The 144179-nt window shown below is 42.6% G+C and overlaps 2 protein-coding genes across 2 annotated transcripts; one reads left to right on the top strand and one right to left on the bottom strand.

Moving 5' to 3' along the window:
* Positions 1–3846: 3846 nt before the first annotated feature.
* septin7a (septin 7a) lies at positions 3847–92529 on the bottom strand (the record flags this gene model as incomplete). The annotated part of the gene is made up of 13 exons (XM_060903931.1): positions 3847–5676; positions 8894–9039; positions 9910–10045; positions 11302–11322; positions 14131–14256; positions 17431–17482; positions 26887–26983; positions 27067–27159; positions 30080–30197; positions 37388–37522; positions 37601–37701; positions 72240–72346; positions 92400–92529. Coding segments are annotated over 13 exons (1299 nt in total), but the record flags the coding sequence as incomplete, so codon positions are not given.
* A 29531-nt stretch (positions 92530–122060) lies between these two features.
* On the top strand, positions 122061–141293 carry xkr8.3 (XK related 8, tandem duplicate 3). Its single transcript, XM_060904575.1, has 3 exons — positions 122061–122596; positions 134081–134268; positions 136076–141293. The coding sequence occupies exons 1-3, from the start codon at positions 122268–122270 to the stop codon at positions 136801–136803; spliced, it is 1245 nt and encodes a 414-aa protein (XP_060760558.1). The 5' UTR covers positions 122061–122267; the 3' UTR covers positions 136804–141293.
* The last annotated feature ends 2886 nt before the right edge of the window (positions 141294–144179 follow it).

Raw genomic sequence — 144179 nt, forward strand, 5'->3', positions numbered from 1 at the left:
CATAAGTCCTCTTAGTTTGGAAATGTTTTTTAGGTGATAAAATGCCGATTTAATGATTGCTTTCATGTGACTGTCAAAGTTTAGCTCGCTGTCAATGAAAACACCAAGATTTTTAACCATATCTTTAGTTTTAATCCCCTTTGTGTCAAGAATAGTGGTAATCCTGAGTCTTTCATCTTTTTTTCCAAATAGAATTACTTCTTTTTTATCTGAGTTCAGCTGAAGAAAATTTTGTGACATCCAGTTGTTGATTTGGTCGATACACTGGTAGAGACGTTCAAGGGGGGCATAATCATTAGGTGATAAAGTAAAATAAATTTGGGTGTCATCTGCATAGCAGTGATACAAAATTGAATTGTTATTGATAATTTGCCCAAGTGGGAGCATATAAAGGTTGAATAGTAATGGTCCAAGGATCGACCCCTGGGGGACACCACAGGTCAAGGACATTGACGTTGAGGAACAATTTCCCAGGGTAACAAAGAAGCTTCTATCTTAAGTATGAATTTAACCAATTGATAACTTTACCAGTCAATCCAACCCAGTGTTCAAGTCGATATAGCAGTATGCTGTGATCAACAGTATCAAAAGCTGCACTGAGGTCCAGTAACACCAGGACCGATGTTTTGCCTGCATCAGTATTAAGACGTATGTCATTTATAACTTTAATCAGCGCTGTTTCAGTGCTGTGATTGGCACGAAATCCTGACTGAAAATTATCAAAACGGCTGTTTGATATCAAGAAGGCAGTTAATTGATTGAAGACAATTTTTTTCAAGGATTTTCCCGATGAATGGTAAATTTGATATTGGCCTGTAGTTATTTAATACTGAAGGATCCAGATTATTTTTTTTAAGTAGGGGCTTTACAACGGCTTTTTTCAGGGACACAGGAACAACACCAGTCTCTAGGGATGTATTTATAATTTGAAGCACATCTGTAATTATAAGATGAAGAACAGACTTAAAAAAGTTGGTGGGCAGAATGTCCAATTCAGATGTTGAGGAACCGAGATTTTGTACAGTTTTTCCAAGAGTCTCAATCAATTAAACAAAATTCTGACATTGTGTTGAAGTTATCTATCTGTGTCATTGGTGATTGCAGTTTTTCAATTTTTTGCAACTGAGATATATTATGAGCAATATTCTGCCGTATTTTATCAATTTTCCCTTTGAAGAAGGATGCAAACTCATTGCATTTATTAACTGAGAGAAGTTCAGGTGCTAATTGTGGTGGGGGATTAGTTAGCTTCTCTACTGTTGAAAATAGCACACGGGCATTGTTCATATTCCTGTTTATGATGTTGGAGAAGAAAGACTGTCTTGCTTTACTAATTTCATAATTATAATTACAAAGCATCTCTTTATGGATTTGATAATGGATGTGAAGTTTAGATTTGCGCCATTTTCTTTCAGTCTTTCTACATTCTCTCTTTAGCAGTTTAACAGCCGGGTACTGCTTCCATGGTGCTTTCTGCTTATCATCGACTCTTGATTTTGAATGGAGCAATATCATCCATAATTTGGGTCATATTTAAATTAAAAAATTCCAGTAAATCATCTACAGAGTCTGACATTTTGGCTGAGTTCTGAGAGAGAGCTTGCTCAAAGAGAGCACGTGTTGTCGTTTATGACTCTCCTACCCATAGTCGTTGAGCTGTTCTGAATGTGAGGAGACATAGAAACATCAGAGAAAACACAAATGATCAGATAAGGCCAGGTCAACAACAGTAGTAGAAACAGTAAGTCCCTTTGTGATGACAAGGTCAAGGGTATGACCACGAGAGTGGGTCGGCCCCTGTACATGTTGTACTAGGTTGAAGTTGTCAATAAGTGCAAGTAGTTCTTTGGCATAAGTGTTTTCAGTATTATCTACATGCAAGTTAAAATCCCCAGATATAATAAGACAATCAAACTCTAAGCAAATGACTGATACCAGTTCACCAAACTCTTCAAGAAAGGCTTTGGCTGAATGTCTCGGAGGCCTATAAATAGTTAATAATATGTTAGGAGAGCATGTAACAAGTGCACATAAGTGTTCAAAGGATGTAAAATCACCAAGTGAGGATTGTTTACATTGAAAAGAGACTTTGAATACATTTGCGATCCCTCCACCTTTCCCTTGTCGGGTAACATTCAAAAAATTAAAATTTGGGGGAGCTGCTTCAATAAGGGTGGTAGCACTATTTGCTTGATCCAGCCAAGTTTCAATTAGAAGCAAAAAATCAAGATTGGGTTTGCAGATAAGATTAATTAAAAATGACTTGTTTAAAAAAAGTGATCTAACGTTCAGAAGAGCTAGCTTTACAGAAAGTCTAGAAGTAATATCTGCTTGTGCACTCTGATATTGTTTTAAAACAGGAAGGAGATTAGACTGGTTTACCCCCTGGGTTAAATGTGCTCTATGTTTTCTATTTCTTATCAACACAGGAATAGAGAATGACATAAGCATATTGGGTCCCAGCTGGTTTTCAAAACTACACCCATTTGCAGGGACCCAGAGTGGGGTCGATTAAATGCTCAAAATGGCCAGAAAAATGTCTCGACTATATTTTCTATTCATTTTACAACTTATGGTGGTAAATAAAAGTGTGACTTTTCATGGAAAACACTAAATTGTCTGGGTGACCCCAAACTTTTGAACGGTAGTGTACATTTCTCAAGTACAGTGGGGAAACCAGGGCCTAATAGTTAGAGAAATGGCTTTGGGACCAAAAGGTTGCTGGTTCAATTCCTTGGACCAGCAGGACTGGTTGAAATGCCCTTGAGGAAGGCGCCCAACCCTGAACTGCTCCAGCAAGTGTGGTGGCGTACCTTGTGTCTGATTAACCAAAGGAAAAACTGATAATACGATTATCAGTTTGGGCAGATAGCCTGGCCATAATAATTATAAAAAAAAAAAAAAAAACCTCAGTCTTTTTAAAATCTGATAAAAACAGACAGTTTCACAACTGAAATCCACCATACAGCCTCAACTACGAGGTCAAACAGTAGACAGACAGCATGGCCAACATGCCCTGCGTGCTGTTGACCTGGAAAGCTCGGATTTGTAACTCACACCCCTGCCTGACAGCATCCAGCTCCGATTGGCCGTCACAGTGCCTGACTACATATCCTGGGAAAGCAGCAGGCCAATCAGAGAGCAGAACGACATGCCAGGTCACCTGCTGACTCCGAGCATAAATGTTTCTCAAATTCCAAGAATTTCCAACCTTATGGAACCACAATGACGTAAAAGAATCACTGAGGGCGGGGGAGGAGGGGAAAAAAGTCCCCCCCTCACTGTACTTAGACTTTAGTATAAGTTTCTCATGAATTAATTTAAATAAGAAATTAATTATTTAAACAGTGAGAGCAGAATGGTGGTGCTTGGGTTGGTATGTAAATGTCGCCCCCTACAGGTCAGTAATGATACCGTATTCAAGTTGTTAAAGGGCAACTTGACCTTCAAGTTTGCACATAACACACTAAACAATCAAAACTTTACAAAAAGAAAAACCCCGCCCACTACAATCACTTTGTCTTTTATGCAAAACAAAATATAATTAAAGGTTTTCACAAATGATAATCCTAAAAACTCTTAATTTATATACATTTAACATACAAAAAAAAGTTAATGTTAAAACATACTTTTGCAACTTTTAATCCGTATGGTTGTCTCATGTCCATGTGGGTTTAATATGTTGCGTGTGGTATTTTTAAATACTTATTTATATGCTCCGTCAACATTTTGATTTATAAATAAAATAAAATATGCATCCTTATTACGACCAGTGGCATTGCTGCGGTAATGCAGTGACGTGAAGTCAAGAAAAACGTAATAAAAATACACGATGACTCTGTGCACTTAAGTTCATCATCACAGTTTTATTATGTGACTTTGTACAATAAAAATGTGGGGTGGGGAAACAACAACAACTTTTTAAAAAAAATAATATATATATATAGGTGCAGTACATAATGGAAAGCTAAATGTGGGTGTGAGGATGTCCAGCTGTGGGCGGGACCTCACACTCACTGTTCCGATCAGCCAATGAGCAGCGAGCGCTAATGTGGATCATACCAAAGAGATATTTAAGGGGCGGGAGTTGCAAACTGGCTTTGTAGGATTAGAGCTGTTCTTCAAAACCTTCGGAGTAACCGTGTTTTGTGACTGAGGCCTTACAGTAACTGCTCACTAGCAGAAGGAAACACCGTGGGGAATAAAATCGTCATCTGGCTGCAGCGTGCTCATTAACGTTACGTGATTTTTTTTTCCACAAACTGACATTTGGAGGGACGAGCAGTTCTGCTGAAATCCGTTTCAATGTGCGTTTTCAGTGTGGTGTACAGCATCACACCAGCACTGGCACATTTACACCCTGCGTTAACGTGTTCCGGATATCGTCATCAGATAGCATTTAACCACTTAAAAGTGGTAGGGAAGAGGATCAGCACATATCGTGACTGGATCAGCTAGCGCGCTGCTGGAAATCAGTTCTCCTCGACGTTATTATTATTACTACAAAGCTGAAGCAATGTGAAGCAAGCGATGCACCCAACACCATGCTTCACAGCTGTATAATGACGTATTGGTATTGGTACACAGTGCCTATTTTGCCTCTCAAATAGTGTTGTCCATTACCACTGTCCACAGAACCTTTTTAAACTGGTCACCAGTGAGGTACCTGTCTGATCATACACCGTGACCCCGAGCCGATACCGGATACGAGAACGCAGGGTGTAAATGTGTTCACCACGAGGATTCTAACGCAAGCTCCGAGTCCAGACGACGACAACGACTATGACGTGTTGATTACGGTAAATTAAAGCAGCGTCTCTGTAAACAAGCACTGTAGCGGGGCGAATATATAAGAACACGTAATAAACAGAGCAAAACAAAAGTAAATGAAATGTTACAAAAAAAAAAAAAAGTTATACAATGCGGTCCGAGGATAGATAACTTAAATTACACAAAATGGAAGAGCTTAACATTTCTTAGAGAGAAAGAAGGGGAGAAAAAAAAATTTAAAGCCACATTTTTAAAAAATTGCTTTTTATTTTTTTAAAAAAAATAAAATGAGTAAATGGCCTGAGGTGAACTGCAGCCTTTCGGTCGTTTCGGATTGGAGTCTGTCGGCGTGTTTGGGGGGACGAGGGGGGAGAAAAAGCGACTCTCTGGACTACACACCGGTGTGGAGAGGAACGAAAGGAGGGGACTGAGGAAGAGAACACGGAGGAGGGTGGGGCAATATGATGATGTAAATCAGTCATGATGTGGTTTTCTGAGAGTATCGTGATTGTTCCTCACAACGAGTGTTAAACTCATTTAACGAGTCTTTTTTTTCCCCCCCGTATCATTTTTCTAACCAGCACTAAGTGTACTTTTTTCTGCACTTTGTTCATAAACCTGCTGTACATATTGTTTATTATAAAAAAGGTTTCATGTCTTGTGATCTAAACATCATACTGCTCAGCCCTGAAACATTTCTTCACTAATTATCATGGTGGTTCCTGTGTGTCATCAGTTGCCGGATGGTGACCGATCACACACACACACACACACAGGGAGGGTGGGGATATTTCGTTATGCGTGACCGACAGACAGACAGTCCAGGCTGGCATCGTTGGCAATTGGTACGTCATGGTGGTTAAAACACTTTAAAAGATCTTCTTCTTCTTGTTTTTCTCCAAAGTCCTGAGAACAAAATCAACGGAACAGTGGGATCAATCCACAGCACCATCACGCAAATTAACTTGCAGCACAACTGGTTGGATCTCATCAGTGCATTAAACGAGACATTATGAAGAAAAAAAGAAAAGAAAATATGAGTGTGTGTTAACCGTCTCCGTATCCTTTTTTTTTTTTTTATTAAAGATATTTTTGGGGGGGCTTTTTGCACCTTTATTGGATAGGACAGTGTAGAGACAGGAAATGAGCGGGAGAGAGAGACGGGGAGGGATCGGGAAATGACCTCGGGCTGGAATCGAACCCAGGTCCCCGGATTTATGGTATGGCGCCTTATCCACCTGAGCCACGACGGCCCTGTCTCTGTATCCTTGACTTGCAAGTGACGTCAAAGCAAAACCGAAACCCGGATGTTGGCCATGTTGGTGGAGATACAAATGTGGGGTCAAGCGACATTCCATACAAAACAGTCACGTTTTTTTTTAGCAACTCTGTTTTTCCGCCGCTTTAAACGTTCTTTTAGCTCTGCCGTATCTGTGTGCTGGGTCATTCCATGTCAATTCACACACCCTCCCCAGTGACACCTCTTCAATTTGCCTGATATTTATTTTATTAGTGCCTTATGATGTCAAAAGAAAGAATCCAAAATTTTAGCTTCCTAGCTGGAACGGTTTTTGAATTTTGGCCCTTCAAAGTTTGGGTGCCACGCCCACTTTTGGTGTCCGGGAATTGTATACTTAAATTTGCAAGCATTTTTGGAGGCCCATATCTTTTGTTCTAAGGGGGATATAGACCTGTAAATTGCTATATCTATGTATTCTGGCCCTGTCTATCAGATTCTGCACCTAAAAATAGCACAAGTTGACTAACTTTAGAGATATTAACCCCTTAAAAATGGATTTTTTTAATGACAAATTTTCTTTTGACATTTCAGGGGTCCATATCTTGGAAAGTTTTTGTGTTGATAGGGTTTCAACTGATTTATCATCATATTTGGGAACCCTACTGTGTACTTAAGTAACGTAAGTTTGATAAAAGGTGTCAGTTGATAGGGTTAAAGGTTCATTCCAGTCATCATGTGCCCACATGGCCAACTAATGGCCTGAAGTAGGGCGTACCAAATGGTAATTTTGTCCCGAAGCCATATTTGGGGCCTTCCTGCACCCCCACCAAACCTCTGAGTGCCCTGAAACTCTCCAAGTACACAGTAGAGTTCCCAAATATGATGATAAATTACTTGAAACCCTATCAACACAAAAACTTTCCAAGATATGGACCCCTGAAATGTCAAAAAAATTATTGTGTCATTAAAAAATCCACTTAAGGGGTTAATATCTATAAAGTTAGTAAACCTGTGCTATTTATAGGTGCATAATCTGATAGACAGGGCCAGAATACATAGATATAGCAATTTACAGGTCTATATCCCCCTTAGAACAAAAAATATGGGCCTCCAAAAATGCTTGCAAATTAAGTGCGCAATTCCCGGACCCCAAAAGTGGGCGTGGCACCCAAACTTTGAAGGGCCATAACTCAAACGCTCGAGCTAGGAAGCTAAAATTTTGGATTCTTTCATTTGACATCATAAGGCACTAAGAAAATAAAAATAAGGCAAATTGAAGAGGTGTCACTGGGGAGGTTTTGGGCATTTGTGTGAATTGACATGGAATGACCCTGCTGTATATGGTCATGGTCATGACAGTACTCGTGACCGTGGCATGTTCCGATTCTTTAGAATTCCGTCCGTGATTCGGAAAGAGGGCGAGGAAACTCTGAGGCTTAGTACGGAGAGGAGATGAGACGAGCACGGCTGAACAACAGCGTTTTCTCTAAAACCAAAACAGCTCGTGTTTGCAGTCATCATTTTATCTCAGGTCAGATTTGAAAGTTTTCTCGATAATATCATGGAAGAATTTTATTTCGTGTTGCTAGAATGTCGCTATAAAATGAGCGCTCTCTCTCGTCATGGTTCACTCAGTCGTTATCATCTTAACGCGTGTATTACCGTTTCACTTCTAGAAGCGCCAGCAAAATTATACGATAGAAACAATCCAGACTGGGCACCCAATCAGAACACGGGCTGTGTTTCATCCAGGGTCGGATCTGATTCTTCGGCAGCCGAACGACACCAAAGAGCTCAAAGGAGGAGGAAGACGGCTGAATTAGCGGAAGCTGCATGCGGTAGCTCGCCCGTGGAGATCCAAGACACCACGGCTGAAGCTGAGAAATTAATACCAGGTCAGATCACTTTGACTGAAACAAAATATTTCAAAACTTCCATAAATTTAAGATTTCCAAACTGATCTGGGTACTCGATGGTCAATAGAAGCGTCTTATCTTCAGAAAGTCTGACTTTTTTAAATAATACAGGTCAAAACCCACATATCTATCTTCTCTTTGTACCGAATCTTCACTCGAGCGTTCGAATCGTGGTGAGAAAATTCAGCATTGTTTATTTACAGACACGCTTTCAGCGGCTGCCGTCCGAGTTGCTTTGTATATCCGCCATCGTAGCACGTTTTGATCACGTGGTTGCAAATCATCCATTAATGGTTAATTATTTATTTTTTACACTAAGCAATGTGTTAGGTACGGCATAACACACTCCGGGGCACGCTGTTCTAGGAAAATTTTATTTGTGCAATACATTCAAGTTATTCCACAAAATCGAGCTGTGCGTGAGCTGATAGCGGCTATAATCCGTGTACGACGAGACTGAGTGGAATAACTGTTTTATTCTATCCACATTCACTGGATTGAGAAATAGAGCATTTTTATTTATTTGCAAATTCGATAAATAAAAGCTTTATACAAAACGTTCGACAAAATCATTTCCGCTTAGAATGTAAACAAAGCAGCAAAATGGCAGTAGCAATTTGTGAAAAATGCGATAATTCTTGGGGGGGGGGGGGGGGGGGGGAATATGTTCTTACCATCAAATACTTTTATTCCATATTTTATTGCTTTTTTTGGGTTTTGTTTTTGGGTAGAATTTTTATTTCGTCCTCGGTTGGTTCAGCAACGCGCTCCACCATTTTGTTTTCCTCTACTCATGGTATACGAGCTGATATCCTAGTAGTAGAGGAGCCAATCAGAGAGAAAAGTCAAATCACTCAAAGTCTTCTCCAGCACCCCAAAGGTTCTCAATGGGGTTAAGATCGGGACTCTGCGGTGGTTAATTCATGTGTGAAAGTGATTCCTCATGCTGGTGTGTGTGTGTGTTTACCTAGAGGCGTCGAGTTTCTGCTGCTCCACCAGGCGTTGCTGAGCCTCCCAGCTGGCTTTCTCCTCCTCAAACTGCCTCCTCTTCTCCTCCAGCTCTTTATGCTGAGCCTCCAGATTCTTCTTCATCTGCTCATGACGCCGCTGCAGCTGAGGGAGCACAAACACACACACACACACACACGAGTACATCAGCATTACACACGCCAACATTTTTAATTCTGCAAGAAAATAAATTCAACTGAACGAAGCTGAAACTCATGCTGGTCGTGTGTTCATTCAAACTGTTACCGAGTGAAGTTCTGAAAACTGGGCAAAAGAACAGAGGAGGGGAGGAACGAGAAAGAAAAAAGGAAAGGAAGAGAATGAAGAAAGGAAAGGAAACAAAAAGAAAATTTGGATAGGAAGAAAATTCAGAAACGAAAGGAAAAAAGGAATGAAGAGAGAAAAACAAGGGAAAGAAAAGTAAAGGAAGAAAGCTAAGGAAAGAAATTTAAAAAGGGGGAAGTCAAGGAATGAAAAGGAAGAAAAACAGAAAAGAAAGAAAACAATGGAAAGGAAGAAAAACATGGGAAAGAAAAGGAAAAAGAAATGAAAATGAAAGGAAAGAAAAAGGGGAAGTCAAGGAATGAAAAGGAAAAAAGGGAAAAGAAAAGGAAAAAGGAATGAAAATGAAGAAAGGAAAGAAATTAAAGGGGAAGCCAAGGAATGAAAAGGAAGAAAACAATGGAAAAGAAAAAAAACATGAAAAAAGAAGGGGAAGGAAAGAAATGAAAAGGAGGAGCAAAGGAAAGCTAGAACAGAGAGAGAGAGAGAGAGAGAGAGAGATCCAGTATGGAGTCTCATCTGTACGCTGTGACACTGACTCCTGCCGTAGTGTGTGTATGTATAACGAGTTTGCTGTAGAAGCACTGACTCCGCCCCTCCGTTTCTCACTGACGCACCGTTACAGACGGCAAACTGCACAACACGACCAACCTGCGCTGCTGTCTGTGGATAAACAATCACCCGGTGCCTTACCTCCGTCTCAGAGTCTTTCAGCTTCTGGAGCTTCTCCTTCACCTTCATCTCAAACACCTGCTCCATCTCCATCTCCATCTTCTTCATCTTGGCCACGTGCTCTCTCCTCTCCTCCTCCATCTGCGCCAGGGGACTCCTGCTCTCTCACAAACACACACAAAGCGCAAAACACACAGGCAGATGCACGGATACACACAATTAGCAGTTTGCATTTGGAAGGAAATGAACACAGACACAGACAGAGAGAGAGAGAGAGAGAGAGAGAGAGAGAGAGAGAGAGAGAGAGAGCGCTTTACACCCCCAGAGAAAGCACCGGAGAGAAGCCGGACAGAGGAAAGAGACCGGACATTTTACAACACGGAGCTAAACACCAGAGCTTCTTTACAGCCTCAGTGTTAATTACGCAAGCTGCAGCAGGGTTAGCGGCGTCAGCAGCGAAAATCCGACAGTTTCCAGAAGGATCTGAGATGGATTCGGACCCGCGGTCTGATTGTTCACCTCCAAAGCTTCAGGCTTGAGCAAGCTCAGAATTCAGCTTCATTTGTCAGGAAAAAAAAGGAAAAGAAAGGCAGAAATATTTGCTCAACGTTGATCCATTTCCAGTACGTCCTGAAGTGTTTTATTCCTCTTAAAAACATTTGCAAACAAATACGATGTATGTCTGACTAAAGAATCACGTCCGTTCATGTTATCGCTTATCTATAAACAGTCGTTATACCACGAGTTGGCCTAGTGGTTAGCGTGTCCGCCTCTCGATCAGGAGATCGCGAGTTCTACTCACGGTCTGGTCGTACCAAAGACCATCGTAAAAATGGTACCTACTGCCGTCTGGCAAGGCACGCTGTAATACAGATGCGAGTGGAGAGTCAAACTCTCGCGGTTACCAGAGGACCCGCCCCCCAATATTGTAACCCTAGCTATGTAATCGGTGAGAGGCCAAGGGCTACGGAAATGGAGATCGGCACCGCCCTATGCGCCACAGGCGTGGGAAGGACTTTGATAAACAGTCGTTCCCTCATCAGCCTTTCTTTAAAAAAAAAAAAACAACCCACAGCTATGGAGAAAGCTCAAAACTCGCCATCGCAAGTCCTCGTACACGCCGTTACTATAGAAACACTAATCAGCTCGGATACTGATCCTCAGTTTTAGATTCAATACTCCAGAGTGACTTTGATCTTCGTGTTAACTAAAAGTCTCCTTTATACGTAACTCGTTTCCACACCCACGTTGACCGCCGCTCTAGTTTTGCGTCTTGCGCCACAAAAGTGGGCGGAGCAGAGAGAAAGGAAACGACACGAGTGCAGAAACAGGACAGAATGGGACGGGACGGGACGGGACGGGAGAGGCAGAAGAGGGACAGCGCTGTGTGTGAAACTGAAGCGTGCCACTTACATGCCATCAACTGTCTCAAATCTAAAAACAAGAACAGAAACACACACTTTAGCATGCTGCTGAACGTCTCGGGGTGGAGGTGGAGTCAGTGTTAGTGAGGCGCTTCAGTCATCTCGGGGCAGCTGATGCTGGTCAGGGAGCCACATGCTACACTGGTTAAAACGCTGCCGGAAAGGGCGTCGCCTTAAACAATACATCATCTCCACTAAAGTAAAATAAAGGCGACTTTTATAAACTAAAAGACTGGAGACGAGTTACAATATCGCAAAACAATCAATATACATAAATATAAAATGGCACATGAGGGGGAAACCCCCCCCCACATATACACACACATACATAGCGCCCTCCACAATTATTGGCACCCCTTGTTAAGATATGTTCTTAGGCTTCTAATAATTTTTTTTTAAATAATATCGGACAACAATGCAAAGAGAGAGAAATCCAACCTTTAATTCAAGTGCATTTATTCAGTGGGGAAAAAAATCCCACATTAAGAAAATTCTTTTACATGAAATCATGTGTGCCACAATTATTGGCACCCCTGACGTTAATACTTTGTACAACCCCCTTTTGCTAACAAGACAGCACTTAATCTTCTCCTATACCATTTCACAAGATGGGAGAATACAATCTCTCTAAATCGTCCAGAGTCCCGGGTCGTCTCCTATGCACTCTCCTCTTCAGCTCACCCCACAGGTTTTCAATTGGGTTGTGGTCTGGGGACTGAGATGGCCATGGGAGGAGCTTGATTTTGTGGCTGGTGAACCGTTTTTGTATAGATTTGGCCACATGTTTAAGGTTATTATCTTGCTGAAAGACCCAGTGACGACCCATCTTCAGCGTTCGGGCAGAGGCCACCAGATTTTGATTTAAAATGTCCTGGTATTTCAAAGAGTTCATGATGCCATGCACCCTAACAAGGTTCCCAAGGCCTTTGGAAGAGAAACAGGCCCACAGCATCACTGATCCTTCACAGTGGGCATGAGGTGCTTTTCCGCATACTCATCTTTTGTGATGTATTAGAGTGTTTGTTGCCAAAAAGCTCTATCTTGGTCTCATCTGACCAAAGCACATGGTCCCAGTTGAAGTCCCAGTGCCGCTTAGTGCACTCCAGACGTTTACATTTGCGCTTGTAAGTGAGAAAAGGCTTTTTCCGTGCATGCCTCCCAAACAGCTTGTTGGCATGTAGAAAGCGCCTGATGGTTGTTATGGAGACTTTGTGACCCCAAGATGCTACTCTTTGATGCAATTCTCGAACAGTGAGCTTTGGAGAACTTTTTACTTCTCTTCCCATCCTCCTCACTGTGCGTGGTGGCAAGATAAACTTGCATCCTCATCCAGGCTTGTTTGCCACTCTTCCAGTTGTTTTAAACTCCTTGATGATTCCTCTGACTGTAGATATGGGCAGGTGTAGGCGAGCGGCTATTTTCTTGTAGCCACTGCCTGACTTATGAAGGTCGACACACATCTGCCTTACTTGAATGGTGTGTTCTCTGGTCTTTCCCATGTTGAAGAGTGGATAAGAGAAATAGGCCTCTGTGTCACATCATATTTATACCCCAGGGAAACAGGATGTGATGAATTACTAATTAAAGGTTCCTAGATACTCTGATCAACCCACCCGCCTAGCGGGCAAAAATATTTTTGCCTACGAGTGGGTCTAGCCTCGCACCATATCAACAAAACACCCCGGGCATCAAATCGTGCCCGCCAATCACAACACAAGGTTTTTGTTTGGATTCTTTGGGCGGGCTTTTGCAGGAGTGACGACAAAGCTGCGCGACGCTGGAGAAAGCACAACAGGAAAGATGGCTACGGCTAATGAACAGCGCGCGTTTGACTCCGCTTTGGAATCAGTTTTAGAAGAATTAGACTTGGAGTTTTGGTTGAAACATGAGCAGGAAGAGGCTCTCCGCTCATTCCTTTTCCAGAAGGACGTTTTCGCCGTTTTGCCGACCGGCTATGGCAAAAGTCTGATCTACCAGCTGGCTCCGCTCGTAGCCAAAAGGATGGGGATAGTGTGTGCAGTACGAAGAATTAATAAACAGCTTTGAAACATTACTTTTTGATTGTTTCTTATTTTCCCATTATTTTAAATTTAAGGGAAATTATTTCACCAAACACCACTAAATAAAAACTCTCAAAAACAGTTTAAGCAAACCCTTGAAAAACACTTGAAAAAAAATGTGTATGTGGTACAGACTCCAAACTTGTGGTCATTATCTCCAAACTTCTTAATATCTAGAACCTGTTTATTAATTAATACGCATTTTGAAAAATTATTTATTTCAAGGCCTCCCCCACTGCTTTCTGTCGCTCTGACTACGTCACAGTTGCGCTGACTGGTCAGAGCGTTGGCCTATACGCACAGAGACAGTTTGAAAGACAGCGGGTTGTTCCTCCCACACCCTTCGGAAATGTCTACGAGCGAGGCCAGACTAAATATTCACATTTAGTCTGGCTTGCCAGGCTAATCAACTTTATAAACTACAGTAGAAATGACAGAAATGCTTCAATTACATTTATTTTCTAGGAGTTATGGGTGCCAATAATTGTGGAACAGGTGATTTTATGAAAATTATTTCTTTGTCAGGGATTTTTTATTTATTTTTTTTTTAATTCATTTGAGTTAAGGGTTACATTCTACAATTTTCAGTGAGATTATGCTTCTGCAATAAAAATTGAATTTATTTTAAGGCTTTTAACACATCTTAACCAGGGTGCCAATAATTGTAGACAGCACTGTATATCACAAATGTTATCAACATTTTCATCAGAGTGACGGCGTGAAAGGAAACGTGTGTTACACTGAACACACACACTCACTTGGTGAGCTGGCCTTTGCTCTTGTTGTTGTCCGCCCCGTTGTAGGTGACGGCGGCGAGCTTCCTGCTGCGGTAGTTCTCATAGTGAACGTTATTAGTCACATCCTTCAGGTCCTGCATGTGGGTTCTGCAAAGCAAGACGCAGGAGTTAAGGTCCGGTCCCACCATTACGATAACTATCAACAAAATCCGTCTCCTGCACTTTACATGGTTGGTGCTCATATCAGACCGATAACGATCCCTATAGTCCAGGCCTGGGTTTATCCGTATCAGTGAGTTGGCTTCTGGAGCCATTTTCCCAGGTGTGGAAAAATCTGATCCGATAAAACACCTGACCAAGCAGCTAATTGTTTACATGTGACGCTGCCTGAGCACGTGCTATTTTTCCTGGGTATCTTTGTACATCCTTGTTGCATCCCAAAGTCATGGAGATGTGTACACACACACACAAAGCACAGATCTTTTATACACGGATGTGTGATATTTTCCGTGAAATATCAACAATAAACATAAATGCAGGTAAGATATTTTAATTATGAACTTCAGCAGTCCAAACATGTGTTTTTAGACGACTTTATTATTATTTATTTTTTTATCTGTGATGCGTCATCCGTATGAAATTGGTAACCAATCTGTAATATACTGAAACATCCGTGACCAATCTGTAAATTATTAGCATCCGTATTAAAATCCGTATCAATCTGTATTTTGTATCCTTTTTTTTTTTTTTTAAGTTATATTTCCATAATCTGTGACCTGGGTGCATTATACCAACCACCAGTGTGTGTGTATGGGTTGTTTTGGAGCCCAAGCTGTATAGTATGACCAAGAATAACGTGTTACTATTTCCTAAGTTGCATGCGTTTATTTCCCCGAGTGTCAGGACCAAGCGAGATTATAGAGGGGATTATAGTTGTGGTGTTTCTGCTCCAGACTGGAACTAAATTCAGGCAGAGGGACCGTCAGAGTTATAGGTATCGGTGTTGTGGGACCGGGCCCTGAACAGAAATTCTTAAACACAGTACAAGTACGATTTACAGTCCTGTGTAAAAGTCTTAGGCACATATAAAGAAACGCTGTTGACCAAAAATGGCTTAAAAATGATGAAATTAAATGTTTCAGCATTTAAAAAAAAAAAAAAAACTATAATCAGTAAGCCATAATAAATGAAATAAAAGTCAATATTTGGTGCGAGACCAATTATTGATTTTGCTTTAAAAAAAAAAAAAAAAAAAAAAAAAAAAAAAAAGAGTAGTCTCAGGTCCAGTGAGTGCAGTTTTATGCGGAAATGATCTGTAGGTTTTACTGAGCATCTTCCAGAACCAGCCACAGTTCTTCTGGACACTTTGTCACACTCACTTCTTCATTTTGCACCAAAACCCAGCAGCCTTCATTACGTTTTCTTTTTTAATTTGAAAAGTGCTCTCTTATGGAATATGCAGACAGAGGTGGACAGTAACAAAGTACATTTACTTGAGTGCTGTACTTAAGTACACTTTTTGAGTATCTGTACTTTGAGTATTTTTTTTGGAAACTTATGACTTTAACTTCACTACATTCGAAAGACAAATATCGTACTTTTCACTCCACTACATTTCTATCAAGCTCCTCGCTACTATGAAGCAGCTTTGAAAGTGGATGTTTTTTCTTTTCTAAAACGTGATTTTTTTTCGCAGGTGACACTGAGACAGCCGATCAGTAATCACTAGGGTCACGTCACGTCCACAGACTGGATAAAATCAAGTTCAGTGATTTCTCAGCAGCGTTATTTGAACTCGGTGAGTTGATGGCAGAATAGAAGGAGGCGGTTCTTCTGGGGAACACACGCACCCTTGGCCCATGAACCCATGTTTCAGTTTTCTGAAAGGATTAAAGATTCGTTTTGTTTTAAATGTTTGCCTAAAACAAACCACATCACGGCCTAGAAAAACTCACCATCCAACCTGCGGAAGCATACTGAGGGATATAAACGTTTTATTCCGAGAGAAAGCTTGCAGTGAAGTTGTCTGTGCTTTTAGAGCTAGCGATAATGTTGCAATAGCTATGCAGTCTGGTTAGTCAAACGACTTTCTATGGATTTGCCCGCCAAGTTGCTGTAGCCTTGTCCACGGCTAACATTAACACATAGCTAGTTAACTTGGACACTGTTAGTTAGCATGTAAAAATGGAGTTACACTAAGATGAATAATGTTAACTTATCCGAAGTCCTTTCAGAAATATGTTTGAGCATAATCTCGCCAAATGAACAGAATGTAGAAATCTCTCTTTTCTAGTAGCGTTAGCTACCCAACATGATTTCGAGTTTGAAAAGAGTTTGCTAGGTGGAGTTTCACTGACTAGCTAGCTTAATGTTAAACCACCATGATGCACAGCATGCGTTCATTTTGTGAATTCACAAAATAATCTATTCAGTTGCTTCAGAGGCGTGAGGTATTATAAGCATTGAGTCAATAATAATGTGCTGACAGAAAATGAACTTTTAATACTTAAGTATTTTTAAAAGCAAGTACTTCAGTACTTTAACTTAAGTAAAAATTTGACTGAACAACTTTCACTTGTATCGGAGTCACATTTGACCAGTACTTTGACTCACGTAATGAAGATGGGTACGTTGTCCACCTCTGCATGCTGCTCAGATACAAAATTATTTTTTTCCGTAACATTTAATTTTGTGCTGGAAAATGAACATTTGGACTCTAAAACGTTTTAGTACTGACTCAAAAGTCTCATATCATCTGTAGCCGCTTTATCCTGTTCTACAGGGTCGTAGGCAAGCTGGAGCCTATCCCAGCTGACTACGGGCGAAAGGCGGGGTACACCCTGGACAAGTCGCCAGGTCATCACAGGGCTGACACATAGACACAGACAACCATTCACACTCACATTCACACCTACGGTCAATTTAGAGTCACCAGTTAACCTAACCTGCATGTCTTTGGACTGTGGGGGAAACCGGAGCACCCGGAGGAAACCCACGCGGACACGGGGAGAACATGCAAACTCCACACAGAAAGGCCCTCGCCGGACACGGGGCTCGAACCCGGACCTTCTTGCTGTGAGGCGACAGCGCTAACCGCTACACCACCGTGCCGCCTGACTCAAAGTCATAAAAATCTATAACAGTTTGTATGACCAAAAAAAAAAAAAAAAAAATACAGGGACTAAAACTTTTGCTGCAAGTTTCATGGCTGGTAAAAATATGCATGAATGTTTTTTTTTGCCAGTGACAGGATGGAGAATCTCTCAAAAATGAATGGTGGAGACACTCCAGATGTGAGCAGCTGGTTCGGCGGTAACGTACCTGATGAGCATGTCTCGTAAGATCGTGAAGTCACAGTGCTCTCCGTTCTCAACTGAAAAACACAAGCAACAAAATGGTTGGTTTTGGGATCGGTACCCTCCACAAACTCACTGCTACAACAACCACGACTGCCAAGACGGCTGAATTACATGAATGAATATTTTCTTATTTAAATCAGATGTGAACGTTGGTTTTTAAAGTGCGGCTCTGAGCAGAGTCGCGACTTTAATTATAAAATACTTCACCAGTGTAGTTTTGAATGTTTAAGCAGGAAAACAAAGCAATAACAGTTTGCTCCAGCAGCGAGAACAGCTATATGAATGAACGTCATCCAAATGTGGACCCAGGGAAAGTATTTCATCGATCCAAACCAAGTAGCTGCTGTTCAATGACTACTTCTGAGAGAAGATCCTTTGTTTATTCAATGCAAATTATTTAGCTGACGGCGGCTCATCGGATCAGGGAGCAGCTACATGGATACAGACCTCGCTTCAGAGTTTTCACAGACTTTCACTGATTTCATTTTATTTATCCTCTTTGCCAAACTTACAACAAGACAAGGATAAAACATCAGCTGTTTATTTATCCAGAAATGAAACTCGTTTGATTTAAATATACGTTACGTGCTTGGCTTCGCAAATACCATCCCTGGCAAATTTAGAACGTCAACCGACTGAGAAAATCTTCGTCCTGCGCCTTTTGTTCAGACTGTTCATCCAATCAGAAATGGTAACCATTTTTAGCTACAAAACTAAAAATCACTAATACGTAAGCATAAAACTGTAATACATTTGTCGCAAATTGTACCTGAATGCCCCTGGTCGACACTTTGGACTGCTTTGCAATCGGTAACTACTAACCAATCACAGTGCAGGAGGCGGAACTGAGTTTAACCCACGTGTTCAGACAGGCAAGCTTTCTTTTACACATTCTGCCTGAAGGTCACTTCTCAATGAAAGGCATGTTAAAGTGCATATTCTGGACCAATTAAGTGTTTTTTTTTTTATATGAAAGTATGTCCCTTTACACACTCATCCAGAAGGGTAATTTTGCACAAGGCCATCTGTCTACAGCAGAAAAAAATAAAACAACAAAATGCGTCTGGAAAAATCCCAATGGAGTCTGGAGCCAGATTCGTGACGTTACCTGCGGAAGCGCCAGCAGGCTGCGCGAGCTTTGCACGGTTTCAGTGCACAGCCTGTGTAGACCAAGCGCTCCCATTTCTCTCTCATTGTCCGGTCTTTTGGAAAACGATGAGTACTAATCCCATCATGATTGGTGTTTCTACACCCTCCTACGATACATCTGTTAACTATTTTAATAATTACGCGATAACGTTGAAGAAATTTGCAGAAAACCACCAGGTCGTTTTCTCATAAACAAACCAGCGCTGATGTAGGATTCAGAAGGAGGCGTCCCGCACGTGACGTCACGAAAATCAGTATTTGCCGGGAAATCCAAATGCCAAGTTTTTTCAGAGGCGGACCAATTCGCCTCAAATGGCTTGATTTCAACTGAATTTTTCTGGCATTGCGCAAGGTAAAAAAAATTGCAGAGAATGCAGAATGTGACAGATATTTGACCAAAGTTTAATATAAAATAGGAGAATTACATTGATCTTGCTCCTGAATTTACCCGTGATGTGCACTTTAAGTTGTAAATCAGGGTTTGAGAAGCAGTTGGACATTTCATTGCAGTAAACTCCACATCCAGCAGATGGCAGAAGAATTCACTACAACTTCTCTCAGTGTGTGTGAGAGTGAGAGAGAGAGAATGCGTAGGATAGCTGATGAGCGGCCAAAACCGCCTCGTCCTTTCCTCACCCACATGCCTCCTGTCAAAACCATCTCGGTCATTCAAGACCCATCCGCCCCCCACAACACACTACTGCAGAAACGTTAATACAGACCTGAGGGCGCGGTGAAAACACGCATCAGGATGCAGACAGTAGACGTGATGAGTGATTCCTCAGAGATGGATTTGTAAACGAGTGAGGGCTACAATTTAAAACCTTCATTAAGAGAATCAGCTAAAGTGTTTTGTCCCTTGGCTTGGGTTGGATATGGACGACATCAGCTGGGACATTTGTTCTGCCATGGCCACTGCAGCTTAATAAGAGAAGTTAAAGGGGAACCGAAGTCATTTTAAAACTTGCTTTATTTATTAATTAACGTGTCATTCAATTACGTTTTCGGTTTTAGTAACCTTACTGTATATCGTGACTCGTATTGGCGACTAATTGCAATTAAATATTATACTTATCGGTCTTTGCGGTTTTTAGCCGTGTTGAATTTAGGTTGTTTGGTCCACTGAGGCGTTGCTTATCCGCGCGATCTTCACGAGACTTGTGCGAGACTTCGAAACCGTAAGTGTCAGCGCTGCCATTTTGAAAACTGTTTTCCAAACGAAGTATTGCACAAAAACAAGTCTAAATGATGATTACTGCCTACTTCTTTCAAACTTTCCTGATTGCTATCAAAACAAACAAAACTTCCGGCTTGATCACGTCAGCATTCGAAAGAGGGCGCGCGCGTCTTTTGACAACGTCGGCAGATGTCGGTCACTTTGATTTCCGCTGTACGTTTTACTTCCGTCCTACGATGTCTCGCACAGGTCTCAGTGCATCTCGTTTACGGCCATCGCTTTGACATATGGACGGATATATTACAGAGCACATTTCAAACACTCAGAACTTGCTATAGCAGCGACAAAATGGCGATCAAAAATGCATTCCGATATTTAATAAAATGAAATATATAAATTTTGATAATAAAAAAAAAAAAAAAATTTGCCTTCAGTTCTCCTTTAATAGAACAGTAAAATGGCAGAACAAACCCATTCCCAAATGGAAACGGGGAAGAAGGGAAAAAAGAAATAAAAAACCCACCTGACTCAACCCGTAAACACTCATCCGTCAATCAAAGCGTTTAACTCGCATCCCAAATGCTATTAAAGACCTAAAATCAAAACTAACACATTTTAAATAAATATTTGATTATTAAATATGAATAGTACATTCAATGTTTTAAAAGATGCATGAGGTAAGATTAGCTCCCCCATATGATGTTTGAATATTTCCCGCCCATGTTCATCAAGCTCCGCCCCCACGGTTCTACGGTACACGTTTTCCAAATGTGTTTCCTCAACAGCTTCATACACTCTTAATGTACCATCATCATGCTCTACACATTTAGTTTATATTTGTACACGTAAGGAATAAAAATATTACTATTTAAGGTGTAATAGTCAGTCAATCACAGTAAGAGTGTCGGTCTTGCGTGCAATTTTTCTTTGGTCACTGCATTACGTCATCAAGACACGCTCACTATGGACTGGCTGCGAGTCTAAACACCAAATCAACATTTCCCCGGATTCAGTTTTAAACAAACGGGTCGCGTTTTCAGGCAAAAAGACGTAGGACCATCTTCATCAACGCATCAAATGTGTAAATGAAGATTTTTTTTTCTTCCCTTCATGCATGTACAATCTGGGACACTCCTGAGTGGCGTTCCCACTATCATAAGTTCAAATCCCACCAGTGCTAGGAACCAAAAGAGTCAAAACAGGCAGTGCGCTCTCTCTCTCTCTCCTGTCAGTCAGAGCGACACTAGCCAATTGTACATGAGCTCTGAGCTCCTGTATGAGGAAGAGGGCTGATAGCACTCTGCTGTCCTGCGGTTTAAAAGGTGCAGCTGGCCAAAAATCTTCATACATCATGCAACAGTTTGTCTCATTGATTGAAAGTTAAACAGCTAAATAGGATCTGACTGGGTGTTTGAATAAACTTTAATTACAGACACAGGGGGAAAATAAATAAATATAATAAGACTGTCAGTGGTGTCGCCGCTCATTCCAACCTTAATCTGGGTAGAAGTTCAATACACGCGAGGTCCCCCAACCTTCATGCCACAAAGAATCAATCAGTGAAGAATTGAGGAAGAAGAAGCGATGTGTGTGGAAGCTGCTTGTTAGGGATTGATTGATTACTCAATAACTTCATTATTAACTCTCTACCCCTTAATGACGACCCCGTGTATATCCCATAATGACGACATATGATGCCTTGTCAAAACCTTGTCTTTAGACTTTTTTTTTCTTGTAAATATGTTCTAAGGGCGAACAGCATATCGGTCCGTCTCAGAAACTGGTCTCTCATTTGGGACATTATGGTCAAAAAATAAATGTTCTAATGGGCGGCACGGTGGTGTAGTGGTTAGCGCTGTCGCCTCACAGCAAGAAGGTCCGGGTTCGAGCCCCGTGGCCGGCGAGGGCCTTTCTGTGCGGAGTTTGCATGTTCTCCCCGTGTCCGCGTGGGTTTCCTCCGGGTGTTCCGGTTTCCCCCACAGTCCAAAGACATGCAGGTTAGGTTAACTGGTGACTCTAAATTGAGCGTAGGTGTGAATGTGAGTGTGAATGGTTGTCTGTGTCTATGTGTCAGCCCTGTGATGACCTGGCGACTTGTCCAGGGTGTACCCCGCCTTTCGCCCGTAGTCAGCTGGGATAGGCTCCAGCTTGCCTGCAACCCTGTACAGGATAAAGCAGCTACAGATAATGAGATGAGATGAGAATAAATGTTCTAATTTTACTTTTTTTTTGCATTTATCTAACACTCAATGTTTCTTTTGTCATGTTTAATAAGAATAAAGAAAGCATCTTGCTTTATCTGGCCTCCACTGTGGAACATTTTTTTGATTACAATTCAAATGCTTTTGTAAAATTGATTTCCATATAAAATAACTCCATCATGAAGAATTAAAGCCCCTCCTTCACAGAGGAGTGAAAATATTGAATCAATTTCCTCTTTTTGATTGCTTGGGTTAAAAATGCCAAGTTATGATGACTGAATTGATTATTCACTTAAATATGAATAATATGATACATTTTGAGTATTTGATATGGCGAAATAGGACACAATGGAAAAATCAAGAACACACCGGAAAGATGAGAATAACGGCGGTGGTAAAACAGCGACTGTACCGGCTGAAGGTTGCGCGGGTCTCTGCTACGGCAGAGCGTGAGGCGGAGGCGGGGCAAAATGACTGGCCGTAGATTCTATCAAAAGTTCAATCTAAATTGACCATGGTTGCAAAATATTGGCCAAAAATACGCAAACACTACGAAATATGAAAGTCAGATGAAAAAGAAACATTCTATTGCCTTATACTGCAAGACTAAAACAAAATAAAACTGTCAAAACTCACCTTTTCAGCGATAACGTCCGAACAGATCACCCGCGTAACAGAAAGACCGCAAATGGAAGCACGATCAACTTCTAACTGCTGGAGTGGAAAATTCCATTCTACACATGCAAATTGTTAATGTGTGTCCTTCCCCGCACACAAATAACACGCTACGGTAAAAAATAGACCACGACTCATTTTAGAGCTCAGAAATTCATACAAGACCAGCTACCATCGTAACATATTCTGTAAGAAACATATTCTATACCGAACTTTCAGCTTTCGTTTTAAAAAAAACAAAATCGCAGGTTTATAACTAAATGTTTATATGGCGTAGTGATTGTAAGTTCCTACTTTTGGTGAGGTCATGACCTTGACCCTGAGGCTTTCCGTTTAGATCAAAAACACACGATCGTATTGGTTTTGCGGAAAATGGAGTTACAACGGTGACCAAATATTCTGCATGATGTTTTATTACGGTTATGATTATTCTGTGAGCGCACCGATCCTTAGGTGTATAAAGTTACAACTTAAAATACAATTAGTGATAACTGTAGACTTTTCAGTGGACTACAGCCTTTTTAAGGGAATGCGATGTAGTCGACCGTTTATCATGTCCCAGATCAAGCCGCCATTTTTCCACAAATTTGCAGAATTTTTGCCAAATTCTGAATATTCACATCAAAGATTTAGTTTTATCTGTATTATTTCTTTCATCATTTTATTTCAAATTAAAACCAACATCACCATTCAAAACCGCATAGTTTATTGACGGAGTATATTTAGTGGGGGACCCCCACAGCACCCAGTTTCTGATACAGGCCCTTATACATATACAAAGGTGGCTGTAGCAACTGCTTTAAGGTGTAAAGAGTTAAATTACAATTATGCAAATGTGAGTAGAAGCCATATACACCCCAGGCAGACCGACCTTCCTTCCCAAAAGAAAAACACCGGTCAACAATTTTTCAGAAGTTGTCTGCTTCAGAGATGAAATCGACTGTAATGAAATTTGGCGTGTGGAATTCAAACAGCTGATTGGCTACGGCTTCCGAGACATTCAAGATTTTACATTTATGTACATTGTGTAGATCGTAACGTTTTAAGTATAAACTGGTTTACATGATCTATTTCACCTGTTCTCTTTATGTAACACAATAGAAAACCAGCAACAAGTTTATATAAATAAAATGTACTATGAACCAAATAGCAAAAAAAAAAAAAAAATTACGTACAAGTACTGAATAGATTTAGTCCTTATTCAGTGTGTACTCGGTGCTTTCTGGCAGCTTGTCTCTTGTATTCATGAAACGGAGCGTCTCTTGTCAAGCACAGACTTTATCTCGAGTGCACAGCACCTGTAGGATTTATTTTTTGAGCTGATATCGGGCAATTTGTTCAGCAGAGTGATGCAAGTTGACTTATGATTGCATCATCAGTGACTTCTAGGAATAACATATGTACACTACCGTTCAAAAGTTTGGGGTCACCCAGACAATTTTGTGTTTTCCATGAAAAGTCACACTTTTATTTACCACCATAAGTTGTAAAATGAATAGAAAATATAGTCGAGACATTTTTCTGGCCATTTTGAGCATTTAATCGACCCCACAAATGTGATGCTCCAGAAACTCAATCTGCTCAAAGGAAGGTCAGTTTTATAGCTTCTCTAAAGAGCTCAACTGTTTTCAGCTGTGCTAACATGATTGTACAAGGGTTTTCTAATCATCCATTAGCCTTCTGAGGCAATGAGCAAACACATTGTACCATTAGAACACTGGAGTGAGAGTTGCTGGAAATGGGCCTCTATACACCTATGGAGATATTGCACCAAAAACCAGACATTTGCAGCTAGAATAGTCATTTACCACATTAGCAATGTATAGAGTGGATTTCTGATTAGTTTAAAGTGATCTTCATTGAAAAGAACAGTGCTTTTCTTTCAAAAATAAGGACATTTCAAAGTGACCCCAAACTTTTGAACGGTAGTGTATGATGCGATACCGGCTTCAGATCGCATCATTCATTGTTTTGCCAAAAAAGTAAGTACTATCCAAACCCGATCGTAGATTTATTCACAGAGCCGAGCTTGAAAACTAGAGCCAATTAACAATTTTAAGGTTTTTTTTCATTCTCAGCGACACAGAATTAGTAAAGTTTGACTATTGCCGCTTTTCCACTACAAATGCGGCTGAGCCGTGCCGTGCCGAGTCGAGCTGAGTCGAGCTGAGCGGGGCTGTTGGAGTTGCATTTCGACTACAACCGCGCTGAACCGTGCTGGCTGGAAGTGGGTGGACACACTGGGTGGAGTTAGCGAAAGTGGGTGGACGTCATGTGATGTCGTTAAGCAGCGCAAACAGTGACATCAGTGACAGTGGCGGAACAAGTCAGAGCCGGGCCGGGGGCGGGGCAAATGACCGGGCCCTTTATTAAAGCTTATCATAACATCATTTTAGGCTACAAAATGTCCGCAACTGCGGTGTTTACCAATTTCAACACTACCGGGTGCAACTATGTTATTTAGTACATCAAGTCCTTCAAACGAACATGCAACTCAGAAACAAAAAACATTAGGATACTGTACATGGCTCATAATAAAACATCAATAGCCTATACTGCGCACATTATTTGAAGGGCATACGAATGAGCGCTCAGAGGTTGCAACGGTGACAGGAAGAGTCAGAAATAAAAGGAGGGCGGTGCAAACCTCACTGAATGCACTGTGTTTACCAATTTCAACACTACGGGGTGCAACTATGTTAGTTTGTACATTAAGTCCTTCAAACGAACATGTAACTCAGAAACAAAAAAAACATTAGGCGACATACTGTACATGGCTCATAATAAAACATCAATAGCCTACTGCGCGCATTATTTGAAGGGCATACGACGAGCCTTGCGCTCCGCGAACTCGTCCACGATGCTCTGTATGTCACTGATTCAGTGATCTTTTAAGCGGTAGTCTCACGACCCGAATAGTAAACAATAAACATGGAGGACATGGAGTCGTTAGTGTTGCTGGTCTTGGTGCTGTGGCTTGTTGTCACCGACAACGCCAACAGATACTGGCAAGAGCGTATAGATGAGGCGAGGCGCATAAGGCTTCAGAAATTCTCGTAATTCGTAATTATTCTTCTTCCGGGTTTGCGGTGTTTACAGATCCCAGCGCACTCGCGGGGCGTGTGTGGGCATGTGAGGACACTCCTCCTCACCAATCAGTGCACAGGGGAGTGTCTGCTCACGCCCCCAGCCTCACTCGGCACGGTTTGGCTCGCTTCAGCCCCACTCCAAAACGGTGCGAGTTTTAGGGGCTAAGCAGGGCTGAAGCGAGCCGAGTCGTGCTGGTTTTTGGTAGTCGAAACGCGAGCCGTGTCGGGCTGAAGTGAGCTGAAAAAGGGTAGTGGAAAAGGGCCATATATTTATTTCTTAAGTATTTTGGCTGTAGATCGGTGAAATATTGAGAGAGAAGAAGCGATTTTCGTGAAATATGGACGACGCCGGACAACGCATGATGGCATAAGCGCATCGCCTGTTGGCCGGACGAGATGATAAATCATCCAACATGTGACCACTCGCCCTTCCTCTCACTCTCGCTTGAAAAATGGTGGCTTAGCCAGTGTGAAGTGATTTTGCTGAAGGCATTGCATCCGTATGAACTCATGATAACTTGAACTAGTTAATCACTTTCCGCTTTCCATAATATCCTGTTTAAATGACTCTTGTCTGCCTTTCCATGAGTTTCATCACCATGTATGAGGTGTGGGTGTGTGAGAGAGAGAAAGAAATCCATCATATTTCACCTCCTCGTCATCGACCCAAAAGTTCATTCATCCTTTAATTCACAAAAAAAAAAGCTGATTTTCTTTTCACATCGTCTCTAAGATCTCCCACTGCGTTACTGTTTATTCTATAAATCTAGGGTGTCATTTCAAATCCTTCAAACGTCCACCAAGCTTCAGACAGTGTTCCAACAAGCCGACCTGCTCACTCGCTCGCTCTCTCTAACAGCGCAACACGCTGCGCATAAAGTCTTAATGAAGCGTCCGTGAGCAGGTGAGAGAGGTGTTCTAACGCGTGTTCACACAGCTGTACATGAGCTTCCTGTGGGGGGTGCGAGACATGAAAATCCTCTCACATCCTGCCTGCTATGGGATCTGTTAGCTTTCACTACAGTCCTCCTACACGCTCTCGCGCACACTTCATTCCGAATCAGCCCGAGAGAGCGATCAGTGATCAGGAATACAAGTGTAAAATTAAAACCCAGACCCGGTGTTACCTTCAGCCACACCCCAGGGGTACTGCCTCCCTCTCACGCGCTTCCCGTTCACCTCGATGATGGTGTTACTGCCGACGACGGCCAGCGGCAGCCGATCCTGAGAGAAGATCGTGTTACAGCATGAGTCATTTCCTTTGCTCACCAAAAGTCAGGTCTATAAATAAAACTAAACACACAAACCTTAATCTTCTTCACTAGCTTGTTCTCCTCTTCGTCGTCTGTTTCGGGGAACTCGTAGATTTTGATTTTGTGCTCCTGGATTTCTCGCATTATCTGTGTGCAGGGTCAGGATGATTGAACAGAGAGATAAGACACCGCACCAGGGTGAAATCTGCATGTTATTTATTGCTCGTCGTCTGTTCTCTTGACGTCTAATGAGGTCTCAATTAAGAAATAAGGTTTTTTTTTTTCCCCCCATTTGGATAAAAACCTTTGAAAATTTGGTGTTATTCTCTACTTCCTCCCACAGCATATACACAACTAAATCTGGATGGTATTAAATTTTATTTCAACACAGCAGGAGTGAAAGATGTGGCACAAATAAACAGATAAAACTGGGGCTGTCGAACTTATTTTAACCTTGTTCTTGTTCCTGCTCTAATTCGGTCTGGGTGGTTTTCTCACATGTGCGCACACCAAAAAAAACCCCAAAGATGGAATTGTCCACAAAATTAATTAACAAAAATCACTGAAAAGGCAGGAAAATTCATTCTGTAAAAAAAAAAAAAGTTAATTTTAAGAAAGTCAGTATAAAATTTATCAAATCTCTCTCCAAAAACAAACGCACAAAAAAAAACCCCCACAAACTCAAAAACTGTACTGTGAAATAATTCCTCCGCATCACATATATCCAATCAGTCTAATCTGAATTATTCAACATTAAACATAAAATTAAGGCTGTAGAACACGTTAAAATAATTTTTTTTTTGTGGGGGGGGGGGGGGGGGGGGGGGTGTTAACCTTGTTCCTGTTCTAATTCAGCCTTGGTGTTTTTTTCTCACACACAACACTTTTGTACATTTTGAACAAAAAACAAAAACGGAGTTGTCCACAAAATTAATTAAAAAGAGCACTCCGAGAGCACAACATCCCCCGCTGGCAACTCGGCCATAACTCTGGTAAAATGCAACTGAACTGAATGAAATTACAATATGCGTAAACTGATATATGACAAAGAATCCTGATAAGTTTCATGAAATTCCTCCAAAACTTTAGCCTAGTAAACTAGACCCACCCGCCTAGCGGCCAAAAATATTTTTGCCTGCGAGTGGGTCTAGCCTCGCACCATAGCAACAAAACACCCTGGGCATCAAATCGTGCCCGCCAATCACAACGCAAGGTTTTTGTTTGGATTCTTTGGGCAGGCTTTTGCAGGAGTGACGACAAGGCTGCGCGACGATGGAGAAAGCGCAACAGGAAAGATGGCTACGGCTAGTGAACAGCGCGCGTTTGACTCCGCTTTGGAATCAGTTTTAGAAGAATTAGACTTGGAGTTTTCGTTGAAACATGAGCAGGAAGAGGCTCTCCGCTCATTCCTTTTCAAGAAGGACGTTTTCGCTGTTTTGCCGACCGGCTATGGCAAAAGTCTGATCTACCAGCTGGCTCCGCTCGTAGCCAAAAGGATGGGGCTAGTTTGTGCAGTACGAAGAATTAATAAACAGCTTTGAAACATTACTTTTTGATTGTTTCTTATTTTCCCGTTATTTTAAATTTAAGGGAAATTATTTCACCAAACACCACTAAATAAAAACTCTCAAAAACAGTTTAAGCAAACCCTTGGAAAAAAAAAAAAAAAGTGTATGTTAAGTATGTGGTACAGACTCCAAACTTCTTAATATCTAGAACCTGTTTATTAATTAATACGCATTTTGAAAAATTATTTATTTCAAGGCCTTCCCCATTGCCTTCTGTCGCTCTGACTACGTCACAGTCACTGTTGTGCTGATTGGTCAGAGCGTTGGCCTATACGCACAGAGACAGTTTGAAAGACAGCGGTTTGTTCCTCCTACCCCCTTCGGAAATGTCTACGACCGAGACCAGACTAAATGTTCACATTTAGTCTGGCTTGCCAGGCTACCAAAACTTGGAGTTGATTTCAGAAGGTGAGCACCCTTCCCGGGACGTACGGACATCGCCACGACATCATCCGCCTTCGGGCCTTTCAGCCAGCGACGGATAAAAAAATGTGAGAGGAGTTGATTTCAGAAAGCAAGCACACCTTGATGAAATTGCCAAAGTACACATTTGTTAATAATCAAGGGCGTAACTCTGGGAAAATCTGCCCAAATTAAACAAAATTTCAATCTGCGTATAACGGTCATATAGCAAAGCCTTTCGCCAAGTTTGGTGAAATTCCTCCACAAATTGTAAGAGGAGTTGATTTCAGAAGAACGCACACCCTCATGAAATTGTCAAAGTACAAGTTATTTAATCAAGGGTCAAAACTCTGGGAAAATTTTCACAAACGAAATTAAATCGCAATCTGCGTATTACCGTCATATAATGAGGCCTTTTACCAAGCTTCGAGACATTCGTCCAAAAATTGAGAGAGGAGTTGATGTCAGAAGGAAAACACACCCTCATGAAATTGTCAAAGTATAATTTTGTTAATCAAGGGCTGGAACTCTGGGAAAATGTGACCCAATTTGACAAAATTGCAATCTGCATATTAGCAACATAAAGAATTCTGCCAAGTTTCAAGAAATTCCTCCAAAAATTGTGAGAGGAGTTGATTTCAGAAGGTGAGCGCCCTTCCCAGGACGGACAGAAATCGCCACGACATCATAATCCCCCTTTGGGCCTTTCAGCCAGCGGGAGGTAATCCATCACTGAAAAGGCAGGAAAGCTCATTCTGTAAAAATGCTACCAAATTTTTAAAAAGTGATAAATTACATAAATATAGTATAAAAATTTCCATCAACTCTCCAAAAAAAAAAAAACCCCTCAAAATTGTAGTGTGAAATCTCTGCACATCATATCCAAATCAGTCTAATCTGAATTCGACATGAAATAAATAATTACTCTTCTTATTTTAATAAAACAGGAGAAAAATCCATTTTGTATGAAATCAAACTCTTCGTGCGTTCTGATCACAAAAGCCGACTTGTTTAGTCACATACAAACTCGTTCTCTAAAAACATTTGCACTTCTATTGCTTCTCTCACATCTGGCCACATGTGGTGCGCACACAGACCTGCTTCTTGAACTGCTGGCACTCCTCTGGAGTCAGTGTGTCGGCTTTGGCGATGAGTGGGATGATGTTCACTTTTTCATGTAACCGCTTCATGAACTCGATGTCCAGCGGCTTCAGTCTGAAAGGAGAAGTCGGGGGAAAGTGTCACAGAGAGACGTTTCGAGCGTCAGTGGGTCACCTGACAGGTTTAGATTGTGGTTCACGTCCCACTGCGGTGCTGTAAACATTTGTAAATTGAGCCAGGAGCCTGTAAACAGATGGTTAGCCGAGCCTCTCGGCTCACACGTCGCTCTTTATTCCTCGATATCTGAAGGACAAACGACTCGCTCAGCTGCTGAGGTTTCTCTCGTTCGTTAACCACATGCTCTTATTGTGTTTTAAACCTGCGTTTGAATAACGAGCTCCAGTTAGTTTGTGAATTCTGTACAATAACGCTATAATAACTCAACTGTGACTCTTCTCTCTTTTAGTCCCAACACCTGATTTACCACACACACACACACACAAAACAAGCGTTTACACAAGAAACTTGGTATTTATGAAGATACTGTAAAACCAGAACAATGTTCATATCCTACTTGTGCTCGAGTGCGTGTGTAAATTTACACAAACACTACTTAATCAGGCTTTCGTCTAAACGGGGGAACAGGGGCGCTGCGCCCTCTTACTCTCGGCGTGCGCCCCCTTACCGACTCCGTGAAAACATCCCAGCAACACTACGTGACAATGTGTCTGATCATCAAATACGTTATAATTGCTCCAAAAATATTCCAATCATAGTAGATACGCCGCCAGACGGTGCAAAAACAATCCGAATTGGCGTTTTCCAGACTGAGGCGCCATGTTGTTTAGTTGTTTACTTGTCGCGGCTGCTCTCGCGAGATTTGACATGGGTTACATACGAGGTCAGCTGACTTGTAGAGCGAGATTTCTCGAGACTGAATGACCTTTCACCCACCGGCGCGGGAGCTTTTGACAAGTAGTTCGCGAGTTGTTTTTGTTGACACTTGGGCATTTAAAGATGTCATCCCGCGGCACGAAGCGGAAGAAAGCCAAAGACTGTCCGGGGCAGAAGATTACTTCTTTTTCAATGTTGACAATTTGTTACAATTTCCCTCCCAGACAGCCTCAGAATGTCCCATTGGAGCATTTTTCAAAGGCTTTGCACAGGGGACAACCGGCACCATCCCCCCCCCCGCTTCACTCCCTCGCCATGCTGAGCGCCCTCATACTAAATTTTTCTAGAAAAAACCCTGTTAATGTAAACCTTTACCTGACTGACGTCAAGCCAAATCATTATGGATTACTGCACTTTTTATATGTGGAATAAACTAAGGGTTAAATTGCTTATTTTATTACACTGACAGCGCTCAGCAGACACTCCTCTGTCTCTCTCTCTCTGTCTCTCTCTCTCTCTCTCTGCTTTTATTCAGAGTGACTTACAGATGAGCTTTAGTCTCCTTCAGGATGAATAAAGAGTGAGCAAGTGGGCCCGCCCGTCCGTGTCGGTCTCCCTCTGCCTGCCCCTCCCTCTCTGTCTGTCCCTCGCCGCCCGCCCCTCCCTCTCTGTCTGTCCCTCTCCACCCGCCCCTCCCTCTCTGTCTGTCCCTCTCCACCCGCCCCTCCCTCTCCGTCTGTCCCTCTCCGCCCGCCCCTCCCTCTCCATGTGCGCTCTCTCCTCTGTGTGCGCGCGCATCTAAAACATCCTCATACTAGTTCACTAGGTCAGTGACATTTTGTGCAAGTTGTTTTATATTATTGCCATTAAAGAACATAAAACGATAAACAACGAGCGCCAACACAACCATAAATCAAGACAAATAATATCTAATCATTATAAGAAACGGTGCTGTATAAAAGGAGGACGTGGCGTAAACAACCATCGCAGCCGATGGAAGATTTAGCGAGCACTTATTATTAGTAACATATAATACTAGACAGAGACTGTGACTAAAGTCACAGTGATTTGTGCTAGCTGTTACAAACTGGTCCGGTCACTGTACCCTATAGAGCCCGAACAGTAAGAGATGGAGGATGACGCTTAGGGAGGAAAAGTTGCCCTGAACAAAATTAACATTTAAAATTAAATAAATAAATAAATAAATAGGCTGAGCTTTAAGCGATTGGATTTTTTTTTTTTGCCAGTTTTTCATGGATCATTCCGGATCAGTGATCCAGATCAGCACTGAGTCACAGCAACGTAACTCAGCCCAGAGGGATTCTTCATGTCAAATCTGGTGGCGAGTGGTTGAAAACTGAGGGAGAAACAGCATCCTAAAAACATTAGGAGAACAATAATAATAAGGAGAAGAGAAAAATCCTGAGTGAGAAATATTAAAATACTTTTACTGGTATGGAAGTGAGTTAAAATAACTTCCACTTCTGTTTTCCAGCCTTAAGCATTATTGTTCCTTTCGTGCTCCCAGCTGTCTGCGCGTTTGACTTTTTATGGACTTTTGTGGGCGTCGATACATGCAAATGAGCCGTGTCAGGAAGTCAGGAGCACGCTTTGCATGGAGGGCGTCATTTACATATGCACTCGAGTATGAAGTAAATCTGCCTTTCTGAAACTTTTGTAAATCTGGGCAGGAATTTAGAGACTTGCAGATGAAGCCTCTTAAAAGTTAAAAACAAATCAAACGGAGCTCATTTCTCATTACGATTTGGCTGTAATGCCACAAGTTTTTCAGAAGTCGTTTATTAGATTAGATTATAAATGTACAGGTAGATGATGTGTCTTTCAGTGGCGCAGTAAATCTTTAACTGCGATTTTCTCTTTTTTTCAGAAATTTAAAACATCCTGAAACACTACTTAAAGGAGAGCTGAAGGCAAATTTATCAAAATTCTCTCATTTTATTAAATATCGGAATGCATTTTTGATCGCTATTTTGTCGCTGCTATAGCAAGTTATGAGTGTTTGAAATACGCTCTGTAATACATCAGTCCATATGCCAAAGCGACGGGTGTAAACGAGATTCGTTGAGACCTGTGCGAGACATCGTAGGACGGAAGTAAAACATACAGCGGAAATCAAAGTGACCGACATCTGCCGACGTTGTCAAAAGCCGCGCGCCCTCTTTCGAATGCTGATGTAATCAAGCCGGAAGTTTTCCCTGTGCCTGAAATCGCTCCCTACTCACTATATAGTGACGACGCCATTTTGTAGTGCCGTCCGAAACCTTAGTGAGGATTATGAGGGAAATGCGCTCAGTATAATATGTATTTATCACAAAAATGCATGCATACATTTATTTTGAAAACCCACCAGCCGACTGATCTGGCACATTTTAATTGTGCGACAGTAGTGACGTAAATACCAGCGCGATGGGCTAGTCCTTATCCTGTCGTCTTTCCAACTCTTCTCTACTCCAAATTGGTTCGAAGTCGTATGGAATAATCTCCATCACTGATGAATCTCAAAATTAATCTAAATTGGAATATGGCGGCTGTCTGGCCACTGCGTAAACAGTTTTCAAAATGGCGGCGCTGACATGCCACGTTTGAAGTCGTGCACAAGTCTTGTGTAGATCGTGCGGATCTACATTCAACATGGATAAAAACCGAAAAGGCTGATAAGTGTAATACGTATAAGGGTCTGTCTCAGAAACTGGGTACTGTGGGGGTCCCCCACTAAATATACTCCGTCAATAAACTATGCGGTTTTGAATGGTGATGTTGGTTTTAATATGAAATGAAATGATGAAAGAAATAATACAGATAAAACTAAATCTTTGATGTGAATATTCAGAATTTGGCAAAAATTCTGCAAATTTGTGGAAAAATGGCGGCTTGATCTGGGACATGATAAACGGTCGACTACATCGCATTCCCTTAAAAAGGTTGTAGTCCACTGAAAAGTCTACAGTTATCACTAATTGTATTTTAAGTTGTAACTTTATCCACCTAAGGATTGGTGCGCTCACAGAATAATCATAACCGTAATAAAACATCACGCAAAATATTTGATCACCGTTGTAACTCCATTTTCCGCAAAACCAATACGATCATGTGTTTTTGATCTAAACGGAAAGCCTCAGGGTCAAGGTCACGACCTCACCAAAAGTAGGAACTTAATCACTACGCCATATAAACATTTAGTTATAAATCTGCGATTTTGTTTTTTTAAAACGAAAGCTGAAAGTTAGGTATAGAATATGTTTCTTCCAGAATATGTTACGATGGTAGCTGGTCTTGTATGAATTTCTGAGCTCTAAAATGAGTTGTGGTCTATTTTTTACCGTAGCGTGTTATTTGTGTGCGGGGAAGGACACACATTAACAATTTGCATGTGTAGAATGGAATTTTCCACTCCAACAGTTAGAAGTTGATCGTGCTTCCATTTGCGGTCTTTCTGTTACGCGGGTGATCTGTTTGGACGTTATCGCTGAAAAGGTGAGTTTTGACAGTTTTATTTTGTTTTAGTCTTGCAGTATAAGGCAATAGAATGTTTCTTTTTCATCTTACTTTCATATTTCGTAGTGTTTGCGTATTTTTGGCCAATATTTTGCAACCATGGTCAATTTAGATCGAACTTTTGATAGAATCTACAGCCAGTCATTTTGCCCCGCCCCCGCTGCGGTAGTGATGTCCCGTTGCTCGCGCGCCGCAGCAGAGACCCGCGCGACCTTCAGCCGGTACAGTCGCTGTTTTACCACCGCCGTTATTCTCATCTTTCCGGTGTGTTCTTGATTTTTCCATTGTGTCCTGTTTCGCCATATCAAATCCCCAAAACGTATCATATTATTCATATTTAAGTGAATAATCAATTCAGTCATCATAACTTGGCATTTTTAACCCAAGCAATCAAAAAGAGGAAATTTATTCAATATTTTCACTCCTCTGTGAAGGAGGGGCTTTAATTCTTCATGATGGAGTTATTTTATATGGAAATCAATTTTACATTTACATTTGAATTGAAATAAAAAAAAATAAACGTTCCACAGTGGAGGCCAGATAAAGCAAGATGCTGTCTTTATTCTTATTAAACATGACAGAAGAAACATTAAGTGTTAGATAAATGCAAAAAAAAAAAAAAGTAAAATTAGAACATTTATTTTTTGGCCATAATGTCCCAAATGAGAGACCGGTTTCTGAGGCGGACCCGTATGCCAATACGAGTCACGATCTAAGGTTAATAAAACAGAAAATGTAATTGAATAACACGTTAATTAAGAAATGACTTGAGTTCCCCTTTAATGACTGCAAACTGAAGTGTTTTTTCACCCTGAAAGATGTGCGAATATGTGAAGAGACCATTAAGAGTGGACGGCCAGAGAGAAAGCAAAAAGCACTGACTGTGCTGAAAGGTTCCTGGCAGTTATTCATAGACACGTTTAGAGGGGAAATTCTTCCTCAGGAAGTAGTAGGATTCCTTTCTTAGTGCGCGCGCACACTGTTCTAGCTCTCCTCCTCCTGCTGCCGTGTGCTGTCCATGCTGCTGTGGACAGTGCAGATGAAGACATAAGGAACCTGCTCACTGATTATTCATATTTTCAGTAAATCAGCATTTTAAATGAGGTCCAGCCAACACAGCTGAGGCGCACGTGTGTGTGTTCAGCTGAAATAAAGACGCACACTGAGCCAGCACGGAACACAGGCCAAAATAGCACTTGGGTCTCTCACACACACACACACACACACACACACACACACAGAGAGAGAGGCTGGAATTACTACACGTTTTTTTCCTTTTCCTCCGTGTTCCTGGACTCTCACATGATGACACTAACACTTTTCCTGCATCTACTGAGTTGAGTGAAGGTGGGATCGACTTCCTTCCTTTTAGATTTTGTTTGCAGCGAAGCTCAATATGTTCAGCACCATGACTGGACACGTCACGAAGAGGTGGTGATCATAGTAGCAGCGATCCGAGGGGTCCAAGCTCTCTTCACAAAAATCTCACTCCAGTTTCTGCTTCAAGCTCCGCCCCACTATCTAGCACACGGCAGCCATGTTGTTGTTTCCAAATCTCGGCATTTTTCCACGATTATTGAGATTCCGACTGATTTCCAACACTGAAAACAGGAAAATCCTACGACTAGCTTGCAAATTACCATAAATGAGCAGGCGGGGCAAAATGCTCCAAAAGAAATTTTTATGGGTCGCCACAGCAGATCTTTCGTCTCCATTGCTCCCTGTCTTCCGCATCCTTCTCTACCACACCTGACACTTTCATGTCCTCTCTCACCACATCCATGTATCTCCTCTTTGGCCTTCCAAGCTTTCGTTTGCCTGGCAGCTCCATCCTTAACATTCTCCTTCCAACATCTCTTCTCAAGATGTGCCCATACCATCTCAGTCTCATCTCTCTTAGCTTCATTCCCAAGCTCTCCACATGTGCTGTCCCTCTGATGTGCTCATTCCTTATCCTGTCCAACCTCCCATCGCAAACCTTAACATCCTCAACTCCGCCACCTCCAACTTTGCCTCCTGTCTCTTCGTTAAGGGTACGGTCTCCAATCCGTACATCACAGCTGCTCTCACTACTGTCTTATACATCTTACCTTTCACTTTTGCTGGGACTTTCCTATCACAAGCGACTCCTGAAATCCTTCTCCAACTGCTCCACCCTGCCTGCACTCTCTTTCTCACCTCACTATCACAGCCCCCATTTTCCTGCACAGTCGACCCCAGGTACTTGAATTCACAACTTTCTTTACGTCTATTCCTTCCATCTTCACTACACTCTCATCCCCATTCTCATTGATGCACACGTATTCTGTTTTGCTCCTGCTCACCTTCATTCCTCTTCGTTCCAATCTCAACCTCCTTTCTACTTTCACCACATATCACAATGTCATCCGCAAACATCATGTTCCATGGTGACTCTTGCCTCGCTTCGTCCGTCAAGCTATCCATCACTATGGCAAACAAGAAAAGGACTCAAAGCAGATCCTTAATGGAGTCCCACCTTCACCTTGAACCATTCAGTCGTTCCAACTGCACACCTCACTGCTGTTTCACTGTTCTCATACATGTCTTGCACCACTCTAAAAAGCAAAAGAATCAAAAGGGAAAAAAAAAAAAATTCTCTATACAAATCAAAAATTCCCTCAGGTCCGAGAACGAGGAGTTCGCTACTAGCAGCGCATTGCAGCAACCAACCTAACGAAAATGTTCCATGACGACCCAGACTGATTTACTCAGTATTTCAGCATCGAGTATCAAAAAACCCTTGTATCCTGTCTGAAAAAACTTGGTATTGATGCATCACTACGACTAACAAGCACACACTGAACACCGAGACTCAGGATTTATCTACACTGGTGGAAAATCCAGTCAGTAATAAAGGACGATGCAGTACTCACCCGTGTCCAGAGGGGGCGATGAAGTACAAGCAGCAGTGCACTCTATTATCAGGCATCTGCCTTCTGTTGACCCGCGACTCTGCGTTGAGGTAATCCTCAAACTTACTGTCGATGTGATCGATCACTGGCTGCCAGCTGCAGCAAAATAAAAATTATATTAATAATCGTTACCGATAGGGAAATCTGGAGCTGGTCCTCGCGCCGAGTGCTTACCAGTTGCTGTTATCTACGGCATCTCCGAATCCCGGTGTGTCCACGATGGTGAGCAGCAGCTGCACTCCGCCCTCTTTTACCAGCACCTTGGACTGTTCCACCTGAACACACAGGCATCTTCGTTTAGAATAAAACCACCAGCACGCTCAGTTTCCGCAGAACAATTTTACTGTGAGTCATAAAAACTTGCGCCACAGTGCGGTAAAATGCTGCAATCTGGTCAGAAAGTGGCTAATATTCACGCATTCGTTCTACTACTACATGATCGTATTCACAGGGGTGTATGAGAGACAGCACGATTTAAGACCAACACGTTTAAGAACGTAAAATCTATACTAGGCGTAGGTCGCGTAAACCGACAATTGTCCGTCATTGACGGATTTTTTTTTAGCTATGACGGAAAAATCTGAAGGCCGGTGGTCATATTGACGGATGTTTACCGTTACCAATAACAATAATAGCCTAATAATAACAATAATAAAACAATGAAACACACAATTGAAATGATTGGCAAGTTGTGGCAGAGTTTTCTTACATACAGTATACATAGTCTTCACTGCCGTCACTTTCAGTCTGAGCCGACGTTGCGGCAGTCTTGATGTTCAGTGCACAGGCTGCTCATGTATACACTGTAGCCACTGCGCAAGGCTGTTCCGCCCATCGCGCTCCTGACCGCGCTCTCACTTTTCTAACCACTAGCACAGTGAGATGGATTAATGTTTCCCTTCTCTGCAGAAGACACGTCATTTTTGCTATTAAAAAAGGAGATGCATTGGGTTGTTTGTGTCGTTTCCCTGCCTGCACGTCTTAATGCAATAGCGCTCATTTAGGCTAGTTGTTTTCTTGTTTTTAAAATGAAACAAATGTCGATTTATTGTATTCTTCCCCAGCAAGCTTAGGGACATCACTGCTCGAATATCTGCTAAACTATCATTTTAATGAGAGCACGGGTAGACAAACTAACATTCAAACATAACTTCGTTTTATTTAAGACCTTCCGTGTCAGCCCACTACGGGTCACCGCGGGGTGCAGCTGCACCACTGGTGCAGAAAGACCGCATGCTGCAGGATTTCCTCCCTATGAACAGAGTACTAGGCAGGGTCGGGAAATCCAACTTTCAGAGGCTCTTGCCGGCTTCTGATCACTTCCCTGGGAGAAATGTTTCCCGACTTCAGAACTTTGGCTGAAGTGGCGCTGGTTATTCCAGTCTCCAGTGTCGCAGCAGAGCGCGGGTTCAGCCTTCAGAATAAAATTAAAACGTCAATGAGAAGTCGTCTGTCCGAGGCAAAGACGCAAAATTTAATGACAGTTGCCTCGGCAGCAGTCTCCATTGACGACTTTGATTATGCACAAGCGAGCTCCCAATTTAAATCCATGCAGGCCAGAAGGAAGGTTTGAGGTCACGCAAACAGGTCAGATTAGATTGTCACTTAAACCGTTGTAGTGGACTGTTCATATTTTAACTGCGATTGTCTTGCTACGTTGTAAAATAACATTGTTCATCTGCCCGTTAAGGCACAACAGCCACAATGTTTTTAGTGGAGGGAAAATGGGTTCACAAGTGACCGAACGTCAGAATCTCTGTTCATCTTTTTGCATCATAAATACATAAATAAATGATTAAATAATACAAGCTTGTTCTGTGAATTAATTTTTAAATGAAAATGAGTCCATGAAAACACAAGTTATTAAATATATAGCATTTATAGCCTATATACATTGTCATTTAAAAGTTAAAATAAAATGACAGATAATAATGGACAATGACGGAATTTTTACGACCCTGTCCGTCAAAATGACGGACAATGAAAAAGTCTAACGCAACCACTGATACTAGGGATGTTAACCGATGACCGTTTGACCGGTGGTTGACTGAATCAATGTCAACCGGTTAAATTTTTTTCGGTTGTCGGTTAAAAAAAAAAAAAAAATCGTTTTGAAGCTGCCGATTTTGGAGCGGAGAACCTGGAATTCTGTGTTGTAAATGCTTGGGGCATGCCATGCGGGGTAAGGACAACAGCTGACAAATCAGAAACACCCATTCAGTCATGTCCCGCCCTCCCGTTGCCACTCGGCGAAAGAAGTGTACAGACACAGGCTTTTTAGCTTACAAATTACTATTCTGTTTTTTTTTTTTTTTTTTTTAATTATTATTAGAAGGCACATGGAGTTTAGTCCTGCCTTGGCCAGTGCATTCTGAAAGTATGTTTCGGTCTGTAGCCAACAATGCATGTTATTGCAGATCATATCTCTCCACACAAACTAAAGGCGCAGATGCCGACTTTTTCACGGCTGAATCGCGCAGATCTGATTTTTTTTTTGGGGGGGGGGGGGGGGGGGGGCGTTGGAGTGTCTGAATAATTTCATCAGAGTAAATTCTGTATTAAAATTACTAAATAAGCAAATGCCGTTACAGTCCATGAAACATAGGAAGTATGAGAAGAAAACAGTAAATCAGAAAGCTGCGCACGTTTGCGCAGCTTCCGCGAAAACGTTTGCATCCCTGTAAACTCATAGGTTAACCGACTTTAACCGGCTAATGAGGCTCAGTGGTCGGTCAAGATTTTTTTTTTAGTTTTCGCCATCCCTAATCTATACTTGATGCGATTTGTTTTTCCCAGAGAGGTTTATTTAACATTTATGAAAGGAGTCTCGGTTGTAAACACTTTATAACCGTTTCAAAGCAGAGGTTTGTGATGGAATAACTTTACCGCAGCTATAGCATAAGCGAGAACAGGAACTAACTCGTCTCTCCGACGTTCCGCACCATTAAATCTAACTATAACCTGTTAAAATCTGCGATACGACATTCGCTGATAAACATTGTAATCGATGACCAATCACTGTGGTATAAGCAAAATAAAAAAGCAGGAAGGGGGAGGGGTTTAAGCTGCACTCTGGTATGTGCGTGTATTCGGCATGTGACGTCACGCTCGTTTTCCAAACCGAAAGTCGGCCATGTTGGATAACCACCACCACCACCAAGATCGTGGCGCTTGACGTGTGAGCTACTGCAATGCTTTGTGATTTTCTTTTGATTTCTTTGCCTTTGAAGGAAAACAAACAATGCCTACTTTATGTGTGGGATATAACCGTGGCAATAATGCTACTCGTGACAGAGAAATGCTTCGTCAGAATTCCCAAAGTAATTAAAAACGGCGACTAAACAGATGAACCGTCTAGAGAACGCCATGCGTACGCTGTGGTTCAAAAACATACATCGTAAATCACTTAACTGAGGAAAAAGCTAATTACACCCGCCTGCCTGTGGTGACCACTTTATACCTGGGAAGAGTTCATTACCAATTAAAACCGTTTTCTCTGCCGATTAGATTGAACTTTAGCGCAGACGCTCTGCTTCTCACCTTGCAGGAGCACCGGCAAACCAAATCCAGATTGGGCACCAACACTCAAATCAGGACACGATAAGATCAAGACGAAAGAAAACTCATCTCGCAGTATCAAGAAGCGACAGGATGAATGAAAGATCTGCCAAGAAACCCAGATTAGAAGCAGCGAGAACCTCAGCGAGTTTGGATACACAAGGAGAACAGCGTGGGTCGACTTTGCCAAGTGAGATTAGTGATGCTGTTCCAGTAATTTCGGTTTACTTACACTTTTTTTTTTTTAGTAGAACGAGACAGATCACAACATCAGGGAATTCAAATCACTGTTAACGAGGCTAAACCCTCTGTATAACCGGACGGCTTAATCAGATCAAAGCCCCAAATTTAAACTTTTTCTCTGAACCTTGACTTGGCAGAGGGCTCCAGACAATCAATGGTTTGAGAAAGTTGGAGATGCGTCACTATTCTTCACACGAGACGGCATTTTGGATTTGTAATTCATCCAGCATGACGGCGGATGCATACGTCACACCGTTCTGTCACATGGTTGCACATGAAGAATTCACAAATCGATTCACGATATTGGGGTCACGATTCGATTTTTGCACAATACTTTTTTGGGGGAAAAAAAGCAAAAATTTCTTTGTTCTTTATCAAGTTAAATATTCCTAAATATTGTTTAAAAAAAAAAAAAGACAATTTTGTTTCATTTTCTTAATAACATTTGTAAAGGTTGCACTAAAATATAATAGACTAACTTAAAAGTTAACAAATGGGCCTTTTCTTAAACTTACGAACATTTCTACTCCCTCCGTTTGCTTCCCTTTTCTTTATCTTTCAGCAGTCTCTGATTTCTTGTTAAAGCTATTTGTACAATCACACAACAGCTCTATCATTTTACAGGGTTTTTTTGGTGTGTTTTTTCATGGCTTTAGCACTGTGTTACTTCCACCTCCGGTGAAGTCAAGTGCAATCCGATTACTGTACATTACGGCGCCCTCTGCTGTCTAAGCAATGCAATTACAGCTAGAAAAACTAAGACTACACATCCTGATAAAAATCACGACTCATTTTTTAAAATTATATCGACCTGAACGATCAAATTTGTATCACGATTTATCGTCACATGATACATATCGTTACATGCCCAGTATGCATATGCAGAAAGTTAACGTGTTTTTGGGCTTCATAGTATCCGAAAGCATATAAAAAGAAAGTGAGGCAGTAAAAACACGGAAGCCGTCTTCCTCCTATTCCTGCCTTCCACCTCTCACAGAGAGAATGCAGTCGGCATGAGACCCAAAACTCGTGATGCCGAACAGACTCGAGCCCTCCTCGAATCTTGGCACGAACGTCAGAGCCTGCAGGGTTGGGCGTTTGCTCTGTGAGAGATTACACTGCGTCTCTGGGGAGGTCATGCACATTTACTCAGATGCTCATGGCACCTTCAGGCAAACTGGATTTAGAGCGCTGCTGTTTATGACCCAAATACAGCCACAGTGATTACGTTACGACACGGAATGTTGAGCTGACGTTGCAAACGTTCACAACTAACCAACGTGAAATTTAACTGCAGCCCCATCAATAAGATCCAAAACATCTCTCTGTTAAACTGAGCTTCTGGCATTTAAAAAGTGCAACATAACTCTTAAAACAACACCAGCTTAAAGCGAAGCTTAACCCAGTCATGTTGGCTTTAAGATCAGCAGCTGCACTCAAAACACTGCCAGGCCACATTTGAGTGAAACCTCAACTAAAACAAGAAAAAACACTCACCAGCACGAGAGCAGCCTGTGGTCAGAACCCAAAACCGGAAATAAAACATGGGCAGTAATGAACTTTGTAGCAAAACGACGCGATTCTGTGCCTAGTTTAAAGCGGCTGTAAGTAACATTTAAAAATGCTTCTAGACCTGCTGTAATAGTCGTATCATTTCAAACATGAGTGAAAGACTATGGTTTGCAGTATTTTCTGAAAAGGACCCAGCCAGTGTTTCATGTGTACATTTTTTCCGGCCCAGAAATCTGCTCCGGTTTGAACCTGAATGAAGCTGCTTAGGTTTTGTGCAGTTTCCATAAAAAACAGCAAAATGGTCAGTTATCAGTTTTTCATGACCACTGCAGGTCACCCACACAGGCGCCGTTTATTAAAAAAAAAAAAAAAAAAAAAGGCCAACTGCTTCTTTAAACATTTAATTCACGGTAATGTGAAAGCACTAAAGTTGGCTAATTGTGCTGGACTCCACCACAGGTCTTTTAAACGTTATTTTAATAGCCTTATTCACAAGCTGTAAACCTGCTGATAAATCGCAGTGACTGATGCGTTTTGGAACGTTTCTTGAAACAAAAAAAAACCCCTGATATTTTTGGAATGTCTGCGTTGAGGAGACTGTGTAAGATCATACACAGCACTGGGACTGAGGTCAGAGCGCTCACTCGGCCAGTCTGTGATAAAGAAACTATTCGAGCCACTGCTTTACGTACGTCTGTTTTTGATCACTGTCATGTATTAGCCAATGTCCACACTCGAGTTGTCCCGCTGTCGTAATTTCACGGCTAGTCACGGCGCATGTTCAGACGGATACCTTACTGTTGAGTGTCTACTTCTTAAAAATAAAGATTAAAATGCATTTCTAATCCATTACGGTCTACACATTCATTATTTTACTCCAGTGACCCTCAACCTTTGTGCGTTTTGGCTGCATATTTTTAGAACACAGAGTCCTGAAATGGTTCAAGTCGGTCAATGACTAGGGTGAACCATGACTGAGGGAGCGCCAGGGTCTTGTATAACAGTCCCACACCCCGACACTCCCTCCGTCATGGTTCACTATCGTTAGCTAAACGTGTCGGTTAAACTTTGCTTCCTACTGATTTTAGAGCTCACGTCCATGTTTTAAAATTCTACACTTTGTGACGTTTACTGGCTAGTTCGTTCCTTCTGTTGACATTTTTCTTAACTAGATATAAGCTCCGCCCCCAACTGGGACACCCTTTTCCTTAAAAGGTAACTAACATGGTGCAAGTAGTTTCAACTGTCGTCAAACAGGGGACCTGTAGATTCACTTCACAGCTAGCAGAAGGCTGTAAATTTACAAACTGCTGCTTTAAATAATAATAGTTGCATACTGCTGCTTTAAAATGAGAATTTAATAAGTCTAAGCTAGCTTAATGCTGGCAAATAGTTATTCGTTTGCGCTAGCGTGAAGTGTTACTCTTACTCAGGATCATTCTACTTTATCATCCTCCACCTCTTAACGTTTTTTAGGACGCTACTTCTCCCTCCAATCTCACATGAACACCACCTCTGGGCTGAATTACGTTGCTATGACTTTTGGTGCTGATCCGGATCACGGAACCAGAATGATCCATGAAAAACAGGATTTTTTTTCCTCACCAATCATCATTCTTCATTTCTTACCATTCCGGATCTATAGGGTACGGTGACCAGACGTCCCGGTTTAACAGCTAGCGCAAATTACTGTGACTTTAGTCACAGTCTCTATCTGGTTATTTTTAGCGAATACTGAGTACAAAAAATTTCAAGCAGATTCTTCCCATTTTTCCCCCCTCGCATCAGTATTTTTGGCCGATTTGCATTCTGCTTGCTTTTCACCAGCAATTTGTTTATGTTGTCAAGTGCCCTGGTCACTGGCCAGCTCAGACAAATGACATTTGTAGGACAAAATGTCAATCTGGGAGCAGTTTACAATCAGGAGCTGTGCCTTCGGGGTGTTTGTAAAACGTCACTCTGACTACATGAGGGAGGCTGTAATCCGAGATAACAATAGGGAGCGTTTTCTACACTTTCCTCCCTCACTAGGTGTTGTTTTCAAGCTGGCTGTGGTTGTTCCCAGGACCAAGTCCAATAAAACACAAGCCACTGAGCAGGAGGAAAAATAGCAGCAGAGACCAAGGGGAGGGAAAAAAAAAAAAAAAACACGACAGGCCAATGAAACTACATGGCCATTTGGTGAGAAGATTTAAAGCTGGGTGTGACGATGCATGCGCACACACCGTACTACAGACAAGCAGAAACATTCGACACTTTGATTGGCCAGAGTACGACCCTGAATCAATCAGAGCTCAACTTTACGGCAATAGCATTCCTTCTGTGACCAACAACACAGGGCATGCAGCGTATATTAAACCGAGTTGCTGTAAACCAGTTAAACCTCCAAACCTCACCTCACCTCACCCTGCTGTCTGTAAGAACTGCTCAATCACTGACGAGTCAAACCCAAAAGGCTGGTCTGAGAACGTATGCATGGTACACGATCTCATACAATACAATTCTTTGACACATGCCACGATATCGTTTTATAAAGGCACGAGAAGCATCAGGATACCTTTCTCTTGTCTAGTTCCTACAGAACATCCTTCATCTCAGAAGACCAAGAACGTAAGAAAAAGGTAGAGCCGCCAGTTGGGCGTGGTTTCGAGTGGAGATAATAATGGACAAGTAGACTAATCAGCTTTACGAAACAAAACCTGCCTGGTGTATTACTTCATTACTGCATAGTCGATATTATGTAAAACAATAATAATTCATGATTAAAATATAGCTGCAAGCAGCGATTTGTGGGGTCCAAGCATGGTTTGCAAATAGTATACCTGGTGGACAGGTCTTTCCAAATTTCCGGTAAAAACCAGAGCTTTTAACTTTTTTTACTTTCTCTGTTTGTGTAGTTTGATGTTTGTTTTTGTTTGAGTGTTTTGTTCGTCGGTTGTGGTGTGGCTCCGGACCCAGTTTTGGGCATCGGTTCCCTCCAGGCCTTGGTGCGCCGTGTGTGATGCCTGTGCTCCTCGCTATGGACTGCAGTGAGCTTGTTGCTCATTTTAACATCATGGTTGTCCAGCACTCTGTACAGCAGTGCTTTAGTGCTTGGCGGTGGCGTGGGACTTGTTTTCGTGCGCCTTTTGGTGGGACTATGGCTGCTACACCACTGGAATGACGTCCTGACCTCTATTTGGCGGACTCCACCCCTCCTATAATTGTAAAGCAACCTTGGGTTTTGAGAAAGGTGCTATCATCATCATCTGGCTGCTCCCAATTAGGGGTCTCCACAGCGGATCTTTCGTCTCCATTGCTCCGTCTTCCGCATCCTTCTCTACCACAAATGCTACTTTCATGTCCTCTCTCACCACATCCATGTATCTCCTCTTTGGTCTTCCTCACTTTTGTTTGCCTGGCGGCTCCATCCTCAGCGTTCTCCTTCCAACATCTCTTCTCAGGATGTGCCCATACCATCTCAGTCTCATCTCTCTTAGCTTCATTCCCAAGCTCTCCACATGTGCTATCCCTTTGATGTGCTCATCCCTTATCCTGTCCAACCTCCCATCGCAAACCTTAACATCCTCAACTCCGCCACCTCCAACTTTGCCTCCTGTCTCTTCGTTAAGTGTACGGTCTCCAATCCATACATCACAGCTGCTCTCACTACTGTCTTCTACATCTTACCTTTCACTTTTGCTGGGACTTTCCTATCACAAATGACTCCCGAAATCCTTCTCCAACTGCTCCACCCTGCCTGTACTCTCTTTCTCACCTCACTATGGCAGCCCCCATTTTCCTGCACAGTCGACCCCAGGGACTTGAATTCACCAACTTTCTTTACGTCTACTCCTTCCATCTTCACTACACTCTCATCCCCATTCTCACTGATGCACATGTATTCCGTTTTGCTACAGCTCACCTTCATTCCAATCTCAACCTCCTTTCTACTTTCACCACATATCACAATAACATCCGCAAACACCATGTTCCATGGTGACTCTTGCCTCACTTCGTCCGTCAAGCTATCCATCACTATGGCAAACAAGAAAGGACTCAAAGCAGATCTTTATTATTGATAATATTCATAAAACACTAAAGATAAACATACTGTTCAGGTTTTGTGAAGGTAGCTCACTGAAAGCCAATTCGCTGACGATTGGTGTTTTTTTTTTTAAATATACTGTAAGCCAGCCATCACTAAAGAATCCACTTACGCGACGACGCAGTACATCAAGTTTCAGCTCAGACTACTGAACTTAACACTGTCATCACAAATATACAAAAAAATAAAAATAAAATAACCACACCCTAAAGTTTGCACGGATTCGCACAAAACTTTGTGATGCTCAGGATAAAATTGAGGACGTTCGTGTGTTAGTAAACTAAACTCCAGTCCACAAAGACTGAACAACTTCTTAATGCTCTGCCCCCTAAATATTCCAGCAAAAGTAGCAGAGTACTAATTTATAAAGGATACAATAACCATAACATTTCTTCGTAGAACCTCAGACAGGAACTCCAGCCCCGCCCACAAAGTCAACATCACTGACCGGATTTGAACTTCCAAATGGAAGAAGTGACTCATGTGTGTCATTTAAACCAGGGGTTCTCAACCTTTTCTACTTTGAGGCCCACCTAATTCATACTTGTAACGAGTTGAGGCCCATTAAAAACAGATCACCAATTATTTTTGGCTCATCTATTCCATTAGAATCTAATCTACTGTAAAGTGTATTAACGAGATGCGGCGCGACATCACGGCCTGTTACAGATGAGAGCCCAGGAATTAAATAAAATGCAATAAAAACACTGTTTTAAATTGTAGGTATTGTATTTAAAACTGCATGGATGTGCCAGAAGCCGAACCATACACGCAGGACATTGTCAAAACGGATTAATGATCCAAAAGTGGAGTCTGATCTATTAACACAAGAACTTATTGTGATGTTTGTGTACAGAAAACAAGCAAGTTATTAAAACCAAGACGTAGATATAGAACCCACTCAATGGGAATAGATCCTTACACGCCAACAAAGAAGGATTTTTTTTTTTCCCCCGACAAGTTGGAAAATTCTATATCCGTTGAGTTCCCAGACGTCTCAGACTACCTGGTGCTGCAGACATCGTTCTACACGGAGACACAGATGAAAACCTGGAAGAGCATGGAGGAGAACAACTTTTTATATGCGGCTGGGTTAAAGATCTGGGGATCAGGACACAAGATAAACGGCGGTAGACGGATCTAAGTGCAGGAAGAGGTTTTTTTTTTTTTTTAAATCAAGCCATTTGAGGCGAATTGGTCCGCCTCTGAAAAAACTTGGCATTTGGATTTCCTGGGAAACATTGATTTTCGTGAATCCTACGTCAGCACTGGTTTATGATAAAACGACCTGGTGGTTTTCTGCAAATTTCTTTAACGTTATCGCGTAATTATTAAAATGGTTAACAGATGTATCGTAGGAGGGTGTAGCAACACCAATCATGATGGGATTAGTACTCATCGTTTCCCAAAAGACCGGACAATGAGAGAGAAATGGGAGCGCTTGGTCTACACAGGCTGTGCACTGAAACCGAGCAAAGCTCGCGCAGCCTGCTGGCGCTTCCGCAGGTAACGTCACGAATCTGGCTCCAGACTCCCTTGGGATTTTTCCAGATGAGTTTTATTTTATTTATTTCTGCTGTAGACAGATGGCCTTGTGCAAAATTACCCTTCTGGATGAGTGTGTAAAGGGACATACTTTCATATATGAGTGATTCCACGCTTATGGGTACTGAAATGGGGACATGAACTTATTTTTAAAAATTCACCTAAAACCATTTCTTTTTCAGGTCACAAAGCCTGTAATCTTTAATGAATGATATGTTAAAAGATAACTTTAATTTTCTGAGATGTAATAAAAACATTTATATGCCAAAGTCAAGCCTATGAGTTCCAAAATGATGTCTGTTCCATTACTTCTGTTACGATTGTCCATCTCGTGTCTGTTACAAATTAATTGCAATCTAGCTATATACCATGTTAATCTTATTGAAAGAATGTGTATGTTTATTCTACTACACATGTTTATTAATTATATTTGCTAAAACATCACCTTCCTATGTTTCAAAAAGCCAACCAGTCTTTTTACATTTTTGTATCAGACAATGTCATTCTATTGGTGTCAAACATTATTAAAAAAAGCTGATGTAGATTGCTACATTAAAAAAAAAAAAAACCCTCACTGTTATATTCTAATATATCATTACTTTATCTATACATAATAAAAGAGTTATAAAATAATTCTACATTGTTAAAATTGAGAATCTATATGTCCAACACTTCTGTTACGTTCTGACTTTGGCATATAAATATGTTTTTATTACATCTCAGAAAATTAAAGTTATCTTTTAACATATCATTCATTAAAGATTACATGTTTTGTGACCTGATGGTAAAAAAAGAAATGGTTTTAGGTGAATTTTTAAAAATAAGTTCATGTCCCCATTTCAGTACCCATAAGCGTGGAATCACTCATATATAAAAAAAAGACAAAATTGGTCCAGAATATGCACTTTAAGCAGGTGTGATACTTAAAAATAAAACAAATGAAAGCAGAATCATAAAGCAGAGTATTTAAAAACAGCGTTATAAACAAGGCTAGAGACAAACGTGACAGTGATGCTTCGCAAAATTGCTATGAAAACGGCATCTTTATCTGCGCGTGCTGATTGCGCTCAAATCCGTATCAGGTGTTTCCCTTAACAGCCGGGTCCTAAGAACACGCTCAGCTGCGCCAGATTCAAGCGTGCAAAGGCGTGACAGTCAAATCTTCACCTGCTGTGTGAACACAACTTTTAGCTCACGTGTATATCGCCGCCAACATCGCAAAGCCTCACGAGCTGTAGTGTGACCGTAGCTTCAACCCAGCAACCGTCCCCGGCGACGAGTAAAAATTAGTTTCAACTTGGGAAAAAAAATAAAATAAAATTTCACAGCCCACAAGATGGCGCTTTGCAGGGTGCAGTGGTTGAGAAACACTGACAAACTCCACTCCAAAGGTTCAGCGTTCGCTTAGAAGAAGGTAAAGCCAAACAGCTTCATTTCTGGCAGTGCAAGAGAGCTGTTAGCATGGCTTCAAGCCCAACCAACTGCTGGACACACCACCTGCCTCTAAAACACACAGCTTGAGGTGGCGTAATTATGGCAAAGGTGTGAATCTGTCTGCTGTTCACTGCTGCTTCGATTTGTCACATTCTTCCTTCATCTGAAAAATTAGCTTGCATCATATGAGCCCTCTTGTAGGTGCTGGCACTGGTGCAGAGCCTTCAATCATTCTGCGCTTTATCGCTAGCAGAATCAAAAAGGTGTCATATTGGCAAAGAAGTTCCTGTCACGACTGGAATGAGGTCATTTCCTTACCACGGAAACAACAAGCAAATGAAGAGGTTGTTTGAATGAACGCCATTTAAAAAAAAAACAAACCAAAAAAAAAAAAAAAAACCACAAATGATCAATGTTGCATTTGTAAATCAGTGTCTGTGGAAGTAGATTTTGAGGCGTGGCCATGTGGAGTTTGTTCATTCGGCTCCAAGAGATTCCGCGAGAACGGGCGCTGCTGGTGTCTGAGGAGGTAGGTGTTCAGTAGAGTTGACTTCAGTCAGGATTCTGTGCAGGACATTTGAGTTCTTCCACTCCAACCTGAACACACCACGTCTTCCTGGAGCTCGCTTTGTGCACAGGGGCATTGTCGTGCTGGAACCACTTTGTGCCTCTTTAGTTCCAGTGAAGGGAAATTTTTTTTTAACATAAACACCGCTACAGCAAAAAAACAGGACATTCTATACAACTGTGCACTTCTGTTTTTGTGGCAACAGTTTAAGGAAGAACCATATATTGGTGTAATGGTCAGGTGGAGATCTTGGGAATGAAGCTAAGAGAGATGAGACTGAGATGGTATGGGCACATCCTGAGATGTTGGAAGGAGAACGTTGAGGATGGAGCCGCCAGGCAAACGAAAGCGAGGAAGGCCAAAGAGGAGATACATGATGTGGTGAGAGAGGACATGAAAGTGGCAGGTATGGTAGAGAAGGATGCGGAAGACAAGGAGCAATGGAGATGAAAGAGCCGCTGTGGCGACTCCAATCAGGAGCAGCCAAAAGAAGATGATAGTGCCTTTCTCAAAACCCAAGGTTGCTTTACAATTATTGGGGGAGTCCACCAAATAGAGGTCAGGATGTCATTCCAATGGTGTAGCAGCCATAGTCTCACCAAAAGGCACACGAAAACAAGTCCCAAACCACCAGCACAGCCGCCACGTGGCAGGTGTGGCAGAGAAGGATGCGGAACACAGGGAGCAATGGAGACGAAAGATCTGCTGTGGAGACCCCTAATCAGGAGCAGCCAAAAGAACAAAAAGTGGTCAAGCTATTTAGTGTATAATTCCAGGCAGCAAAGCAGCTAAATCGCCCATCTTTTGTGCAGGAACGCATTCAGAATTAAATGCCGCTTTTCCACTACCAACGCGGCTGAGTTGGGCTGAGCCGTGCTGAGTTGGGCTGAGCCGAGCTGAGCGGGGCTGTTGGAGTTGCATTTCGACTACAACCGCGCTGAACCGTGCTGGCTGGAAGTGGGTGGACACATTGGGTGGAGTTAGCGAAAGTGGGTGGACGTCACGTGATGTCGTTAGGCGGCGCAAACAGTGACATCAGTGAGCTTTTAAGCGGTAGTCTCACGACCTGGATAGTAAACAATAAACATGGAGGACATGGAGTCGTTAGTGTTGCTGGTCTTGGTGCTGTGGCTTGTTGTCACCGACAACGCCAACAGATACTGGCAAGAGTGTATAGATGAGGCAAGGCGCATAAGGCTTCAGAAATTCTCGTAATTCTTCTTCTTCCGGGTTTACGGTGTTTACAGATCCCAGCGTGCTCGCAAAGTGCGTGTGGGCGTCTGAGGACACTCCTCACCAATCAGTGCACAGGGGAGTGTCTCCTCACGCCCCTAGCCCCACTTGGCTCGGCTCGCTTCAGCCCTACTCCAAAACCGTGCGAGTTTTGGGTGCTGAGCAGGGCTGAAGCGAGCTGAGTCGTGCTGCTCTAAGGTAGTCGAAACGCGAGCCGTGTCGGGCTGAAGTGAGCTGAAGTGAGCCGAAAAAGGGTAGTGGAAAAGGGCCAAAAGTGATCAAATTAGGTATGGGATGATTTGCAGGCTGGAATTATGAGCATTTGTATTGCAAAAATGTTGGCCATGTTAGAATACATGAGTGCGCGACTTAGGAACCATTTCTTTATACAGCAGATTTTAAAACACACCACACCTCAATAAAACACTTCTTGCTAGGCCTCATTTAACTACTGTCTAAAGAGAAGGTGCCACACCTCTGTGCAGGTAAACACCTTCGAGGGTAACAAATCAGGGTGGATAACACACACCCGTCCTGAGTATTTAAAGGATTAGAGAAGATCTGTGTACCATAAAAACAAACCAGGCTCACTTAAAATGATGTTCTGTTATACAGCATATCCATTTCTACCACAGCGCTGTTGAATTCTCCATTCTGATTGGTCAGGTGGTGTTGATTCATTTCTCTTGCTGCAATTTATATGAATCAGGGCTCGACATTAATGGTAGTCCGACTGTCCGGGACAACCAAATGGACAAGTCAAATCCGCATCTGCCTGTCTGACAGGACGAACTGAATAGTTGTTGAAAAATCACCATTTTTATAGCAATTATTCAAGAGTTTAATCACCATAACGGCAGTGCAATGGTTAGCACGGTCGGCTCACAACAAGGTTCCAACCCCACGGCCGATGAGGAGTGTGGAGTTTGCATGTTCTCCCCAAGTCTGCATGGGTTTTCTCCACAGTTCAAAGACATGATTAGGTAAGATACCCAGCCACTGGGATTGCACAAAACCAGTGCATACTCCGTGCCAGTCCCAAGCCCAGAATAGATCAGGGAGGGTTGCGTCAGGAAGGGCAAAACCTATACCAAATCAAACATGCGGAACAGATCTGCTGTGGCGACTCCTAACGGGAACAGACGAAATAAAAAGTTCCAACAAAATTAGTTCAATCCCTTCAGTGATCTGGCCATGCTATTGTTCAGGAAATTCCGGGGAAGCTGAGTACAGCAGGTGCGTGTGTAAAAAAATTAAAATAACCATGTCGTAATATCTATAGATTATTAGACTCATCGAAATGGCAAATCAAATGCCTCAATAAAATAAACATCTCCGGTGAACCTTCATTTCATTCATTCAGGACATTCGTTGTATTTTTCTTTGATCGTTAATGCATACCACCCCGCAAATGTCGTTAAATATTTCGCGGGAATTTTATGAGTGTCGAACTCACATAGTTTGTTTTCGTTCGCTATGTGATCGTCATCCTTCTGTCCAACTTGCTTTCTTTTCGTCACAGCAAAGTGAAAGAGATGACAGCTGAAGTCTGAGTTCATCATAACTATCAACTAACAATGATCATCATAACTATCCCTGTTTTTTGATAAACTTTGCTAACCACTTTCTTTTCAGTGAACTAATAAATACATAGGAATAAAAAGGTTATGGTCAGAACAAGTGAAAAATCTTGCTGCTTGTCCGAGTGGATTAAAAAGTTAACGTCGAGTCCTGAGAATGCACTTGTTCTACAAAAACGTAAAGAAACTATAACTGGATAAAGAGGACACTGACTTTCACAAATTGCTGTGATGGAAGAGGAATAAATAAATAAATAAACAAACAAACTTCAGAATGTTCCTTTTTCAGAAACTTCAGGGCGGGGCTACTGCTGGGTTTCAGTTGTGAATTTTCTTCGCGGTTTTACTGGAAGTGAAATAGCTGGTGGTCTAAATGGCTGCTGTAGTGCAAACGACTAGCAATAACTTAGAGTACGCTTGTAATCTAGAAGCCACTGCTGGCTTTAGATATCTTCAGAAGGTTGCTGTGTGCAATGGAATCGACCCCTACAGTCTGGGAAAGAAGGATGTGTCATACGATCTCGAAAACTACCCTTCAGTCGAGTTCCCCAACATCTCGAACTATCTGGTATTGCAGACGTCCTTCTACACCGCAAAACACATGAAAGCGTGGAAGAGTTTGGAGGCTTATGACTTTTTTTTGTACAACCCTGATTCCAAAAAAGTTGGGACAAAGTACAAATTGTAAATAAAAACAGAATGCAATGATGTGGAAGTTTCAAAATTCCATATTTTATTCAGAATAGAACATAGATGACATATCAAATGTTTAAACTGAGAAAATGTATCATTTAAAGAGAAAAATTAGGTGATTTTAAATTTCATGACAACACCACATCTCAAAAAAGTTGGGACAAGGCCATGTTTACCACTGTGAGACATCCCCTTTTCTCTTTACAACAGTCTGTAAACGTCTGGGGACTGAGGAGACAAGTTGCTCAAGTTTAGGGATAGGAATGTTAACCCATTCTTGTCTAATGTAGGATTCTAGTTGCTCAACTGTCTTAGGTCTTTTTTGTCGTATCTTCCGTTTTATGATGCGCCAAATGTTTTCTATGGGTGAAAGATCTGGACTGCAGGCTGGCCAGTTCAGTACCCGGACCCTTCTTCTACGCAGCCATGATGCTGTAATTGATGCAGTATGTGGTTTGGCATTGTCATGTTGGAAAATTTAAGGTCTTCCCTGAAAGAGACGTCGTCTGGATGGGAGCATATGTTGCTCTAGAACCCGGATATACCTTTCAGCATTGATGGTGTCTTTCCAGATGTGTAAGCTGCCCATGCCACACGCACTAATGTAACCCCATACCATCAGAGATGCAGGCTTCTGAACCGAGCGCTGATAACAACCTGGGTCGTCCTTCTCCTCTTTAGTCCGAATGACACGGTGTCCCTGATTTCCATAAAGAACTTCAAATTTTGATTCGTCTGACCACAGAACAGTTTTCCACTTTGCCACAGTCCATTTTAAATGAGCCTTGGCCCAGAGAAGATGTCTGCGCTTCTGGATCATGTTTAGATATGGCTTCTTCTTTGAACTATAGAGTTTTAGCTGGCAACGGCGGATGGCACGGTGAATTGTGTTCACAGATAATGTTTTCTGGAAATATTCCTGAGCCCATTTTGTGATTTCCAATACAGAAGCATGCCTGTATGTGATGCAGTGCCGTCTAAGGGCCCAAAGATCACGGGCACCCAGTATGGTTTTCCGGCCTTAACCCTTACGCACAGAGATTCTTCCAGATTCTCTGAATCTTTTGATATTATGCACTGCAGATGATGATATGTTCAAACTCTTTGCAATTTTACACTGTCGAACTCCTTTCTGATATTGCTCCACTATTTGTTGGCGCAGAATTAGGGGGATTGGTGATCCTCTTCCCATCTTTACTTCTGAGAGCCGCTGCCACTCCAAGATGCTCTTTTTATACCCAGTCATGTTAATGACCTATTGCCAATTGACCTAATGAGTTGCAATTTGGTCCTCCAGCTGTTCCTTTTTTGTACCTTTAACTTTTCCAGCCTCTTATTGCCCCTGTCCCAACTTTTTTGAGATGTGTTGCTGTCATGAAATTTCAAATGAGCCAATATTTGGCATGAAATTTCAAAATGTCTCACTTTCGACATTTGATATGTTGTCTATGTTCTATTGTGAATACAATATCAGTTTTTGAGATTTGTAAATTATTGCATTCCGTTTTTATTTACAATTTGTACTTTGTCCCAACTTTTTTGGAATCGGGGTTGTATGTGGCTGGGTAAAGGACCTCGGCATCAAGTCACTGCCCAATGAATCCTGTATTGTTTTTGCCCGTGTAAGTATTTTTAAGCTTTTCATTCGCATCTTTACAACGAAGCATAAACAGTTGGCTTGATTCTCACTTGTGTTGGCTCTTATCTCTCGGGTAACTTCTTCACAAAGATTATCAGAAACCCCTTTAAAAGACCTGGGTCTTAGTTAAACAAGACGGAGAAGAAGTGATCACGGCGCATTGTAACTGTACGGCTGGGGAAGAATTTTGTCACGACCTTCAAGCGTATGGGACTTCATGAGGAGGAAACAAAGAAACAGCTGAGGACTTTAGCGCTTCGTGACTCAAAAAAGTACCGTAAAATAACGACACAGCAAGAAAAGTACTTGGAAAACACTAAGGACAGAGCTGAGAGGGAAATACAAACCTTTCACCAAGTGAAACTCGAGCGTGCTTCGACTCGGCTCCCTTCGATTTCACTGAAAAGCCACCTTTCTCGACGTCTTTTTGTGAAATCCTGTGTTCGTTCATGCTTTTTTATTAGTTCACAGGGAACCCTGAAGAAACTTATCAGTTTCACAGTTTGGTCGATTCGAACAACCTAAAACAACACAAGCGTGAGGCATTTTTCATGCGAGCGATGCACCTTCTCCATACAAATGCTTTGTCAACTGAGCTTTGGTAGACCACCAGATAAAGTTTTGAGCAACTAATGAGGTGGATGTGACGTCACGTGAAACCCAGCAATAGTCAAGTCCCAAGGCTGAGATCCAGTCAAGACCGAGTCTTACTGAGGTTAAGCTCGACCCCTGATGAATGTGAATGAGTCAAGATCAAGATAAAAAGATAACCGTCGCATTCTTTTCGAGGCCCAGCCTTTACTTCATCTAGATGCCTTCGTTTGGACGTGGCACCAGTGACGACAAGGAATTCCTTCTCAAACTTGTGAAGCATGAAAAGAAAAAGACACTCGGTCAAGACTGAGACGAGACCAAACGCCCGAAGACTGACGAGTCCGAATTAACACACACAACCTCGGGAGCGGACTCGAGTCCTACACAGTACTAACACTTACTCTGCTTCATCGCACCACCTCGATGCTAATTATTTTTCCATACACACACACACACACACACACACACACACAGCATTTATTCCTTACATACAGGTCAAAACAGTGGCCGCCTGCAGAAATAAATACACGGCGCTTGAGCTTCAACAATACGCTCACTGATCCCGTAAAACTGTTCAGTGAAACATTTTTAAAAACACGAAACCGTCCTGGTGATTCGGCTACAGTTAAACCGGGCAGTAATTGTATAAATCCGGTATCGTGGTAAGATTTAACCGTGGCGCGACATTCCAAGATGTGCTATTGCATTAATCTAAAGATGGAGAGGAATTTCTTAGAAATTCATCCAACTGGAGACAGGACGAGACTTCGCCAGACTGACTGAAGTGAAATATGACCGTGCGAGTGTTGCTTCATCACACTGAGGCGTGCAGGAAGAGCGCGTGTACAGACATGCAGCACGTCAAACTACACTATTCGCAAACTATGCTGGGGAACCAGTCCAACTGCTCCTTATTCATGCCCAGAGACCGGCTGTGTGTCAGATAAACGTCCTGGGAAAGACGAGAAACAAACAAACAAAAAAAAAAATTTAACGTGCGACTTCAAAACACACGACCACAAAACTGGCACAGTCAGTCGAGTTCCCTCCTCACACTTCCTCTATGCACTTCTGAAACTCTTTAGTGGCCTGAAACGGAGACACTCGACTCGAGTGCCGAGTCACTACACACGCAAGGAATAAAACACATTCCGGGGCTGTGCTGGAACAGGAAAACAAATCAATGACCGTGTGGTGGGATGAAGCGTCGCCTACAACTGATTATTTCCCTGAACAGCACGATTCGTCAGCGAGTACAATTTTCAGTCTGTTAAAGACATTACAAGATGTATTTTTTTTATCCTTTTACAGCTACATTCTTAATGCTGCGTGATAGAGTAAGAGCAACGTACACCTGCTGTTTCATAACGCCAAGAAAAACTGAAAAATTCACCTACGGCTGTGCGGTGACTCACGCTGGAGAGCAAGTGTGTGTGTGTGTGGCGGGGCACTTAAAACGCCTACCTGGCTGTCTTACAGCCTGAAATTCATGCACAATGACATAATAATAAATCACACTTAATTCTTCTTTCGCCACGGTGCGAGACAAACACAAAGCAAAGTCTTTTGAAATGATAATGATGTAGAACGTGTATGAGAGAGCAGTGGCTTTGGCGCTCTGGCCTTCGACCGCAAGTAGAAACAAGTAGTCGAGTTTGCGATAGCGGCGCAGAGATGCCAACCTTTTGTGAAATTGGTGCTTTTTTAGGGCCATTCTGAGTGAATACAGGTGACTAAAATGAACTGGGACATGTTGGTTTTGGGGGGAGAAAATTGTTTTTTTTTTCTTTTCCCAATTATCTGAAAAATAAAACCAAACCGCAATCAATCACTCATGATTTTCTCACGAGTGATACTCATAACTCACCACATTCACACAAAGTAAAGACTTCTCTGGTAATTTGTATACAATCAACTTTCAAACAGTGAATATTATTTTCTTAACTTTACTACACAAATCAGGGATGAGAGTGGGTGGTCACCAAAAAAGCAGAAAACAAGATGGCGCCCGAAGCCGGGGGTCTGGGAGGGATACCCCCCCTAGGAAATTTTTGAAAAATAAGGCCTTACAAACCACTTTTCCTGCAATCTGAGCTGTAGTAGGTAAAAAATCTGTTGTCTTTTTTTATATATTTACATGAAAATATGTTTCAAATCAATAGGAATATTGTTTGAACTCAAAATCACATTCTACATTCAAGGGTATGGTTATAATTCATGATCAACAAAAATGACAAACTAAATTCACATTAAACGCAAGTTTTATTAATTATCAAAATGTTTATATATTAAATAAAATTTCTGAGGGAGAAAAGGTCAGTCACCCTATGTCCTCATTAGTTGCATATGATTTCTAACACTACGTTCAGACTGCAACCTGAAACGACCCATATCCGATTTGTTGTGAAATCCGATTTTTTTTGTTAGGCCGTTCACATTATCAATTATATGAGACTTGTATGCGATCTCCAATATGAACAGAAAACGACCCAAAAGTGTCCCGCATGCGCAAATCGACACGTAATAAGCACATCTACATAATGCGTAAAAAAAAAAGCGCACTCTTCAAGTTTGCAAGTAAAGCATGGAGATGAGGCGAGACCTGGCGATGTGGTTTTTGTGGCGGCGGCGGAACTCACACAATAATCTGATTAATGTGGGCAGCAGACTAATGAGACCGAAGGTGTCAAATTACTGGAAATTTCCAGAACAATCTTATAATCTTGTAATACAGGATGGTTTAAGTTATAAATCAGTTATAGAAACTGTTTTATTTAATCAGGCTAACAGATCAAGATCCAGGTCCCTACCAAATCCACCATTAGCTTGATCAATTCTATAAAAGTCTATTTAAATTCTGAAAACTGTATAAATGTTGTTGTTTTCCACCAAAGAGGCGGGATTAGCCAACGCAGAATAGTGACGTTTGTCTCTTGTTGATGACGTGTAGGTGGCATGAATGCGACCTGTCCGGTCAGACTGCAGTCGCATGTGAAAATATCGGATATGCATCGGAATTAGGACCACATATCCAAGCGGCCTGGGTCGCATGTGAAAAAAATCGGATCTGTGTCGTTCAGACTGTCAATAACAAATCGGATACAGGTCGCATATGGGCAAAAAAATCGGATATGGGTCGTTTCAGGGTGCAGTCTGAACGTAGTCAAAGTCTTTTGAAATTTTTAAGTTTTCAAAACTGTCAGCATTAATTCAGATTTACTGACCATCATATACATGTTTTAATTCATACTTTATACATGTATTAAATCAAACGAATGCTAAGTTTATGGGATAATGTCTATGTACACTTTATACAATTATTTATAGTTCACAGTCGCTTCTCATTTTCATTTAATAATTTCGACGACTTCTTCAGCTTTTTGGCCAAAGACAAAAGCTTGTCAGTCCTCTCTCTGTTTTTTATACCAGCATCGATTTCATGTACCTTCGCTTCGTCTCGCTTGTCAATTGTATTCGGCATTTTGAGTAAAAAAGCCGATACGAAAGAGAAATGTATTTTTGAAGCGCAGCGACGATGAACATGTGCAAGTTTCGATAAAATAGAACGGATGTGGGTACTTTTGTAAGAACTCTTATGATTGGCTTTTGTTCTCTCACACACTCTTGTAAGAACGGTTATGATTGGCTATCATGCTCTCGCCAGCGATGTTTTGGCCAATTACATTGTAGATAACACATTCTACCGCGAGACTTGGCGAGACTAAAGATGGCGAAAATGTAAACATGTAACATCGTCGTACGCTTGAGTATCATGAAGGAACATACCCCAACCCCCCTCAATGAAAAAAAAAAAAATCTCAATGGATTTGGCATAATATCGATTTTTGCTCAGAAAAAGCCGAAACCCGCCGAAAAGTGGAAAACTCTCATCCCTGACAAATGCAGATTACATACCATCAATATTTATAGAGAATATGCTGGAACATGTCCATTTCCTTTTTATTCCCATGATTAATGTCAAGTCACTTTGATTACTTTTAATTTTTATCAACTTCCTGTCACTTTTTAATCTCATCAATATCAAGTCAGATTACTTATTCAGTTCTGACTGATTTACTTCAGAAGATGACCGTTTCAGTTCCAACAGTGTTTCGGTTCTTTTTGCGAATATATCGTGAAATGTTCATTGCATATTCGGAACATGGTGTTTTGGGTGGATGACAACCCTGATCTCATGTTTTGAGCGATAGTTTGTGAGGTTACAACACCCCGACAGCCCCTCAATACCTAGTGACACGGGCTGCTCGACATTCCATCGCGGCACCGATAATTAATTCGCGCATGCGCAGAACGCTCGTCAACAAAGATGGCGGCGCCCATCGAAGCAAACTTTGACCATAAATACAGTCAAAATATTGAATTAATCAAGAGATAATTGGCCTCAAATGTACCGAACACCGGCAAAATATCGTGAACCCTTATAGATTCACGTGTTTCGAACAGCATCCATGCTAAAATCGTATGAATCCCATATAAACTGAATAGACGGTCGTAGCCTCGTAGTGCTACTGTCAAAAACGTAGTGACTACGCATGAATCGTAGTGATTGGCATCTCTGGCAGTGTCAAATAAAACCACTATGAGGAAGGAATAAAACACTTGGAGGTGTACTGTTACAGGAAAACAAATCAAACAGGATGGTATGATGTGACCCGACACACAAATGTTACTTTTACCACTCTGATGTTGATCATTTTTCTCCAACCCAACGCCCCGAAAGCGTTCCATTCCTCTTACATCACGGCGATTTGCCAGCCGTTGCAATTTTTCATTCAGTAAAGCTACGATCACGCTCCAGCTCGCAATGCTTTGTCGATATACAGGCGAGCTGAACGCTGTGGTCACACAGCAGGCGAACACTTGACTGTCGCGCCTGCTCACAGGACCCCGCCGTTATGGGAAACACCTGATACTGATTTGAGCGCAATTAGCACACGCATATAAGGACACGGAGGCTTTTCAAAACATCACCACATTTATGACTCTGCTTTCAGTTTCGTTGCTCTGACCTTGCCTCGCGTTTTGTTTTTGCTAGTAAAAAAACACTTCCTGCACTACCATCCGTCTGCCTGACAGGATACTTCGCAAAGTCTCTGAAAACAGTGTCATTATATGCGTGTGATAACTGCGCTCAAATCAGCATCAGGTGTTTCCCATAACGACTGGGTCGCAAGAGCATGCGCAACACACACTCAATCTAAATGCACTTTAAAGTGCATATCCTGGACCCTTATGAAAGTATGTCCCTTTACACACTCATCCAGAAGGGTAATTTTGCACAAGGCCAGGCTTTCGTCTAAACCGGGGAACAGGGGCGCTGCGCCCTCTTACCGAAATGCCGATTGAACCCCAAGTCACACTTAGGCCATGCACTTATATGCTACTGCACAACATGCAATCTTTCTCAAAACGATCTTTTCTCCGTGAAAAAACATCCCAGCAACACCACGTGACAATGTGTCTGATCATCAAATACGTTATAATTACTCCAAAAATATTCCAATCGTAGTAGATACACCGCCAGACGGTGCAAAAACAATCCGAATTGGCGTTTTCCAGACCAAGGCGCCATGTTTAGTTGTTTACTTGCCGCGGCTGCTCTCGCAAGATTTGACATGGGTTACATACAAGGTCAGCTGACTTGTAGAGCAAGATTTCTCGAGACTGAATGACCTTTCACCCACCGGCGTGGGAGCTTTTGACAGAAGTAGTTCACGAGTTGTTTTTGTTGACACTTGGGCATTTAAAGATGTCATCCCGCGGCACGAAGCGGAAGAAAGCCAAAGACTGTCCGGGGCAGAAGATGATTACTTCTTTCTTTTTCAGTGTTGACAAACAATTCGTTACAATTTCCCTCTCAGATAGCCTCAGAATGTCCCATTGGAGCCTCAATTTTTTAAAGGCTTCGCATGGCGGGGGGGAGAGACACAGACAACCGGCACCCCCCCCCCGCTTCACTCCCTCGCCATGATGAGCGCCCTCATACTAAATTTTTCTAGAAAAAACCCTGAAGGCCATCTGTCTACAGCAGAAAAAAATAAAATAATAAAAACACGTCTGAAAAAAGTCTGGAGCCAGATTCATGACGTCACCTGCGGAAGCACCAGCTTGCGCAGTTTCAGTGCACAGCCTGTGTAGACCAAGTTTAGCAGCTTGCGATTTTGGATTGAAATATGGAATGGTCACCTGAGCGCAATGTTACTTCACCTTTGGATGAAGAATATAATGAGATGTCGGAATTATTTCTTACTCTGGCAACAGTCAACTTGTGAGTTGCCAATTTTCTTGGTCTTTTTCTCGGCTCTGCTTGGTCCTCGGCTTCGAGGGCCTCAGTGGACGCGGCACTTCGCCTTCTGTCGGGGGAGACGAACACGGCTGGCTCCTTTGGTGATGCTGACACAGATGGAGACAGTGTTGCTTTGGGCATTCTGATAGATGGATCTGCGTCTTTTTTCAGATCAAGTTGCCTCGCGAAGCCCATTTCCCACTGCAAATAGTTCTCAAAGTCGTCGGGCCTTGTGAAGTGAGCACCGCAAATAATGCTGTAGTCTGTAGCATGTTGCCAATTTTCCCGGGTGGCTCGCACGAAGAGCTCCCATTTCTCTCTCATTGTCCGGTCTTTTGGAAAACGATGAGTACTAATCCCATCATGATTGGTGTTGCTACACCCTCCTACGATACATCTGTTAACCATTTTAATAATTACATGATAACATTAAAGAAACTTGCAGAAAACCACCAGGTTGTTTTCTCATAAACAAACCAGCGCTGACGCAGGATTCAGAGGGAGGCGTCCCACACGCGACGCCACGAAAATCAGTGTTTGCCGGGAAATCCAAACGCCCAGTTTTTTCAGAGGCGGACCAATTCGCCTCAAATGGCTCGATTTCAACTGAATTTTTCTGGTATTGCACGAAATGCAAAATGTGACAAACATTTGACCAAAGTTTAATATAAAATAGGAGAATTACATTGATCTTGCTCCTGAATTTACCCGTGATATGCACTTTAAGTCTTGGCGAAGGCTGGGCTATGCCAAGCTGCTGTGTTTCTGAGGCTCCTGTGAGCAACGGGACATTGATTTGAAACAAATACAATCAAAAGGCTCGCTGAAGGTTCCCCGAGCTTCAGGAAGTATTCCCAAACCCAGTTTGCTGACAAAAACAGCGCCACCAAATTTCAACACGTGCACTGAAATCTTTCACGACGTTTTTAGCCAAATCACAAGTATTCGCAAACCCATCACGAGCTGTATTATGAGCAGGGCCTCAAGAATAACATCGCAAACTTTTATCCATTTATTTTTACATTCAATGCTTCAGAACGTACATGAAACATACTTTGTTCACCAATTTCTAAGTTAATAAATAAACCTACAACTCGTCACGCTGCTCAAGAAACCGCAAAGTGCTTCATCGTGAAGTCTTTCCCGTTTTGGAAAACTTGAGACGCAGCTTTACATTTGACTGTTACAAAGCACCGAGACTGGAGACTCCTTCCAAAAACGCTAAACAAAATCTCAGAGAAACCGTCGCCATATCAACGATTACACGTTAACCTTTTATGTGCAGCGTCCGTATGAGCACTATAGAAACGAATACAGATGGAGGAATATTAGTGCACAAGAGGCATTTTAATATCCAGGACACTGGACTGTACGGCTCTGTCTGATTCATGTGTACGGATAACACTAATTACACAAGCCATGAAAAGGGCATCAGACTGAAATTGTAAATGGAGGTTACATAAGGATGTGTGCGCGTGTGAGAGAGAGAGAGACTCCCTGTTGCTTGGCAACACTTTTGCTCGCTAACGTCTTCTTAACAAAACTTTTTCTTGGCTGTGCTGAAAGATAATCAGCGTTTACACCACACATAACTTCCTCTCGTGTGATTCTGCTCCAACACAGTCAAAATAATTCCACAACTTCCCTCAGCATCAGTCCACTTCCTGTAGGTAGAATTCAGACAAATCCTTTCATCATTATTCCTAAGATCTTCACGGATAATGCAAGTTATTAATTCTGTAACTCCAAAATCCTCACTAATTTTCACTAAACTGAGTCTCGGTGCATGGATTCCTCCCTCCCTTCTTGCAAAATGGGCGTGGCTTTCCAACCCTCAAAGCCAGCATGTAGTGCGTTATAAAAACGTCGCCTGATCTTTCCCCGTCCTCGCTGTAGCCTCGGATTCCAGTTCTCGGCTGATGGAGTGGACCTGGGTGCAGTGCTGTCGTCGAGTCACTAAACCTCGAGTCCGAGTCGAGTCACTATCAGTCAGCAAAAACAGTATCTCTTGTATACGGATCACACAGTAAAGCACAGGGTTTTGACCCTGTGAGGTTAGAGCGCGTTGCTAAATGAAGAGAAGGCCAGCGCTGCCTCAGGGAGGTGTGTGCGCGCGCGCGCGTGTTGGGGAGTGTGTTTGAGTTGCCAGTTTGCTGCAGTGCGTCTCTGCTGGAAGTGAATGCGTAAAGCAGGCTGTGTGGAGGCGGTGAAGTGTGGGAGAGAGGCGCGCTTTTGGGAATGGCATTCACTAACCACCCACACTGCGGCCTGGCACTGACACACACCCCACAACGGCAAGCTATTTCAGGCTTCTTTGTGTGTGTGTGTGTGTGTGTGTGTGTGTGTGTGTGTGTGAGAGAGCAGTAATTATGTTGTTAAAGGATTGGCACCTCTGTAATTGAAATTGTGGGAGAGCGAGAAAGAGAGGGGAATGTAAACGCTTTGAGACGCTAGCTGTGTGCATCACCATTTAGATATTGATAAATATACGTCTCCCTTACAATCCAGTAGAATTTGCAGTGCTTTCCTGGTCTTTGTAAAATAACTCCTGTAAACGCGCCGTCACAACCTTGCACGGTTAATCCCAGCGTACTGACTGACGACAAAAGTGGAAACGTCTTGTCTTTTTTAACAGCTTGGAAGGAAACAATCCCGCAGTCCTGTTCAGGTGATTTTATCACTGGAGCTCTGCTAATGCTTAAAATCTGTGAAAGAATGTTTTCAGAAAATTCCTTTTTAAAATTTCCTTATAAACTACACGAGGAAAAATGTGACGCAAATTGATGCTTCACTGAAAAACCAAACATTTATATTAAGGGAGAGTTCAGAGAACGGGCCAGAATTCCTGCGCTCAAATCTGTGAGCCAGAGAGTATGGGCGAGTGCACAGGCGAGTGCACGAGTGCGAATACGAGCGAGTGCACGAGTGTGAATATGAGCGAGTGAATATGAACGAGTAAGTATGGGCGAGTGCACGAGTGTGAATATGAGCGAGTGAATATGAACGAGTAAGTATGGGTGAGTGCACGAGTGTGAATATGAGCGAGTAAGTATGGGCGCGCGCGCGCGTGTGTGTGTGTGAGAGAGACTGAATGAGCAAGAGTGTGAGTATGGGCGAGTGAGTATGGGCGATTGTGTGTGTGTGAGAGAGAGACTGAATGAGCAAGAGTGTGTGAATGAGTGACTAAGTATGGGCGTGTGTGTGTGTGTGAGAGAGAGAGACTGAATGAGCAAGTGTGTGTGAGTATGGGCGAGTGAGTATGGGCGTGTGTGTGTGTGTGTGAGAGAGAGAGAGAGAGAGAGAGAGAGAGAGAGAGACTGAATGAGCAAGTGTATGAATGAGTGACTAAGTATGGGCGAGAGTGTGTGTGTGTGTGTGTGTGTGTGTGTGTGTTAGGGATGGCGAAAACTAAAAAAAAATCTTGACCGACCACCGAGCCTCATTAGCCGGTTAAAGTCGGTTAACCTACGAGTTTAAAATTCTAGAATTGGAATTATTACAGGGATGTAAACGGCGCGCCTTTTGGCGGATGCCGCCCTCTCCACGGCTGAATCGCGCAGATCCGACCTTCCTTTCCCAAGGGGGGGGCGTTGGAGCGTCCGACCACAACTTCTTCAAAGCAAATTCTGCATATAAGCAAATGCCGCCACAGTCCACGAAACACAGGAAGTACAAGCACGAGAAGAAAACAGCAAATCAGAAAGCCGCACACGCCCGCGCTGAAGCCGCACAAAATTTAATGTGCGCATTCTGATCTACTGATTGCGCAGCTTCCGCGCAAACGCGCGCAGCCCCCTGATCCACTGCCCTCCTTTCACACCCCCCACGCCTCATGGACTGCAACGGCACCTGCCTATTTAGTAATTTTAATACAGAATCCACCTTGAAATTACAATCGGACACTCCAACGCCCCCCCCCCCCAAAAAAACAACCAAATGGATCTGCGCGATTAAAAAAAAAAAAAGTCGGCATCTGTGCCTTTAGTTTGTGTGGAGAGATCTGATCTGCAATAACATGCATTGTTGGCTACAGACCGAAACATACTTTCAGAATGCACTGGCCAAGGCAGGACTAAACTCCATGTGCCTTCTAATAATTAAAAAAAAAAAAAAAACACAATAGCAATTTGTAAGCTAAAAAGCCAGTGTCTACACTTTTCTTTCACCGAGTGGCAGCTGGGCGGGACATAACTGAATGGGTGTTTCTGATTTGTCAGCTGTCCGCTCCAAAATCGGCAGTTTCAAAACGATTGATTTTTTTTTTTTAACCGACAACCAAAAAAAAAAAAAATTAACCGGTTGACGTTGATTCGGTCAACCATCAGTCAAAGGGTCATCGGTTAACATCCCTAGCGAGTGCACGAGTGTGAATATGAGCGAGTGAGTATGGGCGCACGTGTGTGTGTGTGAGAGAGAGAGAGACTGAATGAGGAAGAGTGTGTGAATGAGTATGGGCGAGTGTGTGTGTGTGTGTGTGAGAGAGACTGAATGAGGAAGAGTGTGTGAATGAGTGAGTGAGATTGAATATGATAGAGCGAGCGTGTGTGTGCAGACCCTTTCCAAAAAATTAGAATATCATGGAAAAGTTGTTTAATTTCCATAATTCCATTCAAAAAGTTAAACTTTCATAGACTATAGAGTCAGGGCCCACAATTTAAACAATTTCAAGTATTTGTTTATTTTTACATAATTTGGGCTTCCAGCTCATAAAACCCACAAAAACAGGAATTCAAAAAATTAGAATACTGTGAACAAATCACCATTTACTTCAGTTTTTGCAGAAAAAAAAAAAAAAGAAATTAAGGCATTGAGGCAGTCAGCCGGTGGCATTGCCTGGGAGTTATGGAAGCCCAGATTTCCTTGATGCTTGCTGTCAGCTCTTCTTTGTTGTTGGTTCTGGTGCCCCTCATTTTCCTCTTGAGAATACTCCATAGATTCTCAATGGGGTTTAGGTCCGGCGAGTTGGCTGGCCAGTCAAGCACTGTGATGGCATGGGCATCACACCAGGTTTTGGTGCTTCTGGCGGTATGGGCAGGGGCCAGGTCCTGCTGGAAGATTAAATCTGCATCTCCATACAGATCCTCAGCAGAAGGAATCATGAAGTCCTCTAACATTCTGGTAGACTGTTGCGGTGACCTTGGATTTAAGAAAGAGTTTACCAACACCTGCACCGGACATTGCACCCCAAATCATGACTGACTGTGGATATTTCACACTGGACCTCAAGCAGCTTGGGTTCTGTTCCTCACCCGTCTTCCTCCAAACCCTTGGACCTTCATTCCCGAATGAAAGGCACACTTTACTTTCATCGGAAAAGAGGACCTTGGACCACTGGCCAACAGTCCAGCCCTCCTTCTCCTTGGCCCAGTTGAGACGCTTCCTACATTGGCTCAGGTTCAGAAGTGGCTTGACCCGAGGAACCCGACAGTTGTAGCCCATCTCCCGGATGCGTCTGAATGTGGTGGTTTCTGAAGCTGTGACTCCCGCCTCATTCCACTTTTTCTGGATCTCTGCCAGATTCTTCTCTGTTTGATAATCTGCTGAAGCCCACAGTCCTCTCTTTTGCTGGTGCATCTTCTCCTGCCACATTCTGCCCTTCCACTAGACTTTCCATTGATATGCTTGGACACAGCAGTCTGTGAACGGCCAGCCTCCTTAGCTATGAACTTTTGTGGCTTACCCATCCTATGGAGGGTATCAGTGATGGTCTTCTGGCCAGTTGTCAAGTCTGCAGTCTCCCCCATATTGAACCAAACTGAAGCAATTTAACGACACCTGGGGAAACCTGTGCAGGTGCTTGGAGTTTAGTAGATGATTAGTGTGCGACACTCAGGCCATGTACACACGTAGCCGGGTATTTTTAAAACCGAACATTTCCCCCCCCTCCGTTTATAAAAATGTTTTATCCACACCACCTCGTCTTTGAAAAAAATCCTTTCCACACATAACCGAACATCTGCGTTTTCAATCACATTCATAAGCATCCCAAACCTGTAGATGGCATTATTTCCCCAAATCCTACCCCCTAATCACATCAGAATAGCCCTCTGTTGGCGTCACTTCCGCCTAAACATAAAACATGGCGCCAAGCTCGTTCATCTGGACAGACTCGGAGACAGAATTGCTTCTAAACACAATTTGAGTATAAACTTCAAAAGACGCAAGAAAACGTTGATTGGGAATCTTGTCAAAGCAAATATGTGGACATACTGACCCTGTTTTTGGAGCAGTAGTTGGGCTTCTAAAATTAAATAGCACCTGCACAATAATTAACGCTTTCAAGGCACTACTCCGATCCATTACTCTTTGTCCATGCTTAATCTGGCTTCTGCAGTAAACAAAGGTCGCACGTTTGACGTCAGGGCAGATTTGTTGTCATTTTTTTGGCGCAGATTGTGACGTTCTAAAACGCAAAACTCCGGTTATCTCTGTCTACACAAAAAGGCATACACGGAGTTTTCAAAAATCTTCACTTTGCCCGGAGTTTTTTTAAATATTCGTTTTTGATGTGTTTTCATGTGGATGACAGGCCAAAACGTAGAAAAATATCTCCGATTTAGCAGATACCCGGCTACGTGTGGACGGGGTCTCAGTTTAAAACATTCATGCCCTGCAAAATGTGGGCTGATTTGTTCACAGTATTCTAATTTTTTTAATTCCTGTTTTTTGTGGGTTTTATGAGCTGGAAGCCCAAATTATGTAAAAATAAACAAATACTTGAAATCGTTTAAATTGTGGGCCCTGAATCTATAATCTATGAAAGTTTAACTTTTTGGAATGGAATTATGGAAATTAAACAACTTTTCCATGATATTCTAATTTTTTGGAAAGGGTCTGTGTGTGTGCGCGCGCGCGTGTGAGAATGATTGCAAGTGTGTATGGGTGAGTGAGTATGACTGTATGAGTGAGTGAGCGAGAGACGGTGTGTGCGCGTGCGCGTGAGAGAGAGAAGAAAGGGGTGTGAACGCTGTCTTGAATGGAAAAAAATAAAAAGGAAGGATTGCTTCCAAAGAGAGAGAGAGAGAGAGAAGAGGAAAAAAACAACTTCATATTTCCTGAATATTTCTCGAGAATGTATTGCGGTTCTTGGACCCTGACCAACTCGCTCTTCCTGCGCCTCCTAAATTTACAAGATTCATAACTGTCGGTTATACAAGCATATCAAGATCCATGCGCCGGAGAAATGTTTAAGTCAAACGCAGATAAATTCATGAACTATGTTTAGAAAACAGGGAAAGACAAAAAAAAATTTAATCCTGATGCTAGTTTTCTGAAATTAGGGGTGTGTCATCTCACAACACTAATACGTTATAGGCGCGGTCTGTCATTTTGAAAATGGTTTTAAATCTTTATAAGGCTGCGATTTTCATTCTGTGGATCTCTCGAGGTCGTCTCTGATGTGTGTGTGTTGACCAATAATCATTTCTCAGCGTGAACTGTCCTTTTTTTAGTATTATCGATATACAGCATTTTCTAAAGCTAACTAGTTAAAGGGGTACCAAATATAATATATACAGTTGCTGATGTGACAAAGTAACGTATTCTTAAGTATTCTATCAAATTTATATACTAGAAAACAACGAAATATCTTGGTAATTGTAAATATAATAGTCGGTACGCTAAACGGCACAAGAGTCGCCATTTTTAAAAGACCGTGATGTCAGCCCTACCCACTGCACTAGGAGAGAAGCGTGTAATCATGGCGTCGGGCGCATCAAGTGAAAGTGACAGCTCTGTCGAATCATACGAAGAGATCCCGCAAGACACACTGCAAGCAGGCTATGGCTTAGAAGGGTCCCAGTTTGAACCTAGGAGAGGTACTCTCGACTCCGGTGATGACGAAAGAAGAGAAGAAAGCTCGAACTCGCTTGGTGTTTTTCAGCGGAAACGAGTGAAAAGACACGTCTGGAGGATCGTTATGCTTTCCATCAGTCCTGTTATTACACCCGAAAGCAACACACTGTGGCATTGTGTAGCCGATCACTTACAATTCATCCTACTTTCCGATTCACACGTGCTATTCCCAACCTCAATGAGCCAACACAACTGGGCACATACATACGTCATGAGTGTTACGCAGAGAAAATGAATGTGCATTCTGACTGGATAAAATTAATATCATGGCGGGCTGTTCAAACCAGGGCTTTGAACCGGTTCAAGGAACGAAAACGAAAACCGGGAACTTTTTCTATTTCACATGGAACAGAAACGAAACCAGAAACTTTATTTTTTTATGTTCTGGAACAGAAACGCTTATTAAAAATAATGGTAACCGGTTAATACCGGTTTTTATTTCGTTCCTCAAAGTTTCTGTAGCCTACAAATAAGTCATTCTTCTCCTGCGCAAGTTTCTATGACCCGCTGGGGTTCACTTCCTGTGTGACGTTCGCTGACTGAATGGAGAGAGCGGGAAGGTGGACTACTATCACGTCTCCATTACTGAGTGTCTGAGCAAAGAAGAGCCTGAACGTTGTAACCTCCCTATTGGCTGTTTGTAAAAATGTATCAGTTGTTGCCCTTCCCACGGGAATCATCGCGGGCTCGAGAGACGAGACCTGACGAGTTAGTTCGTTGCTAGCAGAACAAAATGTCTGGACACAAATCGGGTTTTCAGAAAAGGAAAGAAAATAAACGGAGGGTCGAAAATACAAAAAAGGAGGCAGAAAATGCAAAACGAGTTTTAAGGTAGGACAAATGGTTACTTTTCTGAGGCAGCCCGCCGTGGCTGCCTGCAGGCTTATTTATTATAGCCCATTTAGTTAAAATAGTTGATATAAAATGTTTATAGTTATAGTTATGTGATGGTTGTCCTGATTTAGACTGGTGGTTTTTTTTTTGGGGGGGGGGGGGATGTTGCACCCGGGTCCAGATTAGGGCAGAACCGGCCCTGGCTACATTTCAGGTGTAGTTTGTTTTATGAATGTATGTACTTGCATAGATGTGTACTTGGCCTTCCAATATGGCGCCTAACAAAATCTCGCGGCGCAGTGACGTCATGCGGTAGCCCTCTATAGGGCCTGACTAGCCTTTGGTAACACACTAAACGAATTCTCTTTCATTTTTGGCACTTTTTCTGTTTGTGTAGATGGGAAGACATACTGAGAATCCAAATCGCCAACATTTGAAATAATAATTGTTATGAATTATTTCTTGTCTTATTTAATGAAGGTTGTAATAGAATTAGCCTACATTTGGCTTAAGCTGGATGAGACAGAGACATAATTTTATAGCCATTTGTTAAACAGCTGACAGGGAACGTAATTAACCGTTCCGGGAACGAAATTTTTTTGTTCTAACCGGTTCGGGAACGTCTATTTAATGGTGGAACCCAAAACCGGAAACGTTAAAATTCCATTTCTGTTCGGAACGAACCAATAGGAAAAAATTCTGGTTCAAAGCCCTGGTTCAAACTGCGGAAACAGTTTGCTCGAGCTACTTTCAAAACACTATAACTTTCCAACCTTAGAACAAAAAACTTTTGTAAGTCTTGAATAAGGTTCGTTAATGTGTGTTTTATTGTTATATTTACTCTATATATTGCCCTCTGTTCCCCTTTAAACACCAATCAGAGATCGGCTTCACGCTAGCTTCGTTAGCAGATTAGCAAAGGAAGCCAGAACCGGCTCCATCCTCTCAGGTCTGAGGAACCGTCCTGTTCAGGACGACCGTTTGGATTCGTCGCCTAAACGGGTTTGTAGAGAATTTGAGAAATTCTCAGTTGAAATGATGCGGTTAAACAGTAATGTTAAGTGTATAATAAAGATGTGCGTGTGTATCTGGCTGAAAGGCCGTGTGACCCGTGTACGGGACACGCCCTCACCTGTACAGTCTTCTTGATTCTGTGAGAAGGTCCAGGATACTCTCCGGAGTAGAGATCTGTGAGGAACAGCGAGTTGATGAGCGTCGACTTCCCCAGCCCCGACTCTCCTGCAACACAGAGACGGAGAAAGACTCATCACCTGCGTCTCGCTATTCTATTCTCGATGCCTGAATGAGATAAGATCGAATTGTGAGAGACAAACTGTTCTGCGCTCTCCCAGGGGCAGGAGGCGTTTCCTTCTGCAGACCTGCGCTCATGTTAGCAAGAAAAATATCCAAGCAGCATTCATTTCCTGTAGATGTGACACTCTGGCTCGAGCCAGGAGATTTTTTTTTTTTTTGTGGAAACTAAACACAAAACGTAACAAATCCATCAAACTCCCCAGGACTTGAGAGATAAAGCACAGAAACATCCACAAGCGAGATCCAGAGCTTCAAAATCAACGTGCTGGTGTTCACATGACGTTTCTACACTGAATTATAGAAGCTGGTGAGAATTTAAACGGGCGTGTCGGTCGTATGTGGAAAACAACAAAAAGACAAACAACTCCTGATAAACACACAATCTACAGTGTGAACATCATGGATGCACGGACCCCGACCTGTAGGGGGATTGGGTCGTTTCCTTACTGAGAGACACTGCAGTTTTTAGATTTAATCTTGTGGAACATCAGAGAGAAGTCAGTTCCTGATATCACCTCCATTATAACCACGATAAACAGTCAGTCAGTCAGTCAGTCATTCACCAGAGTCTCTCTCGCTCTTTCTCCCTCCTGTCTGTCTCTCACACTGTCTTGGTCCCGTCATCTCTCACCATCTCCCTCTCAGTCCCTGTGTCTGTCTCTCTTGCACTTCTCTCTCAGTCTCTCCTGCACCCCCTTGCATTGTCTCCATCTCTCTCGCTGTGCATCTGCCTCTCTCTCTCCATCTCTCCCTCTCGCACTGTCTTTCCGTCTGTCTGTACATCTGTCTCTCACACTCTCTGCCTCCCACTGTCTTTCTCACTCTTACAGTGTCTATCTGCCTCTCTCCCCTCCCTCCTCACACTGTCTCAATCTCTCCCCCCCCCTTGCATTGCGTCTGTCCCTCCTGCTGTGCATCTGCCTGTCTTTCTCTCACTGTCTGTTAGTCTCTCCCTCCCCCTGTCTCACACTGTCGCCATCTGCCTCTCCCGGTCTCACTCGCTCTCCCCGTCCCTCTCTCTCTCCTGTTCCCTCTTCCACCGTCTTTCCGTCTGTCTGTCTGTCTCCCACACTGTCTCAGTCCCCCCTACCGCGCACTGTTGGTCTCTCGCTGTACGTCTATCTGTCTCGGTGTCTCTCTCTCTCTCTCCCTGTCTGTCTCCCCCTCTGTCTCGCACTCCCCCCCCCTTCTTGCACGGTCTCTCTGTCGCTGTGCATTTATCTACCTCTCTCTCTCACACACACACACACACACACACACACACACACACACACACACACACACGATCTCTGTCTCCCTGTTCCTGTCTCTCTCCCTCACTGTCTGTCTCTCAATCAATACAGCTTGCCATTTTCCTGAGAAACTAGAAAGGGTAAATGTCTCAGTCCTGAACACTTTCTCAGCTCAGGAAACTCACATTGTTAAAGTTACACAAAAAACAAACAAACACACACCTTCTGACCAGTCAGTCAGGTTTGAGAATTCAAGGGTCAAAGCCTTGACGAGCTTCCAGATGCCAAGTCCCCTGGTTTGTGTCAAGTCAAGTTTATTTGTATAGTGCTTTTAATAATAAACATTGCCGCAAAGCAGCTTTACAGAATTTGAACGACTTAAAACATGAGCTAATTTTATCCCTAATCTATCCCCAATGAGCAAACCCGTGGCGACGGTGGCAAGGAAAAACTCCCTCAGACGGCATGAGGAAGAAACCTCGAGAGGAACCAGACTCAAAAGGGAACCCATCCTCATTTGGGCAACAACAGACAGCCTGACTAAAACATTAACAGTCCTAACATAAAGTCAGCTTCGTTGATGCTATAAACCCCCACCGACAGAAACCAGAGCGCAAAACCATTCACGACAACCGCAGTCCCAAAGTCAACTGTAGTCCCCAGCCACAAAAGCACCACTGCAAGAGGCCAGAGCGTCCTCCAGGCGCGACCCCCAACCGTCCACATGGGGCCGCCCTCCACAGGAGCGATGCGATGAGACTCCAACCAGACAGACACAGAGCACCAGGATGGATCAGGCAGGTCCGAGGAGCAGAAGAGGCCAGCATCTCGATCCCAGGACTGACATGTAACCCAGAGTGAACTGGTCCGAGTAGGATCTCAAGATCAGGAAGGGACGAGGCTCTTAACTGCATGAAAGATGTCTGGGTCTCAAATCAATCTAAAGATGTAAAGCTACAATTCTTCTCAGCCACTGTCAAATCATAACTGCAGTGGAGAGAGGGGAGAAAAAAAAAAAAAAAAAAAAAAAGGCACCTACACAGTGACACGGCACATCAGCTGGAGAGACCATATCACCAGTATGGGGACATCCCCGTATCTCTTGCTGGTCACAATCATTGCCCCCATAACCTTTTGGAAACTCAGCTCGTCCTGTGGCGGCCAACCCGTGGCCATTTGAGGCGGGGCTGTCCTTCAAACGCTTTGATAACGGACGCCGGGGCCAACACCGAGCCAGCAGCCTGTAACTCAAGCCCACGATGACTGAGCAGCCAGGTGTATAGCTCACCTGAGGCCACGATAATGTGGTATAAAGACAATCAGTCCACACCTCCTGACCAATCAGAAGCGAGAATTTCTCTCGGTCCATGATTTCGGCTGAAATCGTACGCTGAAGTATAAAACCGCAGTATCCACTGTTCGGACTCCAGCAGCACTAATGTTTAAATGTTTGAGTTCCTCAGCAACCTTGTGCACAATACGGCGTGGTATCCAGCAGCAGTGTGAAACAAAGCAGGCAGTGTGAGGAGAGCAGGCACATGCTGGCACAGAGCAAACCTTCCTCTCCTGACCTTTACCAAGTGCCTGACTGCTGCCAGCCGGCGCTGAGGACGGGACGAAGAGTCGGGCAGCGAGAAGCCTGGACACAAAGAGCACTCACACGCTTTCGCATCATAAATATTTTTTCAGAAGGCCAGAGCAACAGTGTGCGCAAGAAATGTCAAACGTCTTTTCAGGGCTTCAGTGAACAAGCTGAAAAACAAAACAAAACACTGCTTTAAAATACAGGCGTCTTAAAACACCAGACACAGACATGCAGCGATGCACATTCAGGATATGCTCAGAATGATCTCATCAATAGTATACAGTACTGAAAAATGCTTCTTTAAATCGGGTCACATGTCTGAGACTCCCATCCTGCTACACTGCTCACGGCTCCCACACGCTCTTAAACTTTTCAAAAGACCCAACAGAGTACAGTCTGAGACGCGGATTAAGGTTAATTACTGTTACAACACTAAATTTTTATAATGAGAACTAGCGTTCTTTACAAAAGCCCAGAGTCAACAATTAAACAGTGCGAGAGAGGCTTGAATGCGTCGAGACTTCTCAGTTGTACGGTTACCGTGACGGCAGACCACATGGTCTCTTGCCTTCTCTAAGACAGCACAGCAAAAAACAGCGTACAAGTTGAGCGATGGATAAAGAGATACGGGTCCGTCTCAGAAACCGGTCTCTCATTTGGGACATTATGGTCAAAAAATAAAATGTTCTAATTTTATTTTTTTTTTGCATTAATCTAACACTCAATGTTTTTGTCATGTTTAATAAGAATAAAGATAGCATCTTGCTTTATCTGGCCTCCACTGTGGAACATTTTTTTGATTACAATTCAAATGCTTTTGTAAAATTGATTTCCATATAAAATAACTCCATCATGAAGAATTAAAGCCCCTCCTTCACAGATGAGTGAAAATATTAAATAAATTTCCTCTTTTTGATTGCTTGGGTTAAAAATGCCAAGTGATGACTGAATTGATTATTCACTTAAATATGAATAATATGATACATTTTGGGTATTTGATATGGCGAAACAGGACACAATGGAAAAATCAAGAACACACTGGAAAGATGAGAATAACGGCGCTGGTAAAACAGCGACTGTACCGGCTGAAGGTCGCGCGGGTCTCTGCTGCGGCGTGCGAGCAACGGGACATCACTACCGCACCGGACGGAGCGCGAGGCGGGGGCGGGGCAAAATGACTGGCCGTAGATTCTATCAAAAGTTCGATCTAAATTGCCCATGGTTATAAAATATTGGCCAAAAATACGCAAACACTACGAAATATGAAAGATGAAAAAGAAACATTCTATTGCCTTATACTGCAAGACTAAAACAAAATAAAACTGTCAAAACTCAGCTTTTCAGCGATAACGTCCGAACAGATCACCCGCGTAACAGAAAGACCGCAAATGGAAGCACGATCAACTTCTAACTGTTGGAGTGGAAAATTCCATTCTACACATGCAAATTGTTAATGTGTGTCCTTCCCCGCACACAAATAACACGCTACGGTAAAAAATAGACCACAACTCATTTTATAGCTCAGAAATTCATCCAAGACCAGCTACCATCATAACATATTCTGTAAGAAACATATTCTATACCGAACTTTCAGCTTTCGTTTTAAAAAACAAAATCGCAGGTTTATAACTAAATGTTTATATGGCGTAGTGATTTTAAGTTCCTACTTTTGGTGAGGTCGTGACCTTGACCCTGAGGCTTTCCGTTTAGATCAAAACACATGATCGTATTGGTTTTGTGGAAAATGGAGTTACAACGGTGATCAAATATTCTGCATGATGTTTTATTACGGTTATGATTATTCTGTGAGCGCACCGATCCTTAGGTGGATAAAGTTACAACTTAAAATACAATTAGTGATAACTGTAGACTTTTCAGTGGACTACAACCTTTTTAAGGGAATGCGATGTAGTCGACCGTTTATCATGTCCCAGATCAAGCCGCCATTTTTCCACAAATTTGCAGAATTTTTGCCAAATTCTGAATAGAGTATTCACATCAAAGATTTAGTTTTATCTGTATTATTTCTTTCATCATTTTATTTCAAATTAAAACCAACATCACCATTCAAAACCGTATAGTTTATTGACGGAGTATATTTAGTGGGGGACCCCCACAGTACCCAGTTTCTGAGACAGACCCTTATACGAGTTGAAGAGCTAAATAACTGCTCATTTATTTCATTAGCACCAGCTTCACAACACAAAACACATTTTCCATGAACATGGCCAAATGAAGAGACAAATAAATGGCACCTGCTTCGAGTGCGTGCGATGGTCACGGTCACGTGCGTGCATGAGTGACCGAAGTCAAATGATGCAGGTTAAACAGCAGCCAAGAAAGCTAATGTTAAGCAAAGTGTGTGGCTGTAACGCCAGATTATCGAGCTTAAAGGTTTGCCAAAGTTAATCCCGAGCCCATGACGGTACTTGATGCAGTGCCGTCTGAGAATCTTCAATTTCTATTTTTGCACAAAATATAAATTCTACGACTTTCAGTGACCCATGTCTACGTAGATTTTCAAAAAAAAAAAAAAAAAAAACCTTATAGGAGATATGCAGAACCATGGCCTCACTTTTTATTTATAAATGCCTTGAGATGTCAAGAACGGCACAGGAATAGTTAAGCGTCAACAATAAATCGAATATAATAATTTTTACGATTAACATGATTCATACTGGTAGCAGTTTGAGTGAATGACCTTGATGTTCGTAACATCACAGCAGGAAGTCTGTCGGTCTCATCACCATTTTCGCGATACTAAAACACAGAGCCAACTGCAACTCCGATCCTCCATTTTGAGCTAATTTATCGCTATGCCACGTAGATGTGCCAGCAACACGACAGAAGGTGGATTTATGTTGGATTCATGGCCCAAGAATGTTCAAACTCCAAAAGATTTGGACGCGTTTTGCGAGAAGTTCACACGCACATTGGGCGGCTATGAAGTGGTCTCTCCTCTGCTCTGCACAGTTTGCTGAAGACTCGTACGAGACCTCTGATCTGTTGAGGCGCGTTGGCTTTAAGCCCGTATTGAAAGAGGGTGCAGTAACAACAATTGAAGGAAAAGAAAACTACAAGAAAAGGAAAGTAAGTTCAGTTGCACCAGTTCTCCCGGAGCGTGAGCTGAGGGTTGTTGCTAAAACCCGGGACGGGACATATTATCGCTTGGGCAGTGACCTCTCCGCGGTTGTTGCTAAAACCGGTGATGTCCCGTCCCGGGTTTTAGTAATTGCCTGAGCCGAGCAGTAATGGCGGAGTACTCAGTGTGGAGAAAACAGAGAATGAGTGGACCAGCCGTCTGATTTCTCCGCTGGATATGCTCGCCTCAGCAGCAATATCTCGCCCTTGCGTGGAAGAAGCGAATGAACGGAGAACTGAACGAACAACTGAAAAGTCAGATTGTTTCAAAACAATCGGCCTTCAAGAAGCGAGAACACAGACGGATAAGCTCCGACTCTCATTTGGATACAACACTTGTTTACCTGCGTTTAGATGAATACATGTAACTTGTATTGTGTGTTTAAGTTACCGGTATAAGATTATTTAATTTGCTTCAGAATGTGATTGTCTCAGTTCATCTGATTATTTAATTAGCCTTTTACATTTTATCAGTGAAAATGCATACATGTACTGTATGTTGCACAAGTTATAACACCCATCCTGTTTTAATGAGAGTCAACCCACAATCAGTGAAGTTAAATCAGTCTTCGTTGAGCAAGTCAGTAACGGTATTTCTTACCTTCACTATAAATTTTTATTTATACGACGTTGGTCTATAGCTGTCAAAGGCCCCGGCCTTAAAACTGGTTCCCGCTGTGGCATCACGCACTCGGGGCTGGCCTTCTCAGCGGGGCAGCTCGCATGCTAACTTTGCCGTCGATTTTAACTTTCAAAAATATACTAGTGCATCTCAAAATTAGAATATTGTGAAAAAGTTCAATATTTTCCATCAGTTATTTAAGAAAGTGAAAATGTTATATATTATAGACTCATTACACAAACTAAAATGTTTCAAGCATTTTTCTATTTTAATCAGCATGGCATACAGTACAAAAACAAAAAAACCCATCTCAAAATATTAGAACATTTCATTTCGAGTTTGAGTAAAACAGTATGAACACAGTGTATCTCTCGGTCTAGTTCAGTACACACAACCACAATCATGGGGAAGACTGCTGACTTGACTGTTGTCCAGAAGATGATCACTGATGCCCTCCACAAGGAGGGTAAGCCACAAAAGGTCATTGCTGAAAAGGGTGGCTGGAAAAGGTGCACAAGCAACAGGGATGGCCGCAGTCTTGAGAGAATTGTCAAGAAAAGTTGATTCAAGAACTTGGGAGAGCTTCACAAGGAGTGGACTGAGGCTGGTGTCAGTGTATCAAGACCCATCACGAACAGACATCTTCAAGAAAGGGGATACAACTTTCGCATTCCTAATATCAAGCTACTCCTGAGCCAGAGACAATGTCAGAAGTGTCTTATCTGGGCTAAGGAGAGAAAGAAATGGACTGTTGCTCAGTGGTCCAAAGTCCTCTTTTCAGATGAAAGTACATTTTGCATTTAATTTGGAAAATCTCGGTTCTAGAGTCTGGAGGAAGAGTGGAGAGGCACAGAATCCAAGGTGTTTGAAGCCCAGTGTGAAGTTTCCACAGTCTGTGATGATTTGGGGTGCCATGTCATCTGCTGGTGTTGGTCCACTGTATTTTATCAAGTCCCAAGTCAACACAGCCATCTACCAGGAGATTTTAGAGCACTTCATGCTTCCATCTGCTGACGAGCTTTTTGGAGATGCTGATTTCCTTTTCCAGCAGGACTTAGCACCTACCCACAGTGCCAAAACTACTACCAAATGGTTTGCTGACCATGATATTACTGTGTTTGATTGGCCAGCCAACTTGCCTGACCTGAACCCCATAGAGAATCTATGGGGTATTGTCAAGAGGAAGATGAGAAACACCCGACCCAAAAATACAGATACGCTGAAGGCCACTATCAAAGCAACCTGGGCTTCAATAACACCTCAGCAGTGCCACAGACTGATCACCTCCATGCCACACCGCATTGATACAGTAATTCATGGTAAAGGAGCCCCAACCAAGTATTGAGTGTATAAATGAATATACTTTTCAGAAGTTGGACATTTCTGTATTGTAAATCCTTTTTTTTGACTGATCTTAGGGAATATTCTAATAATTTGAGATACTGGATTTCTGATTTTCATGAGCTATAAGCCTTAATCATCAAAATTAAAACAAAAAAGGCTTTAAATATTTCACTTTACATGTAATGAATATAGAATATATGAAAGTTTACCTTTTTGAATTAAATTATGGAAAAAAAGGAGCTTTTTCATGGTATTCTAATTTTTTGAGATGCACTAGTATATATTTTTAAATTCCCATTTATGCAGCATGCAAGAGTCAAGGATGGAGATACTATCCACTCAGAAATGTATTTAAAAATAAAGGCTCTGCGCATCTGCTTTAAAGGAATTCCCCCCACAAATTCTCAAGGACCCATGGGAACCACAATTACTCACCACAATTCAACACAACAGCGCATTGCTTGTTTAATCAGGACTGTTCAACCCAGCATGTCGTACAACACACTACACACCTTGTGTCTGAAATCATAGTGGACTATATAGTGAGCTCGCCAATTTGATAAGATGCAAAATACTTTGTATTCGTTAACGTGGGAAAGGCTCTCAGTATTATCACAAGAATACACGCATGTACTTCTTTTGAAACCCCACCAGCCGACTGATCCGGCACGTTTTAACTGCGCGACAGTAATGACGTAAATAACGATGAGGTGGACTAGCGTCTGAAAGCGTTTTTACATTTTACCAATGAGCTCACTATATAGTCCTCTATAAAGAATTCCCTCGGTAGTGATTAGGGAGGAGTGAGCGACTTCGGACACAGGGACCGCTGCTACTACTGTAGCGTACAATTGCTATGTTAGCTGTTGCTTCACTCGTGTACTGGCAAAAAAGTCTAAAATTTACATAAATAGACACACTGGGAAAGTTACTCATATTCAGAGTCGGGTTATGCAGGCACTTGGTTCGATCATACATTAGCCTCTATTTAACTTTTTTTTTTTTGGGGGGGGGGGGGGGGGGGGCTATTTTCTTCTTTGGTCCGTATTTTCTAGCCCAGATTTCTTTCAAGGTTTAAAAAAGTCAAGAAATTCAAATTTTATTCAAAAGCACTTAGACATTTGTCGCAAAGCAGCTTTGAAATGAAGGATATAAATTTTATTTGAAATCCATCTCTAATGAGCAAGCCAGAGGAAGATGGTGGTGAGAAAGAGGAAGAAATGTTGAGAGGAACCGGAATCATGGTCATAAAATCAAAACCATTCTGTAAAACGGAGACGCAGCAGACATGAAGAAGGACTTTGTATTGATTAACGTTGGAAATACGCTCAGTATTAGGGTGCATCAGCTGCCCCCTAAAAATGAAAAGGTTCCTCCAATCATGATGCATTTTTGTTTTTATGTTCCTTTTGGTAAGAAAACACACTGGGTGAAATATTTTGACAAAATTCAAAAGTTTAATGGTGGCACCAGGAGCTCAAAGTTATGGAAAAAGCTGCTATTTTATGACTTTTATGACAAAATTTCGATCACTTTTCATGAAACATTATGGCACCTTATAGAGTATACCAAATATCTTAGATACACATTTTTAGTGCATATTCTAAATATATTATCAAGCACAGTTTGAGTTTCAGCTGTTCATTGAATCATTGTTCAACTACGTTTAAACAATACAAATGTATTATGAATCACATTAATGCTTCTCAATCCCTTGCAAAGGTTCTTAACATGATCTCTGGGTGACAAGAAACCAATAAATGGAGTCCAACATTGTGATTCAAACCTTACGCAAAAACATAAAATAAGCGGTTTTTGGCAAAAAATGAACCTCATGGTGCCACCATTAGACTTTTGAATACAGGGTTTCCCCAGGTTTGACCACCATAAATTTAAGACTTTGTAAGACCACTTAAATGAGAATTAAGACCTACATCGCACCCATGATGCGGTCATAGAACACCAGATCAAATTCCCAATAATGACAAATGTTTCAAGTAAAAATACTTTTATTATAAAAAAGTTATATACTTAAGTCATTATGTGCATTGCTTGTCGAATCTTCACATTCAAGACAAGCAAGACCGAATTTTGTTATGCAAGACGTTTTGTTTTTTCCACAGGAGAATGTTGCAGCAACTTCCGAGTCTGGGAACACAGCCTTAAAGGAACAGTCCACCGTATTTCCATAATGAAATATGCTCTTATCTGAATTGAGACGAGCTGCTCCGTACCTCTCCGAGCTTTGCGCGACCTCCCAGTCAGTCAGACGCAGTCAGACGCGCTGTCACTCCTGTTAGCAATGTAGCTAGGCTCAGTATGGCCAATGGTATTTTTTGGGGCTGTAGTTAGATGCGACCAAACTCTTCCGCGTTTTTCCTGTTTACATAGGTTTATATGACCAGTGATATGAAACAAGTTCAGTTACACAAATTGAAACGTAGCGATTTTCTATGCTATGGAAAGTCCGCACTATGACAGGCGTACTAACACCTTCTGCGCGCTTCGGCAGCACATTGATACGGAGCTCAGATATCAATGCGCTGCTGAAGCGCGCAGAAGGTGTTAGTACGCCTGTCATTATAGTGCGGACTTTCCATAGCATAGAAAATCGCCACGTTTCAATTTGTGTAACTGAACTTGTTTCACATCACTGGTCATATAAACCTATGTAAACAGGAAAAACGCGGAAGAGTTTGGTCGCATTTAACTACAGCCCCCAAAAATACCGTTGGCCATGCTGAGCCTAGCTACATTGCTAACAAGAGTGACAGCGCGTCTGACTGACTGGGAGGTCGCGCAAAGCTCGGAGAGGTACGGAGCAGCTCGTCTCAATTCAGATAAGAGCATATTTCATTATGGAAATACGGTGGCCTGTTCCTTTAAAGAGTTCGCTTATGCCCTCATTCGAGCTGTACGAGTGGTGTTCCGTAATTGTTTTTAAAATCCAGAGCACCTCTGCCCGAAGTGTCGGGGTTCCACCGACACCCATCATGCCGCTGCTCGGCCCTTGTGTTGTTGCTAGCCTTGCCGATGATGTCTGGCTTGGCTGATGCTGCTGACGTTCGACAGTGGTGCTAGTGCCAACTCCAGGTGCATTCGGAGATTGAACCGTGCAGAACTGAGCGATGGGCTGGTGGCGGTGGAGGGCAGATGCAATGTGCTTTGAGCTCTTCATGTGAGACTCTAAAGCGAAATGACCTATAGTGGACAACTTGAAGGTCTTTCGACAAACACAGCATCTTGCTTCAACGTCGCTTCCAGGAACCTCCCTCACCCAATCACGATATCTTTCATCTGAAAGCCACTGCTGATTAAAACGACACTTCCCCATGCTGCGATTCGCGGAGTCTCCTCTCCACCACGGACTCCGACGATTGCGCCGGCGCGAAAACGTATCAATATTGTTTCTTTCTTTGCGCATACTCCAAGAAATTAAAGGTGGCGTATGAGATTTTGGAATAACGGTTCCCGCAAGCCATATTTTGAAAAGAAACAAGCCCGCCCTCGCCATGCTCCCACCCCCCGCGTCTCGTTAAGTTAGAGTGTAGAGAGCTTGGAAAAATAGCTCAAACTTTCTCATTTAAATTGTGTTTTCAGCCCCAATTTTCACTCCACACACAATTTTCTCAAAAGTAGTAGCCACACTTGTCCTGATTCACACAATGTGTCTACCTACACGATAGGACTTGCAGTTTTTGAATGAGAAGCCTGAAAGTGAGGAGAGGACAGGTGTGCAGCCCCATAGACTCCCATTATAAACTTGCCAGAAAAGTCACTCGTTTTTAACTCGCTCTAGTGACCTCATTTTTTACACTACAGACAAAAAAAATTACATCAGTGTGTTCAGGAGAGCCTTGTGGCGCTCACTGTGAAAGAATTTTGTGAATATCTCCTTCCGTTTTCGTGTAAATCCCCGTTGTTTGGAGGAACCTTTTTCTATGCATTTCTGTCTCTCCCTGCTGGCTCTCTCTCTCTCACACACACACACACACACACACACCAGGCCCGGCGCCAGGAACAGTTTACTAAGGGGGCAATTAGAAATCGCAAGGGGGCAAATATTTTTTCATATAGTGTGTGGTAGTGATGGCTGTCTGACAACGTGTTTCAAACAATTAACTGCGCCAACCACAAAACCACGGCCCCGAAGGTTGCTTTAGTCTGGGAAAATCATGTGGCATATTACCAGGGCAGTTGCGCTTTATCAGCTCCCGTGCCCACCTGTTAACCCTCCCCTCCAATTTTCTCACAGACACGCGTTACAACCGGAAAGATGCCAAACATAAAACAACACACATAAACCTACAGGCAAGTCCTTTACATTTAAAATACATACAAATAGCTCCGCGGCATGAAAACAAAACGTCAATGCAAGTCTAAGGTACTTGGCTCGGCGGCCAAAATCATAATTTTAAAAAAATCAACAGACCCCGCGGCTGCACCAGTAATAGCCTTCCTGACTCGCACTGAGTCAACGCTAACCACTTAATCCGCGATCCCAGTTTAGGCGTGTAGGGGACTAAACACTCTGAAGTGATGAATTTCACCCCCGCTGCATGGGGGGTGACGTCAACGACACACATTCTTACGCTATTTGCGCACAAAGCGGACCATATATGAACACGTACACCAACATAAACGGAGATAAACTTAGCCTACAAAGAAAGAAAATGGATTCACAATATTGTGATTGAATTCGTTTAATTCGGAAGGGGAAAGACTACTCCCGTAAACTGACTGCATATTGCAGGATATTGCAGACAGTGCACTTGTAAGTGTACATGTAAAACCCCCGCCCGCCCGCACGACCCCTCCCCTTGTCCTTATCACAGGTCTGTGTGCGCGCGGCTGTGGCAGCATTTCACACATACACCCACAATAACTAGTCCCCAGTAGTTAGGATTGATACATATGTCTAAACAGGGTTAATATTAAATTCAGGCTTTTTGAAATAATCCTACCTTAATACAGTTGAATTCTACGATTGCAACGTAAGAATCATAACAACCAATCAGATTTGTTCTACCGTGCCAGTTTTTGTAGTGATTTATGTGAAATGTATTTTTGTGCAATGCGCAACCACTTAATATTTCATATTTGAAAATGCAAATTATTAATACGTCTATAATACATTATATTTTCATAAGAAAACAATTAAGTGATCTGAGTCTCCGTTGAGGGGGCGGGGCTGTAGCCACGAGGGGGCGACGCCCCCTTTCGCCCCCCCCCATGGCGCCGGGCCTGAGACACACACACACACAGAAGGGCTGGGCTGCTCGTGGGCTTCAGTCTGATTGACGCGTCAGTATCCAATCATTTTGAGGTGGTACCTCGATATGATTGGATGGCGTTTTTCCTTCATTTTACACTGTAGACTGGATTAAAATATTTCGTTTTTGGGTCAAACCTTCTATTGTACTGCTTGCAACATGGGTGTGAGGAGCTTTTCAAGCAATATGGTAAAAAATACTCCTGAAAAAAATCTGATACCCCACCTTTAACCCACATTTTCACATTGTAGAATAGTATGAGTAAATTTAAGACCTTTGTTTAAAAAATTAAGACTTGAGCAAAGCAATTTAAGACTTTTTAAGGGCTTAATTTTGGAATATTAAATTTAAGACTTTAAGACTTAAGACCCCGCGGCTACCATGGAATATGGTCAAAAAATTTTACAGGATGTCTTTATTGGTGAAAAGGAACACCCAAACAAAAGTGCATCAGATTTTATGAAAGCGAGGGCAACTGATGCACCCTACTCAGTATAATACGGATTTATCACAAGAAAACGTGCATGTATTTATTATTTTGAAAATCCACCGGATTTGACTGATCTGGCACGTTTTAACTGTGCGACAGTAATGAAGTTACTGTCATAAATTAAGTAAAGTAATACATTTATATGTTAATTCATTATAAATCAAAACTTCTGTAAAACTGTCAAGTCACAGTATTATTAAAAGTCCATGTTCAGATATATACACACAAATTAAAAAAAAAAAAATTCTTGATCATATGTAAGAATTTTGTATGCATTATCTAATTTAAATTTTGGAAAAAAAAAAAAGACCCATTTCCACAAACTGGTCAAGATTTTATACATCGTTTAATTCCGTGTTTTTGTTGAAGGAAATAAAGACTACTGGAGCGACGGCATGGCAGATCAGCTGCGTCCCACAGCATTTTAAAACATGCAAATGATCTCAGAACGAGTTTCTGCACAGCATAATGAGCACTGACTCTCCAGCGCTGAACTCGGACAGTATCAGGGTTCAGAAAGCAACAAGATCTCAGATAATCAGATAGACAGAAACTGAAATCGTGCACGACAGCAGTAGGATCTAAACGACTATACTGTTCCTGGACGTGATCATTTGCTTCAAGCGACTTGATCAAACTGCATCTAATCTGCTGCTGTAATGTAATACCGATGACTCCGGGCAGATGATCGCAATATGAGATGGGGTTAAGCGAAAGGCTGAGAGGATTCAGGGCGCTGGCAGCTCGGGAGCATCCAGCTCACTTCCTTTAAAGGAAATATCCCACAGCTGTGTAAATGCTGCTAAGGGAACTCCCCATCACATGACCGAGGTGGAGGGGGCAGGAAGTGGGAGAAGTGCAGAGAGAAAGAGATCTTGAACTGACTAGTTTCTAATTTCCTGTATGCAAATCTATACTACTTGATACGACGCATGGCATGCAGTTACAGGAAAACAATCAACACCACAGTGGCATAACTGATTATTTTCCTGCAACACCACATCCTGCAGTACTTCACAACCATGTAAGAAGAGTAAAAACTATCGATCTTTAATTCCTAAGAATTACAACAGTGCACTTTTTATCCCTTTATAGTTACACCTAATGTTAAATGTTATAGTCGTTCCATCCTCATCCTGTTTCTCTCTTGAAGATATGAGGAAGAAGTCCTCCGTCCTGGAGATGATGTCAGGAAGAAAACGTCACATCACATCTGGATCACCAGAGAACTGGAACTACAGCCAGAACTGCCGTTATAGAAAATTAAAAAATCAACCTTCTGACCAATCAGAATCGAGAATTTAACTCCGCTGTGGAATAAACACCACGATAACACACATTCCTGAATTTCTTTCAGAAGACACAAAGTCAGTTAGTCAGGATTAGGGATGTTAACCGAAGACTGTTTGACCAGTGGTTGACCGAATCAGCATCAACCGGTTGATTTTTTTTTTTGGTTGTCGGTTAAAAAAATAAAAATAAAAAATCGTTTTGAAGCTGCCGATTTTGGAGCAGAGAACCTGGAATTCTGTGTTGTAAATGCTTGGAGCATGCCATGCGGGGTAAGGACAACAGCTGACAAATCAGAAACACCCATTCAGTCATGTCCCGCCCTCCCGTTGCCACTCAGCGAAAGAAGTGTACAGACAGGCTTTTAGCTTACAAATTACTATTCTGTTTTTTTTTTTTTAATTATTATTAGAAGGCACATGGAGTTTAGTCCTGCCTTGGCCAGTGCATTCTGAAAGTGTGTTTCGGTCTGTAGCCAACAATGCATGTTATTGCAGATCAGATCTCTCCACACAAACTAAAGGCGCAGATGCCGACTTTTTCACGGCTGAATCGCGCAGATCCGATTTTTTTTTTGGGGGGGGGTGGGGGGGGGTGGAGTGTCTGAATAATTTCATCAGAGTAAATTCTGTATTAAAATTACTAAATAAGCAAACGCCGTTAATTATTCAGACACTCCAACGCCTCCCCCTAAAAAAAAAAAAAAAATTTGGATCTGCACGATTCAGCCGTGAAAAAGGCGTCATCCGCCAAACGGCGCGCCGTTTGCATCCCTGTTTAAACTCATAGGTTAACCAACTTTAACTGGCTAATGAGGCTTGGTGGTCGGTCAAGATTTTTAGTTTTCGCCATCCCTAGTCAGGATGTTTGCTCTAAGCTGCAAGAAAATGCTGGCTAAATGAGACAAGCACGCCATAAAATGTTACGGTTATTGTTTGATAAATCCACTGCTCCTCAGCAATCGAGGGAAACAAAGCTGCTGTTGCTAATCCTTAAATGTGGCACAACTCAGGTGCACTTAAACCCATCTACACAGCATCAAGGTGAACTCACACACACACACTGGCAGGCCTGCTAATCAGCAAATATTGACTTTTTCCCTGTTTTGTCTCTGCTCCCTTTTACCTGCCAGTCAACGCTCTCAAACACAATGCAGACTTTATACCAACATCTGCTCCTTTAGTAGAGTCAGGCTCACTGTCAGCCAGATCACATCTCCATATCTGTACACAGTGAAATGAAGCATTATGATGTGCCGTATGGCCTCCGTACATCACGTGCAAAACACTACAGCTGTGAGAACAGAGCCGTGTGTATTAAATAGGTTCAGGTCCAACTGTCCAAGCTCTACTGTCGGAGAAGGGTGAGGGCCTGAGGGTGATCTGGGTGTCACACAGGTTTATGTTTGAATCAAGAGCTTGGAATGAAATGTATATTAAGTGAAGGCATCTGTGTGGGGATGTAAACTCAGAAGCATGTTTCTGCTTATTTGAAGGCTAAATTAAAAAAAAAAAAAAATTAAACAGACCTATCAGATTTGAGCGAGTGCAGAGATGTAACATTTATCAAACAAAACAGCATGGATTCTTTTCTGGGGCGTGGCCCGCGTACCCGTCAGTCCGGGAGGAGGAGGAGGCGTGGCCCGCGTACCCGTCAGTCCGGGAGGAGGAGGAGGCGTGGCCCGCGTACCCGTCAGTCCGGGAGGAGGAGGAGGCGTGGCCCGCGTACCCGTCAGTCCGGGAGGAGGAGGAGGCGTGGCCCGCGTACCCGTCAGTCCGGGAGGAGGAGGAGGCGTGGCCCGCGTACCCGTCAGTCCGGGAGGAGGAGGAGGCGTGGCCCGCGTACCCGTCAGTCCGGGAGGAGGAGGAGGCGTGGCCCGCGTACCCGTCAGTCCGGGAGGAGGAGGAGGCGTGGCCCGCGTACCCGTCAGTCCGGGAGGAGGAGGAGGCGTGGCCCGCGTACCCGTCAGTCCGGGAGGAGGAGGAGGCGTGGCCCGCGTACCCGTCAGTCCGGGAGGAGGAGGAGGCGTGGCCCGCGTACCCGTCAGTCCGGGAGGAGGAGGAGGCGTGGCCCGCGTACCCGTCAGTCCGGGAGGAGGAGGAGGCGTGGCCCGCGTACCCGTCAGTCCGGGAGGAGGAGGAGGCGTGGCCCGCGTACCCGTCAGTCCGGGAGGAGGAGGAGGCGTGGCCCGCGTACCCGTCAGTCCGGGAGGAGGAGGAGGCGTGGCCCGCGTACCCGTCAGTCCGGGAGGAGGAGGAGGCGTGGCCCGCGTACCCGTCAGTCCGGGAGGAGGAGGAGGCGTGGCCCGCGTACCCGTCAGTCCGGGAGGAGGAGGAGGCGTGGCCCGCGTACCCGTCAGTCCGGGAGGAGGAGGAGGCGTGGCCCGCGTACCCGTCAGTCCGGGAGGAGGAGGAGGCGTGGCCCGCGTACCCGTCAGTCCGGGAGGAGGAGGAGGCGTGGCCCGCGTACCCGTCAGTCCGGGAGGAGGCGGAGGCGTGGCCCGCGTACCCGTCAGTCCGGGAGGAGGCGGAGGCGTGGCCCGCGTACCCGTCAGTCCGGGAGGAGGCGGAGGCGTGGCCCGCGTACCCGTCAGTCCGGGAGGAGGCGGAGGCGTGGCCCGCGTACCCGTCAGTCCGGGAGGAGGCGGAGGCGTGGCCCGCGTACCCGTCAGTCCGGGAGGAGGCGGAGGCGTGGCCCGCGTACCCGTCAGTCCGGGAGGAGGCGGAGGCGTGGCCCGCGTACCCGTCAGTCCGGAAGGAGGAGGCGGCATGGCCCGCGTACCTGTCAGTCCGGAAGGAGGAGGAGGCGTGGCCCGCGTACCCGTCAGTCCGGAAGGAGGAGGCGGCGTGACCCGCGTACCCGTCAATCCGGAAGGAGGAGGCGGCGTGGCCCGCGTACCCGTCAATCCGGAAGGAGGAGGCGGAGGCGTGCCCCGCGTACCCGTCAGTCTGGGAGGAGGAGGCGTGGCCCGCGTACCCGTCAGTCCGGGAGGAGGAGGCGTGGCCCGCGTACCCGTCAGTCCGGGAGGAGGAGGCGTGGCCCGCGTACCCGTCAGTCCGGGAGGAGGAGGCGTGGCCCGCGTACCCGTCAGTCCTGGTGAACGTGGTCTCAGTGTCCAAAAGTCGCAGTAAAGGAGGTGTGGCCTCCCAGTACTTCAATCTTTTCCAATTAAAGTTTAATTTTTTCCACAATACTGAAATACACCCTGTCCATCAAAGCAGCTTTAAACTGTAATGTTGAATCGTTGCTGCTTTTCTGTCCCCCGTCAGATAAGACACACCCCTCTGGGTGGTGAAAGGTTACATCACAAGTCCACTTGGACTGCCTTACTACCCCGTTCCCTTACACTTTCCTCTACTTCAAACCTTCATCTGCTTTGACCCCTGCAGAGAAAACCCCAGGACAATGGATGACCTCTCTCTCTCTGCACCGGGAGCATAAAACCCTGAAATCATTCTCAATCCCATCCTCCCTCAAAACCAGTGACGAGGAGAGCTGTGGCTCTGGTTCTATAAGGACACTAGAACGGAGTGCAGCTGTAGATTTGAGCAGGAGACTTCAGCTGGTGCTGCTCTGTTGTTGGATGTAACTGAATGAATGGAATTACAGGAAACTACCCACCCACGAGTCACTATACAACACACACATTCCAGCGGGGGGTGGGGGGTGGTCTGGTTCACATTTGTTTCAAGAACACATTCTCAGAGCCCCTGACTCTGTGAAATCCATCACTCATGCGAGCTGCTGAGCACAACAGCGTCGAGTTCCTGTATGAAACCGAGCCATGTCTCAAACACACACACGGTTCACCTCTTTCTAGTCTGTCAGCACAGTGAAGGACAACTCATTCACCCCACTTCAATTTGCTCATGGCGGATTCCTGAGCGAGCCTTGAGGTTACACTTAAAGCAGCGCCGTCTGAACAATGCTTTCATCGTTCCGAGCCAAAAAAAACACAACACCCACATCACAGCCCAGCGTGGAGTCTGATTTAATGCAAACATACAGAATTTTAACAATTCATACATAAAAAAAAGAAAAGCGAACCAGGTACTGCATTGAACGACAGCATGCTTTCCAATGAGCAGACTTTTAAATCTGGAAACAAAAATGTGCTTCACCTCACCTCTAGAATTTGAATATTCAAAGTTTGTCTCCTAAGAGAAGCTGGTTTGGAAGAAATGCACCTCTTGCCTCATGAATGCTTGAAGCTTATAACCTTCTGGATGTTGTTACTACCATTATTAATTATTATTATTAAGCTGCAGAAGTTATAATTGGTCTTAATGCTCGGTTGCTTTGGTTAGAAACACCAGAACACCTTTTTAATTTTTATCTATAATTTTTTCATCTTCAGAAGGGCCTTTACCCTGGTCAGGGCCTCGGTGGATCTGGAGTCTACCCCAGGAACAATGGGTACGAGGTCGGAATTCTGGGCTCAATGTGGGAATTCTGTGCATGAAGAGGAAATCTGGGCAGGGCATCATGCACAAACACACACACCCCTGAGGCGGGTTATCATACACAATCCATCTACCAGCTTGTTTTCTGTGCGTCAGGAGGAAACCAGAGAACCCAGAGGAAACCCACATGGATACACCAAGTAACCCAATCCCTACCCAACATCTGTTTTCTTTCCCCCTCTGAGATATAATGTATTGTTCCTGAAAGTAAAGGATTTGACCCATTCCTCCTATTTAAAGAAATCTGACAGGATGCTGGAAGTTTTTCCTCGACATATCCCAGCAGATCTCTTTATTCCTGTCTGCCTCCATGCTCCATACTGCAGCTTCTTAAATGTCCAACTGGCAAGTACAAGCGCAGGAAGCGAGAAGAATCAGAGTGCAGGATGTGTGATGAGAGAGGTGGTGTATGGAGGGAAAATAAGCGTAGCAGTGGAGATCTTTGTCGGTGCATAAGCAGAACCTGGTGGAGCTCTGTACAATGGGAGGCTGTCGGTTAAACAGAAGTAAAAATTTTTCCTGATGATAATCTACTCACCCACGACCATTAGCGTGAACTCGAAGCCTCTCTTCACAGACTTTCTGTAAACTTGGTTGGGGAGGTTTGCGAAGCCCACATATCCCTCCAGGTTCTTCTGTTGCTGTGGGACAAAACCGAACACACCATGTATTTAAATATCTGTCTTTGAAAACAAAATGATAAAGTGAACAGAGTCCAGAACTCCAGCTAGAACAGCAGGTCAAAGAGCAACAGCCACGGGAGGGAGGGGGACGGACCGACGCGCGCCACACAGCCACGGGAGGGAGGGGGACGGACCGACGCGCGCCACACAGCCACGGGAGGGAGGGGGACGGACCGACACGCGCCACACAGTGACCGGGGGGCGCTTCGCAGACTGATGCGCACCACACAACAACAGGGGTTTGGGTGGGGGGGGGGGGGGGGGGGGACCGACACGCACCACACAGCTATGGGGGTAAGGGGGGGGGGGGGGGGGCGGAGACAGACGGACGGGGGGGGGGGGGGACCGACACACGACAACAGTGCTGTTACAGGAACACATTTTATTCCCCTTCTACCACAGACATTCAGGAATGATTATAAATAAATAGACGACACATACATGATACATTATCCATTTTTAGTTATATTTATGCTCATGAAGCTCCACCCCCCCAGGATCTACATGGTCTGAGGTGTAGTGTGTCTATAAAATGACTGACAGGAAGTGTATCCAAACACAAACAAGCATTCTGGACCGGAAGTCAGTTTTCCAAACGGGTCTTCTCACTGATTTAATGAACTTTATCTAAAGTCACAGCTTAATGTATAGTTTAAAAAAAAAAAAATCAAATCAAGTATTGCACCTTTAACGCTGTGGAGTGAATGCAAATTTAGATCCTGTTATCGCTTACCTTACAGCAGCTGCACACTTTCACTTCCTCCCCCCCAAAAAAAATTTCAGGATGATTATCAGGAAAGAAAAAGTGGTAAAGTCTCAAAGATGTATTCGAACGAGTGCATTGATATAAACCGGCGATTTGTAACTGCCCTCAGAGCTGCCGTTACGGACCAATCAGATTTGAGAATTCAGCCACAGCTTTGGTATTGTTCTGTGATTGAAGTGACATGACGTGTGTGAATAAAATACGTCTACATTCAGAGTTCTATAAAATGAGACTTAATAAAGCAATAATAAAAACGTCATACTTACTGCTACTTTGGAGATCATTAAATTATCATTATTCCGCATGATGAGGGAAGGAGAGCAGGGGGTGACGAAACGCCGGTCCATCAGGCACAGCACGGCGAGAGAGAGCGAGAGAGAGAGAGAAAAAACACGTTAAATGTGTTTCAGTTTATACAGAATCGTTTTTTCCTGCAGATGTGTCTGTGAGAAAGCCAACACCTCCTGAGTCCATCCCATAAAATAAACCCGGAGTTTCCCTCACCAGCATGCACATCTGCTCAAAACAGTGTCAGACATTTCTGAGAAGTGACCCTGACTAAATTTGACTAATTAAAACACAGGGAAGTCAGACACACAGCTAAATATAACAAAACTGACCGTGATAACATTTGAACTTCTCTTCTGCATGAGCTACGTTCTCCTTGTAACTCCAGCACGCAAATAAAAAGAGAAGAACCATAAACTAAGTACATTTACTTTATTCCTGTGTTTTATTTCTCGATTGTGAGGAATTTATAAAATAAAAAAAAATAAAAAAAAAAAGCCCACCACATTTAGTGGGAGTGCTGTTATTGGAAAATAAATCAACGACACAGCCCTACATACATGTATGTTATTTACCAGCTGGGAGGTCCGTATCGTGAAATACCGTGACCGAGGTCAGTATTCAAGGCCGAGGTCACGGTATTTCACCATACGGACTGACCTTAAACTGGTAAATAATATATTTTTTTTTTCTTTACCAAATTCTAACAGAAGATGTGGTGCTCGAAAGGGAAAACCGAGCTGAGCCGCCATTTTGAATCCTCATTCACAGCTGTAATGCAAACTGCTTTCTCCTCCTTATACAAGTGCACTTCCATGGCAGGGAAAAAAAACTACATTTTGCCGCCTATGTAGTCCCCTATTTATACAAATAGGAGTCATTCAGGATTCAGCCATGTTTTTGCTCGGTGTTTTTGCTCGACCAAAGTTATACAGTATTATGACCTTTATATTGCATAAATAAAGCCATTTGGTGAAACTTTGAAGAAGAGATTGTACTGGTTTAAAGTCTTTACCGAACGTAATATGTATTAGGATAACATGGTCCAAAATGGGCCTCATTAACTAATGAGATCAAACGGTTAGCAAGTTAGGAGGTTTTCAGCTTTCTCCCAAAATGTTTTTTATTTCTTCTTCCTCAGGGTAGTAAAACTCGCTTTCGCTGTGAACACTGTCGTTATCGCTATCCATGCTGTAAAATTAATGCTATTCTCCTGAGAAATACTGGCAAAAATTTAAGATTTTTGACAATTTTATAAATAAATCACACACACTGTGTGTGTGTGTGTGTGTGTGTGTGTGTGTGTGTGTATATATATATATATATATATATATATATATATATATATATATATATATATATATATATATGTGTATATATATATATATATATATATATATATATATATATATAAAAAAAAAAAGATAAAATGTTGACAAAAAATGCTACCATGTTTGTTGTGAATGAGCGAGTCACCAGAGGTCCATAACTGGGGTCCGTACTAGGGGTGGGCAAAAATATCGATACGGCGATATACTGCGATACTTTGTCTTCCGATTCAATATTGATACTCAAAATTTGAATATCGATATTTTTTCAAATAATAAATCATGTTTCAGACAGGTTGTAAATCCAGTACGACTTCCGCACCCCAAGGTGTCGCTGTGCCGCTACCTCACTGCAAGGCACTCTTTGTCTTCTCTTTTTTTCCCGGTGGTTGCAGTGAGGAAAAAAAAAAAAAAAGCAAGCAAGCATGGCTGTTAACGTAAACCTAGAGACACCACCGAACTTTAAGGCAGATGTTTGGAGGCACTTTGGATTCCAAAGGAAAGGAGAAAAAAAAAAAAAAAAAAAAAGTGAGCTGGACAAAGTACGCACTTTGCAAAACCTGTTTCGCTCCAATTAGATATTCAGGTAACACTAGGGCTGTAACGATACACCCAACTCACGATTCGATTCGTATCACGATTTTTGACCCACGATTCGATACGCCCACGATTTTTTTAAAAATGTTTTTTTAAAGTAGTAAATTTGACTTAACATTTACTTACTTACATTAACTATTTAATAACAAATAATTCAGACCACTGCAGAGAATGAGTAATATGTATGCAAAAATGAACAAATGTATATCCAAAGATTGTTTTATTTCTCAAAATAATACTGTTGAGCCGGAAGCTCTGGTTTTTTCGGTTCTGAAAAAGTCATTTTTCCAAATCGTGTAAATCCGTTAAGATTTTTTTTTTTTGGGGGGGGGGGGGGGGGGGGGGGGCTCTCTCACTGTCTCACTCTCATAGGGCCAATGATTTTCTGTGATCGCGGAAAACAGATGGAAATTACGGAATTTTTATGGTGAAACATTGCTCGCGTGTCAAAATGTAACTGCCGCAGAAGGCTTCCGCCCAAGCAGACATGCCTTCAGTGTTGCCAGATATTGCTAACGTTTTCCACCCCAAAATATGTTCAAAACCAGCCAAAAAGCACCTAAACCTGCCCAATCTGGCAACACTACATGCCTTTCCGGTCAAGTGATTGTGACTGGCTTGTGGCACACCTAGCCAGCCAGTGAGCTGCTTGTTTACAGATTCGCTCCCCGCGTCGCAACCAGAATGGCGACCGCTTAAAAGAAATGAATGCTCTGCCAGTGGCGAGTGTGGACGTTGCGTGACTCGCAGAAGATTGTCGCAGGTCGGCGAAAAAACGACTTACTAATAGATATAAAAAAATAAAAGTAATTTAAGTAAGTTTAAAATGTAATTTAAATAAAAAGTATTCATAAATTGAAGTTTGGAAGCGCCTCTGTTTTTGGGCTGAGGAGAAGTTTGAAAGGGTGTACCGCGATTCTGCCTTCTTGTATCGCGATACGGATCGTGGCTCTGTGTATCGCGATTTCGATTTCGATACGCATATCGTTACAGCCCTAGGTAACACAACAAACTTGCGAACTTACTTAGCACGACACCACACCGACATATTAGCTCAGCCGGAGCCACCGAAACCCGACCCGAAGCAAACTACACTGGACAGCGCCAAAGTCCTCCCGTCTACTTCAGTGATGTGTGACTTACTGTAACTGTGAACTTAATTTTGTCATTTAAGGCCAAAGGCAAGAAGCTGCACTTTATTTTGCATTTTCAATTTTAGTGTGTGAGAGACACTGCATTTTATTTTGAGTATTTACTCAAAGTTCAGAAGAAACATGATTCACTGAGGTTTCAATTCAGTTTCAGTGTGTGGACACTGACCCACACTGCACTTTGTTTCATAATTGTGCTCAGGGAGACCAAGATGCCCACTGCACTTTTCAGTGTGTTCCAGACAGTGTGTTGTTCCTGCAAATATGTTGTAACTTGCGCTTGTATAGTTACAATAAAATGGCATGGATAATTTGAATTACATTGTTTTGACTCAGTTTGTCCCATGAATTATCACTATCATCTGATGTACATACAACTCGGATTTTAAGATGTATAATGCAGTTTACATTTTTCAGTGAACTATGTAGAATATCGCAATATCGTATCGTGACTCAAGTATCGTGACATGTATCGTATCGTGAGGTCCTTGGCAATACCCACCCCTAGTCCGTACCATAGGATACGGACCCGCTCGCCAGCCAATCAGAGCGCAGGATTTGGACCGCGAAAAAAATTGTCTTGTTACCACACTGATTATTTTCCCGTTACAGCATGCCCTGATGTGTTTACTCCTCTTTTACCTAGCAGAACCCACATCATACTTTTTATCCAGTTCATTTCGCATCAGTCCTCGTTATCAGATACGTTATAGCTATAAAACTCGTTCACTCATCAGCCTTTCATTTTTTTCCCCCCCTCTCTGCAGCTAGTCATATTTCTGAGAAATTTCAAGACTGATACAAAGCGCTGACACTGGAGACTCATGCTTCCAAAATAAACTTAATGTCCTCATATGAAGACATTTACTGAAATCAAATAAACCTGTGCTTTGAATTTGAATTACAGATTCATTACTGCGCGAGCCGCTGTTACAGGGAATGACTCAACACCTTCTGGCCAATCAGAATCGAGAATTCAACAGCACTGCAGTGTTCAATGCCTTTTTTTTGTCTTTAATGATAAACGCTGGGAAATAGCATCACTGGCTCTTTTGGACAGACGGTGGTCAGCTAAGCAGAGCTTCCTCTCCAGAGAGAAAGGCAGAAATAAAAGTAAAAACCGAACGTCAGCAGAAGGAGTTGAGTTTTTTTTTTAACCTGAAGTGTGCAGTCTGAGAGACTGCCTTAATGAAGCATAACAGAGGAAAAAAGTGCAGACACTGCACCACTTCCTGTCGATGTTATCAACCTGGTGGTTCCTCCACAGGACAGGTGTTTAGAAGAGAGAATGTGAGCATGCTCTCTCTCTCTCCCTCACACACACACAGGGGAAGTGATGTTTGCACGTGGATGGAGGTATGAACCTGATGTTCCACCTACACAGTATACTCTGTGTCAGAAGAGGAACGTCAGTAGCCTACTTCTCAAAAACAAACGTGTTCATTCACTGGAGCATCACGGGTTTAAAAAAGTATGCACAGACTGGGTGTGCTAAACCCAATCCGTCTGTCTCTCTCACTGCTGGACGTCATTTTAAGACGAGGACCTTTCCCATGACCCTCAGCTTGGAATCCTGCTTCGAACCTCCTCTGCCAGAGAGCACACTCCAGTGAGACGCTCCAACATGGGACAGTCCTGAGAGACAAATGCGCTCCCTTTCCCTCTCGAATCACTTCATCTTCACCAGCAACATGTTTAATTCAGTAAGACAGGGTTCTGAACTCCAGGTTTCAGTAGCCAAGGCCATTATTAAAAAAATGTTCTGTTTCTGGTCCACCGGCCGGGTGAGTGCCATTTGTGCGGTTAATTTTTTAACGCCGGTTTTTCGACATTTTTTGGGGGTTCGTAAATCTAAAATCGAACTTAACATTTACGCATCCCGTGCAGAATACAGAATCGAATAAGCTCTGCGCATGCGCCGTGCGGCACAAAAAAATGGCAGCCACCATGAAGGAAGGCAATCCGGAGTTTTCAAACATTTGCTTAAGTGTGAAATCGCAAAATGGTATTCTAGCGAACAACAAAATAGTAAAGATTCAGAAAAACAAATCATTCAGTGATCATTTTAATAGTGTAGTTTCATCCGAACTAGGCCTAACGCTCGATTTAGAACTACAAAAAATCCGTGTGTCGGACCATCACAAACCGTTACTGGAAAATTCGTTTGATCTTGATCCATCCGAGACATTACAAACAGCTTGAGTTTTGTTATGCGAAATTCATTACCTACTTTGTTAATGACCCTGACAGATCTGTAGGAGAACTGAATAGATCTTAATATTTTATTAAATGTGTCTGCTTTTGTAATAAAAAAAAGTACTGAAAGAAAAAGCAAACACAACATTGCGATTTCTTATCCATCCATATATTTTTTAATATATATATATATATATATATATATATATATATATAAAAATCCCTCCCTCCCTACTGAAAATTTTTTTGCTCACCCGGTGGACAGGAAACAGATTTTTTTTTTTTTTTAAAGGATGGCCCAAACTCCACAGTGAGCATAACTTCAGTGAAATGTGCAGCACAGACGAAGCGTGAAACAACTTCAGCTGGATTACTCTCCACTGATGGAGTGATAATGTCGAGTCACGCCACATCAACCGTGCTCTCTGGTGTGCGCCATTTTTAGAGAGAGAGAGATATCACATGTTCGCTCATTTTAGGGAGCAACGAGGGGGGGAAAAAAAAAAAAAACAACCCCCCCCCCCAAAAAAAACAGCAAGGACAAAGTCCAAATGTGACAAGAAGTTGCCTGAAGGACAGAAACCACGAGATTTGGCAGCGGCGTCAAACATCGCCTCACTGCCCTAAGAACCAAAACCGTACCAAATTCAGTGGCGGCATTAAACATCACCTCATTGCCTTAAGGACCGAAACCGCACCAGATTCGGTAGCGTCAAATATAGCCTCGCCGCCTTAAGGACCGAAACTGCACCAGATTCAGCAGCGTCAAATATAGCCTCGCCACCTTAAGGACCGAAACCGCACCAGATTCAGTAGCGTCAAATATAGCCTCGCCACCTTAAGGACCGAAACCGCACCAGATTCGGCAGCGTCAAATATAGCCTCGCCACCTTAAGGACCGAAACCGCACCAGATTCCGTAGTGTCAAATATAGCCTCGCCACCTTAAGGACCGAAACTGCACCAGATTCAGCAGCGTCAAATATAGCCTCGCCACCTTAAGGACCGAAACCGCACCAGATTCAGTAGCGTCAAATATAGCCTCGCCACCTTAAGGACCGAAACCGCACCAGATTCGGCAGCGTCAAATATAGCCTCGCCACCTTAAGGACCGAAACCGCACCAGATTCCGTAGTGTCAAATATAGCCTCGCCGCCTTAAGGACCGAAACCGCACCAGATTCAGTAGTGTCAAATATAGCCTCGCCGCCTTAAGGACCGAAACCGCACCAGATTCCGTAGTGTCAAATATAGCCTCGCCGCCTTAAGGACCGAAACCGCACCAGATTCCGTAGTGTCAAATATAGCCTCGCCACCTTAAGGACCGAAACCGCACCAGATTCCGTAGTGTCAAATATAGCCTCGCCACCTTAAGGACCGAAACCGCACCAGATTCGGCAGCGTCAAATATAGCCTCGCCACCTTAAGGACCGAAACCGCACCAGATTCGGCAGCGTCAAATATAGCCTCGCCACCTTAAGGACCGAAACCGCACCAGATTCGGCAGCGTCAAATATAGCCTCGCCACCTTAAGGACCGAAACCGCACCAGATTCGGCAGCGTCAAATATAGCCTCGCCACCTTAAGGACCGAAACCGCACCAGATTCAGCAGCGTCAAATATAGCCTCGCCACCTTAAGGACCGAAACCGCACCAGATTCAGCAGCGTCAAATATAGCCTCGCCACCTTAAGGACCGAAACCGCACCAGATTCTGTAGCGTCAAATATAGCCTCGCCGCCTTAAGGACCGAAACCGCACCAGATTCAGTAGCGTCAAATATAGCCTTGCCACCTTAAGGACCGAAACCGCACCAGATTCAGTAGCGTCAAATATAGCCTTGCCACCTTAAGGACCGAAACCGCACCAGATTCGGCAGCGTCAAATATAGCCTCGCCACCTTAAGGACCGAAACCGCACCAGATTCCGTAGCGTCAAATATAGCCTCGCCGCCTTAAGGACCGAAACCGCACCAGATTCAGTAGTGTCAAATATAGCCTCGCCACCTTAAGGACCGAAACCGCACCAGATTCCGTAGTGTCAAATATAGCCTCGCCACCTTAAGGACCGAAACCGCACCAGATTCCGTAGTGTCAAATATAGCCTCGCCACCTTAAGGACCGAAACCGCACCAGATTCGGCAGCGTCAAATATAGCCTCGCCACCTTAAGGACCGAAACCGCACCAGATTCGGCAGCGTCAAATATAGCCTCGCCACCTTAAGGACCGAAACCGCACCAGATTCAGCAGCGTCAAATATAGCCTCGCCACCTTAAGGACCGAAACCGCACCATATTCGGCAGCGTCAAATATAGCCTCGCCACCTTAAGGACCAAAACCGCACCAGATTCAGCAGCGTCAAATATAGCCTCGCCACCTTAAGGACCGAAACCGCACCAGATTCTGTAGCGTCAAATATAGCCTCGCCACCTTAAGGACCGAAACCGCACCAGATTCTGTAGCGTCAAATATAGCCTCGCCACCTTAAGGACCGAAACCGCACCAGATTCGGTAGTGTCAAATATAGCCTCGCCACCTTAAGGACCGAAACCGCACCAGATTCTGTAGCGTCAAATATAGCCTCGCCACCTTAAGGACCGAAACCGCACCAGATTCCGTAGCGTCAAATATAGCCTCGCTGCCTTAAGGACCGAAACCGCACCAGATTCAGTAGTGTCAAATATAGCCTCGCCACCTTAAGGACCGAAACCGCACCAGATTCCGTAGCGTCAAATATAGCCTCGCCGCCTTAAGGACCGAAACCGCACCAGATTCAGCAGCATCAAATATAGCCTCGCCACCTTAAGGACCGAAACCGCACCAGATTCAGTAGCGTCAAATATAGCCTCGCCACCTTAAGGACCGAAACCGCACCAGATTCGGTAGCGTCAAATATAGCCTCGCCACCTTAAGGACTGAAACCGCACCAGATTCAGTAGCGTCAAATATAGCCTCGCCACCTTAAGGACCGAAACCGCACCAGATTCGGCAGCGTCAAATATAGCCTCGCCACCTTAAGGACCGAAACCGCACCAGATTCTGTAGCGTCAAATATAGCCTCGCCACCTTAAGGACCGAAACCGCACCAGATTCGGCAGCGTCAAATATAGCCTCGCCACCTTAAGGACCGAAACCGCACCAGATTCAGCAGCGTCAAATATAGCCTCGCCACCTTAAGGACCGAAACCACACCAGATTCTGTAGCGTCAAATATAGCCTCGCCACCTTAAGGACCGAAACCGCACCAGATTCTGTAGCGTCAAATATAGCCTCGCCACCTTAAGGACCGAAACCGCACCAGATTCGGTAGTGTCAAATATAGCCTCGCCACCTTAAGGACCGAAACCGCACCAGATTCTGTAGCGTCAAATATAGCCTCGCCACCTTAAGGACTGAAACCGCACCAGATTCTGTAGCGTCAAATATAGCCTCGCCACCTTAAGGACCGAAACCGCACCAGATTAAGTAGCGTCAAATATAGCCTCGCCGCCTTAAGGACCGAAACCGCACCAGATTCTGTAGCGTCAAAATATTGCCTCGCCACCTTAAGGACCGAAACCGCACCAGATTCTGTAGCGTCAAATATAGCCTCGCCGCCTTAAGGACCGAAACCGCACCAGATTCCGTAGCATCAAATATAGCCTCGCTGCCTGAAGAACTGAAACCGCACCAGATTCAGCAATGTCAAATTCTTGTTCCCTTATAAATCACATTCAAAATCACACGCTGTATCCTGTCAGATTCAGTGATCTTGTCAAATATGGAAGAATTATTTTCTGAAACATATCAAATTCACTGGATTCATTAAATATTGATTCGCTGCCTTAAGAATCAAACTCTCAGCAGATTCAGTGGCATTCATAAACAGCAACTCTCTGCATCCTCTTGCATTCCATCAGCTCACAGGACTTCACAGGTCAAAGTTCATGTAGATAAAGCGAAAGTAAGCACTACTAGAAACAGAAGTGCCTTTCCATGAATTAGCTTTTTCTGCCAGATGTGTGTTTTGATCGCTGCTCCCACATTACTGTAGCAACCGTAACCGGACATGCCGAGTCGTCCGTGCGCATTTTAGTGGTGATGAACAACAACGAAACAGTTTCATGATGATCACATGGGGTCAGATCCTGTTCATTCCATGAAACAAGCTCGTCTTGTTTGATACCATAGCAGAAACAATGCTCGTCAATAAATACTCCGAGTTCCTGAGTGCATAAGAGGGCGGCCCTGATCCCAGTGGTGCGCTAAACTCAATCCATTACCACCGTAAGTGAATTTTATTTAAACGAGTGTGTATTAAATCAGCTTTCGACTTGAATACCGTACAAGACGTGCAGCTGGAACACGAACGGATCTGTACCATCTCACAGCACGGCAACTTAACCCTAAACCCTCTAAAGAGCACCGGGTTCATCAAGGGGTGCGGTTCATGACCGGATCGGTTCCTTTGGGCATTTTTAGAGCGAGCTGCTATCCTCCTGGTGCAGTTTGCAAGGGAAGGTGTGAACACTTGCATGATGTTTCAGACCACATGTAGGAGAAAGAGGGACATCATCTGCTAACTGCTGCAGTTCTTTCACACCGAGTGCACAATTTCTTCCAGCTCAAGTGGCCAAGGAATGACTTGCAAGTCCATTTGCGGTGCTGGCCGCCGCTCTGACACACCCTTCTAGTCTTTTAAATAAGTAACACTGAACTGCTCCCAAAACAAAACCCATCGTCGTCACAGTGAACCAGATTTGAGCAAGAGCACAAATACAGAGAATTTTAGCACGAGGGATGCCTCGCTATTCTCGTGTTGTTTTTAAACAAGGGGTTTGTAATTATAGCTGGCAGGTTTTTGTAACGAATGCTAATGAGATTTAGATTTCTGATTCGACTTCTATTGGTTGGATGGGTCCGGTTTCTGTAACAGTTGGTCCAAAACTTTAATTTACTCAAACATTTCATCACACGCTGATTTCATTACGTCTGCGAGTTCAATCTATGCTCCTGGGAAACGACCCATTTACTCAGGCTAATCTAATATCACATCACATCGCACAAATTCCTGAGAGGAGAAGACGATGTTGTGTGCTGTCTGGAGCCGCAACAAAAATCATGAGGGAAAGTTCAGGGTCTTGTAAGTGCAATTCTTTGGAAGAGCACGCAGACGGATTGTGCATGATCTTTAACCAGAACGCGCTCTTTATCAGGGTGGAAATGACATCCACATTTTAAAGGAAGCTCGCCAAAGCGCGCTCCGAGTCAGGGTTGGGATTTGTTTAACTCTCTCTGGTGCTGAATTCTGAAAGGGAACGAGTCCTCCTGATCCTGACCGCAAAACTCACACCGTGGGTTACTGCGAAACAGCTACGGTTTCTCATTTCCTTCTGATTTCTGGCCCATCACGGCTCACTGCGCGTCTGATCTGGAACGTTTTATTCTAACGTATCCGGTTTGACACTTTCTAAAAAAAAAAAAAATCATGCACGAACTGCAAAGAAGCTGTTGGTCATTACTTATATTTTAGCTGCTTGCGCATACTTTATGCCTTGGCAGTGCTGCTTGTACATTTTTTCATCCACAATCCATTGGCACGACAGCAGGGACTTTCCTTTTCGCTTCTCGTGCGAATCAAACACATGCATAGCAGAGACGTCCTTGAGTGTTGTAGGTCCTTTTGTCATGAGCGCCGATTACAAATCGCTTGTCCGATACATTTTGTCGAACCCGTGTGTGTGTACTGCTTCTACACAGTCGATATCTTCACTGTTGATCTGCTCAAACTATTTAACATGAAAACCAGAAACAGAAAAAAAAGTATTTGACCTGGTGTCAGGAGATCGCAATCCTTTATTTGTAACGGACGTCACTTCTGGTAGTGATTCGCCTCATTATGTATTCAGATTTCCAGCAGGCATCGCATTTGTTTACAGTCGCTTTGTAGTAGTTTCTTGTATTTTGCCTCTAAATATACCAGACTGTTGCTCCATATTTGGATTTTCGAACCGATCAAATTGAGAAAAAGACAAGGTATAAGGATACCAAAAGAAGTCGCCGTGCACAAGGATGAAAGAATGAAAAAGCTCTCTCAAAAAAAAAAAAGACGCCGTGAAAAATGGCTCGCAAACCTTTCACTGTGTTTGAAAGGAATCAAGAGTCTACGTGTTCGTGTTTGGAGTGATCACTTTGTTAAAAGCACAGCACGTATATCAACTTTATGGATCTAAAATCAAAACTTCAAATGTTAAGAGTTTTCTCGCGTTTTGGATATCGTAAAACAAACCATTGATGAAACGATGAAACTATTTTGTAGGTTGGCCTCGATTGAAACTTTATTATTTTTTCAGGTTGTCCCACGATTTTGTCGATTCATAAATCAGAGCTACGTTTGAAAGATCCTGAAATAAAATGCAAGTTATCAATCGCTACAAAAACGCCTACAGCTGAGTCACATCCTACACTTTGGCTTACGTTACTCGCCCTCGCAAAAATAAGATCATTATTGTCCTTTAGAAGTCTAATTCCAACGTCATGAACCCAGCCACAAGCGAAAAAGTTGTCGGCTTCAAAACTTTTGAAAGCTTTCATTTGATTCTTCGTGTAAAATAAATAACGTTTGGACTACCAGATAACTAGAAACTGTGTATTGAACTGAAAGTTGTTGAAATTACTTGAAAAGTCCGTCTTTAAGCTGTCTGGGTCCAATCCATCACAAATATATTTCTTCTTGATATCTCAATTTTGCTTTTGGTTCTAGTCCTTTACCAGTCAGACGTAGAACGTCTTCTACAAGATGATGACCGACGCGTGCTTGGCTTGGACGCCATCTTTGATTGTTGCCCGTCACTTGGAAATGGAAGTGAACCAGGAGGCAAAGTCACATGATTGCAAACAAAGTATTTCAACCCCCAAGTGGGAGGGACGTGGAGTGGGAGTTAACTACTCTCTCTCTCTCCATCTCTGAGCTTATGTATGTGGAAGAGGGCAGATAGCACTTTCCTCAGAGTGTGTTCAGCATGAACAGCAGTTTGAAAAGACAGGATGGATTGCACATGACACCACAGAAACCAAGTGTAAAGGCTATGATGGAGGAAAGGTGGCTGGCAAGCGACTAAATTCGGAAATAACTGACCTTCAACAAAGATCTTTCAGGAGCCCAAACTTTGATTTTGCATCTTAAATCAAAATCAAAAGTTGTGCGAGATTTTAGTCAAAGCTAGCGGTTTTGATGTTCAAAGGAGCCATCACACCCCCAAAACTCAGAGATAGGAGACACACCTCCTTGTCCTTACCGGTTGGAATGCTGGTTGCTGGTCCATGCAAAAGTACCACAAAGACCAGTTTTTTCCATTTAAAAGTCATAAATATGGTTGACAACGTTACCAGATCACGAATCGGACCTCAACGCAAGACAGAAGTGAGACTGGAGTATATAACCTGCTCTCACCAATCTGACACATCTCCAGTGTTCAGTGAGGTGGAGTTTGGGCTACACGGTGGAGCAATAAAGCCGACAACAGCGAATAAATCGCATCATGCGAATAGGTCAGAGTCGGGGTGGCAATTAGTGTCACCATGTGACCGGGGGTCATTTAAATAGAGGCCGTTGCTATCCTCTTGTCCACGTCTACACATTCACACCTACAAGGAACAGCTCTCTAGTAGGGATGGCGAAAACTAAAAAAAAAATCTTGACCGACCACCGAGCCTCATTAGCCGGTTAAAGTCGGTTAACCTATGAGTTTAAAATTCTAGAATTGGAATTAACAGGGATGCAAACGGTGCGCCTTTTGGCGGATGCCGCCTTTTTCACGGCTGAATCGCGCAGATCCGATTTTTTTTTTAAAGGGGGACGTTGGAGTGTCTGATTATAATTTCATCAAAGTAAATTCTGCATATAAGCAAATGCCGTTACAGTCCATGAAACAAAGGAAGTATAAGTATGAGAAGAAAACAGTAAATCAGAAATCTGCGCACGTTTGTGCAGCTTTTGCGCAAATGTGCGCAGCTTTCTGATTTACTGTTTTCTATTTAGTAATTTTAAGACAGAATTTACTTTGAAATTATAATCAGACACTCCAACGCCCCCCCTAAAAAAAAAAAATAAATAAAAAAAAATCGGATCTGCGCGATTCAGCCGTGAAAAAGTCGGCATCTGCACCTTTAGTTTGTGTGGAGAGATATGATCTGCAATAACATGCATTGTTGGCTACAGACCGAAACATACTTTCAGAATGCACTGGCCAAGGCAGGACTAAACTCCATGTGCCTTCTAATAATAATTAAAAAAAAAACAATAGTAATTTGTAAGCTAAAAAGCCTGTGTCTACACTTTGCTTTCGCTGAGTGGCAGCTGTGTTCAACTGGGGCAGGACGACTGAATGGGTGTTTCCGATTTGTCAGCTGTCGTCCTTACACCGCATGGCATGCCCCAAGCGTTTACAACACAGAATTCCAGGTTCTCCGCTCCAAAATCAGCAGCTTCAAAACGATTGATTTTTTTTTTTTAACCGACAACCAAAAAAAAAATTAACCGGTTGACATTGATTCGGTCAACCATCGGTCAAAGGGTCATCGGTTAACATCCCTACTCTCTAGGGTTCCTTACATCATGAAAGAGTGGCCAGGGCTCAACATTAAGGACTACCCAATTGTCCGGGACAAGTGGAATATGTCCCCGACATGCCCGACCGGGCAAGTTGGAATGAGCATATATTACAAACTAGCACCACAAAAATTAGGCTTTTTGATCTTTTATTTCAGTTCCTAAAAGCGTCCCTCGCTACGTATCCGCCATTACGTCTTGGCTGTTTTCTTAGTCTCGGTTTCATTTACTGCTTTGCAAGTTATTTTATATCCCCCTGCTGTTGTAGTATGGTATGCGTACTGTTTATAGACCCCTTGCGCATGACGTCATGCATCGTGTGATAATTACAGCTGGGGTCAGACAGACACCGTCTTTCACGCAAGCAAGGCTTAATCTGTCTTCAATATGGCTAATTTTTGCACCGTTTTTGCTTCTTCAAACAGAGAAATAGATAAAAAGGCATTACCGTCTCACCGCTATCAAGAAAAACAAACAGAAGCAAATGCTTCAAGAACAATGAGGAAATGAGCAGTTAAAGAATATGAAGAGAGGAGCTCAGCCTGAAAACTCCAGAGAAATTCATGATTGCATTTAAAATGTATTTTACTAAAACAACGGAGGCGAGTATGGAAGAGAGTTTGCTTAAGAAAAAACAAACAATTATAAAATTGGTTACTTGTAACGGACATTAACAATGACCAAACTTCAACTCAATGTGTGATCTTCATTTTCTGTTGCAATTCACAACTATTCTATGTTTTTTCTAAAAATAAAATTAAAATAAAAAGTAGTGCTTGCAAAATAGGGGGGGTGAAAGTTAACCCCCCAGTGGGTTTAAAAGTGAATGTTGAGCCCTGGTGGCTCCAAGCGTCTGAGCAAACACTCTCCGAATCCATAAAGTGCATAAACATAAAAGTGAAATGGCCTAAAATAAAATAACCATGATGTTCAGTAACGCTGCCAGAGGATGTGTGTAGTAATTAGGACAGACTCGCAGAGATAAGAGTCTCTGTTTCAACCACAGAGATGGGCGTGTGCTCATCATGTCCACGGGCTTGTCCCAATAAACACCACACACGCACATCTCAAATCTTTAATACCAACACAAACTGCATGCATGCTAACGCTAGAAACTTAACAACTCGCTGAAAACCTGCATATGCTTTAAACGTTCCGCGTTTCAGCAGGTTTCATTTTGGTTTCAGAGAGCGGCGAGGGAAACGAACGAGCACTTCCTGGAGCGTCTTTATAGTGAAGAAAAAGCACAAAAACTCCAAAAATAAACAGAAAGAGGATACAACGAAAATTTTACAAACGTGTCAGTTCGTATGTTAACGTACAACACATGGGGTTCTTTCTACTGGACATTTTACAGAAAGTAAAGTTTTCTACAGGGCATAAAGGTGCAGTCAGTAAGATTAATCAATCTTTTTTCTTCAAGATCTCTAACGGTGAGCTGGGTTTGACATTTGAATCGTTCCTCGCCGTGTTCACGAAGCTCCGCCCCCAGGCTCTACAGTGGTCTCAGGTTTCCGTATGGGTTTTTTCTTTCTTCTCAGCGACTTAAACGTGCATCAAGTCAGATTTACAACAAACTATAACATATCACTAATAATTAAATGGGCGGAGCAATCTTTTTTTGAACCTTAGTGATCCAGAACTCATTTCCACACAAAGCTCCGCCCCCACAACTTACACACACGTTTTGATTTCGCTCGTGTCTGCATTTGCAGCCTCTGAGTGATCATTTCAGCTCATATCTTAAACCTTTCCCTTGGTAGAATCCATCTGCTGCCATGTTTTTATATATCCAGCACTCTTTGCTCTGATGTCTCCGTAGACAGACCCGTCCTTGAGTTTTTATTATTGCTGAAAAGTAGCTGTTTGCCTGTATTGAGATTTTGTCGCCGAGTAACATGGGCAGGGTATCTTGCCTGCACGTAGCTGTGAAGTCAGTTACTGAGGTGGTCTCGCAGATAGATGCGAAGATGATCAGATCAGCGTTTGAATAGCGATATTGAAATTAACATCCTCGTTATTATTATTAGCTGTGTCATCAGCTTTCTTGAAGTAATTTAAAAAAAATTAGCATTAGGAAGGCTGAAGTTAGAATATCTTGAATATAGTCGAAACAGAAACAATCTAGCATTTCCTACTAAAAGAAAAGACACCAACTCTGAGATTATTAAACTAGCTCGAGACTGTAACCAACTTATTCCAAGATGTCTAGTCCAGGCAGCAAGATAATTTCACTAATATTCAGTAATTTTCTTCTCAAATTCAGTTTTCTTTCGTTTGCAGTGAAGGAAGGACAGAAAGTCAAGATATCACTGATCTCTTTCCTGCCCCCAAGCCATCATACTGTACAACAGCTCACCTCCGTCTGACAGAGTGAACTCTGACCTCTCGGCTGTATAGCCCTGTTTATATAACCCAGATCCTGCTGTAAGTTTTGCACCGCCAGCGCTTGTTTGTCTTTATTTACTGATTTATCTTCTGTTCAGTACTGACACTTTTGCACCATTTTTATCTTCATTTAACGCAATTCTTGTTTTTAGCAATATTAAAGAACTACTGAAGGCAAATTTTATCATCAAAATTCTCTCATTTTATTAAATATAGGAATGCATTTTTGATGGCTATTTTGTCGCTGCTATAGCAAGTTATGAGCGTTTGAAATACGCTCTGTAATATATCAGTCCATATGTCAAAGCGATGGCCGTAAACGAGATTCACCAAGACCTGTGTGAGACATCGTAGGACGGAAGTAAAACGTGCAGCGGAAATCAAAGTGACCGACATCTGCCGACGTTGTCAAAAGATGCGCGCACCTTCTTTCGAATGCTGACATAATCAAGCCAGAAGTTGTGTTTGTTTTGATAGCTATCAGGAAAGTTTGAAAAAGTAGGCAGTAATCGTCATTTCAACTCGTTTTTGTGCAATATTTCATTTGGAAAACAGTTTTCAAGATGCCGGCGCTGACACTTCACATTTCGAAGTCTCACAAGTCTCGCGAAAATCACGCAGATAAGCGACACCTGCCGTGGACCAAGCAAACGAAATTCAGCATGGCTAAAAACCGAATAGGCCGATAAGTATAATATTTAATTGCAATTAGTTGCCAATACGAGTCACGATATAAGGTTACTAAAACCGAAAACGTTATTGAATAACACGTTAATTAAGAAATAAAGCAAATTTATAAATGACTTCAGTTCTCTCATCTCATTATCTCTAGCCGCTTTATCCTGTTCTACAGGGTCGCAGGCAAGCTGGAGCCTATCCCAGCTGACTACGGGTGAAAGGCGGGGTACACCCTGGACAAGTCGCCAGGTCATCACAGGGCTGACACATAGACACAGACAACCATTCACACTCACATTCACACCTACGCTCAATTTAGAGTCACCAGTTAACCTAACCTGCATGTCTTTGGACTGTGGGGGAAACCGGAGCACCCGGAGGAAACCCACACGGACACGGGGAGAACATGCACACAGAACTCCACACAGAAAGGCCCTCGCCGGTCCCAGGGCTTGAACCCAGGACCTTCTTGCGGTGAGGCGACAGCGCTAACCACTACACCACCGTGCCGCCCACTTCAGTTCTCTAATGCACATAATTTAACAATTATTACAATTTTATCTTTATATTGTATAGTCAGTCAGCTTCTTCTTGAGGTTTTATCTTTAATTCTTTTCCATGTTGTACAGCGCATTTTTCTTTTCACATGTCTGATAACTTGCTGCTGCAGCAAACCAATTTCCCAGCTTGGGATCAATAAAAGTAAATCTAAAATAATAATAATAATAATAATAATAATAATAATAAAAAATCTCATCTCGTTATTACTTATATAGCGCATTTTGCATGCAAATTTGCATATCGTACATAAAATAAAACAAATACAGATGAAAGGATATCCTAAAGATCATTACAAAAATTGCTAAGCTGTAAAATATACACACAACATTCTAAAAAATATCAATTATTAAAGTAGTGTTAAGTAAAGATTTAAAACTAGATAAAATTATCAGCATCTCTAAAGCTAGCATCTCACTGGGCTGCGACAGCCTGCGACTAGTTGGAGATACAACAATTGCGATAAAATATGTGAATTAGCGACAATTTTCCACTTGGAATCATACTGAATTGATATTCGCATATTTTACCGCAATTGTCGTGTCTCCAACTAGTCGCAGGCTGTCGCAGCCCGGCTTTCCCTCGGCAGGCAGGGAAGTAGAGGAAGCCTCACGGAAACTGACTTGAGAAAGGTTCGCGACGGCTTTGCGATACCGGCGACGCATTTGCAGCCCTTTTGAGAGAAATTTTTTGAACATGTTCAAAATTTCAGCGACGAAGGAGCGACACTTTGCGACTGAGGAAATTGAGAAGCCCCGCAAATGTTTCAAGACACCTTTGAAACTCTCTCACGAATGACATTCCCAAGCTGTCGCAGCCCAGTGAGATACTGGCCAAAAAGTAAATCTATATTCAATCCCTTGAACGCAAAAGTTACAACTCTGTAATCATATAATCTTCAACTCATAATGATTGATAAGGATGTGGGGGCGTGGCTATAAAATAACCGACAAGGCACTAATTTGAATACAAGCACACATCTGGGCCGGAAGACATGCTTCTAAACCTTTTTTTTTTTCTTCACACTTAAGTGATAGGTTTGTTCTGAGATAATGGCTCAAACTATTAATTTTCATCACTTGTACATATACGTTATTTAGACGTATAAGAAATGAAAAATATTGCTTATTGTACCTTTAAATCATGAAAGTGTGCACGTTTGTCAATCTGGGTTAACAGGTTAGGACACATGCCTTCACCAGGGTGAGAAACAGCTGCAAGCAAACCCCAAATACACTTAAATGAGGAAGGACATGTAGGCTTTTAATATATAGTTTGTTTTTTGTTACAAATGCACTGACACTGTACATTAAGACATTATTATCGCCTTGTTAGTGAGTATTGAGTAAATATTGCACCTCCTCCAGCCCATTAGGTGCTCCTGAAAGACCCGTGTTGCTTTATTTGAACCGCTTCTAACATGTAAAAGTGAAAATATGTGAAAAAGTTATGAATATTATTGATTTGCTATTCCTCTCAGCGTCAGTTATGTTAGCTTAGCATACGAAAAAAGGCACAGGAAACCCACAAACTGCACCCGTGCTTGTTTTTAAAAGCCACTCTGTCTCCAAATAACATTTAAAAACACCCTGACTGGATATTCCAGGTTAAATATAAATGTTTTTAGCTTTTAAACCAAGCTCAGACTCACCCATTATGATTTTGACGTCCTGGAGTCGCCTCAGTAACGGACGAGTCTCTCACACCGACATTCCAACTCACGGCAACTCCTCAATTTCCCCCACGGCGAGCTTACGTAAACAGCGTAGCGTACATCCCTCAACGTCAACGCACGCCTACGCAAACGCGCTACGTAGATGAAATCCCGAATAGCCAAAGTCAAACAAAGGAAGTCTCGCGATACTTGATCAAGTCACGCCAAATTTATTTGTTTGTTTGTTTAGGACGTCAGATTTTCCACTGATGCACTCAAGCATTAAAAAAAAAACATACATATATATATATATATATATATATATATATATATATATATATATATAGTACCAGTCAAAGTTTGGAAAAACCTTCAAATTCAATGTTTTTATTTATTTTATTTTTTCCCCTACATTGTAGAACAATACTGAACTCATCAAAACTATGAAATAACATATGGAATTATATGGTAAACAAAAACAACTAGATTCTTCAAAGTCGTCACTATTTACCTTGATAACAGCTTTGCACACTATTGGCATTATCTGAACCAGCTTCATGAGGTAGTCACCTGGAATGCTTCTCAATTAACAGGTGTGTCTTGTCAAAAATGTAATTTCTTGCCTTCTTAATGCATTTGACACCATCAACCAGTAAAGAGTAAATAATAAAAATACAGTAAATAGCCCTGTTCGACGGCGGCACGGTGGTGTAGTGGTTAGCGCTGTCGCCTCACAGCAAGAAGGTCCTGGGTTCGAGCCCCCTGGGTTCGAGCCCTGTGGCCGGCGAGGGCCTTTCTGTGTGGAGTTTGCATGTTCTCCCCGTGTCCGCGTGGGTTTCCTCCGGGTGCTCCGGTTTCCCCCACAGTCCAAAGACATGCAGGTTAGGTTAACTGGTGACTCTAAATTGAGCGTAGGTGTGAATGTGAGTGTGAATGGTTGTCTGTGTCTATGTGTCAGCCCTGTGATGACCTGGCGACTTGTCCAGGGTGTACCCCGCCTTTCGCCCGTAGTCAGCTGGGATAGGCTCCAGCTTGCCTGCGACCCTGTAGAAGGATAAAGCGGCTAGAGATAATGAGATGAGATGAGACCACTCAACTAAATAAAGAGAAAAAACATCGAATTTGAAGGGGCGGCACGGTGGTGTAGTGGTTAGCGCTGTCGCCTCACAGCAAGATGGTCCGGGTTCGAGCCCCGTGGCCGGTGAGGGCCTTTCTGTGCGGAGTTTGCATGTTCTCCCCGTGGGTTTCCTCCGGGTGCTCCGGTTTCCCCCACAGTCCAAAGACATGCAGGTTAGGTTAACTGGTGACTCTAAATTGACCGTAGGTGTGAATGTGAGTGTGAATGGTTGTCTGTGTCTATGTGTCAGCCCTGTGATGACCTGGCGACTTGTCCAGGGTGTACCCCGCCTCTCGCCCGTAGTCAGCTGGGATAGGCTCCAGCTTGCCTGCGACCCTGTAGGACAGGATAAAGCGGCTAGAGATAATGAGATGAGATATAAAATAACTGATTTAAATGAAAAGAAAAGGTTTTCCAAATCAAATCCAAAGATCAACATCACTGATAATTAACCCTTAGCTGTGATGTAGTTTAAAACATTAAAACAATGCTTTTTCGATATATAGAAATTTGTGTATTAATTTAAAACAGTGCAATTTTAAGAAAACTTTTTTTTAATTACAGTGGCATCTGTAAAGCAGTGGGATATACTAGAACAGGAGCAGTCAGTCCTTGAAGTTGATGTGTTGGAAGCAGGAAAAATGGGCAAGTGGAAGGAGCAACTTTGACAAGAGCCAAACTGTGATGGCGAGATCACTGGGTCTGAGCATCGAACAAAATGGTACATCTTGTAGGGTGTTGTCCCGACATGATGCAGCGGTTAGTACTGACCAAAACTGGTCCAACGAAGGACAACCAGTGAACCGGCGACAGGGTCAAGGGTGTCAAAGGCTCAATGATTCGTATGGTGCACGAAGGCTAGCTCATATGGTCCAATCCCACAGAAGAACTACTGTAGCACAAATGCTAAAAAAGTTGGGGTGGTGTAAGTGGTTAGTACGGTCACCTCACAGCAAGAAGGTCCGGGTTCGAGCCCAGTGGCTGTCGAGGGCCTTTCTGTGTGGAGTTTGCATGTTCTCCCCGTGTCCGCGTGGGTTTCCTCCGGGTGCTCCGGTTTCCCCCACAGTCCAAAGACATGCAGGTTAGGTTAACTGGTGACTCTAAATTGAGCGTAGGTGTGAATGTGAGTGTGAATGGTTGTCTGTGTCTATGTGTCAGCCCTGTGATGACCTGGCGACTTGTCCAGGGTGTACCCCGCCTTTCGCCCGTAGTCAGCTGGGATAGGCTCCAGCTTGCCTGCGACCCTGTAGGACAGGACAAGCAGCTAGAGATAATGGATGGATGGATGGACTTCTACATCATCAAGTCAGTACAAAAACATTTTAGAGTTACAAATGTTCGGTTCATTTTCCAGCACAAAATTAAATGTTACAGGAAAAAAAAAGTTTGTATCTGAGCAGTATATTCCATAAGAGAGCACTTTTCAGATTAAAAAAGAGAACATAGTGAAGGCTGCTGGGTTTTGGTGTAAAATGAAGACGTGAGTGTGACAGTCAAAGTGTCCAGAAGAACTGGGGCTGGTTCTGTAAGACGCTCAGTAAAACCTACAGCTCATTTCCGCATAAAACTGCACTCACTGGACCTCAGACTACTCTTTTTTTTTTTTTTTTTTTTAAAGCAAAAGGTCGTCTGACACCAAATATTGACATTTATTATGGCTTACTGATTACTGTTTATATTATTTTTTTTAAAAAATGTTGAAACATTTAATTTCATTATTTTTTAAGCCATTTTTGGTCGACAGCATTTCTTTACATGTGCCTAAGCCTTTTGTACAGTATATATACTCATGTGACACTGCTGAAGCTCTCTATCAAATACAATCATATCAAATGTTTATTTCAATATTATACATCAAGTCAAATTTACTGGTCAACTAAATGTAATTGGTTTATAAAATAAGCTACACCTTCTGTAAAAATCAATTTTCTTGGAGAAATGTGTTCATTAATTCAAAGATAATCTGATAAATATATTTTTAAAAACACCCAAATAACTTCAGTTTCACTGTATTTTATTAAAACTTTATATAATACAAAATGTTTGCATTGTGGAATTAATTTGGGTTCTGTACATGGACAAGAAAAAAGCTCTAATCGCCCAAATAATAATTTGATGGTACATGTTTCCCTAAAAAGTGTCTAATATTTAAACAGTTCAATTATATTCATGCAATAAATAATATTTTTTTTACACTCAATAGGGTCTGTAAAGGCTGTAAAGTAGTTAAATAGTACAGCAATACAACCCAACCTTCTTAAAATTATATATTGCCATTTATTATCTTCAAATATATCTTGGTAAGCCGTGTACTTTGACAAAAAAGCTCACTCACTCATCAAATATTTATTGCATTAATTCACCATAAAACCTTGTGCTCATAATGACACAATGCTGCCATCTGTTGGTCAAATGCTAATATTGCATCGGAGTTTTCCTCAATAAGAAAACTCAAGCAATGTGAAACTGTATGTGTATAATGTAATACATACTGTATATAATTCAAATGTAGGGAGAACATCTGGGTTCTCCAGTTCTCTGTCTTCTCCCAAAAACAAGTCGACTGGCTACATTGCCTCTGCGTGTGACTGTGTGTGTGTGTGTGTGTGTGGTGCATCTATCCAGGGTGTATTCCCACCACCTGCCCAGTACTCCCAGGATAGACTCTGCATCCACCTCAACCTCACCAGGATAAAGCAGCAGAAGAAGAAGAAGAAGGAAGGAAGGAAGGAAGGAAGGAAGGAAGAAAGAAAGAAAGAAAGAAAGAAAGAAAGAAGAGAAGAGAAGAGAAGAAGAAAAGAAAGGAGGAAGAAGAAAGAAAGAAGACAAAGAATCACTATAGATCTCCTGCACCTTGAGTGCTAGGCCCCTAAAATAAACTTGTTTGTCAGCAAATACACATTCTGTCTTTTCTGTCTTTACTGGATTTTACAAGAAAGTAATCTGAGCATTAAAATGTCACCATGTCAATTTATCAGTCACTCTGTCAGGTTTATTTCCAAATCTCACACTCTGCGCACACCACAGGTTCCCTGCCCTGGTCCTAGAATACACACTGTCCATTTTACTATATTCCCTGGTTACAGTTATTTCTTCACAACCAATCACTGATCACTATTGTTCCCTAAAAACAATCACTGATCACCATTATTTCTTAGCAACCAATCACTGATCACCATTATTTCTTACCAACCAATCACTGATCACCATTATTTCTTAGCAACCAATCACTGATCACCATTGTTACAGAACAACCAATCACCGATCACCATTATTTCTTAGAAACCAATCACTGATCACCATTATTTCTTAGAAACCAATCACTGATCACCATTATTTCTTAGCAACCAATCACTGATCACCACTATTTTTTAACAATCACTGATCACCATTAGGGCCGCACGGTGGTGTAGTGGTTAGCACTGTCGCCTCACAGCAAGAAGGTCCTGGGTTCGAGCCCCGTGGCCGGCGAGGGCCTTTCTGTGCGGAGTTTGCATGTTCTCCCCGTGTCCGCGTGGGTTTCCTCCGGGTGCTCTGGTTTCCCCCACAGTCCAAAGACATGCAGGTTAGGTTAACTGGTGATTCTAAATTGAGCGTAGGTGTGAATGTGAGTGTGAATGGTTGTCTGTGTCTATGTGTCAGCCCTGTGATGACCTGGCGACTTGTCCAGGGTGTACCCCGCCTTTCGCCCGTAGTCAGCTGGGATAGGCTCCAGCTTGCCTGCGACTCTGTAGAACAGGATAAAGCGGCTACAGATAATGAGATGAGATGATCACCATTATTTCTTAGCAACCAATCACTGATCTCCATTGTTACCGAACATCCAATCACTGATCACCATTATTTCTTAACAACCAATCACTGATCACCATTATTTTTTAACAATCACTGATCACCATTATTTCTTAGCAACCAATTACTGATCTCCATTGTTACCGAACATCCAATCACTGATCACCATTATTTCTTAACAACCAATCACTGATCACCATTATTTTTTAACAATCACTGATCACCATTATTTCTTAGCAACCAATCACTGATTACCATTATTTCTTAGCAACCAATCACTGATCACCATTATTTCTTAGCAACCAATTACTGATCTCCATTGTTACTGAACATCCAATCACTGATCACCATTATTTCTTAACAACAAATCACTGATCACCATTATTTTTTAACAATCACTGATCACCATTATTTCTTAGCAACCAATTACTGATCTCCATTGTTACTGAACATCCAATCACTGATCACCATTATTTCTTAACAACAAATCACTGATCACCATTATTTTTTAACAATCACTGATCACCATTATTTCTTAGCAACCAATTACTGATCTCCATTGTTACCGAACATCCAATCACTGATCACCATTATTTCTTAACAACCAATCACTGATCACCATTATTTTTAACAATCACTGATCACCATTATTTCTTAGCAACCAATCACTGATCACTATTATTTCTTAGCAACCAATTACTGATCTCCATTGTTACCGAACATCCAATCACTGATCACCATTATTTCTTAACAACAAATCACTGATCACCATTATTTTTAACAATCACTGATCACCATTACTTCTTAGCAACCAATCACTGATCACCATTATTTCTTAGCAACCAATCACTGATCACCATTATTTCTTTGCAACTAATCACTGATCACCATTATTTCAAAACAACCAGGCACTGATCACCATTATTTCTTAACAACAAATCACTGATCACCATTATTTTTTAACAATCACTGATCACCATCACTTCTTAGCAACCAATCACTGATCACCATTATTTCTTCGCAACCAATCACTGATCACCATTATTTCTTTGCAACTAATCACTGATCACCATTATTTCAAAACAACCAGTCACTGATCACCATTATTTCTTAACAACCAATCACTGATCACCATTGTTACTAAAAAAAAATCACTGTTCACCATTACTTCTAAACAGCCATGATAAATGCTCTAATGTCATTTTCTCTTCTCATAACACATTGATTAAAACTATTATGGAGCTCGGAAACTGATAAAATATTTGAATATGAATTTCGCATATATTTTATATACCAGTACATATGTATAATTAAATAAAGCCATACATCAGAAAAATAACTTTTTATCCTTTGTTTTGAATTTGCAAGTGCTGAAATTATAGGCCGTGGTTCTGAGCGTTTAAAAATCAGAACCCTATATTCAATTCTCAGTTTCATGTAAATTAGGCCGAAGAGAAGAATGAGATGTATTCAAAGTGGTGAAACATTCAGCTGATCACAGTTGTCTTTCTCACGCTTGCCTCCGTGAAGGGAAGTGAAGTAACATGGAGTCAAAACAAGTCAACAGAGTCAACAATTCCTCCTGACGAGTTAATACTGACAAGCTAACAATAGCAAGCAAACTAAATTTAGCGTTGCCTGACTCGCAAGCACATTATCTAAATAGTTATCCTGGGATGGGAGTATAGCCTACTAATCATGAAGCGCTTCATATCACTGCGGAAAAAGAGGTGCTTGAGGAGAACTTTTTTTTTTTGGGCCATGTGGGAAGCTTCTAGGTTTCCTGGGAATCCCAGAAACTTCACCTTCAACATCAAATCTGTATTTTTGAGATTTAGGGCAAAGGGGTTTTCAGCCCTGTGGAGTATTAGGCCCCACTACAGTGAAAATGCATAGAATTTATCACCAGCATGTCAGACATGATTACAGATTACTCAGTAGCCATTGGAATGCATGATCACTGAACCCAGTACATTGAAACAGAAGCTGAAAGCTGGTCTCTTCAGCTAGGAGATTATTGCCCCAGACTTGTAGAGAATCGGCTCTACACTCTCAGAAAATAAGTACATTACTGTACCTTTAGGGGTACAACGGCTTGTCACTGGATCAGTACGCTCTAAGATACTTATTTATACCATTTATACACCATTTATATAAAAAGGTCCACATACACTGTAAAACATTTCAGACTGGTTTAACTTGGAAATGCAAGTTCACCTGCTGCCTTGAAAATGCAAGTTAACTCAATTTGACGATTATCTTTGTTTCAACTCAGAAAAACTCTCAGTTCTTCCAGTCAAATCAAATCAAATCAAGTCAAGTTTATTTGTACAGCGCTTTTAACAATAAACATTGTCGCAAAGCAGCTTTACAGAATTTGAACGACTTAAAACATGAGCTAATTTTATCCCTAATCTATCCCCAATGAGCAAGCCTGTGGCGACGGTGGCAAGGAAAAACTCCCTCAGACGACATGAGGAAGAAACCTCGAGAGGAACCAGACTCAAAAGGGAACCCATCCTCATTTGGGCAACAACAGACAGCCTGACTATAATATTAACAGTTTTAACAGGTATAACCCTCAACTGTCCTCATGGGGCCGTCCTTCACAGGAGCGGTGAGATAAAACTCCGACCAGACACAGGGCACCAGGATGGATCAAGCAGGTCCGAGGGGCAGAAGAGGCCAGCATCTCAATCCCAGGATCAACATGTCAGTGCCTCTGACTGGAAGAATGTGAGGAGAGTGGTGAGGACAGCAGAGAAAATCATTGGGACTTCTCTTCCCTCCATTCAGGACATTGCACCAAGGCGTTGCATGTCTCGAGCCAGAAACATCATCAGTGACCCCTCACTCCCTCACTATAGACTGTTCTCACCTCTGGCCTCTGGAAAGAGGTTCCGCAGCATTCGATGCAGGACCACCAGGTTCTGTAACAGCTTTCCCCCCCAGGCCACCAGACTGCTGGACTCCAAATCCAAACTCTAAACTTCTATCTATTTATAACTTGAACATTTCCTAATTCCACAGGTCACTTAATACTCTTGCACTTTATAATATTTTTGCTGCTGGATAACTTAATTTAATACACTTTCATATTTAATTCCGTGCTGAGCCAAATTGCAATGAAATTTCGTCCGGTGTACACTTGTTGCAGACTGAATGACAATAAAGGTTGTCTAAGTCTAAGGTTAAGTCTAATTAGTCAAGACAACCAAATAATTCAAGTCTAACCTTTGAAAACTTGCACAGATTAGTTCAAATTAAAACACTTTTCAGAGCTCATCGAGTTAAAGAGAAAAAGTAAGTGGACAGAACGAAACAAGGCTGAAATATTTTACGGTGTAGTTACCTTGAGGTCCAATAGCCCTAGTAGATTGTACCTTGGGGGACAGAAATGGACTTCTACTGTCCCCCTATTCCTGACAGTCTCATCTCATTATCTCTAGCCGCTTTATCCTGTTCTACAGGGTCGCGGGCAAGCTGGAGCCTATCCCAGCTGACTACGGGCAAAAGGCGGGGTACACCCTGGACAAGTCGCCAGGTCATCACAGGGCTGACACATAGACACAGACAACCATTCACACCTACGGTCAATTTAGAGTCACCAGTTAACCTAACCTGCATGCCTTTGGGGGAAACCGGAGCACCCGGAGGAAACCCACACGGACACGGGGAGAACATGCAAGCTCCACACAGAAAGGCCCTCGCCGGCCACGGGGCTCGAACCCGGACCTTCTTGCTGTGAGGCGACAGTGCTAACCACTACACCACCGTGCCACCCTTGTTGGAAAACTCATCTCATCTCATTATCTCTAGCCGCTTTATCCTGTTCTACAGGGTCGCAGGCAAGCTGGAGCCTATCCCAGCTGACTACGGGCGAAAGGCGGGGTACACCCTGGACAAGTCGCCAGGTCATCACAGGGCTGACACATAGACACAGACAACCATTCACACTCACATTCACACCTACGCTCAATTTAGAGTCACCAGTTAACCTAACCTGCATGTCTTTGGACTGTGGGGGAAACCGGAGCACCCGGAGGAAACCCACGCGGACACGGGGAGAACATGCAAACTCCACACAGAAAGGCCCTCGCCGGCCACGGGGCTCGAACCCAGGACCTTCTTGCTGTGAGGCGACAGCGCTAACCACTACACCACCCTGCTGCCCAAACTAAACTGTAACTTGTAATTTTTTTTCATCGTACACTTTTCAGTAAATCATAACCGTAGCAAAAGTTCAACAAATAAAAACTTTTTTCTTTTAAATTAAATAAAAATATTTTTGTGAAAAAGAATTGCGTTTAATGTGATATGTACAAACATGTCTGTATTCAAATATATGTAAATCATATGCAAATGACCGACATGTAGTGTAGGAGGGGTTATTATTCAGGGAATGGGCGGGGCTTGTTTCAGATCAAGAGGGAGTCGGCTACTTCCTAGAGTTACTTGTTTGGTTTCTTCTCAGAGCTGTGATCCAGATGTTGCGCTTCGCTGTGGACATTGAGGTGTTTAGTGGTGTCGATCCAAGTGGAATGAAGCACTTTGGAGTTTCTTGAAGTTCCTCGACCCTGCCAGACTTCCTGTCGAGTGCTTTCACACCTCGAGGTCTTCAGCATGGACACCAGAGGCTTCCCCGCATACTCATGGCTGGATTTCGTGTTCAGTGTTCTTGGTGTGTGTACATATGTGTTTGACGTGGGCTCGGACCTGTGGCTGGCGCAGGAGTTTTTCCAGCATGGGGATTTCTTCTGGTTCGGCATGATCATTGGCTTCATGCTCGCTTCATCCGTGATAGTCCAGATGTTCAGCTGGTTGTGGCTGAATTATGACCTGGAGCTCCGAAGCTTCCAAACAGCACACAAGCATATCATCCTGTTCGGCAGCCGAAGACACCTGAGACTCACGTGTTTCCTGCATGTGTGTCAACTCGGTTTCTTCTTCAGGTAAATATAAACATAAACACAAACACAATCGTGCACTCAGCTCAGCAGCACATCTGTGCAGTGGAAGCTAACCAGAGGCAGGATGAAACTCACCTGGATGAAACTCACCTGCCCTTCTGTTCTGTTGCTTTTACACTCTTTAACCCCTTGGCTGCCACCCATCATGAATTGTAATGTGTTGGGCATATAGGATAAAAATTTGGATATTTTGATAATCTTTAATATTTGTATAGGAAAAATCACAAAAGGGGCGGCACGGTGGTGTAGTGGTTAGCGCTGTCGCCTCACAGCAAGAAGGTCCTGGGTTCGAGCCCCGGGGCCGGCGAGGGCCTTTCTGTGTGGAGTTTGCATGTTCTCCCCGTGTCCGCGTGGGTTTCCTCCGGGTGCTCCGGTTTCCCCCACAGTCCAAAGACATGCAGGTTAGGTTAACTGGTGACTCTAAATTGACCGTAGTTGTGAATGTGAGTGTGAATGGTTGTCTGTGTCTATGTGTCAGCCCTGTGATGACCTGGCGACTTGTCCAGGGTGCACCCCGCCTTTCGCCCGTAGTCAGCTGGGATAGGCTCCAGCTTGCCTGCGACCCTGTAGAAGGATAAAGTGGTTAGAGATAATGAGATGAGATGAGAAAAATCACAAAAAACACTGTTGTAGAGTAAAAATAACTTTAGTAATCAAAAACAAGACAACAGGTCTTGTCAATGAGAACCTGTCCGTCCATCCATCCATCCATCCATCCATTATCTGTAGCCGCTTATCCTGTCCTACAGGGCCACAGGCAAGCTGGAGCCTATCCCAGCTGACTACGGGTGAGAGGCGGGGTACACCCTGGACAAGTCGCCAGATCATCGCAGGGCTGACACAGAGACAAACGACCATTCACACTCGCACTCACACCTACGGTCAATTTAGCGCCACCAATTAGCCGAACCTGCATGTCTTTGGGAGCGGCACGGTGGTGTAGTGCCATCATGCCTATCATCACTGTCGCCTCGAACCCAGCTGCCGGCGAGGGCCTTTCTGTGTGGAGTTTGCATGTTCTCCCCATGTCCGCTCCGGTTTCCCCTACAGTCCAAAGGCATGCAGGTTAGGATAATTGGTGGCTCTAAAGTGACCGTAGGTGTGAATGTGAGTGTGAATAGTCAGCTGGGATAGGCTCCAGCTTGCCTGCAGGACAGGATAAAGCGGCTACAGATAATGGTTGGATGAAGGCATGTCTTTGGACTGTGGAGGAAACCCACGCAGACACGGGGAGAATATACAAACTCCACACAGAAAGGCCCTCGCTGGCCGCTGGGCTCGAACCCAGGACCTTCTTGCTGTGAGGTGACGGTGCAAACCACTACACCACCGTGCCACCTGAACCTGTCCGTAAACATGAATTACTAGTACTTGAAAACACAATGTATACCAAGGGTCCATTTGTTCCAAGTATTCCAAGTCCAAGACATGCTTCAAGCACTTATATATCGTGTTCTGTGTGGTAGGTCTACCGGTTAATCTGCGAGGAAAACTTTAAAGTAATCCTCAGGATCAAAGCCAGAAATTCAGAATTCATTTATTTATTTATTTGGATCTTCAACAAACATACATAAAGCATAAAAAAGCAAAAATACTTGAAATAGGAAATATGAAAGATCCAGGGGACCTACATTAAGGTAATGAAAATAAAACCGCTATCATGCAGGCCACCTTAGGCTCCCTGCAGGAACATAAAATATTTGTAATTAACTTTTTTTTAGATTTTCATAATATGATGTTTAGGTTTGTGGTAAAATTCACATTTGACTTATCTTGATAAATTTACACATAGCAATGTCACTTTTGAACAATCTTGCATATCTAACATACTTAAGCATTATACATAATAGTAGGCATGCAGTCAGTGGTGTATAAACAATATTATTTTATATATATGAAGAACGGGGCGGCACGGTGGTGTAGTGGTTAGTGCTGTCGCCTCACAGCAAGAAGGTCCTGGGTTCGAGCCCCGGGGCCGGCGAGGGCCTTTCTGTGCGGAGTTTGCATGTTCTCCCCGTGTCCGCGTGGGTTTCCTCCGGGTGCTCCGGTTTCCCCCACAGTCCAAAGACATGCAGGTTAGGTTAACTGGTGACTCTAAATTGAGCGTAGGTGTGAATGTGAGTGTGAATGGTTGTCTGTGTCTATGTGTCAGCCCTGTGATGACCTGGCGACTTGTCCAGGGTGTACCCCGCCTTTCGCCCGTAGTCAGCTGGGATAGGCTCCAGCTCGCCTGCGACCCTGTAGAAGGATAAAGCGGCTACAGATAATGAGATGAGATATATGAAGAACATCTATCTAGAACATATATAACAATTCACAATATTACAGCTCACTCTATAGTTCTGAATGATATGACGTTTAACATATAAAGAGAACCCTTGAAGACTGTGTATGAACCTTTTCTAGAATGATTTTTGGTGTGGATTTAATAGTTTGAGGTAGATCACATCTAACACGTTTTTCAGCAAATTTGTGTTTAGTGCTTGGTTGATAAATTTGACTTGATGAGCGTGTATTATGAATTGGAGTTACAATATTAAAAGGTAGAGATTGAAAATAGCTGGGAAGAGTGCCTTCATGATATTTGAAATGGAATTTAAGCTTTAAGAATTTAAGCCAGCTGTGTCAATTTGTATGCCAGCATTAGACACAGTGAAATTGTGTTTTATTTGGCTGTTCCATACGTGCTTCTCTAAAGATTGGCTGATATACATTTTGGTTTCCCTGATTATCATCATGCCTATCATCACCACCACCTCGATCCCTAGCCTCACCATCACCTCCTCCACCAGCCTCAACAGCAGCATCATCATTCTCAGTCTCACTATCTCCTCTCATACCATGTCCTCCATCACGTGCACGCACCCTACCACTTCATCTGCGTGGCCCTCTCCCTCTAGGCGTTACTCTTCCACCACCTCTAGTTCTAACTCGGCCTCTAGCTACAGCTTGCCTCCTACCTCTGATGACCAAATCAGGTATGCTGTCCTCACTGCCATCACTAGATGATCCATCAGCACCACTGCCCTGATAATCACTTCCACTGCTCTCATTTCCACTTTCATCCTCATCAGTACTTCCCAATTCTATTGGTGATGATACACGGGGCAACTTTTTGGGCAATGTTGCCGAGCAATGTTGCTGGGCAATTGCGTTTTGACTCTTTTTTTCTATTGAGATTGGGCAACATTGTTTCTTTCTGAATGGTTTTGATAATCTCTGGCAACTTTTTGAGATAAGCCAATCAGAACGTGAGTACCGAGTCATGTGACCTCCGGTGAGGTTCGGATCAGAAATTTCAAACAAATATGGCGGCCGCTCAGTGTCAGTGGAGTGAAGAGATGGAGAGACTCCTCATCTGTTTTTACGCCGGTAAGTTGTTATTTTAATATTCTATATGGAGGAATTTACCTCACCAAAGCTCTAAAAAACAACAGACAGCTTGATTAAATGGTCACAGCAAAAATTAAGACCGATTTTTTTTTTTTTTTTTTTTTTTTTTTTAGCTAACCGTAAACTGCCGTTGCTAACTGTTGTTGCCCATTGTTAGTTGCCCCGAAAAGTTGCCCTGTGTCTCACCTAGTTGCCCGTTGCCAGCAACATTGCTCGGCAACATTGCCCAAAAAGTTGCCCCGTGTATCATCACCATAAGTTCTGTGTCTCCCTAAATATTATGTCCCTCACTTCTCCTGCAGTATATCTCTTTCTTGCCGTAATTTGCTCCAAAACACACTAAAAGAGCAAAAAAAGTAAATAACGCATTGTGTCAGACAATGACAGGACACCGCATGACCAATACAGGGTCATGTGACTGTTTTCCACACCATACCAAAACACATCCAACTGGAAGAATGTTTTAGGCATTGACTGTAATTCATATGTGCCACTGTGAAGTAAAAGTAATGTACCATGTAACGTACAGTACATAAAAGGAGGCGTTTATGACGAGTAGCGTATGTCATAAGGCACAGCGGTAAAAGATTTCATGACGTACGTGACTCGTCCAAGGGCATTGAAGGGGTTAATTTGACTTTGTTTACTTTCGATACATCGAAAGTAATGACTTGATGATTGTATCTCACTTACCTGATGTTTAACTTCATCCAGGAAATTCCAGGTTTTTAGAGAAACCTGAGAAAACATATTTTCCTTTCACATCATCTAACTACACTCCTGAAAGCTGTGAACTTTCCTAAACTGTATATACACTCATCATCTGCCGATGCTGCTCACCACGGTTGCTACATCCTTCCTGGCAGCTCGAACCAATCTGGGTGGGCTTCCAAAAAGCATCGTAGCACAAAGATCGTCGTTAAATGGTAGAGCGAGCATCACAATGAACACTCTCTCTCCTAGTTAAGATGCTCTTAGCGTTAAGAGGCTTTTGGGAAACCCAGCCCTATCCATTTTCCTCTCAGCTCTCTTCTCAACAAGGCGTTTGTTTCTACCCACAGAACTGTCACTCACTCGCTCGATGATGTTTTTTGTTTTTCGCACCATTCTGTCTGTATAAACTCTAGAGACTGTTGTGTGTGAACCCCAGGAGATCAGCAGTTTCTGAAATACTCAAACCAGTCCATCTGGCTCAAACCAACACCCATGCCACAGTGAAAGAAAGGCACACTTTGAGATCACAATTTTTCCCATTATGATGTTTGAACAGGCGTGTCACCTACACCTGGTGGTGTAGTGGTTAGCGCTGTCGCCTCACAGCAAGAAGGTCCGGGTTCGAGCCCCGTGGCCGGCGAGGGCCTTTCTGTGCGGAGTTTGCATGTTCTCCCCATGCCCGTGTGGGTTTCCTCCGGGTGCTCCGGTTTCCCCCACAGTCCAAAGACATGCAGGTTAGGTTAACTGGTGACTCTAAATTGACCGTAGGTGTGAATGTGAATGGTTGTCTGTGTCTATGTGTCAGCCCTGTGATGACCTGGCGACTTGTCCAGGGTGTACCCCGCCTTTCGCCCGTAGTCAGCTGGGATAGGCTCCAGCTTGCCCGCGACCCTGTAGAACAGGATAAGCAGCTACAGATAATGGATGGATGTTTGAACATTGTGAACGTTAATTAACCAAAGCTCTTGATTTGTATCTGCATGATTTAATGCATTGTGCTGCTGTCAGCTACTGAACCGATCCACGTTTTCACCGATCAAGGATGTGTCATGAACAGAAGGTGTTACGCCTGTTGTGAACTGTGCAACCTGTCATCGCAAGATGGTGATGCACATTGATTGATTTACCTCCGAGCTTTTGTTTTGTTATTGCAGATATTTGTTTTCGGGCCTTTTTTATTTTCTTCTGAAGATGTATCCCTTTTCATTGCATTTTCCATTGCTGCGCTCTGCTTCCTCTCCAAACTAACGACATGCCCAATGATGTCATCATGGTTCACGCTGGAAAAACTAACGATATTTTGGTTCCGCCTGGGAACCAACTTTTTCAGGCTCTGAACCAATTTATTTTTGGTCGAAACGCTGTGAACAATTCAATATTTGGTGCACGAACCAGAACGGATCCCATTCCCTGTTGGTGGAAAAGTGGTATTCACACTTGGTGTGAGGTGATGATACTCACCACTGCACCACCGTGCCGCCCATGTCTTTTTGTTTTGCTATGTAAACACTTTTCCCGCTACCTGGACAGTGTGTAAGCATGCTTCTCTGTTTTCACGATGATGATGATGATGATGGATGGACTTCGCTTTCGTCCATCTCATCTTATCTCATTATCTGTAGCCACTTATCCTGTTCTACAGGGTCGCAGGCGAGCTGGAGCCTATCCCAGCTGACTACGGGCGAAAGGCGGGGTACACCCTGGACAAGTCGCCAGGTCATCACAGGGCTGACACATAGACACAGACAACCATTCACACTCTCATTCACACCTACGCTCAATTTAGAGTCACCAGTTAACCTAACCTGCATGTCTTTGGACTGTGTGGGAAACCGGAGCACCCGGAGGAAACCCACGCGGACACGGGGAGAACATGCAAACTCCACACAGAAAGGCCCTCGCCGGCCACGGGGCTCAAACCCAGACCTCCTTGCTGTGAGGCGACAGCGCTAACCACTACACCACCGTGCCACCCCAGCTTTCATCCATTTCTCTGTAAATATACAGTGGTGCTTGAAAGTTTGTGACCCCTTGAGAATTTTCTATATTTCTGCATAAATATGACCTAAAAATATTTATCAAAGTTCTGCCCTTAATCCAATCGAAATGTTGTGGAAGGACCTGAAGCGAGCAGTTCATGTGAGGAAACCCACCAACATCCCAGAGTTGAAGCTGTTCTGTACGGAGGAATGGGCTAAAATTCCTCCAAGCCGGTGTGCAGGACTGATCAACAGTTACCGCAAACGTTTAGTTGCAGTTATTGCTGCACAAGGGGGTCACACCAGATACTGAAAGCAAAGGTTCACATACTTTTGCCACTCACAGATATGTAATACTGGATCATTTTCCTCAATAAATAAATGACCAAGTATAATATTTTTGTCTCGTTTGTTTAACCGGGTTCTCTTTATCTACTTTTAGGACTTGTGTGAAAATCTGATGATGTTTTAAGTCATTTATGCAGAAATATAGAAAATTCTAAAGGGTTCACAAACTTTCAAGCACCACTGTACAATCGTGTAAAAAGCACTCTTGGCTCACAAGGTGTTCGACATCTTTATACAGAGTGTCTGGTTTTACCGCTGCACTTGTTGAACTCGTTTATCCAATGTTATCTCTGCAGAAAGATGTCAAGACAAATTAGACCGAAACCCTGATGTAAACATTTCTACTTTTTGATAAAATATATATAATTTACATTTTCTTAAGATGCAAAGTTCAAAGACGTTAAAGTACAGGATGTCCCGTAAGTGTGACAGCGCAGGATTAATGTGTAATTTTTATTTTATATTATTACTGATCATGATGTATCTGAGCGTGGATGAATGAACCTAAAGAAGTTTATTCCTAGGAAATTGACGTCATGTGAAGGTGCAAGTATGCGCAAGAAAATTCGGAATGTGGAACATTTGCATTCATGCATCATTGAGGCATGTAACATTGTAAGTCGTGTGTTTATTGACTAGATGTTATGTCGAAATTTGTGTATTGAGAAAAATGGTGGATATGTTAAGTAAGTTATGGAAGTAAGAGCTTTTTGTTTTATCCCCCCCCCCCCCCCTCATGTGATGCTGGACTTGTAGGACGTCCTATCAAGCAAGTCCAGTTGCCCATTTCTACCACCCACAGTAGGACGTCCTATAATTATTGGCAGAAAAATCTCAAATGTTGAGATTTTTGGTAAACCTGCATGTATGTATGTATAGTACGAGGTCTATATCCCAGGTTTATATGAATATGTTTGTCTTAATACATTACGCTAATAATGTACATATTATTAGAAAGTGTTAGTTAAAGGTTCTGACTGCAAAGTTGAATTCTGGGCAAAATGTTCTATTTCTATAGCTGTTGGAGTTTCAAGGTGTTTCGCTGCTACACACACACCGTGTATCCTATGCAGGGGTGGAGCTAAAGGGGGTGGGTGGGGCCATTGCCCTTGGGCCTTCCCCCTAGCCGTACAGGGCCCCACCCTTTGACATTCAGGCCCTCCCAATAAATGTGCCTTGCGTGATTTCATTGGAAATTCCTTGAAACCTATAAGTTTTCACATGATTACAGACTAGTTGACCTATATATCTCTCATTTTTGCTACACATTCTTATGGTTAAAAAATTAAATAAAAAGCCCCCTGTGAAATCAGGATAGTTGAGGCTTTTCTTGGATTCGAGATAACTGTGAACGTATCCGCTTCTGAACTGGAGGGCCAGATTATTAGCTGCATTGAAGGGAATGGCTTAGATCGCTCCAGATGCCGTGGACAGGGTTATGACGGCGCAGCGAACATGAGCGGAATTTATTCTGGTGTTCAAGCGAGAATAGTGGAGCGAGAGCCCCTTGCTTTGTCCGTGCACTGTGTGGCTCATTGTCTGAATTTGTTACTGAATGATTCTGTCAAAACTATCCCAGAGATCAGACAGTTTTATGATGTGGTTGCCAACAGTGTTTAGAGATGGGCGTTACTTGGCGACTTATTGAGCCCAGAGAGCAGGGACATAACCTTGAAACGCCTCTGCCCAACCCGCTGGTCCTCCCGCTACGATGCGCTTGTTGCGTTAAAGTACAGATATGGAGACGTCATTAAAGCTCTCACTTACAAGCGAGAAAACGAATGAACGAGATGAGGCAGATGCACTTAAAAAGGCCATTACTAAATTTCAGTTCATATTTTTAATCAGCCTTCAGACAAAGATTTTGGAGTGCACTAATGCCATCTCAAAGTTACTGCAGGAGAAGAAGACCATTGATCTCCTCAAAGCGTCTGCATTATTGCAGAATACTGTCCGAACTCTACAGGAGTACAGGGAGCAGTTTGATGAGGCAAAGGCTTCCACTCTGGCACTGGCTGTGAAATGGGGCAGTCAAACGCAATTTGTAGCCACCAGGTTGAAAAAAAGTGAAGCGCCACTTTGATCACCTTAGCGAAGACAGTCGGCTTTCCAATGCAGAACGTTATTTTCGGGTGAATGTGTTCCAGGCTTTCGTCTAAACGGGGGAACAGGGGCGCTGCGCCCGCTTACTCTCGGCGTGCGCCCCCTTACCGACTCCGTGAAAACATCCCAGCAACACTACGTGACAATGTGTCTGATCATCAAATACGTTATAATTGCTCCAAAAATATTCCAATCATAGTAGATACGCCGCCAGACGGTGCAAAAACAATCCGAATTGGCGTTTTCCAGACTGAGGCGCCATGTTTAGTTGTTTACTTGTCGCGGCTGTTCTCGCGAGATTTGACATGGGTTACATACAAGGTCAGCTGACTTGTAGAGCGAGATTTCTCGAGACTGAATGACCTTTCACCCACCGGCGCGGGAGCTTTTGACAGAAGTAGTTCGCGAGTTGTTTTTGTTGACACTTGGGCATTTAAAGATGTCATCCTGCGGCACGAAGCGGAAGAAAGCCAAAGACTGTCCGGGGCAGATGATTACTTCTTTCTTTTTCAATGTTGACAGACAATTTGTTAAAATTTCCCTCTCAGATAGCCTCAGAATGTCCCATTGGAGCATTTTTCAAAGGCTTTGCACGGCGGGGGAGGGACGGACAACCGGCACCATCCCCCCCCCCCCCCCCCCCGCTTCGCTCCCTCGCCATGGTGAGCGCCCTCATACTAAATTTTTCTAGAAAAAACCCTGTGTTCTATGCATGCCTTGATATAATCGTTCAGCAGCTGTCACAAAGGTTTGTCAGTTTAAATCGGACTGCTCATTTGTTTGAGGCTATTCATCCAAATGCGCTCCAGCATGCCAAGGGCGAGGAGCTATACAAAGTGGCCTGTCGACTGTGTGATCACTATAGTCGGAATATTGACTCCAGCTTTCCTGGTCAACTAGTGTCATTTAGGGCTTGTTTCAAGGAGCAGATAGCAAATGTGCTTAGCCTGGCCAGGCTGCTGGTAGTAGATCATCCAGCAGTAACTTCTACATTTAGTGAGGTGCGCACGGCCTTCTTGCTTTTTCTCACTCTCCCCGTCTCAGTTGCGACAGCAGAGCGCTCTTTCTCCAAATTAAAATTGATAAATTATCTCAGGAGCACAATGGGTCAAGAGAGACTCTGTGGATTGGCCGTTTTATCAATTGAGTGAGCGAGCAAGAGCGCTTAACATCCCTCAAATAGTCAACGCATGCCTTTTTAATGACAAACGCAGGTTTCCGTGTCGGCTTTGTAGTTGAAGACGTGCTTACACAATGAGGGTGTATCAATCATGATTGCTGGATTTTTTTTTTAGTGTCTATTTGGAACATAATAAAAAATGAATGGAAAATACAGGCTATGTAGGCCTATAAAAAAATAATAAAATAATAAAAATTTGAGCAAGTTCTGTTCTAATATAGCCTGATTATATGCCGTAGACCTTCTGTTTGTTTGTTTGCAATTTCGCCATGTGGGGGGCCCTGATTGGTGTTTTGCCCCGGGGACTTGTGTGCAATTGTTCGCCACTGATCCTATGTATAAATGTTTTGCCGAGATAAAACGCGTCCCGTGTTTTACGATTCTGGAGCTCACTGAAGCAAGTGAGCAACAATATCACGTGACCACCAAAGGGCGTTTGATCTACTTTTAACCAAAACAAGTCGGCCTTGGCAAACATGGCGTACTCGACTCTCCCGCCAGCTAAAAGCCAGCAGAAAAGAAAAAGAAAACCTGCCTAGTGAATGCAACTACAAGATCGAGCAAGGTTTTATGACAGACGTGTCATTTTTCTGGACAGATAACCAAATCATTCTAGCTAGCGCTTAGCTATCTTAGCCTTAGAATGCATGGGCTCGACTCCACGGTAGCAAGTATGGCATTACACGTCTAATGTTTTGTCTTACAGAGAAAGAAACAATAACACACAAGCAGTAACAGAGAAAAGATATATTCATCGTCTTGTGTTTCACGGATCTATTCGCGAACGTCAACCACAAATTACATCCCTGTGACTCAAAATTCTCAGAAGTCGACGTAGAGTCACGATGTTTTCCGTGCGTCGCCATCTTGGTGTGATGCAGTTCCATAGTTATGGTAATTAGGTAAAGCGCTTCCCTCGCGTTTGGCTGTTTTCTGTTTCCGTAGAGCTGTACTGTTTACCTCAAGAGGGAGGAAAACGGTCCCAGAATGGAGAAAAGCGACCATCAGGACATCATAAAGATCACATCTCGTCCACATGATATTGTTCTTCTGACATGGAGGAAAATGCCATGCATGATTTTAAAAAAAAAAAAAAAAAGAGAATTTCAGCTCAGTTTGCAGTCAGCACCTTTAACGAAGAAAACGTTTAGTTTTCCGAAAGATGTTTTTTAACCTTGACAGTGTTTTGTAACCGTCAGAAAGGTTTTCCACTATGGGAAAGTCTTCATAACGGACGACTTATTATTTTTTCAAGAGCGAAATCAAGAAGTGGATAAAGTAATGACCAGCCTGTCATTATCAGCTGATATAATGTAAGGAAATAAGATTAAATATTTTAAATTAAAATGGTCAAAAAGCATGTATCATTCATTAATTATTAAAAAAAAAATCCCTGAATTGTTGCCGTATTGCTGTGGTATTAGAGGAATACAATTTCAGGAAGTGCTATTGGAGGAAAATCAGTGATGAGTAACTCTACTCTGTGTCAATCTGCAGCACTGCACCCTGTGGTTGATGTATTTTCCCTATAACGGCACCCTGCAAGTGTTTTATTCAGGATTTTTCCCCCCTACTTGGTAACCAGAAGTGTGATCTCTGATATGATCATCAAATCTAATTGTTTTCCTGAATGTAGGTTTGTAAGCTGTTACCTGTGTCCTGCGTTTCTTTTCTGAGTTTTAATCCCATCTAATATTCTTCAGGATTGGAATTAAACTTTTGTGCTAATACTCTGATCTTCATCCTCAGGCACATATCGGCAATCTGGCAGGGCTTCTGCTTGTGGTGGCGAGGAAAACAGGGCTCCGAGTACGCCACCTACCTGACCCATGACCTCAGCATGCTGCGACTGATTGAGACGTTCTGCGAGAGTACACCACAGCTCTCGCTTATGATCTACATCATAATCCACACGAATCACGCCAAAACCATTCAGTGTGAGTAACTACTTCTGTTTTAACGGTCATGTAACTTCCATTCATAACGTAATCCTGATTGCATTACCAAATTCAGGAACTTTCAGAGGACGTGAACTGGCGAGTAGAAGTGTGGGATTCATCCAGAGAGAACAGATTTACAGCTAATTTTATGTGAGATCACAGTGCTGTTGAAGTGTCGAATCTTTCATTTCCGTAAGGTTATGTTTTGAATATTATGGTGTCTAGTCGCTATAGTACACAGTGAATTGTTAATGTATAATTGTTTCTGTGAAGAGGTGTTTAGTTCGCGTTTATGGAAGGAGTCTCCAGTATCAAAGCTGTAACCTTTCCAAGAAGGGACTCTCTTCTGGCCCAAGGAGTTTGAGTACGATCATGTTTACACAAGAGAGCTAACGTTATCCCGACGTAGCTAGCGATAACTTTCAGCTAACTATATGTTAGCAAAAACCAACACTAGTTAGCTAAATCCCAGTCAGTCTCTATGGAGTGGTGGTTAGCTAACAGCAGTTTACACTTGGCTGAAAAAAAATCGATGTCTTAATTACGACCTGAGCACACAAAAATACCTGTCTGTTGGTTTTCTAAGCATTTCATGAGGTAAATTCACCACTTTGGGTTTACACATGTGATTTGCTACTAGCACTCTGATTGGATGATCTTAAAAAGTTGCCCAAAACTATCAAAATCATTCAGATAGAAATTGTTGCCCAATCTCAGTGGGAAAGTGTCGAAGCGCAATTGTTCAGCAGCACTGCCCCAAAAGTTGCTCCGTGTATCATCACCTTAACAATAAACAGATTTTTAAAAAAGTGGGATCTGTTGTTCATTGGAAAATGATCAGCTTCAGCAGTGTACCAGTCACTTGAGAAGAAGAAGCATTTATTTTTGTCACATGTACTCAAGCACAGTAAAATTCCTCCTCTGCATTTCACCCCTATGAAGCAGTGAACACATACCCAGAGCAGTGGGCAGCTATGCTACAGTGCCTGGGGAGCAGATGGGGGTTGCTCAAGGGCATTTCAGCCATGATACAGAGGGAGGGGAAAGTGCTGTTCATTCATTCAACTCCCTTCACATTTTTCCTGCCAGTCCTGGGCATTGAACTGTTGACCCTTTGGGCCTAAGGCTGCTTCTCGAACCTTCAGGCCATGGCCACCCCCTTTGCTTCAGGACACTTTGTTTCAGGACACATCCCACCACCTTGTTTATTATTATTTTCCTTTAACAGCACTCATTAGGTCCTGAGTACTGGAGGTGTCCACTGGAGGGTGCTGCACTGAAGTGCAAGACCCTATTGTTTTCATTATTATTATTATTATTATTATGATTCAAGACTTGGCCATTTTTGAGGTGGTTCCCATGGGTGAAAACTCATAAAATTTGGTACACACATCAGTTCTGGCCACTACTACTCAGGGATAGAGGCTTGGCCCTGGGTGTGTCTGGGGGACTCCATAGCGCCCCCACATATCATTGAGACTTTACTCGGTATCTAGGTTCACCTATCCATGTCAAATTTGGCAGGTGTGTGAGGTGTCCCAAGACGAATAACATTGTAATGTACATTGTATTAGCCATACTCAACAAGAAGTCAGTTATTTTTGGTTTTGTGCATTTTGTTTTGACGTGCTACATTTTGACGCTCTCCTCCAAGGCAGTTTGTTGGATTCATGACAGATTTGGTATACCGGAGGTGCTTGGGCCCTTCATCGCCGCTTGTGGCTATATTTGCAATTTATCACGTGTTTATACAATTTACAAAGTGTGGGTATAAAATAAAAACTGTGATGTTTTTCTCATGCAGATGTGAGCGTGATCGCTTCTATCCTTTCAGTCGCATGGATGGTGGTGGACTACCATCGCTCACTGCGTTTCTTCCTCCCTCAGAAGACCAAACAGACATGGCTGTCCTCTCTCATCTACTTCCTGTGGAACCTGTTCCTGATTGGCCCACGCATAGTGTGCGTGTCCCTCTTCACCTCTGTCCTGTCCTGTTACATTTTTGCTCACTTCCTGTTACTCTGGCTTGTATTTGTTGTCTGGGCCTCTCTGCAGAACACCAAATTCATGGATAGCAAACCTGGAGAGTGGCTCTACCGGGCCACCGTAGGGCTCATCTGGTACTTCAGCTGGTTTAATGTGGTGGAAGGTCGGACCAGAGGCAGGAGCATTATCTACCATTTTTTTATTGTGATAGACAGTGCAATCCTAATGGTCACATGGTGGTTCTTCAGAGATCCAGAAAGGAGCCAGTCCTATTCCCTTATTCTCCTCATCGCCATCCCGCTTTCCTATCTGATAGGTCTGTTAGTTAAAGTGCTTTATTACTGCTGCTTTCACCCCACACTACAGCAGACCCAGGACTTGAAGATGGGTTCAGATGTGTTGGATGGTGTGGTGGCTAACCGTATGGTTATTAAAATGGACTCTTTGAAATCAGAGGTCATAAACAAGAGAATGGCCAAACACGCTGGGATCTTTTACAGTGCAGGCACACACTCGAAGGGACAAGAGTACCATGGAGTTATTTGAGAATAAGTGAATGAATGTGTCAGTTTGCATGATTTTGGAGAAAATGCAAAGAATTAAGCTAGTATTTGAGAGCTATTTAGATGAAATGTCAGTGTCAGATTTACCCCTTTTCCACCAACATGGAATGGGTTCTGTTCTGGTTCGCGCACCAAATCTTGAACCGTTCACAGCATTTCGACCAAAAATAAATTGGTTTGGAACCTGAAAAGTTGTTTCCCATCTGGAACCAAAATATAGCTGGTTTTTCCAGTGTGAACCATGACATCAGTGGGCGTGTCATTAGTTTGGAGAAGAAGCACTGGAGAACGCAACGGAAAAAGAGCCATGTTCAGGAAAAAAAATGGACCAAAAACAAATATCTGTGATGACAAAGCAAAAGCTCAGAGGTAATCAATGTGCGCCGCCATCTTGCGACTACTGTTTACTCCTGTTATGAATTGTGCAACGCTCTCCGTTAATGACACGTCCTTGATTGGTGAAAGTGGGCTGGGTCACTAGCTGGCACCAAGGTTCAAAGAATCCTGAACGGAACTGGTTCAAGAACCCGTTCCCTGTTGGTTGAAAAAGGGTATCTGAGGTTGGCCTGGAAACTAGTAGATTAGTTCTTGTCTTGTACGGACACATCCTGATGATATAAAAACAATCATCTAGGCATTTATCAGGTTACGATCATAAATTGGTTTCAAATATTCGAAAGGTTTACCGGTACGTTCTTATCAGCTGTCAACGAGCATAGAGTTTGAGATTTTAACGTGACACAAACTTCGCTTAGAGACAAAAAAATAAAAAACATGGGGTTACTAAGCTGACACACAACAGCTCGCTGTTTAAAACATTGTGTTTAATGTCCATACGACAATAAGATCACATCCTGAATTTCCCAGCGCTGTTAAATTCTCTAATCTGATTGGTCAGAATGTGTTGGTTAATGCTCCATTACAGGAGCTCTGACAGATCAACATGGCAGATCACAGGGTTAATACAAAGTGTCCCAAAAAAAAAAATGTACTCACTCAGGATCATCTTCATTTAGAGCGTGGATTAATGTTGGAGTGTAACATTTCCAGTGAACTCGCTTCAAAATGCGATGGGCGCTTGATTTTGGGATTACTGTCTCATGAGCCATTTGTCGTACAGATTTCTGTGGGGATCGGTTCCAGCAATTGATTTTCCTTTGCGGGGCTGGTTGATGACCGTGGTCTTCCTGAACGCTCCTTATGGACGTCATGCACAGTTCCATCTGATTCAAACTCATCTCGGATGCGAGCAATGGTGCGTTGCATTGGTGGATCTTTGTGAAAATGTCTTCTAAATTGTCTTTGCACTTCCATGATGCTTTCGTGCTTCCGGTAGCACTTTATGATATATTTTCTTTCTTCAAAACTTCAATCGTACTTCAGCCATTATTAGGGTTAATTTGATCTGAAAAGAAATGAAAACTCCAAAGAGGAGTCAAAATGTGAGGTTTTTTTGGGACACCCTGTATATTAATGCACTCGCTAAAGCTTTAGCACCTTAAGTTCTGTAAGTAAGTAACGGTTTACATAGATTCATGTATGGTGGATGTAAAAACGCCATGTAAAGTAATTAAACTAATGGATAAATGAATAAATGTTGCTATTTTAAAGAAAAAAAATCGAAATAATAAATACATCGTTGATCTGGTACATCGTAGCAACGATTATTTTGGAAAGCATCTCCAGTATGAGCACTTTATAACAGTCTGAGGTCAATCTGGAAGTTGAAGATGATGAACCTTCTGGATTCTCAGTAACATGACAAGCTGCTTCCTGAGGGCTGGTAATACTTCGCGAGCTCCGCTTTTAAGTATTTCAAGAGGCACTTGTATGCATCGCAGCTACATTAACTGTAGCTCTAAATGGATAAAAAAGTATGACTCTGAATAAAAAAAATATATCATTAACAACTTGTTGAATGCGAGGAATAAACGACTGTAGCTCACAGACTATAGTCATTATTAAATATGAGTCAAATTTAGTCCAGAATAAAGCACTAAGGAAGTTTTATGAATGAAATTATTCGCGAATGATTAATCTCTTCCTTGCTGTACTGGTTGAGGGTGTAATGTATGTACGTATAGTGCTGTATTGTTACAACTAAACCTTCATTTCAAGACCCTTTTAACAAGACGGTGAGGAAAACATTTCAGCCTGGAGTTCGTCTCTGGTATTACGACGAATGTTTATATTTATTTTTTTAATATAAAATGTTGGCGAAATCTCATTTTGAATTGTGAAATGTTATCTTTTCGGCACAATACCTCATTCTGTTTTGCGCACCCTCCGAACCTTATACAGCTTTATAAATACTGTACACACGACGCTAAGGAAGATGCTCAGTGGGTTTTATGTGATGTAATGGTTGTAATACACAGTACAGTGCAAAAAAAACCCCCAAAAAACTTAGACACATGTAAAGAAATGCTGTAGACCAAAAGTGGCTTAAAAATAATGAAATGTCTCAACATTTAAAAAAAAAAAAAATCCTATAAGCAGTAAGCCATAATAAATAAATGAAACAAGGTTAATATTTGGTGTGAGACCGATTCATTGACTTTGCTTTTAAAAAAAAAATAGTAGTCTGAGGTCCAGCGAGTGCAGTTTTATGCAGAAATGAGCTGTAGGTTTTACTGAACATCTTCCAGAACCAGCCGCAGTTCTTCTGGACACTTTGACTGTCACACTCGCTTCTTCATTTTGCACCAAAACCCAGCAGCCTTCGTTATGTTTTCTTTTTTAACCTGAAAAGTGCTCTCTTATGGAATACGCTGCTCAGATACAAACTTTTTTTTTTTCTGTAACATTTCATTTTCCAGCAGAAAATGAAATGAATGTCTGGACTCTACAATGTTTTTGTACTGACTCGATAATGTAGAAATCATAAAATAGAAATCGATAAAGTTTGTATGGGGGGAAAAATAGGGGGACTAAGACTTTTGCACAGTACTGTGTATGGATAGTACATGAAGGTTAAAGAATGTATCTGAATGTCAGGATTTTTTCTTTAGTACTTTGTTTAATTTCTCTGTAAATGCTAATTGTTATTCCACAAAATCGAGTCGTACATGAGCTGATGCACGCGCCTCGTCAGCTATAATCCATGTACAACAAGATTGACTGGAATAACTGTTTTATTCTGTCCACATTCACTGGAGGGGCGGCACGGTGGTGTAGTGGTTAGCGCTGTCGCCTCACAGCAAGAAGGTCCTGGGTTCGAGCCCCGTGGCTGGCGAGGGCCTTTCTGTGTGGAGTTTGCATGTTCTCCCCGTGTCCGCGTGGGCTTCCTCCGGGTGCTCCGGTTTCCCCCACAGTCCAAAGGCATGCAGGTTAGGTTAACTGGTGACTCTAAATTGACCGTAGGTGTGAATGTGAATGGTTGTCTGTGTCTATGTGTCAGCCCTGTGATGACCTGGCAACTTGTCCAGGGTGTACCCCGCCTTTCGCCCGTAGTCAGCTGGGATAGGCTCCAGCTTGCCTGCGACCCTGTAGAACAGGATAAAGCGGCTACAGATAATGAGATGAGATGAGACATTCACTGGATTTTGAAAAACGGAGCATTTTTATTTTTTGCAAATCTGATAAAGACTTTATACAAAACGTCCGACAATCATTTCCACTTAGAATGTAAACAAACCAGCGAAATCACAGGAGCAATTTGTGAAAAATGCTGAAATAATAATTCTTGAAAAATAAAGATGCGTTCTTACCATCAAATACTTTCATTCCATATTTACTTTTTTTTTTTAGGGTTTTTTTCAAGTAGAGTTTTTATTTCATCCTCAGTTGGTTCAGCAACACGCGCCGCCATTTTTGTTTTTCTCTACTCACGGTATATGAGCTGATATCCTAGTAGTAGAGTAGCCAGTCAAAGTGCGCGACTGCTCATATCCAGTGAATGTGGATAGAATATTTAAAGCCATACTCTCTGCTGGAGGATGCTTGGTTGTTTGACTCGCCTAACATGTTGCCATTTATTATTGCGAGTTGTTAATAAATGCATGCTGCTGAAGGTTTTATATTTTTAAAATGTTGCTTGATATATTGGATGGTCTGATGCATGTTAAAGACTTCGTGTTAGTTAGTTTCACATTAGCTTTTACAGTCAGTGAAATGAAATGACTGTGTATTGATATGACAGGAAATTGTTACAGTATTTGCTAATGTCATTTATTAGCAATTGTATTATTGTTGAGAGAGAAAAAAGATTTAATTTCACATTTTGAATATGAATGCAATGCAAAGCATCTGTAATAATAGTATAGGAATTGGACAGATTATAATAATTTTTTTTTCGTGTTCTCGGTCTCAGGCTGCCTGTTTAAATACCCCCAGATGCAGGGGTTTGTTTGTTCGTTCACCCGAATGACCTCAGGCATTTCAATCTGCCATGGTTTATTCCTATGAAGCTGTTCTGTGATTTAAGTCCATTGTAGAAAATGTTATGTACAAAATAAAGCAAATGAAACTCGATGTTATTTGGAAAGTCCTTCAATACAAAGTGTGTATGAGTGTATTACACATTACTGCAACTCTGGTTTGAATTCAAATCTATATAAAGATTAAAAATACATTACATTACACCACACTGCTGTTGAGTTCTCCATTCTGATTGGTCAGAAGTTGCTGTTTTTATTTACTAACAATAACTCCAGCTACTAAACAAATCGCAGGTTTATATTCTATTCAAAGTGGGCGTGGAGCAGAGCCCCATACTTATCGACATGCATTGACCTGATTTTTGATGGCTCTTGCAACCGTACGACATACTGTATGAACCAGAGGTGGACAGTAACGAAGGACATTTACTTGAGGACTGTACTTAAGTACACTTTTTGAGTATCTGTACTTTTACTTGAGTGTTTTTTTCTGAAAACTTATGACTTTAACTTCACTACATTTGAAAGACAAATATCGTACTTTTCACTCCACTACATTTCTGTCAAGCTCCTCGTTACTATGAAGCAGCTTTGAAAGTGGATGTTTTTTCTTTTCTTTTCTTTTCTAAAATGTGATTTGGTTTTTTTTCACAGGTGACACTAAGACAGTCTATCAGTAATCACTAGGGTCACGTCACGTCCATAGACTGTATAAAATCAAGTTCAATTATTTCTCAGTAGCATTATTTAACACGATGAGTTGATGGCAGAATAGAAGGAGGCGGTTCTTCTGGAGAATGCACGTGCTCATGGCCCATGAACCCATGTTTCAGTTTTCTGAAAGGATTAAAGATTCATTTCGTTTTAAATGTTTGCCTAAAACAAACCACATCACGACCTAGAAAAACTCGCCATCCAACCTGCGGAAGCATATTAGGGTACGTAAATGTTTTATTCCAAGAGAGAGCTTGCAATAAAGTTTTATGTGCTTTTAGAGCTAGCGATAACGTTGCAATAACTATGCAGTCTGGTTAGTCAAATGACTTTTTTTCTATGGCTTTTCCCGCCAAGTTGCCATCGCCTTGTCCACGACTAACGTTAACACATAGCTAGTTAACTTGGACACTGTTAGTTAGCATGTAAAAACGGAGTTACACTAACATAACGTTAACTTACCTGAAGTGTTTTCAGAAATATGTTTTAACATATTCTTGCCAAATAAACAGAATGTAGAAATCTTTCTTTTCTAGTAGCGTTAGCTACCCAATATGATTTTGAGTTTGAAAATGGTTTGCTAGCATGTCAGGTGGAGCTTCACTGACTAGCTAGCTTAACGTTAAACCACCATGATGGCACAGCACGCGTTCATTTTGTGAATTCACATTTCTGTCTTTGGTAATGTTAACATTGTAGATTTTGTGACCTTGCATAATTACTATAGCTACTATGCATTTTTTTTACCAGTAGACAAAGAGAAAAACTAGCTAGCATCTTATTGATGATTCTGACACTGCCAGAGCTGTGTCAGAACACTACCATGCTGCTTTGTGGGGGTAAGAGTGTTTAAAATTAAAAAAAAAAAAAAAAAAATTGAAAATGACAATGGATATTTTTTGTAAATTCAGTTGTTTCATTTTGTAACATTCTACCAGGTGTTTATTCTACAGGTTCTACAAGTCAGTCAGTAAATCCAGTCGGTTGCTTCAGAGGCGTTAGGTTTTGTAAGCATTGTGGCAATAATACAACAATGCGTTGACAGAAAATGTACTTTTAATACTTAAGTATTTTTAAAAGCAAGTACTTTAACTTAAGTAAGAATTTGACTGTATCGGAGTAACATTTGACCAGTGGGATCTGTACTTTCACTTAAGTAATGAACTTGGGTACATTGTCCACCTCTGATACGAACAAACCAGTGTTGTAGTCGAGTCACTAAACCTCGAGTCTGACTCCAGTCTCGAGTCCCCAGTGTTCAAGTCCAAATTAAAGAACATTTCGAGTCGAGTCCACAATTGAGCCAAGTCAAGTCAGACACAAATGACACAGCTGTCATGCATGCACACTCTCTAAAACACACTGATAACTTTGCATAGTGTGAAGATGTACTGTATGTCCCATACCATAGCCGACAATAAATTCACAAAAAATGTATCTTCTATCAGGAATTTTGAGGAAAAGGCTCATGGCACTGATGTTAAGCATCCATGTCAAAAACATAACTCTCACGAACCTAACACACTAATGTGCTTTACTGTAACAAATGCACTTGTGAGCATTTCAAAAGCATAACCATCTTACATAAACAGGATGCATCTCAAAAACAAAAGCTTTGATTCTGACACCATGGAACTACAACCCCGATTCCAAAAAAGTTGGGACAAAGTACAAATTGTAAATAAAAACGGAATGGAATAATTTACAAATCTCAAAAACTGATATTGTATTCACAATAGAACATAGACAACATATCAAATGTCGAAAGTGAGACATTTTGAAATTTCATGCCAAATATTGGCTCATTTGAAATTTCATGACAGCAACACATCTCAAAAAAGTTGGGACAGGGGCAATAAGAGGCTGGAAAAGTTAAAGGTACAAAAAAGGAACAGCTGGAGGACCAAATTGCAACTCATTAGGTCAATTGGCAATAGGTCATTAACATGACTGGGTATAAAAAGAGCATCTTGGAGTGGCAGCAGCTCTCAGAAGTAAAGATGGGAAGAGGATCACCAATCCCCCTAATTCTGTGCCGACAAATAGTGGAGCAATATCAGAAAGGAGTTCGACAGTGTAAAATTGCAAAGAGTTTGAACATATCATCATCTACAGTGCATAATATCATCAAAAGATTCAGAGAATCTGGAAGAATCTTCGTGCATAAGGGTCAAGGCCGGAAAACCATACTGGGTGCCCGTGATCTTCGGGCCCTTAGACGGCACTGCATCACATACAGGCATGCTTCTGTATTGGAAATCACAAA

This window comes from Neoarius graeffei, chromosome 22, assembly GCF_027579695.1.
Source record: "Neoarius graeffei isolate fNeoGra1 chromosome 22, fNeoGra1.pri, whole genome shotgun sequence".
NCBI lineage: Eukaryota > Metazoa > Chordata > Actinopteri > Siluriformes > Ariidae > Neoarius > Neoarius graeffei.

Bases quoted from the DNA above. Each gene is read 5' to 3' on its own strand.
- xkr8.3 (XM_060904575.1), top strand. From the start codon at position 122,268: ATGGACACCAGAGGCTTCCCCGCATACTCATGGCTGGATTTCGTGTTC. The intron at 122,597-134,080 runs GTAAATATAAAC...CTTCATCCTCAG, and splicing joins CAACTCGGTTTCTTCTTCAG to GCACATATCGGCAATCTGGC. The intron at 134,269-136,075 runs GTGAGTAACTAC...TTTCTCATGCAG, and splicing joins TCACGCCAAAACCATTCAGT to ATGTGAGCGTGATCGCTTCT.